This window comes from Pseudophryne corroboree, chromosome 1 (genome assembly GCF_028390025.1).
Source record: "Pseudophryne corroboree isolate aPseCor3 chromosome 1, aPseCor3.hap2, whole genome shotgun sequence".
NCBI lineage: Eukaryota > Metazoa > Chordata > Amphibia > Anura > Myobatrachidae > Pseudophryne > Pseudophryne corroboree.
Genome location: NC_086444.1, coordinates 969429408 through 969573586, shown reverse-complemented (window position 1 = coordinate 969573586; position 144179 = coordinate 969429408). Strand labels below are relative to the sequence as shown.

Genomic DNA, 144179 nt, shown 5'->3' with positions numbered 1-144179 from the left:
TTCCCTTTTGTTATTTTCTCCAGTTCCCATCTCCCTCCTATTCTCCTCCCCCCCTTCTTAATTTTCTCCTTTCCCTCCTCTAAAATGGACTTGCCCCAAGAGACTGTATTCCGGATTTTCCTGTTGACCCTGTTGTTGACCAGAGCAGTCTGTTTCGGTGAGAGTACCAGAGAGGCCAAAGAGGGATCTGGAATGGGATCTGATGATCAGGATGGAGGCGTAGAATTTCCAGAGCAACACAATCACCGAGCAAAGGCGAGTATCAGAAAACGATCTGGATGCCATGACATTAGTAGACATTGTGAAGGATTGTTAGCTGAAGAGAACTGCATCTGTAGAAATTGTAAAAATATAGTTGAGGACGATTGCATCAAGGAATGTCAGTCCAGTTTTAATATCAACATGGACCGGCATCCATTGAGTGACTATCACTCATTGATGGGTAAAGTGTTAAATCAGACAGACTGTTGGGTATGCTCACAAGTACCTCAAGGCCATAGAAAGTCAGGACTAGTGCCATATCCTTTAACGGTAGATGAGGTACTTGAGTTAAAGGGTGGGAGACCGGTGGACAAGAGATTTAATATTTCTAGTCCTCCTAGTTTAAAGCTCCATCAATACCATGTAGATAGGTCCCTAATATGTTTTAACATTTCCAATCCCTGAAAGCCGGGAAATTGGGAAGTGTCATGGAACAACCAAACCATGACATTCTCACACAGAGCCGACAAAATGCCCCAAGACTCAGAACTTATACGCCAAATAGCCGACAGTGGAAAATATTTCCGGTATAGGTACACTCTAGGAAGTAGGATCATGCGAGTTGGAGAAGTATCACCAGGATACTGTGCACATGTCATACAGCCTGATACGTGTACTAGACAAATGAAAGAGTTAGGGATAGGATTGTTTTCATGGAAGGTTTGTAATATGGTTATGTCATTTTCCATCCCATATGTTCTCCCCGATGATGCATATTTCATATGTGGGAGGAAGGCGTATAAGTGGCTTGCCCCAAACTCAGAGGGATTGTGTTACGTTGGAAAAGTACTGCCTGAAGTAATGACCATTGCCCATAACAAAATGAAAGACATTCACCACAGTGCCCAAGCTCCTTACACTCACACTCATTACGAACACATCGTTAAAAGACACCTTGTAGATAGGACAGAGCATGCGGCCTCTGATTTGATTCACGAATCCACCGGGATTCAATTCCTACTCGCGTTAGATATCACCCGTACCGCCAGAGAAGTTAGAAATTATAGGTATATATCTGCGTTAGCGAACCTGTTAGACAATATCACCGAGATGTATGATGACACCTTCAGGTATACTGGGAGAGAGCTGCAAGCCTACAAAACAGAGCTGGTCCAGCATAGAATGGTTCTCAATTACCTCACAGCGGTAACAGGCGGGTATTGTGTCACCCTAGCAACTCAGTATGGCGTGAAATGTTGTACATATATCACTAACAGCACTGAGGACCCAACCGAGGTTATAGATCGAAAAATGGATGATATATTGCAATTAAAGTGGGAGTTTCGAAGGAGGTACAATCTTACACTCGCTGCTGTGGGTAATGAATTGACTGGCTGGGTGTCATGGTTGAACCCACGAAATTGGTTTTCAGGTTTAGGAGAATGGGCTCAGAGCGTCATCATGGACGTAGGGAAATTCCTCTTGTGTATCCTGGGAGTTATCATATTGATTGGTCTGGTATTCAGATGTGTTCGGAGTCTAATGAATTGCAAGCGTAGTACCAAGGTGATGAGTCTGAGGAGTGAGGGCATTGTAACAACAACTAATTTGATATATGACCCGTCAATCGAGAAAATGTTGTGATAAAATGTGATTCCACGGTCCGTTTCTTTCACCCGTTTCTCCTTTGATTTTCCCCGAGGTACCAAGAGATCAGCCTGGAAGAAGAATTTGATGACCATTTATACAAGACCAATGATGAACTGTGTCACAGACACCTGATGAGCTTTTAGAGACTGAAATTTCTTTTTGACACCTGATGACAGTGACGTGCGGTGAGGTCACTGGTTGGGGAGGCACTGGCAGCTAACAAGCCCCCCCCCCCCCCCCCCCGAAAAAAAAAAAAAAGTGTGATCCCCCAACACATCAGTAAAACCAGCACTAGGCAGAACCAGCCAGGGGGAGCAATGCCATAGCAGGGGAGACACTCAGTGTGGTGTCCCCCTGCCATAACATTAATCTGCCCCCCCAGCCAGTCAGCCCAGGGTTGGAATTCCTCGGAAAGTGGGAACCCCAAAAAATAAAAATGGGGTCCCCCCTCCCGAGCAATAACCAGCACTGGGCTGATAGCCCAGTGCTATGCCCCACACCCCTGGTGGCGGTGGGTGCGGGGTTCATTGTGTGTTAATATTGTTCTTTACAGGTGGCCTACAGGTCCCAGCAAGCCTGCCCCAGCATGCTGGCACTTTGAGAACCACAAGTGCCAGCATGCCCGGACATAAAGGGCCTGCTGGCACCTGTAGTCCACCTGCAAAGAATAGTAATATTGTTCTTTACAGGTAGCCTACAGGTCCCAGCAAGCCTGCCCCAGCATGCTGGCACTTGGAGAACCACAAGTGCCAGCATGCCCGGACATAAAGGGCCCGCTGGCACCTGTAGTCCACCTGCAAAGAAAATATTAAAATAAAACACCACACAAAAATAAGCTTTATTAAACTGGGTCTTCACCTGGGGGCGGCGGCCTTTAAGCTCTTTTGCGTGGCCGCCGCCTTCCCACGGCTTCCGGCGTCTTCACCTGGGGGGCGCCACCCCCCCCAGGGCTTCCAGCGTCTTCACCTGGTGGGCGGCGGCTGCTAAGCTCTTTTGCATAGCCGCCGCCCAGCAAGGACTGCCGGCGTCTTCTTTCTTTAGGAGCTCTTCACTGCTCCTCCTCCGCCGTCGGACTGACTCTCCTCCGCCTCGCGCTGACTTATATAAGTCAGCCGGAGGGGGCGGGGCGATGACGCGGCGAGCCGTGATTGGCTCGCGGCGGCCATCTTGAATTTCAAAAAAGACGCTGAGGCGCCATTTTTGAAACTGGAACCGCTCCGCTGCCAAACTCTGCAGATAAAGGTACATTTCCGCCGCCGCAACCCGCAACCCGCACCGCCGCCGCCCGCACCACCGCCGCATCCCGCAGCCCGCACCATCGCCGCATCCAGCCGCCCGCACCTCCTCCGCCAGCGTCGCCGACACAGTGATTGACAGCGGATCCAGTGACGGATCCGCTGGCCAATCACTGTGGCCTCACTGACAGGGACGTGCTTTCATAGGTTGAAAGCACGTCCCTGTAGGAAAGCGGCACCTCTAATGGTGCCGCTTTCCCATATATTTTCAATGGGCTTTTACAGCCCATGGCTAGTCCCCGCCCGTGCCCGCCCCCCGCTCCCCATACTTTCCCCAGTGACAACGGGAGGCACCACGATCGGTGCCTCCCAAAACACATACAGAGGGGAGCAATGTAAAGAATAATATTAAGAAGATACATATGACACAGAATATGTGTCATATGCATCTTCTTTGTATTAACTTAATCATTAATGACAGGGGAGGCACTGCCTCCCCTGACTGCACGTCCCTGCCTGATGAGCTTTTTAGAGACTGTAATTCTTCTTATGGACACTTGAAGAAGCTTTTTGTTTGCCAATAAACCTCAAAGCTACAGTAAAGACCCAACGATCCCAACAAGACACTAGACAAGACATCAACAAGACCCCAATCGGCGACTGTATACTAAACCTCACATAGTTATATGACTGCATTTATAATGCTTGTTTCTTATCTTCATCTCTACAACCTCCAGATAGTATCCCACATAGTCGGCAGGTGATTTTCACATATTAGCATTCACATATCCTCCCCCTTCATGTATCATCGACTAATGTGCACCCCATTTGTTGTAACCAAAAGCCGGAAAAAGCTCGGTAAAGTTTGACAGCCCATCCACAGACCCTTAATACGGGATAAGAAGGATTCAAATGTATACTTCGCAATACCTCGAAGCTTGATTTAGAACACGTACGGCACAATGATACATGACCCATTAGACATGGATCCCATACACACATGCTTTTACTATCTCACTAGGTTATATCTTTCCCACCTTCTCCTCTCCTCCCTCTACCTAATCATAAAAAGGTATTCCATGATGACATATATTTTTCTGTTTGAATTGTTTAGGAAGTGTTGACTGCCAAAGGGTGGACTGTCAAAGTCGAAAAATATCGTGCTTCACATTGCCATATACTAACCCCATGCGCATGCCCGCTGCTCGTGCATTCAGTCTGCCGTACGTGCACATGTCCGCAAATTGCGTACACTCGCTCCGGCGATTACGCGCGGTATATGCGTATTTACGGTAGAGTTTATGAGCTTGTAGCGGGCGACTTGTTTATAGCATAGTTAACTAAAATAGTGCGTTTTGTAGATAATATTCCCTTTAATAATGTCTGCAAGTGTGTTTAGTGTAAATGGTTCGTGGACATGGGTTTTCCTCTTTGCATGATACGAAGGGTCTGACAAAGGTTGAACAGTGGTGTCTAGTACCTAACTGAAGAGTATTTCATTAGAAACATTCCGGTGTTGGTTAGGAAGAGATTAATCGCTCCTGCGTATAGTTATGTCTATAAGAAGTTTATGAACATTTACTGTATTTGCAGTTCATTATCCATGCGGCGGGAATCCTGTGGATACCTCCCACCTGAGCAGTTTGAAATAGTCACAGCCCACCTGTTCAAATCCACCTATGACCTTTTGTTATAATGCAGAGAGACATTCCTGTGTCCAATGAACAATGAGATTGTAGGGCCCTTTGCAGTGTACTGTATGTTGTGTATATAAAGGCCACTGTCCCCTGACCGGCCAGTACTCTCTCTCATCAACATTTATCTGTCGGATAATTGGAGGACTGGATCCGGTTCCGCTAGCGAGTGTTCCCCCGTATGGTATGTTTCTCTGTGGCCACTTTGTTACCCGTTTAATGTAAGCCATTCATTCTTATTCTATGTATTTGTGTTTGCGTTCGTTCGCCATTGTGTATATTTCGGTCTAGTTATTCTGTTTAGTTATTAATGTTAGGACTGTAGTGTATAAGCTGTAAACTGTTTTTCTTTTCCCTTTTACATACTAAAATCATCTAGTAAGGTGTGGGAACCTTAACAAGTGTTTGTGTGATTCATCATATAAGTGCTAAGGGTTTCAAAGCATCTCAATTGCTCAAACAGCTCGCATACTCACAAAGGTTCAGTGTTACACCATTATAGTACCACGGTATTAAGGTTTACAGTGTAAGCATATTCTGTGTTTAAAGTTTATAAAGGTTACTGTCTGTGTGTACGCTCGCTGTGTGTATTCCGTACACCCAGCGCAGCGTGTGTACGTAACTTGCGTACCACGCGTGAGGTCTTTGTACGCAAATAGCGTACAAAGTGCGTAGCACGTGCACGAGGTTTAGCGGCCATTACGGCCTCACGGTATTAGTAAATAGCTTGTCTTAAAGGATAAATATTTAGCTTTATCACCATATTTTACATTTTATTTACTAATAATTTAAAGAAAAACACACAAAACTTCTCATTTTAAAAATTTATTGAAGAAATATATTTGTATTTAATTTTGGATTAAAAAATAAAATGTAATAAAACAAAAAAAGTAGTGTTTGATCTTCTTTACATTCTTTTCTTGTGTAGATATCTGTGAAACAAAAATAATTCCATATTAAGTAAAGACACTAATGATGTCATGTTCATTCCTTTCCCAAGAACATTTGTGGAACCACACAATCCAGCATGACCCATTGCTGGACTGTGTTGTTCCCAGGGTCAGACGGTAAAAAGTGGCAGAGTCATGACAGCGGTCAGCACTTTGACACGGCTGCAGTTGTGGAACCACACAGCCCAGCATGACCCATTGCTGGACTGTGTTGTTCCCCAAGGGCAGGCGGTCCAAAGTGGCAGAGTGGTGTCAGTGGTCAGCACTTTGACACGCCTGCACTTGTGGAACCACACAGCCCAGCATGACCCATTGCTGGACTGTGTTGTTCCCCAAGGGCAGGCGGTCCAAAGTGGCAGAGTGGTGTCAGTGGTCAGCACTTTGACACGCCTGCACTTGTGGAACCACACAGCCCAGCATGACCCATTGCTGGACTGTGTTGTTCCCCAAGGGCAGGCGGTCCAAAGTGTCAGAGTGGTGTCAGTGGTCAGCACTTTGACACGCCTGCACTTGTGGAACCACACAGCCCAGCATAACCCATTGCTGGACTGTGTTGTTCCCCAAGGGCAGGCGGTCCAAAGTGGCAGAGTGGTGTCAGTGGTCAGCACTTTGACACGCCTGCACTTGTGGAACCACACAGCCCAGCATGACCCATTGCTGGACTGTGTTGTTCCCCAAGGTCAGGTGGTCCAAAGTGGCAGAGTGGTGTCAGTGGTCTGCACTTTGACACGCCTGCACTTGTGGAACCACACAGGCCAGCATGACCCATTGCTGGACTGTGTTGTTCCCCAAGGGCAGGCGGTCCAAAGTTTCTTGAATATATACATTGAAACATGGCTTTACTCACCTTGGTACGCACAACACGAACTACGCCGTCCACTTCAATTTTCCACCAAATCCTATGAAGAAGCCAAAAATAAACACTAGTGAATAGTAAATTCACACAACAGTGAAAGCCTATTTTACACCAATACAAAAAGGAGTTTTTTTTTTTTTTTTTTTAAAAAGTGGTATCAGAATTAGAGATGAGCGCCGGAAATTTTTCGGGTTTTGTGTTTTGGTTTTGGGTTCGGTTCCGCGGCCGTGTTTTGGGTTCGACCGCGTTTTGGCAAAACCTAACCGAATTTTTTTTGTCAGATTCGGGTGTGTTTTGGATTCGGGTGTTTTTTTCCCAAAAAAACTAAAAAACAGCTTAAATCATAGAATTTGGGGGTCATTTTGATCCCAAAGTATTATTAACCTCAAAAACCATCATTTCCACTCATTTTCAGTCTATTCTGAATACCTCACACCTCACAATATTATTTTTAGTCCTAAAATTTGCACCGAGGTCGCTGGATGACTAAGCTCAGCGACCCTAGTGGCCGACACAAACACCTGGCCCATCTAGGAGTGGCACTGCAGTGTCACGCAGGATGTCCCTTCCAAAAAACCCTCCCCAAACAGCACATGACGCAAAGAAAAAAAGAGGCGCAATGAGGTAGCTGTGTGAGTAAGATAAGCGACCCTAGTGGCCGACACAAACACCGGGCCCATCTAGGAGTGGCACTGCAGTGTCACGCAGGATGTCCCTTCCAAAAAACCCTCCCCAAACAGCACATGACGCAAAGAAAAAAAGAGGCGCAATGAGGTAGCTGTATGAGTAAGATAAGCGACCCTAGTGGCCGACACAAACACCGGGCCCATCTAGGAGTGGCACTGCAGTGTCACGCAGGATGGCCCTTCCAAAAAACCCTCCCCAAACAGCACATGACGCAAAGAAAAAAAGAGGCGCAATGAGGTAGCTGTGTGAGTAAGATAAGCGACCCTAGTGGCCGACACAAACACCGGGCCCATCTAGGAGTGTCACTGCAGTGTCACGCAGGATGGCCCTTCCAAAAAACCCTCCCCAAACAGCACATGACGCAAAGAAAAAAAGAGGCGCAATGAGGTAGCTGTGTGAGTAAGATAAGCGACCCTAGTGGCCGACACAAACACCGGGCCCATCTAGGAGTGTCACTGCAGTGTCACGCAGGATGTCCCTTCCAAAAAACCCTCCCCAAACAGCACATGACGCAAAGAAAAAAAGAGGCGCAATGAGGTAGCTGTGTGAGTAAGATAAGCGACCCTAGTGGCCGACACAAACACCGGGCCCATCTAGGAGTGTCACTGCAGTGTCACGCAGGATGTCCCTTCCAAAAAACCCTCCCCAAACAGCACATGACGCAAAGAAAAAAAGAGGCGCAATGAGGTAGCTGTGTGAGTAAGATAAGCGACCCTAGTGGCCGACACAAACACCGGGCCCATCTAGGAGTGGCACTGCAGTATCACGCAGGATGGCCCTTCCAAAAAACCCTCCCCAAACAGCACATGACGCAAAGAAAAATTAAAGAAAAAAGCGGTGCAAGATGGAATTGTCCTTGGGCCCTCCCACCCACCCTTATGTTGTATAAACAGGACATGCACACTTTAACCAACCCATCATTTCAGTGACAGGGTCTGCCACACGACTGTGACTGATATGACGGGTTGGTTTGGACCCCCACAAAAAAGAAGCAATTAATCTCTCCTTGCACAAACTGGCTCTACAGAGGCAAGATGTCCACCTCATCATCATCCTCCGATATATCACCGTGTACATCCCACTCCTCACAGATTATCAATTCGTCCCCACTGGAATCCACCATCTCAGCTCCCTGTGTACTTTGTGGAGGCAATTGCTGCTGGTCAATGTCTCCGCGGAGGAATTGATTATAATTCATTTTAATGAACATCATCTTCTCCACATTTTCTGGATGTAACCTCGTACGCCGATTGCTGACAAGGTGAGCGGCGGCACTAAACACTCTTTCGGAGTACACACTTGTGGGAGGGCAACTTAGGTAGAATAAAGCCAGTTTGTGCAAGGGCCTCCAAATTGCCTCTTTTTCTTGCCAGTATAAGTACGGACTGTGTGACGTGCCTACTTGGATGCGGTCACTCATATAATCCTCCACCATTCTTTCAATGTTGAGAGAATCATATGCAGTGACAGTAGACGACATGTCCGTAATCGTTGTCAGGTCCTTCAGTCCGGACCAGATGTCAGCATCAGCAGTCACTCCAGACTGCCCTGCATCACCGCCAGCGGGTGGGCTCGGAATTCTGAGCCTTTTCCTCGCACCCCCAGTTGCGGGAGAATGTGAAGGAGGAGATGTTGACAGGTCGCGTTCCGCTTGACTTGACAATTTTCTCACCAGCAGGTCTTTCAACCCCAGCAGACTTGTGTCTGCCGGAAAGAGAGATCCAAGGTAGGTTTTAAATCTAGGATCGAGCACGGTGGCCAAAATGTAGTGCTCTGATTTCAACAGATTGACCACCCGTGAATCCTTGTTAAGCGAATTAAGGGCTCCATCCACAAGTCCCACATGCCTAGCGGAATTGCTCCGTGTTAGCTCCTCCTTCAATGTCTCCAGCTTCTTCTGCAAAAGCCTGATGAGGGGAATGACCTGACTCAGGCTGGCAGTGTCTGAACTGACTTCACGTGTGGCAAGTTCAAAGGGCATCAGAACCTTGCACAACGTTGAAATCATTCTCCACTGCGCTTGAGACAGGTGCATTCCACCTCCTATATCGTGCTCAATTGTATAGGCTTGAATGGCCTTTTGCTGCTCCTCCAACCTCTGAAGCATATAGAGGGTTGAATTCCACCTCGTTACCACTTCTTGCTTCAGATGATGGCAGGGCAGGTTCAGTAGTTTTTGGTGGTGCTCCAGTCTTCTGTACGTGGTGCCTGTACGCCGAAAGTGTCCCGCAATTCTTCTGGCCACCGACAGCATCTCTTGCACGCCCCTCTCGTTTTTTAAATAATTCTGCACCACCAAATTCAAGGTATGTGCAAAACATGGGACGTGCTGGAATTTGCCCATATTTAATGCACACACAATATTGCTGGCGTTGTCCGATGCCACAAATCCACAGGAGAGTCCAATTGGGGTAAGCCATTCCGCGATGATCTTCCTCAGTTGCCGTAAGAGGTTTTTAGCTGTGTGCGTATTCTGGAAAGCGGTGATACAAAGCGTAGCCTGCCTAGGAAAGAGTTGGCGTTTGCTAGATGCTGCTACTGGTGCCGCCGCTGCTGTTCTTGCGGCGGGAGTCCATACATCTACCCAGTGGGCTGTCACAGTCATATAGTCCTGACCCTGCCCTGCTCCACTTGTCCACATGTCCGTGGTTAAGTGGACATTGGGTACAGCTCCATTTTTTAGGACACTGGTGACTCTTTTTCTGAGGTCTGTGTACATTTTCGGTATCGCCTGCCTAGAGAAATGGAACCTAGATGGTATTTGGTACCGGGGACACAGTACCTCCAACAAGTCTCTAGTTGGCTCTGCAGTAATGATGGATACCGGAACCACGTTTCTCACCACCCAGGATGCCAAGGCCTCAGTTATCCGCTTTGCAGTAGGATGACTGCTGTGATATTTCATCTTCCTCGCAAAGGACTGTTGAACAGTCAATTGCTTACTGGAAGTAGTACAAGTGGGCTTACGACTTCCCCTCTGGGATGACCATCGACTCCCAGCAGCAACAACAGCAGCGCCAGCAGCAGTAGGCGTTACACGCAAGGATGCATCGGAGGAATCCCAGGCAGGAGAGGACTCGTCAGAATTGCCAGTGACATGGCCTGCAGGACTATTGGCATTCCTGGGGAAGGAGGAAATTGACACTGAGGGAGTTGGTGGGGTGGTTTGCGTGAGCTTGGTTACAAGAGGAAGGGATTTACTGGTCAGTGGACTGCTTCCGCTGTCGCCCAAAGTTTTTGAACTTGTCACTGACTTATTATGAATGCGCTGCAGGTGACGTATAAGGGAGGATGTTCCGAGGTGGTTAACGTCCTTACCCCTACTTATTACAGCTTGACAAAGGCAACACACGGCTTGACACCTGTTGTCCGCATTTCTGTTGAAATACTTCCACACCGAAGAGCTGATTTTTTTTGTATTTTCACCAGGCATGTCAGTGGCCATATTCCTCCCACGGACAACAGGTGTCTCCCCGGGTGCCTGACTTAAACAAACCACCTCACCATCAGAATCCTCCTGGTCAATTTCCTCCCCAGCGCCAGCAACACCCATATCCTCCTCATCCTGGTGTACTTCAACACTGACATCTTCAATCTGACTATCAGGAACTGGACTGCGGGTGCTCCTTCCAGCACTTGCAGGGGGCGTGCAAATGGTGGAAGGCGCATGCTCTTCACGTCCAGTGTTGGGAAGGTCAGGCATCGCAACCGACACAATTGGACTCTCCTTGTGGATTTGGGATTTCGAAGAACGCACAGTTCTTTGCGGTGCTTTTGCCAGCTTGAGTCTTTTCAGTTTTCTAGCGAGAGGCTGAGTGCTTCCATCCTCATGTGAAGCTGAACCACTAGCCATGAACATAGGCCAGGGCCTCAGCCGTTCCTTGCCACTCCGTGTGGTAAATGGCATATTGGCAAGTTTACGCTTCTCCGACGACAATTTTATTTTAGGTTTTGGAGTCCTTTTTTTACTGATATTTGGTGTTTTGGATTTGACATGCTCTGTACTATGACATTGGGCATCGGCCTTGGCAGACGACGTTGCTGGCATTTCATCGTCTCGGCCATGACTAGTGGCAGCAGCTTCAGCACGAGGTGGAAGTGGATCTTGATCTTTCCCTAATTTTGGAACCTCAACATTTTTGTTCTCCATATTTTAATAGGCACAACTAAAAGGCACCTCAGGTAAACAATGGAGATGGATGGATACTAGTATACAATTATGGATGGACTGCCGAGTGCCGACACAGAGGTAGCTACAGCCGTGAACTACCGTACTGTGTCTGCTGCTAATATAGACTGGTTGATAATGAGATGTAGTATGTATAAAGAAGAAAGGAAAAAAAAACCACGGGTAGGTGGTATATAATTATGGATGGACTGCCGAGTGCCGACACAGAGGTAGCTACAGCCGTGGACTACCGTACTGTACTGTGTCTGCTGCTAATATAGACTGGATGATAATGAGATGTAGTATGTATGTATAAAGAAGAAAGAAAAAAAAACCACGGGTAGGTGGTATACAATTATGGACGGACTGCCGAGTGCCGACACAGAGGTAGCTACAGCCGTGGACTACCGTACTGTGTCTGCTGCTAATATAGACTGGTTGATAAAGAGATGTAGTATGTATGTATAAAGAAGAAAGAAAAAAAAACCACGGGTAGGTGGTATACAATTATGGACGGACTGCCGAGTGCCGACACAGAGGTAGCTACAGCCGTGGACTACCGTACTGTACTGTGTCTGCTGCTAATATAGACTGGATGATAATGAGATGTAGTATGTATAAAGAAGAAAAAAAAAACCACGGGTAGGTGGTATACAATTATGGATGGACTGCCGAGTGCCGACACAGAGGTAGCTACAGCCGTGGACTACCGTACTGTACTGTGTCTGCTGCTAATATAGACTGGTTGATAATGAGATGTAGTATGTATGTATAAAGAAGAAAGAAAAAAAAAACACGGGTAGGTGGTATACAATTATGGACGGACTGCCGAGTGCCGACACAGAGGTAGCTACAGCCGTGGACTACCGTACTGTACTATGTCTGCTGCTAATATAGACTGGATGATAATGAGATGTAGTATGTATAAAGAAGAAAAAAAAAAAACCACGGGTAGGTGGTATACAATTATGGACGGACTGCCGAGTGCCGACACAGAGGTAGCTACAGCCGTGGACTACCGTACTGTACTGTGTCTGCTGCTAATATAGACTGGTTGATAATGAGATGTAGTATGTATGTATAAAGAAGAAAGAAAAAAAAACACGGGTAGGTGGTATACAATTATGGACGGACTGCCGAGTGCCGACACAGAGGTAGCTACAGCCGTGGACTACCGTACTGTACTGTGTCTGCTGCTAATATAGACTGGATGATAATGAGATGTAGTATGTATAAAGAAGAAAGAAAAAAAAACCACGGGTAGGTGGTATACAATTATGGATGGACTGCCGAGTGCCGACACAGAGGTAGCTACAGCCGTGGACTACCGTACTGTACTGTGTCTGCTGCTAATATAGACTGGATGATAATGAGATGTAGTATGTATAAAGAAGAAAAAAAAAAAACCACGGGTAGGTGGTATACAATTATGGACGGACTGCCGAGTGCCGACACAGAGGTAGCTACAGCCGTGGACTACCGTACTGCACTGTGTCTGCTGCTAATATAGACTGGTTGATAATGAGATGTAGTATGTATGTATAAAGAAGAAAGAAAAAAAACACGGGTAGGTGGTATACAATTATGGACGGACTGCCGAGAGCCGACACAGAGGTAGCTACAGCCGTGGACTACCGTACTGTACTGTGTCTGCTGCTAATATAGACTGGATGATAATGAGATGTAGTATGTATAAAGAAGAAAGAAAAAAAAACCACGGGTAGGTGGTATACAATTATGGATGGAGTGCCGAGTGCCGACACAGAGGTAGCTACAGCCGTGGACTACCGTACTGTACTGTGTCTGCTGCTAATATAGACTGGATGATAATGAGATGTAGTATGTATAAAGAAGAAAGAAAAAAAAACCACGGGTAGGTGGTATACAATTATGGACGGACTGCCGAGTGCCGACACAGAGGTAGCTACAGCCGTGGACAACCGTACTGTACTGTGTCTGCTGCTAATATAGACTGGATGATAATGAGATGTAGTATGTATAAAGAAGAAAAAAAAAACCACGGGTAGGTGGTATACAATTATGGATGGACTGCCGAGTGCCGACACAGAGGTAGCTACAGCCGTGGACTACCGTACTGTACTGTGTCTGCTGCTAATATAGACTGGATGATAATGAGATGTAGTATGTATAAAGAAGAAAAAAAAAACCACGGGTAGGTGGTATACAATTATGGACGGACTGCCGAGTGCCGACACAGAGGTAGCTACAGCCGTGGACTACCGTACTGTACTGTGTCTGCTGCTAATATAGACTGGATGATAATGAGATGTAGTATGTATAAAGAAGAAAGAAAAAAAAACCATGGGTAGGTGGTATACAATTATGGATGGACTGCTGAGTGCCGACACAGAGGTAGCTACAGCCGTGGACTACCGTACTGTACTGTGTCTGCTGCTAATATAGACTGGATGATAATGAGATGTAGTATGTATAAAGAAGAAAAAAAAAACCACGGGTAGGTGGTATACAATTATGGATGGACTGCCGAGTGCCGACACAGAGGTAGCTACAGCCGTGGACTACCGTACTGTACTGTGTCTGCTGCTAATATAGACTGGATGATAATGAGATGTAGTATGTATAAAGAAGAAAGAAAAAAAAAACCACGGGTAGGTGGTATACAATTATGGATGGACTGCCGAGTGCCGACACAGAGGTAGCTACAGCCGTGAACTACCGTACTGTGTCTGCTGCGACTGGATGATAAATAATGATATAAAAAATATATATATATCACTACTGCAGCCGGACAGGTATATATTATATAATGACGGACCTGCTGGACACTGTCTGTCAGCAGAATGAGTTTTTTATAGAATAAAAAAACACCACACAAGTCACACGACGAGTGTTTAACTTTTTCAGGCAATCACAATATAGTATACTATACTGGTGGTCAGTGTGGTCAGGTCACTGGTCAGTCACACTGGCAGTGGCACTCCTGCAGCAAAAGTGTGCACTGTTTAATTTTAATAATATGTACTCCTGGCTCCTGCTATAACCTATAACTGCTCCCCAGTCTCCCCCACAATTAAGCTGTGTGAGCACAGTCAGATATTATACATAGATGATGCAGCACACTGGGCTGAGCACAGATATGGTATGTGACTGAGTCACTGTGTATCGTTTTTTTCAGGCAGAGAACGGATTATATTAAACAAAACTGCACTGGTGGTCACTGGTCAGTGGTCAGTCACTAGTAAACTCTGCACTCTCTAGTACTCCTAAGCTCCAGTAAATCAAGTGTCTCTGTCTCAATCTCACTCTCTCTCTTCTAATCTAAATGGAGAGGACGCCAGCCACGTCCTCTCCCTATCAATCTCAATGCACGTGTGAAAATGGCGGCGACGCGCGGCTCCTTATATAGAATCCGAGTCTCGCGATAGAATCCGAGCCTCGCGAGAATCCGACAGCGTCATGATGACGTTCGGGCGCGCTCGGGTTAACCGAGCAAGGCGGGAAGATCTGAGTCGCTCGGATCCGTGTAAAAAAAGCTGAAGTTCGGGCGGGTTCGGATTCCGAGGAACCGAACCCGCTCATCTCTAATCAGAATAGCTCTTTGGCCCATCATACATGTAATCACAAGGAGCTTTCATCAGTTACCACATGCGCCCGCATACATGCCCGCGCATGTATGCCTAGACATAGCTCCTTGGTAGTATCCGGTCGCGGGTGGGGGAGCCCAACACAAAATTTAAAACAATAGTAAGGAAAAAAACAAACTAATGGGAGGGGGAGAAAGGGAAACATGAAAAACATAAATAGTAAATAATAAAACAATACGACCGGGCTTATGGTGTTTGTTGGCCATCCGGATCCTCTTCTTCCTCCTGATGTGGCGTCGATGCCCTGGGCGGCTGTGGGGTGTGTTGAATTGGCCTCGGTGGCCGTGCTGGTGTAGACGTGGCGGCCGGTGGTGGAGGCATCTGGTAGGTGGGGTACATCCCTGTATATCCTTGGTACAGCTGTGACCGTCCATACCAGGATCGTGGTGGAGCAAGGGCAGGAGGCGTCAGTGTGGCTTGTGGTGGCGGATGTGGTGGTTCACCAGCGTGTTGTTGAGCTGGCTCTGGGAGCTTATCATAGATCATCTGTAGCGTTGTTGCGATGATCTGGTGGCTAGATGCGGAATGACGTTGGCTCTCCGACATGTTGTCAACGCTGTGTACCAGGCATGATGTGTTATCCACCAGCCGGTTGATGGATGTGGCCAGAACGTGAAGGATGTCCATAGTCTCCCTGTGATCTTCTCGTCTGGTCTTTTGCGTTTCTGCTGTGCTGTCGGCAAGAGCCTTTTGCATGTCAACCAAACCGTTTGCCATCTTATCCATTGTCTTCTCAATGGCGTCTAGTCTGGTTCCAACGACAACCCGAAAACTATCCTGGCTGACATTCATCTCTGCTGCCAGGGTGTTTACCCTTTGAATATTTGAGTGATTAGGCCCTTGCTGTACATCTTCCACCAATTGCATTTGTGAAGCTGAAAAGAAAATTAGAAATTAGTATACACATTCATACATTTGTTTGAAGGTTCACAATTTGATAATTACTCACACAGGGATGTAGAAACAGCAGGCTCCTGCACTTCCACCTCGTCGTCCGACGAATCCTGTAGGAGATCCGGCCTGAAGAAGGGACCAATCCCCGACGCAAGTCCGCTGCTGATCCGTGGCACCTCTGTTTGCAAAAGAAAAGAAAAAAATAAAGTTAATAAACTATACAAAAATGGCGACCCCCCCACCCCTTCCCCCCAAAAAAATAAAAACCTTCTCCATCCGGTGGTGCCGCTGCTCCAGGAGCTTCACTTGTCCTCAATTCTGGAGACTTTTCAAGGGTATGGCTGGATACGTCTGCACGGCTGTCTTCAAACCCAAGAAAAGTCTCGTCCGTTAACCCTGTTGACTCAAACAGTTTGGGTGATGGGTCCACAAGGGTAGTGTCTTGTTGAGGCTCTTCGGTCACAGTCCCAGAGCTCCTGGAGAGATGACGAGCTGGTGATGGCCTGCGCGCAGGAGATGTAGTTTGGCGCACAGCTGGTGGTGTGGTCGCCGATGGTGTCTGGCGCGCAGGTGACGTTCTGCGTGCTGATGTCTGGCGCGCAGGTGATGGTCTGCGCGCTGATGATGTGTGGCGTGCAGGTGATGATCTGCGCGCTGCTGATGCTTGCTGCGCAGGTGATGGTCCGCGCGCTGCTGCCGATGCCTGCTGCACAGGTGATGGTCCACGCGCTGGCGATGTCCTGCGCGCAGGTGATGTCCTCTGGGCAGGCGTGTCTGGGGAAAAAGAACAAACACATTAACAAATATAAAAAATAAAAAAAAGATTAGTGCAGCTCATCTGAATGTATTCTTACCATCAGGATTCCTTTTGGACTGCTTGTCTCCCGCCGTCTTCCGTGCGGTTCTTCCTCCTCGGGAAAGCCAGCAGGACGGCTAGAGTCCACACCTCCGCGAACTCCTTGGACCATGACAGGGTTCATGCGCCCTATTAATAACTTCCTCCCAGGATAGCCACTTCAGATTGAGAGCCGGACCACCTCCCGTAGCTGTCTCATGTCGGCACTGAATCCCCATCTTCTTCTTGGTCTGTCTGCGGCAATCACTGTACCGCTTCATGCAGTTTCTGGTGCTCCGGCAGTTTCCAGATACTGCAGTGACTTGTCTCGCGATGGCATCCCAGATGTTTCGCTTGGTCTTAGCTGCTGTGGTCTGTGCCCTTGGTCCATACAGAACATCGTAGGACCTGTCGACGCCATCCACTAGGGCACAGTTTTCCGCCTCAGTGTATCTGGGTCCACGTGGCTTCTTCTGTCCTGCGTCTTCACCAGAGGCTTCCTCCTCCGACTGATCCTCTGGCTGGCTTCTTGCCTTTAGGGATAAAAAAACAAAACATGCATTTAATAAGATCGGTATGTACCTGTGAGTGTCAGTATCCCTGGCAATGTGCAAAGATACCTGTAGGTGTGCATGGCAGTGCGCAAACTAGGGTGTGTCAAGTTGGATGCTATTGTGTCTGCAGGTGTTGTCAGTATTTACCTTTCTAGGCCTTTTCTTTTTCTTTTGCTTCTCCCTTTGGTCCCTTGACGACCACGGCTGGTCACTGGATGCCTGTTCAGTCGTATCCTCCTCCTGCGTCGGCTCCCACTCCTCATTGCTGTGCAGGGAAAATTCTTCTGAGGGGTGAGGGGAAGGGGGGGATCGGGGCCGCTTGTCCCTGGACATCTCTGTTGTAAAAAGAAAAAAAATATTTTTACAAATTTAACACACATTACATAATTACATGCAACCACACGTCATGCTGCTGGGACCCCAGTGCTCAAGCAGGACCAAACACAACAAAAAAAATTTGAAAAATTGAAAAAAACCTCAGCCAAACAAGCCAAAACCCCCATACAAGCATCCCTGCATATGCTGGAGGTCAACCAGTGCTAAAAAAGGAGCAAAAAAACATGTTTTGGAAACAAACAACAGCACGTCGGCCACATGGCAGATATCGACACACTCTAAAATCACCCCAAACAAGCCCAAAAGCATCCCTGCATATGCTGGAGGTCAACCAGTGCTAAAGTAGGAGCAAAAAACATGTTTTGGAAACACACGACACCACATGTCGGCCACATGGCAGATACCGACACAGTCAAAGTCAGCCCAAACAAGCCAAAAAGTACCTCCAGCATGTGCAGGGATGCACCAGTGCTAACATAGGAGCAAAAAAACATGTTTTGGGAACAAACAACAACACATGTCGGCCACATGGCAGATACCGACACACTGAAAAGTCACCCCAAACAAGCCAAAAAGCATCCCTGCACATGCTGGAGGTCAACCAGTGCTAAAGTAGGAGCAAAAAACATGTTTTGGAAACAAACAACACCACATGTCGGCCACATGGCAGATACCGACACAGTCAAAGTCAGCCCAAACAAGCCAAAAAGTACCTCCAGCATGTGCAGGGATGCACCAGTGCTAAAATAGGAGCAAAAAAACATGTTTTGGGAACAAACAACAACACATGTCGGCCACATGGCAGATACCGACACACTGAAAAGACACCCCAAACAAGCCAAAAATCATTCCTGCACATGCTGGAGGTACACCAATGCAAAAGCTTGACCCAAAAAACATTTTATGAAGAAAAAAAAACGTGAAAAACTACCCCCAAACACAAAACTCCAAAAAAAACATGCAGCAATACAAGCAGGAGCTATATACACATACCTGCACACATATACATACTAGAGATGTGCACTTGAAATTTTTCGGGTTTTGGGTTCGGTTCCGCGGCCGTGTTTTGGGTTCGACCGCGTTTTGGCAAAACCTCACCGAATTTTTTTTGTCGGATTCGGGTGTTTTTTGGATTCGGGTGTTTTTTTCAAAAAACACTAAAAAACAGCTTAAATCATAGAATTTGGGGGTCATTTTGACCCCAAAGTATTATTAACCTCAAAAACCATAATTTCCACTCATTTTCAGTCTATTCTGAATACCTCACACCTCACAATATTATTTTTAGTCCTAAAATTTGCACCGAGGTCGCTGGATGACTAAGTTAAGCGACCCTAGTGGCCGACACAAACACCTGGCCCATCTAGGAGTGGCACTGCAGTGTCACGCAGGATGGCCCTTCCAAAAAACACTCCCCAAACAGCACATGACGCAAAGAAAAAAAGAGGCGCAATGAGGTAGCTGTGTGAGTAAGATAAGCGACCCTAGTGGCCGACACAAACACCTGGCCCATCTAGGAGTGGCACTGCAGTGTCACGCAGGATGGCCCTTCCAAAAAACACTCCCCAAACAGCACATGACGCAAAGAAAAAAAGAGGCGCAATGAGGTAGCTGTGTGAGTAAGATAAGCGACCCTAGTGGCCGACACAAACACCTGGCCCATCTAGGAGTGGCACTGCAGTGTCACGCAGGATGGCCCTTCCAAAAAACACTCCCCAAACAGCACATGACACAAAGAAAAAAAGAGGCGCAATGAGGTAGCTGTGTGAGTAAGATAAGCGACCCTAGTGGCCGACACAAACACCTGGCCCATCTAGGAGTGGCACTGCAGTGTCACGCAGGATGGCCCTTCCAAAAAACACTCCCCAAACAGCACATGACGCAAAGAAAAAAAGAGGCTCAATGAGGTAGCTGTGTGAGTAAGATAAGCGACCCTAGTGGCCGACACAAACACCTGGCCCATCTAGGAGTGGCACTGCAGTGTCACGCAGGATGGCCCTTCTAAAAAACACTCCCCAAACAGCACATGACGCAAAGAAAAAAAGAGGCGCAATGAGGTAGCTGTGTGAGTAAGATAAGCGACCCTAGTGGCCGACACAAACACCTGGCCCATCTAGGAGTGGCACTGCAGTGTCACGCAGGATGGCCCTTCCAAAAAACACTCCCCAAACAGCACATGACGCAAAGAAAAAAAGAGGCGCAATGAGGTAGCTGTGTGAGTAAGATAAGCGACCCTAGTGGCCGACACAAACACCTGGCCCATCTAGGAGTGGCACTGCAGTGTCACGCAGGATGGCCCTTCCAAAAAACACTCCCCAAACAGCACATGACGCAAAGAAAAAAAGAGGCGCAATGAGGTAGCTGTGTGAGTAAGATAAGCGACCCTAGTGGCCGACACAAACACCTGGCCCATCTAGGAGTGGCACTGCAGTGTCACGCAGGATGGCCCTTCCAAAAAACACTCCCCAAACAGCATATGACGCAAAGAAGAAAAAAAGAAAAAAGAGGTGCAAGATGGAATTGTCCTTGGGTCCTCCCACCCACCCTTATGTTGTATAAACAGGACATGCACACTTTAACCAACCCATCATTTCAGTGACAGGGTCTGCCACAGGACTGTGACTGAAATGACGGGTTGGTTTGGACCCCCACCAAAAAAGAAGCAATTAATCTCTCCTTGCACAAACTGGCTCTACAGAGGCAAGATGTCCACCTCATCATCATCCTCCGATATATCACCGTGTACATCCCCCTCCTCACAGATTATCAATTCGTCCCCACTGGAATCCACCATCTCAGCTCCCTGTGTACTTTGTGGAGGCAATTGCTGCTGGTCAATGTCTCCACGGAGGAATTGATTATAATTCATTTTAATGAACATCATCTTCTCCACATTTTCTGGAAGTAACCTCGTACGCCGATTGCTGACAAGGTGAGCGGCGGCACTAAACACTCTTTCGGAGTACACACTTGTGGGAGGGCAACTTAGGTAGAATAAAGCCAGTTTGTGCAAGGGCCTCCAAATTGCCTCTTTTTCCTGCCAGTATAAGTACGGACTGTGTGACGTGCCAACTTGGATGCGGTCACTCATATAATCCTCCACCATTCTTTCAATGGGGAGAGAATCATATGCAGTGACAGTAGACGACATGTCCGTAATCGTTGTCAGGTCCTTCAGTCCGGACCAGATGTCAGCATCAGCAGTCGCTCCAGACTGCCCTGCATCACCGCCAGCAGGTGGGCTCGGAATTCTGAGCCTTTTCCTCGCACCCCCAGTTGCGGGAGAATGTGAAGGAGGAGATGTTGACAGGTCGCGTTCCGCTTGACTTGACAATTTTCTCACCAGCAGGTCTTTGAACCCCAGCAGACTTGTGTCTGCCGGAAAGAGAGATCCAAGGTAGGTTTTAAATCTAGGATCGAGCACGGTGGCCAAAATGTAGTGCTCTGATTTCAACAGATTGACCACCCGTGAATCCTTGTTAAGCGAATTAAGGGCTCCATCCACAAGTCCCACATGCCTAGCGGAATCGCTCCGTGTTAGCTCCTCCTTCAATGTCTCCAGCTTCTTCTGCAAAAGCCTGATGAGGGGAATGACCTGACTCAGGCTGGCAGTGTCTGAACTGACTTCACGTGTGGCAAGTTCAAAGGGCAGCAGAACCTTGCACAACGTTGAAATCATTCTCCACTGCGCTTGAGACAGGTGCATTCCACCTCCTATATCGTGCTGAATTGTATAGGCTTGAATGGCCTTTTGCTGCTCCTCCAACCTCTGAAGCATATAGAGGGTTGAATTCCACCTCGTTACCACTTCTTGCTTCAGATGATGGCAGGGCAGGTTCAGGCGTTTTTGGTGTTGCTCCAGTCTTCTGTACGTGGTGCCTGTACGCCGAAAGTGTCCCGCAATTCTTCTGGCCACCGACAGCATCTCTTGCACGCCCCTGTCGTTTTTTAAAAAATTCTGCACCACCAAATTCAAGGTATGTGCAAAACATGGGACGTGCTGGAATTTGCCCATATTTAATGCACACACAATATTGCTGGCGTTGTCCGATGCCACAAATCCACAGGAGAGTCCAATTGGGGTAAGCCATTCCGCGATGATCTTCCTCAGTTGCCGTAAGAGGTTTTCAGCTGTGTGCGTATTCTGGAAACCGGTGATACAAAGCGTAGCCTGCCTAGGAAAGAGTTGGCGTTTGCGAGATGCTGCTACTGGTGCCGCCGCTGCTGTTCTTGCGGCGGGAGTCCATACATCTACCCAGTGGGCTGTCACAGTCATATAGTCCTGACCCTGCCCTGCTCCACTTGTCCACATGTCCGTGGTTAAGTGGACATTGGGTACAACTGCATTTTTTAGGACACTGGTGAGTCTTTTTCTGACGTCCGTGTACATTCTCGGTATCGCCTGCCTAGAGAAGTGGAACCTAGATGGTATTTGGTAACGGGGGCACACTACCTCAAGAAATTGTCTAGTTCCCTGTGAACTAACGGCGGATACCGGACGCACGTCTAACACCAACATAGTTGTCAAGGCCTCTGTTATCCGTTTTGCAGCAGGATGACTGCTGTGATATTTCATCTTCCTCGCAAAGGACTGTTGGACAGTCAATTGCTTGGTGGAAGTAGTAAAAGTGGTCTTACGATTTCCCCTCTGGGATGACCATCGACTCCCAGCAGCAACAACAGCAGCGCCAGCAGCAGTAGGCGTTACACGCAAGGATGCATCGGAGGAATCCCAGGCTGGAGAGGAATCATCAGAATTGCCAGTGACATGGCCTGCAGGACTATTGGCATTCCTGGGGAAGGAGGAAATTGACACTGAGGGAGTTGGTGGGGTGGTTTGCGTGAGCTTGGTTACAAGAGGAAGGGATTTACTGGTCAGTGGACTGCTTCCGCTGTCGCCCAAAGTTTTTGAACTTGTCACTGACTTATTATGAATGCGCTGCAGGTGACGTATAAGGGAGGATGTTCCGAGGTGGTTAACGTCCTTACCCCTACTTATTACAGCTTGACAAAGGCAACACACGGCTTGACAAATGTTGTCCGCATTTCTGTTGAAATACTTCCACACCGAAGAGCTGATTTTTTTGGTATTTTCACCAGGCATGTCAACGGCCATATTCCTCCCACGGACAACAGGTGTCTCCCCGGGTGCCTGACTTAAACAAACCACCTCACCATCAGAATCCTCCTGGTCAATTTCCTCCCCAGCGCCAGCAACACCCATATCCTCCTCATCCTGGTGTACTTCAACACTGACATCTTCAATCTGACTATCAGGAACTGGACTGCGGGTGCTCCTTCCAGCACTTGCAGGGGGCGTACAAATGGTGGAAGGCGCATGCTCTTCACTTCCAGTGTTGGGAAGGTCAGGCATCGCAACCGACACAATTGGACTCTCCTTGTGGATTTGGGATTTCGAAGAATGCACAGTTCTTTGCGGTGCTTTTGCCAGCTTGAGTCTTTTCATTTTTCTAGCGAGAGGCTGAGTGCTTCCATCCTCATGTGAAGCTGAACCACTAGCCATGAACATAGGCCAGGGCCTCAGCCGTTCCTTGCCACTCCGTGTGGTAAATGGCATATTGGCAAGTTTACGCTTCTCCTTCGACAATTTTATTTTAGATTTTGGAGTCCTTTTTTTACTGATATTTGGTGTTTTGGATTTTACATGCTCTGTACTATGACATTGGGCATCGGCCTTGGCAGACGACGTTGCTGGCATTTCATCGTCTCGGCCATGACTAGTGGCAGCAGCTTCAGCACGAGGTGGAAGTGGATCTTGATCTTTCCCTAATTTTGGAAACTCAACATTTTTGTTCTCCATATTTTAATAGGCACAACTAAAAGGCACCTCAGGTAAACAATGGAGATGGATGGATACTAGTATACTTATGGATGGACGAGCGACTGCCGACACAGAGGTAGCTACAGCCGTGGACTACCGTACTGTTTCTGCTGCTAATATAGACTGGATGATAATGAGATGAAATTAATATATATATATATAATATCACTAGTACTGCAGCCGGACAGGTATATATATTTATTATGTAATGACTGATGACGGACCTGCTGGACACTGTCAGCTCAGCAGCACCGCAGACTGCTACAGTAAGCTACTATAGTAGTATGTATCAAGAAGAAAGAAAGAAAAAAAAAACCACGGGTAGGTGGTATACAATTATGGATGGACGAGCGACTGCCGACACAGAGGTAGCTACAGCCGTGGACTACCGTACTGTGTCTGCTGCTAATATAGACTGGATGATAATCAGATGAAATTAATATATATATATATATATATAATATCACTAGTACTGCAGCCGGACAGGTATATATATTTATTATGTAATGACTGATGACGGACCTGCTGGACACTGTCAGCTCAGCAGCACCGCAGACTGCTACAGTAAGCTACTATAGTAGTATGTATCAAGAAGAAAGAAAAAAAAAAAACCACGGGTAGGTGGTATACAATTATGGATGGACGAGCGACTGCCGACACAGAGGTAGCTACAGCCGTGGACTACCGTACTGTGTCTGCTGCTAATATAGACTGGATGATAATGAGATGAAATTAATATATATATATATATATATATATATATATATATAAATATATATATAATATCACTAGTACTGCAGCCGGACAGGTATATATATTTATTATGTAATGACTGATGACGGACCTGCTGGACACTGTCAGCTCAGCAGCACCGCAGACTGCTACAGTAAGCTACTATAGTAGTATGTATCAAGAAGAAAGGAAAAAAAAAAACACGGGTAGGTGGTATACAATTATGGATGGACGAGCGACTGCCGACACAGAGGTAGCTACAGCCGTGGACTACCGTGCTGTGTCTGCTGCTAATATAGACTGGATGATAATGAGATGAAATTAATATATATATATATATAATATCACTAGTACTGCAGCCGGACAGGTATATATATTTATTATGTAATGACTGATGACGGACCTGCTGGACACTGTCAGCTCAGCAGCACCGCAGACTGCTACAGTAAGCTACTATAGTAGTATGTATCAAGAAGAAAGAAAAAAAAAAAAACACGGGTAGGTGGTATACAATTATATATATATTATATACAATTATATATATATATATATATATTAAACTGGTGGTGATTAATTAAACTGGTGGTCAGGTCACTGGTCACACTATCAGCAACTTGCAAGTAGTACTCCTAAGCAGACAATCACAATATATACTGGTGGTCAGTGTGGTCACAATGGCAGTGTGGCACTCTGGCAGCAAAAGTGTGCACTGTACGTTAAAATATGTACTCCTGCTCTCAGACTCTAACTGCTCCCCACTGTCTCCCCCACAAGTCAGATATACAGTCACACTATCACTTCAGCAAGTAGTAGTACTCCTCCTAATGCTCCCCAAAATTACTAAAGTAAATACTGTGTCTCTCTCTACTCTAGTCTCACTCTCTTCTCTATAAACGGAGAGGACGCCAGCCACGTCCTCTCCCTATCAATCTCAATGCACGTGTGAAAATGGCGGCGACGCGCGGCTCCTTATATAGAATCCGAGTCTCGCGATAGAATCCGAGCCTCGCGAGAATCCGACAGCGGGATGATGACGTTCGGGCGCGCTCGGGTTAACCGAGCAAGGCGGGAAGATCCGAGTCGCTCGGCCCCATGTAAAAAAACCTGAAGTTCGGGCGGGTTCGGATTCCGAGGAACCGAACCCGCTCATCTCTAATACATACCCCAAACACCCCAAAGCAACGCCACATGTACACCTCATGGCACCCCCCCACTACACAAACACATACATTCAACGCCAGACCACATGTGGTACTTACCTACAAATGTAGAAATCGCTCCAAAAACGACTCTCCTCCGGGGTAACAGGTATCCTCCTGTCCGTCCTGGATTAAAGCCTGCTGGGTGTCCAAACGATACCACAGCAAACAACAACCAATTTGCTAGCTCTGCAGCACCTCCACTCCACTCTGCAGGTTCACAAAATGGCTGCTGAGCACGCAGCAAACAAGCCCTATAAAGGGCTCAAAACGGCGGGAAGTCAAATCCAGGACGCCCACTACTCGACGATTGGTCCGTTATTCGACAAGGGGAGTGTCGAATGCGTTTTGTATTGAATATGTCGAATTCATGGTCCCGGGTGGAGGGTTTCGGCTGTCGAGTACAGTCGAATACTAAAACGGTCGAAAAAAGGCGCAATTCGACCGCAATTGCATATACCCCTAAGTTTTTGCGCTGTGCTGCAATCAGGTCAGAACTGTGCATGCGTATGCACTGCAATGCGCAGGCGCGTCATAGAGGTGCAAAGCGGATCGTTGCTGAGCAATGGATTTAATAAATTGCACAGCTGATCGCAAGAAGATTGTCAGGAATAGGGCGTTTGTGGGTGTTAACTGACCGTTTTCTGGGAGTGATTGGAAAAACGCAGGCGTGTCCAAGTGTTTGCAGGGCAGGTGTCTGACATCAATTCCGGACAAGAACAGGCTGAAGTGATCGCAACGGCTGAGTAAATTCTGAGCTACTCAGAAACTGCACAGAACTTTTTTGTACCACTCGGCTGCACATGCGTTCGCATACTTGCAAAGCAAACATACACTCCACTATAGGTGGTGACTATCTGTTCTCAGCGCTGCAAAAAATAGCTAGCGAGTGATCAACTCAGAATGACCCCCATAGTCAAATTGATATGAGCAACTTTCTGTTTTGCTAGTGTGAGAGGCTTTCATATCCATACCACCTGACGAGGAGCGTTAACAGCTGAACCAGTAGTGGCCGGACTGACGCGCCTTGGAGTGCAGCCTCAGTCACCACCAGCTCAATCTGCAACACATCACGGCTAATCAGATTCCACCGTGGTGTTTTAAACAGTTGGTCAGCAGCGAGGTCCTGACCCCGTGCCACCACCCTTCCAGGCTGCTGTGAGGGTGCCCGCCGCACATGGAGCGTCAAAACCGAGCACAACTTAGCATCCTTTTTCAGCAGCGCTGGAGCAGAAGAATTCTGCTCCCCTAACAGTGCAAAATATGTGGTGGCTTCCTCAACTGTGCAAACCAGGTACTGATCCCGAGTCCCACAGCGATGACATCATGTTTATGAGACAGGAAGCAGCTGGCAAGCTGTGGGGACCTGCGGAGGAGGAGCTTGCAATATTCTGAGGTGCAGAGGTGAGAGATGGAAGGAGGGAGTGAGGTGCAGGGGTGAGAGTTGGAAGGAAGGAGAGCGGTGCAGGGTTTTAAGATGGAGGAAGAGGTGCCGGGATGAGAGATGGATGGAAGAAGGGAGTGAGAGATGCAGGTGTGAAAGATGGAAGGAGGGAGTTAGGAGCAAGGTTGAAAGATGGGAGGAAGGAGTGAGAGGTGAAGGGATGAGAGGTGGAAGGAGAGAGTGAGATGCGCAGGAGTAAGAGATGGAAGAAGACAGCGAGGTACAGGGGTGAGAGATGGAAGAAGAAAGTGAGGTACAGGGGTGAGAGATGGAAGTAAGGAATGAGGTACAGGGGTGACAGATGGAGGGAGTGAAAAGTGTATGGCTAAAGAAGGGCAGAGGGTATGAGAGGTGCAGGGGAAAGTAAGGAAAGGAGGAAGTTGAAGGAGCAGGGGCCCTTTAAGACATTAAGGAAAGCTGAAGTAAAACAGATACTGTATGGGGAAGAGGATGATGGACATAGGGGAGGTAGGGAACACAGGTTAGATAACATATCATGCAAAGAGGGGGGAGCTGAACTGCATACCCTATTACTAAAGATATTAAGAGGTGCTATAATGCTGAGGGTGAAGATATTAAGAGGTGCTATCATGCTGAGGTTTGTAGCACATCTTAACATCTTTAGTAATAGGGTGTGCAGTCTTCTATATGTGTGTATATATTATACACTTGAAGGTGAGGATCCTTCATTCTGGTATTGGCCCCTCCCATTGGGATCAGTATGATTAGCCGGCGCTTGGGATCCCGGGGGAAGTAATACCGACACTGGTCTCCTAATTGTTAATAAGCCGACAGGGGGAGTACAGGGTCTTCCCCCCTCTCCCCTAACCCTCCCTCCCTGCAACCTCCTCCCTTGGTGCCTAACCCTAACCCCCCCCCCGTAGGTGCGTAAACCAAACACCCCGTCCCTGCTGCCTAAACCTACACCCCACCTTGACCCTAACCCCTCCGAGGGGGGTGCCTAACCCTAAGCCCCCTCCCCGCAGCCTAAGTCTTACCCTCCGGGATGCAGCCTAACCCTAACCCCTGCAGTCTAAACCTAACCTTCCCCCCTGCAGTTTACCTGACTTACGGCCCGGTGACTCCTTGTTCGGGATCCCGACTGTCGGTATTCCGTCACCGGCATGTTGTACTCTTCTGGATGCCGGCGTCGGCATTCAGAAGGGGGTCGGTATTCTGACTCCCATTTATCTTCAGGTGTTTTAATTAGCAGGGGTCCTACATTTCAGATCACACATTAATAAGGGCTCTATTTGATGGTAAGACTAGAAGACTAGATACATTTATATAATGTAATAGTATTAGAGATGTTAGGGACCCATATATAATGAAGTCACCTGGTCGCAGTACATGGGCCCACATATTTGCGCAAATGTGTGCTAAGAACTTCACTTATACTTAATGTTAATTGTGAGGGTTTATTTATTATCAGTGTGCCAGTAATGTGCATCAGCATTTCTCTAACATTATTATATATCATACATTTTTTTTTTATACTATATAATTTTAAAAGGTATCTAAAATTGATTTTACATGATCAAAATCCCTAAAGTTTCTGGGCTTCTAGATGTACCTCAGATCCCCGGCCCTGCAATTTAGGTTTCCGTTTGGGCACATCTGACACAAATCTAAATCTCTTTGCACATTTTTCATCATCGTTTTATCCAGGTGCAGAGTTACAGTATTTGCTTTTTTTTGCTTTACTTCCAGGATCCCGAACGAATGTCTGCCGGGACTCCACACTGGTGCCGGCGCATGCGCAGTTCTGACCTGATCGCTGCGCTGAACTGCAGCGAGTGATCAGGTCAGAATGACCCCCAATTACTTTTAGAAATGTATATAAAAAATTGTTAAAATATTGCACAGAATAAAAACATAAGTAATATTATCATTATAGTCCATTCTTTAAACAGAATCTCAGTAATCTTAGGTGTTTATAAAGCAAAATGTTCCTAAAGTGCATTCGCAGATACTGTAGCAAGGTTCTGGAGAGCTTTACTTCTAACACTTTTGCAGCATATCAAGGCCTTATATACAGGGATGGTATCGGGATCCCAGCGATTGGGATGCCGGCAGTCAGAATACCGACAGCGGCATCCCGACTCACCAGGATCCTGACACCTAGGTGGTGAGTATACTATCCCTAATCATCCCTCCCCACAGCCTGACCTTAACATCCCCACCACCACCACCGCAGCCTAACCCTCCCCTGGAGTGCCTACCCTAACCCTCACTGCAGCCTAATCCTAACCTTCTCCCACCCCGCGGCCTAACCCTAACCCACCGCCTGTAGCCTAAACCGAACCTCCCCTTCCCCCGCGGCTTACCAGTGTGGAGTCCCGACAGACATTCGTTCGGGATCCCGGCATTCGGCATTTTGATCCATGTCGGGATCCCGGTGTTGGTATTCCGAGCAGTGTCGGTATTTCGGCATCGGTATTTCGACTGCCGGGATCCTGAATGCTGGGATACTGACCGGATCCCTTATATATATATTGGTAACATCTAGCAGACATGACACTTAAGTAATCTCCCTGTGATGTGCTGCAGTCGATGGTAAATAGACCCAAAAAAATTAGAGAGGGCTGCAATAGTGTAACATCTCTAGTATACAGGTCTCAGTTTGTGAGTTAAGTGATACATACACGGACAAGTATGCATTTACCAGATAAAAAATATGCTTGTTGAGAACAGCTACTAGTAATGGAGTAATGACCCAGATGCTCCATAGATCTTACTGTGGACAGTAAAGGGGAAGTTTTGGCTGCATTTCCATATGTACCAAGCTCTGGTATGCTATACATTCCGGAGCTTGGACTTGGCTGGTAATATGCCATCTTCATGTGGCATTACCCTACAGAAGCCTATGGGCTTATTATTGTATTTCCCCTGAGAGGGATCCTCCCACTTGGATCCCTCCCATCACCCCCAGCAGCCGTCGCACCACTCTGTGCATGCAAAGAAGGATTTCCAGATCCTAAACCCAGAAATTCTTCTATCGCAAATTCTTATCAGGAGAGCTGTTCTCTGCGATTTTAATCACATTTCTAAGTACATACCTGCAGTATCTATGCGGATGAGATGCTTAGTACATACTGCCCATAATGTGGAATAGCTTGATTTTGAAAGTGATACATCCTGTCACTTACCGCATTCATAGCAGCATTTATTAACGCAAAGGGCAGAACTTTCCAATAGGGCTGTCTTTTGTAGTGTGAGGACGTCCTCTCTTGGGATTTATGTGGAAAGAAACCAATAGACTTCTACAGGAAACACTTCCATATATATTTATAAATGGCGTTGCCTATCAGTTACAAGCTTCGGAAAGTTTTGCTTTTCAGGAGCTTGATACATATGGGGGATGCGGTCAAACCACTTTTTGCAGTTAGTACATTCCGCACTAAAAGATCATCGTTCATGTCCATAATAGTTCAGAATTCTTGTATGGCCACCATATTACTGCTGCAAGTAGACAAGAATATCCATTATCACACACTAAAGAGATAGATAAGGGCCCTACACACTAGGCGATTTTAGCGATGTTATCGACCAGCGATATTATCTTTGGTCAAATTTTTCACCAACGATTTTTGCCTATACACTGGACGATATCGATGGCCAATTTGGATTATATGACAGTATATCTATACATCTATATCGTCCAAATTGACTTGCATGTATAAATGAGGATAGATCAACGATGAATGATGGCGGAGCCGCGCATCGGTCATCGTTGATGCATACACACTGACCGATATGAACGATTTAGTGTTCATTTTTTAACGATATCGGTCATATCTATTATCGTTATCGGCAAGTGTGTAGGGCCCTATAGAGATAGATAGATAGGTAGATAGATAGATAGATAGATAGCTATAGTCCAAAACAATATCTCATATACAGTAGTTTTTACTCCCAATTATAAACGTGGTGTCATTTTTAAAGACATACTACTCAGTAACTGTATAATTATTGGACAAGCGTGTGTGTCCCTTATACAGCACTGCAATACCAGCTACCTTGTGAGAATACCAGAGAAAGTAACCCACTGCAGCTGGAACTACTGCTTCCTATAACCCAGCCTAGTTCCATGTGTTTATCAGAGACAGCAGAAAGCAACACCGCTATCTGACGCCAGTTTCCCGGCCGGAACGACCAGTTGAACACGGGTGAAAGTGCAAGTAGAGGGTGGTCTGTGGCTGATGCAGCGAGTGCGGGAGCCTCCCCCCAGCTCCTCTCCGCCCCCCGCACCCCAGCAGCAGGCGCTGGTGCTCAGCAGCAGCTCTCCCAGCCAGCCAGAGCCTGTGAGGAGGAGGATGGGGTCCGGCTCCCGTTGCTAGGCTGTGCACTGTGTGCAGGGAGTGAGCGCCCGGGAGAGGACACCTGGAAACCGGAGGAGCTGACACTCAGTCACATGAGCCGCCAGTGAGGACAAGATGTTCTGCACCAAGCTCACAGAGCTAACGCTGTCAGGGGAATGCCCCTTCTCTATGCTGACAGCACACAGCCGGGGATCAGAGGAAGCTGAGGATGAGGTGCCCCCTGGCAGTGCTGCCACAGGGCTACCCATCTGCACTGAGGTGTCTGAGAGCAGTGTCCGGCACCGGAGACCAGAGGAGGACGCCCCCCACAGGAAGAGCAGCCGGACTCGGGTCTATCTGCACACTTTAGCCGAGAGCATCCGCAAGTTAATCTTCCCTGAGGTAAGATGCCACTATAACACATGGCATGCTATTACTGTATAATATACAGGATGCACTTTTCCCAGGCACTCTGCGATCCCAATCCCATCCCGCACCCCTGCCACACACACCAGCAAACACGCACTTGGGGGTCAGATCCACGCATTATAAGCCCCAGGGTAGACAGCAACATTATAGCAGTGATTACTTACAGTACATACATTACTTACTGTACTTACTACGTACATACATCAGTTCTGCATAATGGCCCTCATTCCGAGTTGTTCGCTCGGTAAAAATCTTCGCATCGCAGCGATTTTCCGCTTAATGCGCATGCGCAATGTCCGCACTGCGACTGCGCCAAGTAAATTTGCTATGCACTTAGGAATTTTACTCACGGCTTTTTCATCGGTCTGGCGATCGTAATGTGATTGACAGTAAATGGGTGTTACTGGGCGGAAACAGGCCGTTTTATGGGCGTGTGGGAAAAAACGCTACCGTTTCCGGAAAAAACGCAGGAGTGGCCGGAGAAACGGAGGAGTGTCTGGGCGAACGCTGGGTGTGTTTGTGACGTCAAACCAGGAACGACAAGCACTGAACTGATCGCAGATGCCGAGTAAGTCTGAAGCTACTCAGAAACTGCTACGAGGTGTGTAATCGCAATATTGCGATTACTTCGTTCGCAATTTTAAGATGCTAAGATTCACTCCCAGTAGGCGGCGGCTTAGCGTGAGCAACTCTGCTAAAATCGCCTTGCGAGCGAACAACTCGGAATGACCTCCAATGTGTGCTAATATGTTATAATGATAGTCACAATGTAAGCAGCTTATTTTATTGATGAAGGGATTGTAAAAAATTTTAGGATGCTGATTACAGAACTTAATAATTATTTCATTACTATTATAATTATTCATTAAGGAACATAAATATTTTCCAATGGCACTGGTGTAATGTTACTTTCTGAAGCAAAATGCCCAGAAAGGGTTGGGTACAAAATGTCGACATTCAGCACATTGACATGGTCATAATATCGACATTGATCGTGTCGACACCCTGTAGACAGTGATTAAATGTCAACATGTTAGAATGTCTAAATTTCGTCCTTATGGCCCAGCAGCAACTTACCTTCTCCTGGCGGCTCCAGCTGCGTCTTACGGTTCCTGACGGTCATGTGACTGTCACTTCCGGGTCCTTACCTCTAATCCCTACCGATAACCCTCACTCTAGTGCCTAACCCCTAAAAAAAAAGCAGCCTATCCCTCCCGATTGACATGTTGTCTGTCGACATTTTAACAATGTCAACATCATAACTGTCAACATTGTGGTGTCAACATTATGTTTGTTATTGTCGACCTTTTGGCTACATCCCCCCCCCCCCTCCCCCATGAACTGCCCTCAGTTTGCAAACAAACCTCTGCATCATTGCATTCCCAGCTGTTGCTATATACTATGACAAACTAGCCCAGCTCCAAAGCACAGCTCACTCCTACTGTCTGGATATGATAGGATGTGTTAGGATGTAACGACTAGTGATTACAGTCTTAGGACTGCATTAATGTTTGTATCATGAAGGATGCAGGTGATATGTGTTAACTATAGTGCCTTATTCTGCTCTGGTAGTGTTCTGATTATTTGTGTGTGTTTGTCCATTGCATACATAGAATAAATATGTTGTGGCGTTTCAGTGTGTCCTAAGTAACAGTACCGATTTATGAGGATGGTGTGCCAGAGCTGACGCCATAAGTGACGCACTTTTATTGGCCTATTTGGTTATTTACGTCATTCTGCAGTGTTTCCTAATTAGCATATACAGACAAGCCTGTATGTACGTGAACAAGTATCTTGCATGTATTTATGGATTTATTTTATTTTATGGTTGTTAATTTTTTTCTCATAATAAACTGCAAAATATTTTTTCAAAGCTATGTATGAACATGCAGCCTAGTTATTATATGTTTACACCAGTGGTTCTTCATAACTTGTGGCTTCATCAGCTATACTACAGTACTGCCCCTCAGAATTCCTCATGTTAAATGTCACTGGTACCGCATAAGGGAATAGACAGATCATTAATTTGTCCACTAGTTTCAGGTATCCTTGTTCATCATTATTCTCCTTAGGGCAGTGATATGTTATCTTGCATGACTACATATTATATAGTACACTCAGATAAGCAAGGGTGATCTTCAAGGAGGGCCACACACGACTGGCATCATAAAAAAGAAAAGAAAATCAAAACATCATTGACAAATAGAGTTTTATGAAATGACCTGGTACCTGTCATATTAAACATTCACAGCTGCATATAGTAAACGCTAACTGCCTCTTAAAGTTGCAGAATATAACTCAGCCATGTTATCCATCTATTTGTAATAAACTATTTTATTTTGCATGTTTAGAAAAATAAATGTAAACTGGCACTATTTTATAGCCTTGATAGCACCAATCACATAATCACTGACGGTCTTCTTTGGTTGGAGAGGTATTGTTGCATAACTCATACACATTTACAGTTGTTAAGCTAGGTACACACTGTACAATAATTGCACCAATTTGCCAATAATCGGTCTTCGGCCTGTTTTGTTGTATAGTGTGTATTACATTGTTTCGGCATTTTGCTGGTAAACCAGAAAAATCATGGCTGTAAACACGCTCTCTCGATTATCTGATGATTCAACCGAGACAGGAATTCCTCAGCCTCAATCTCCCAATATTCTGCAGTGTGTGAGCAATATTGATATAATCAGACCATATTTCCAATGTTTTTCCTTAACTACATAATCCTCAATTGTGGACGTAAATTCAGTGTGGTAAAAAAAAATGACTTACTGTGTAGCCCAGATCTCGGGGCCTTCGATTTGCCAAAATTTCTCCCAGCTTGTCGGGACAACTAAAAAAATCACACGTAAGGCCTCTTGCACAGTTGGAGTTGTTTGTTTAGGGAGATCTATCAAACTTTGGAGAGAGATAAAGTACCAACCAATCATCTAGCTGCCATGTTACAAGCTGTGTTTGAAAAATTACAGAAGATAATGGGTCGGTACTTTATCTCTCCCTAAGGTTTGATACATTGCCCCCCCCTCCCCCCAAAAAATAAATAAAAATAAAAAAGCACTACACGCAACCCGTTGCTCTTTTGGTATAGTGTTGCACCTCACGCAGTATTGTTTTCCTTAGTGTCAGTATGTGCCACTTTACACTGTTGGCCTCTAATACAAATGCACCATCTACAGCTCTTCAGTCCCAATCTGCCGTAGTCAATAAATACAGATATTTAACTATGAATCCTCATGTCCTTACTACAGTATTTCAGCCAATTTCATTGTACTGTAGGTCACAGAACACTGAGAAACCCCAATGGATATTTAAAAATGTGCAGGAAGGGCAAGCACAGGGTATTGTCACTTTCCTTCAGCTACATTGACACCTTCACAGGTTTCATAAAAATCTTCTGACAGCAGAAGAAAAAGCCTTTAGATCTGGCTCACTAGTAATCGTCTGTAGAAGACAGAGCAGCAGAGCAGTGTAACCTTCATTGTGAACCTCTGCTGTCTTGTTCTCAGTCACACTGAAGCCATAGCTTAATGATGTTTGAAAACAAAAAGCTGCAGGCTGTTACAGGGATGCTGGTCTGATGTTATATTTATCTCTTATGTGCAAATATTGTACAGAGTCGTAATTAACTACCATAATTCAATATGTATAATTAAAAATACAGTAGGGGGACGTTAAACTGATAAGAGCGTGCAATCAGTGCTGTTGTTGCATCAAAAGAATTTTGAGGTCTAATTATCGTATGTTATTTAAATGTACATATGTCATATTTAATACTGGATAATGTATTTGAGCAACAAAAATGGCTGCAAGAAACAGATACAGTATAAGGTCAGTTATAAATGCAGAGTAATTCAGAAGGACATTACAGTACTTGTTTGTCATGTGCCTACTTTTGCCCCATTGAGCTTACAAAGTGGGAGATTAATAAAAAAAAGTGTGTGTGTGTGTGTATATATATATATATATATATATATACACACATACACACACACACATAGATTTTGTATCAGAGAACAATATTTGCAATTTACAGTCAATCACGACAGCTAAGGCTGATAAGGTACGTTGCAAGGAATGAGCGAAAGGTCACCTTCTGTGCTGAATTACTATCATGGACAGATAATGGGTACAACTGAGTGGATACATAACAATCATATCACAAGTATAAATCAATTTTAGGGAAATATAATAATTAGTTTGAATATTATGCAAAATTCCCTCTATGTACAATACAAAATGTGCATATAGCCCATAAGGGCATGTTTTAATGCAAATTCGATTCTGCATTTGTTTTTAATAGTAGATTTAGATTATGATAAACTATACATGGTCCACAGTATATTCTCTTGTTTTACACTTTCCTTAAAGGAGACCTGTCACGCGGTCCTAGTACTATTGAATCTTTTTTTTTTTTTTTTTTGCTTTACTTTTTTTCCTGGTGCTTTCACCAGGAAAGGATTTTATTTAGCTTGTTGCGCTTTCTCCTATGCAAGCTTTCTCTATCAATAGAACTGTGATGTGTAGAGGGAGCCGGCCTAGGAGCTACTGTAGCCTAGTGTCGTCTCACATTGTACCTTGGAAACTGAGTTGGGACTACTAAATCAGAGTGCTTAATCCAGGGCTGGCTACCTCTACATGTCACAGCAATACTGATGTTTAGGCTGGAGGAAGCCTACCAGGCAGTGCTGATAGTGCATAAAGGAGATCAGGATAAACCCGTGTGAACAGGGTTTCAGAGTAACCACATTTTTTTTTAAACCAAGTAGTATAGTATATACCACAGGTTCTCAAACTCGGTCCTCAGGACCCCACACAGTGCATGTTCTGCAGGTAACCCAGCAGGTGCACAGGTGTATTAATTACTCACTGACACATTTTAAAAGGTTCACAGGTGGAGCTAATTATTTCACTTGGGCTTCTGTGCGGTGACCTGCAAAACATGCACCGTGTGGGGTCCTGAGGACTGAGTTTGAGAACCTCTGGTATATACAGATATACTTTAAATTTTGCAACAAACTGTAATTTTAACGTAGAGATGCATCCTACATAGCCAGACTTTAAGGGGTTGATTCAATTGCAGGTGAAGCCCCAAATGTGCTTCTGGAATGGCACAAAGAATTGCAGCAATCTTGCCCCAGTGTTCGCACCCCCTCCCCATAGGGCTGCAGTCACAATAACGTGACCTTTGGTAAGTATGGCATTAAGCAGTAGTCTTCATCAGGCATTCCCAACCTCGGTCCACAGGGCACACTAACAGTGCAGGTTTTAGTGATATCCAGGCTGCAGCACAGATGGTTAAATCAAAATAACTAAGGTACTAATTAAGTCACCTGTGCTCAAGCATGGATTTCACTAAATCCTGGACTGTCAGTGTGCCTTGAGGACCAGGGTTGGGAATGCCTGGTCTACGTATTTGCATGCATTATTAAAAGGCAAAGTCACTAGAACACAGGTTCTCAAACTCGGCCCTCAAGACCCCAAACAGTGCACATTTTCCTGGTCTCCTCACAGAATTCCAACTGACATAATTAGCTGCACCTGTGGATCTTTTTAAAATGTGTCACTGAGTAATGAATGCACCTGTTAGGTGATCCGGAAAACGTGAACTGTGTGGGGTCCTGGGGACCGAGTTTTGACAACCACTGCACTGGAATATGAGAGAAAGGGATTCTTTTTTGTTTCCATTTGTCAGACCGAGAAATTTATATATTTTTTTTTGTAAAATAACACTAATATCTATGGCTTTGTTGGCAGTGAAGAAATTTGCATTGTTAAAAATAGATTAGACAAAAAAAATTATATTTTTAGTGACTGGTATTGTACTGACAAATCAAAAAATACATCTGTCACACCTATATATTCAGTAAGGCAAGCATTCCCAACCACGGTCCTCAAGGCACACTAACAGTGCAGGTTTTAGTGATATCCAGGCTTCAGCACATGTGACTTAATTAGTAGTTCAGTTATTTTGATTTAACCATCTGTGCTGCGGCCTGGATATCACTAAAACCAGCACCGTTGGTGTGCCTTGAGGACCGTGGTTGGGAATGCCTGCAGTAAGGTAATAAGGCAGGGGTTCCCAATGACACTCCTCGACTCACACTGACAGCACAGGCTTTAAGGCTAGCCATACTTGAGCACAGGTGGCTTAATTAGTAGCTCTGTTATTTTGATGTAACCACCTGTGCTCAAGCATTGAGATCACTAAAACCTGGACTGTTCATGTGCCTTAAGGACTGAGGTTGGGAAACACTGTATTAAGGTCTCTGTCTGGAATCTATAGACCAAGAAGTATAAAATCTATAGTAGGAAAGGTCATTAAGATAATTAAGGAGTAGTCAAGGGACCACACTCATGAAAATGTTATAGAAAATAACATCATCATCATCATCATCATCAGCAGACTGCATGGATTTCTGACAGAATGATTTAATCAAACAAATCTACCTGGTGAAAGAAGTGAGTAGTATATTGAAATTCCAGTGGATGTAGTAGCCTATATTTTACTCTTGGCCCCTGTCCTCACAGGAGACTAATGTATAGGATAAACATGTTTTTTTTTCACCACTGAGGTGTAATTGATCTCAGTACCGATGATGTTTCATTTGATAAAAAATTGTTTGAAAGTTGGAGTTAAAGTCTGAATTTGCTGCAGACCTCTGTAAGCAGGAAGCAGTTTGCTTTCCGACGGACGGGATCCTGGAAGTAAATATACCGACACCGTGCTCCCGAAGCAGAATGCACTCCCAGTGCGTAGATGTTGACGCCCAATGGAATACCGGCGTCACAATACCAACAGCCGGCACGCCGGTCGTCCTGATAGCGGGACATGCTGGCGTCCTGCCGTGGTGGTGGTGGTGGCGGGGGGGGGGGGGGGGGGTGCGGGCAGGTTAGGTTTAGGCAGGAGGAGAGGAGTTAGGGTGCAGGGCCGGCAGGGTTAGGGCTAGGGACCGGGGAAGGTGGGTTGGGTTTAGGCACATAGAAGGGGCGATTAGGGTTAGGCATCAAGCGGGAAGGGTTGGGTCTACGCAGTGGGAAAGGGAGGGTTAGGGTTAGGCACCACCCGGGAGGGTTAGGGTTAGGCATCCCCTCCATCGGTAAATCATACTGATCCCCTGTAAAGAAATATTTTTCAGCATTTCCCTCGCCGTGCCCCGCGCACCAACACATTCCCTCTATCTTTTCTTATAGGAACATTCTCCCACAATTCATCCCACATCCCCATTTCCTCTCCCCATCTGTAGCAACTTATTTCCTCTTCCCCATGTAGACACCTTTCTTCTATCTCCAATTATAGAACCCTTCTCCTGCATGTAGAAAGACATTATCGCCGCCACAGTAACATAGTCCTCCCCTCATAACAGCACAGTTCCACTCTACCCCTGTAGAAACACATTCCCTCTTTCCCCCTATACCAACACTCCCCTCCCCCACTAGCCACAAATTCCCCCTACCTTTACGCAGCAAACAATTCTCCTCCTCTATAGCAACACATACACCCTGGTACGCACATTCTCCCCACTCTCCCCCATCGTGTGTAGTAACACATTTCCCTGTATATTGCTTACCTTCCTTCTGTGGCTCTGCTCCTTTTTAGGCTGGGTACACAGTATGGAATATATTGTTCATACAGCCGCTGAACAACATATCGTTAAGTATATCATCTTGTGTACAGCCAATATGTCTTTGAACAATGTATATATATTGATAATGCTGATTTTGATTATCTTATAACTTCACAATAATGGGTAAGAGACACAGTACGCAATTGGCGTATGGGGTACCGTAAGGGTACGTACTTAGCGTAGCATACGCTAGGCCGTGATCGAGACGCACATGCGGCACGCTTGCTCACAGCTTAATGCGTGGTGTCGAGCACGCTATAGGCGAGCGACTACCGTAATGCTACGCTACCAGCGTAGCGGACGCTCGAGACCACGAGGAGATCACGAGCGGCGCAGACGCTCACAAGATGACAATCAGTAAACCTTGAATGTAACACACAGAAAGGATACTCTTATACTGTAAACCTTGTACTGAAACACTGTAGCGATATAACGCTGCTTAACCTTGTTAACACTAAAGCTGTTTGAGCGATCGAGACGCTCCTATTACCCTCTGCAATGTAATGAACACACAATACCGTGCTAAGGATCCAACACCTTTACTAACAAGCTTTTAGTTATATCGAAAAGGGGTAAAACAGTTACAAGTCATACACTACATGCTAACATATCATTCTAACAGAATATCTAGACAGAAATATACAATAACGTTATAATCTTACACTAAACAGAGAGAGAGAGAGAATGTGGCCAATACAAACAAAGAGCGAGATGATTACAGAGAATTACTTACACACACTGGGAACGATCGCAGCGCAGCCTGGTACCAGCTCCGAGTTAGTCAATATGAAAACCGTTTGTGGAGAGTGGGGGAGCTGTACAGGCTGGCTGATCTTATATACACTGAGTACAGTATACTACAAAGGGACCTACAATCTCATTGTTCATTGGACACAGGAATGTCTCCTCGCATCATATCAAAAGGTCATAGGTTAGTTTGAACAGGTGGGCTGTGACTATTTCAAACAGCTCAGGTGGGTGGGAATCTCCGGATTCCCGCCGCATGGATAATGAATCGCAAATATATGAAATGTCCAGAATCTACTAATGGACATAACTATACGCAGGAGCGATTAATCTTTACCTAACCAGCACCGGATTGTTGCTATTAAAATACTCTTCAGTTAGGTACCAGACACAGCTGTTCAAACCCTGTCTGACCCTTCGTACCATACAAAGAGGGATTCCCAAGTCCGTGAACAAGTCACATTAAACAAACTTACAGTTATTACTAAGGGGAACATTATCTATAAAACATGCTATATGGATTTATTATCCAACGATTGAGTCGCCCGCTAGACGCACACAAACTCTACCGTAAATGCACATACCACGCGCTCGAGCGCATGGCCGAGGCGCCATCACGCGGCTGCGAGTATCCGCACGCACGGGAGAGAATGTGCACGTGCAGCAGGCACGCGCATGAGGTGAATATATGGCAACGTGCAGCGTGATATTTTTCTGACTTTGACAGTCCACCCTTTGGCAGTCATCAATAACTGCCACTTCCTAAAAACAGTTCAAAAAGAGAAAAATATATGTCATGTAAAAATACATTTCTATGATTGGGTAAGGGAGAACAGAAGAAGGTGGGAAAAAAGGTATGACCTAGTGAGATAGTAGAAGCATGTATATATGAGTCCATGTTTGAGGGGTCATGTATCATCGTGCCGTAGGTGTTTTAAATCAAGCTTCGAGGTATTGCGAAGTATATATTTGAATTCCTTCTTATCCCGTAGTACGGGTCTGTGGATGGGCTGTCAAACTTTACCGAGCTCTTTTCGGCTTTTGGTTGCAACAAAATGGGGGAGCACATTTTAGTTGATGATACATGAATGGGGGGATATGTGAGTGCTGATATCTGTGCCTATATTCCCTATCGACTATGTGTGTCATTACCTGAAGGTTGTAGAGATGAAGATAAGAAGCAATTATGGTAAATGCAGTCATAAACTATGTGAGTTTAATGTACATTTGTTGCTTGAGGTCTTGTCTTGTGTCTTGTCTCGATGTACATGTTGACTGTAGTCTCCCGATGCTTTTGCTATAATTGCTTGAGCAAAAAGCTTTCTCAATGTCCATAGACTTACAATCTTTGAAGTGTTGGGCTATCGTAAAATTTTAGAGTCACTAGGGAAAATGGGGGTCTATGGCATTGTCCATCAATGGTCTGTGTAAAAGGTTGTCAAATTCTTCTTCCAAGCGGATGTCTTTGTACCTTGGAGGAAAACAAAGGAGAAACGGGTGAAAGAAACGGACCGTGGAATCACATTTTCATCACAACATTGTCTCTATTGTTGGGTCATACATCAAATTAGTCGTTGTTAATACAGTGTCCTCGCTTCTTAAACTCATCACTCGGGCACTACGTTTACACTTCGTTAAAACCCGAACGCCTCTAAATATCAGACCAACCAATATGGCGACTCCCAGAATACACAAAAGACATTTCCCTACATCCATGATAATACCTTGGGCCCATTCTCCTAAACCAGAGAACCAATTTTGTGGGTTCAACCATGACACCCAACTGGTCAGCTCATTACCCACAGCCGCAAGGGTGAGATTGTGTTTCCTTCGGAACTCCCATTTTAATTGTAAAATGTCATCCATCTTTTGGTCTATGACCTCGGCTGGGTCCTCCGTGCTGTTTGTAATGTACGTGCAGCACTTGATTCCATATTGAGTTGCCAGGGTTACACAATACCCGCCTGTCACAGCTGTGAGGTAATTGAGAATCATCCTATGCTGAACCAGTTCCGTTTTGTAGGCTTGTAACTCTTTCCCAGTGTACCTGAAGGTGTCGTCATACATTTCGGTGATATTGTCTAATAAATTTGCAAGCGCAGATATATATTTATAATTTATCACTCCTCTAGCGGTACGAGTGATATCTAACGCGAGTAGGAATTGAATCCCGGTGGATTCATGGATCAGGTCAGAGGCTGAATGCTCTGTTCTTTCTATCAGGTGCCGTTTAACGATGTGCTCGTAATGAGTGTGAGTATAAGGAGCTTGGGCACCACGGTGAATATCTTTCATTTTAGTGTGGGATATAGTCATTACCTCAGGCAGTACTTTTCCAATATAACATAACCCTTCTGAGTTTGGGGCAAGCCACTTATACGCCTTCCTCCCGCATATGAAGTATGCATCATCGGGGAGAACATATGGGACGGAGTGTGACATAACCATATTACAGATTTTCCATGTGAACTCTCCTAACCCTAATTCTTCCATCTGTTTAGTACACGTATCAGTTTGTACGATCTGTGCACAGTATCCTGGTGATACTTCTCCAACTCGCATGATCCTACTTCCTAAGGTGTACCTATACCGAAAGAATTTCCTATGGTCGTCTATCTGGCGTATAAGTTCTGTGTCTATGGGCAATCTGTCGGCTCTATGTGAGAATGTCATGGTTCGATTACTCCATGACACTTCCCAATTTCCCGGCTTTCGGGGATTGGAAATGTTAAAGCACACTAAGGACCTATCCACATGGTATTGGTGGAGCTTCAAACTAGGAGGATTAGAGATATTAAACCTCTTGTCCACCGGCCTCCCACCACTTAGCTCAAGTACCTCTCCTACCGTTAAAGGGAATGGTACTAGTCCTGATTTGCTATGGCCTTGAGGTACTTGAGAGCATACCCAACAGTCTGTCTGATTTAACACTTTACCCACTAAGGAGTGATAGTCACTCAATGGATGCCGGTCCATGTGGACATTAAAACTGGACTGACATTTCTTTATGCACCCATCCTCAACTATATTGTCACAGTGTCTACAGATGCAGTTCTCTTTAGCTAACAATCCTTCACAATGTCTATAAATAACATGGCTGCTAGATCGTTTTCCGGTACTCGCCTTTGCTCGGTGATTGTGTTTCTATTGGAAATTTACGCCTCCGTCTCTGTCATCAGAAACCCATTCCGGATCCTTTCTCGACCTCACTGGTACTCTCACCGAAACAGACTGCTCTGGTCAACATCATGGTCAACAGGAAAATCCGGATCACAGTCTCTTGGGGCGAGTCCATCTTACAGGAGGAGAAAGAGAAATTTGTAATGGGGGTACAAAAAAACAGTTTGAGGGGGGAGAGAAACTTGTTACGATAATTAGTTCTCTAGTCTTGTTGTTCTTCTTGTTCTGTTGTCATCTCAAAGGTGCTGTCTCTCAGTCTTCCAAACGAACACTCCGGTGATACAATATTCCTTCCAAATCAGCGATCTCTCTGTAGGGAGCAAAAATCTTGCATTACCATTTGTCTAACTGATGTGTGACATACCATCTTTAAAGCATGAGAACACGAGGGAGAGAGAGAAGGAAAAAAAAACAAATGAGAGAGAGAACAATTCATATATATATATGTTACATAAACCAACAATAAACAACGAAACATTGTCAGATCTTCCGTTCACCATCAGGCTGTCACATCTACATGTCCAATGGTATCTTTGCATAGTCTCTCCCACCAGTATTTCCATACTCCACCCTTTGTATCTGGCCAGGATACATCGATGCTGGTAGGTCATACTGGGGTTTGGTAGACTTCTGAAAAGGTCAGGTAGTCAGGTGATGTTGGAGCTGTTGTGGTGAACGTCAGAGATGGGGAAAAAGAAACATTTTACAGATACATTACAATTTTTACCCGGTCATTCCTGTGTCTTCAAGGAATGACCTCCCAATTTGTTAACTGTTACCTCAGGCTTACTATCAGTCCTAATGATCACCTTTCCCGACTACATAAATTATATGTGTGGACCAAAATTTGACATGTGTGATACCTGATTATACTTCCGAGTGTCGTAACTCTGCTCGTGTTCTTGTCTAGGGGGTCTGACTTTATGTGGGCTGTTGCAGTTACTGGCATGATGCCCTTCTCTTTTACAAAGATAACAAACCCTGGGCTTCCTCCAAGTGCCAGTGACCTGAGGTCTTGGTTGATTTGATGCCTCCTCAAACGCTTGGATGCTCATCACCATCAACCGCTCTTCCTGTGTTTCCCTGGTTCTTTGACTATTATGGTCATGTCGTTGTCTAGGGGGTGTATATATCTTGTGTGTGTTTTTAGACCTACAATCTCGTGCAACATGACCTTCCCTTAAGCAGTTGTAACACCTTCTTACTTTTGACCTATTCACAGGGGTTTGTGGCTTGCTTTTAATGTTCCGGTCATGATTAATAGCGGACTCTTTCAAATCAGCCACTGAGATATCTCTCCAGTTAGGTAGAGAGGCTTGTATACTCGTTCTTAATACTTCCTTTAAACCATTTATTAACACATAAACTGCTACTTTCCTGTAGTGTACATTTGTTTTAATATCTTCTATACCAGTGTATCTAGCCATTTCCTGCAGTGCCCGATGAAAGTAATTAGAAGTAATTTCCCCCTCTCTTTGTCGTATGGAGAAGATTTCTTTCCACTCGACAACGGCTGGGAAATATACTCCTAACTGTCGGTTGATCTGCTTAATACATTCCTGATTGTGTTCCTCCGTTTGAGGTACTTCTGTGTCTAATTCACAATCAGTAATAAATTTCGCAGAGTCAACATTGGAGGGCAGACATGCCCTCAGCACTGCCCGCCAACCTTTGTTGGTGGGTTCTGCAGAATTACCTAACTCTCTAATGTACTTCTGACATGCGGCAAGATTTCTCCTATGATCAGGGAATTCAGACATAATTGTCATCAATTCCATCCTGGACCAGGGATATTGCATAGCAATGTCTCTGATGGGAGTGACCTTGTGACTATTAGTCCTTTCATTGGGGATTGTGTTCACCCTGACAGGATTTTGTTCCATTAAGCTATTTTGTGTTAACTCTTCGGTGTAAGATGCATTTGTCTGTGAGTAACATACAATACCGTACTTACCTGTTGACACGACCTCACCTGACTCTCCGTTAGGGGGTTTGATTATTGCCTTTACCGAATTGGTCGTGTCCACCTGGACGTCTTGTGTGATGGCTGCTGGAAAAGATGCCGTCATCGTGCTAGGTTCACTTTCTTGCTGGTAATCCTGAGGGAAGTTTAACATGGGGTGCAACTTGCATGGGTTAATAGTTGTACATTTAACAGTATTACAATTATCATTGTTACATTTATTACAATTATCCTTATCATCTATAATACAGTTGCTAAGTGCATTTTTATCATTCACCAGTGTGCCATTCTCTGTAACCACCTTCTCTCTCGCTGCCATATTTTTGTTACCACAGTGAGAGTCAGCTGTGTAAGCTAATCCTCCTTGTATTTCACCTTCCTGTTGCCATATCTGTAAACAATCATAATATTTGATCCGTCTCTTTGCAGATTTAATGAGACATATCCTTCTCCTTAGATTCTGTAACACCTCGTGACTAAAACTGCCTACCCGTGGGAACTTTTCCCCATCGTGCACAGTCATTCTTTCCCATTCATTGCACAATACCTTTGTGTGTGATCCATTTCGGACTTCCCGGTCTGTATCACACGTCACCCTTGCCGACTCTGTTGGCCGGTCTACTAAGTCAACCCGAACCGAGGTTGATCGCCCCCCTACCTGAACAACTGGCCCCCATCCTTGCAGATGTTGCTTTCACTACCTCTGACCTTCAAATCAGGGTCTTCAGCGAACCCTTACAAAACCAAGATGTCCTGGGCAGGCCGGCGGCGAAGTTTACTGAGTACTCCACTCACTCGCCCACGTCGACTAATACGCCCACACACTGCTTTAGCGCTGGCGTACTCAACCTGGGGCCCCTGCGACCTGAACCTCTATTTACTGGAACATGTGGGTGTGATCCGAAGAGCACTTAACCCTTTCCAGTAACTATTGGTTGTTGGATAGTTCCCAAGTGACTAGCGAACTTCCCTTAAAATAAAAAAATATTACACAAATCACGTTAGAATGTACAAATAGCGTTTATGACCCCTCTAGCGTACGCAAATGGTACTGGGTCAAGTTACTAACTAATGCACACAATTACGTGCGGTACAATCGTTCTGCACATAAGCAACTAATCTTATGTGCGGAGCTACCAGTGGAATCGAAAATTGTGGCTGCGAATTCCTTCAGCCTGAGCTTAATGGCCTATATGGGTATCGCACCAACCCTTTCTGGTGTTGTGCTACTCTTTATCTATAGCGGACTTCTTAGTCTGCTGTACCTGGACCTCCTGGTCTGTCTGGACCTCCTGGTCTGTGCTACAGTAGACCTCCTGGTCTGCTATACTCTAATGCTCTTTTTTAAATGTTTAACAAGGGATGCCTCCCAAGCCACCATGCAGTCACTTACACGTATGTACCTTCACGAGAACTCGATGATTTCCTTTGGTTCAAACCCCAAAAATTAGAAACTTATATATATGTATACACACTCTTTCACCTCATATACACTTTACTTTTGTTTCTGCGCAGAAATCCCTTTCATTCAGTAACACAGTCTAGTCCAGATGGGTTGCAAATTAGAGAAGGATCTATTAGCTTAAAATTTTGGACACTGAAATTGACTTGCGCTATTATCGCGTTGCCTCCTTTTCGCCTATTTAAAATAATACTATCGTGTGATTTGTATTATTTGGGCGTACCCAGACGCTCCGTTGCGTAATATACGCTCCGTGCGTCGACCCTTGCGTCGCGTACACTCGTTCTGCCCCTTGTTAGAGACACGTGTACGCAAGCCAGGTATGTCCACAGTAACGCAACTAACACGTTTATCAATGTAAATGACCTTTAATTGTAATCATCTACTGAACACCACACAGAACTTCCTTGTATTTTAGGCAAGCCGTGTGCGTGTTTTACAAATTACTTCCTTACGTATTAATATTACTTTTAACTACCAATAGCAACAAATCTTTCTCAGCACGTTATCAATTGTGAAATGGCAAACAGGAAGGTGATATGTGAAAATACACAAATGAAAAGAGATACAGTTGTGTGCGTGCGTGCGTGTGTACGCAAAACAGAAATAAACAGTTTTAAAAAGACAATAGCGTATTGTTCTTACCTCCGGTTCCGGATCCCACCAGCACTCCTTCAACCTAGCGAAACAGACGCTTATCTAGTCAGCACTCCTGTATCCCGATACGAAGGGATACTGCCTTCCCGCCCTTGCTGACAGATAACGTTTGTTTTCGCTAGTGCGGATATGTGGAGGACGGACGAGCCGCCAATTGATAATGCTGATTTTGATTATCTTATAACTTCACAATAATGGGTAAGAGACACAGTACGCAATTGGCGTATGGGGTACCGTAAGGGTACGTACCTAGCGTAGCATACGCTAGGCCATGATCGAAACGCACATGCGGCACGCTCGCTCACAGCTTAATGCGTGGTGTCGAGCACGCTATAGGCGAGCGACTACCGTAATGCTACGCTACCAGCGTAGCGGACGCTCGAGACCACGAGGAGATCACGAGCGGCGCAGACGCTCACAAGATGACAATCAGTAAACCTTGAATGTAACACACAGAAAGGATACTCTTATACTGTAAACCTTGTACTGAAACACTGTAGCGATATAACGCTGCTTAACCTTGTTAACACTAAAGCTGTTTGAGCGATCGAGACGCTCCTATTACCCTCTGCAATGTAATGAACACACAATACCGTGCTAAGGATCCAACACCTTTACTAACAAGCTTTTAGTTATATCGAAAAGTGGTAAAACAGTTACAAGTCATACACTACATGCTAACATATCATTCTAACAGAATATCTAGACAGAAATATACAATAACGTTATAATCTTACACTAAACAGAGAGAGAGAGAGAATGTGGCCAATACAAACAAAGAGCGAGATGATTACAGAGAATTACTTACACACACTGGGAACGATCGCAGCGCAGCCTGGTACCAGCTCCGAGTTAGTCAATATGAAAACCGTTTGTGGAGCGTGGGGGAGCTGTTCAGGCTGGCTGATCTTATATACACTGAGTACAGTATACTACAAAGGGACCTACAATCTCATTGTTCATTGGACACAGGAATGTCTCCTCGCATCATATCAAAAGGTCATAGGTTAGTTTGAACAGGTGGGCTGTGACTATTTCAAACAGCTCAGGTGGGTGGGAATCTCCGGATTCCCGCCGCATGGATAATGAATCGCAAATATATGAAATGTCCAGAATCTACTAATGGCCATAACTATACGCAGGAGCGATTAATCTTTACCTAACCAGCACCGGATTGTTGCTATTAAAATACTCTTCAGTTAGGTACCAGACACAGCTGTTCAAACCCTGTCTGACCCTTCGTACCATACAAAGAGGGATTCCCAAGTCCGTGAACAAGTCACATTAAACAAACTTACAGTTATTACTAAGGGGAACATTATCTATAAAACATGCTATATGGATTTATTATCTAACGATTGAGTCGCCCGCTAGACGCACACAAACTCTACCGTAAATGCACATACCACGCGCTCGAGCGCATGGCCGAGGCGCCATCACGCGGCTGCGAGTATCCGCACGCACGGGAGAGAATGTGCACGTGCAGCAGGCACGCGCATGAGGTGAATATATGGCAACGTGCAGCGTGATATTTTTCTGACTTTGACAATATATATATATATATATATATATATAAGTCCTCCAATTTAAGGCACTCAGCGGGCTTCTTAGTAAATAATCATTACAAGACACAATCTTGTGTGCAACGTTTCGGCTTTATTAGCCGTTTTCAAGCAGCGTGGTCATAAGCTGCTTGCAAACGGCTAATAAAGCCGAAACGTTGCACACAAGTTTGTGTCTTGGAATGATTATTTACTAAGAAGCCCGCTGAGTGCCTTAAATTGGAGGACTTGCATTACTTTATAAAGAGCACCGCGGCCAGAGTTCACTACAGGGAAAGAGAGTGCCGGCTACACGTGTGTGTGTGTATATATATATATATATATATATGCATCTGTGCAGCACGGCAGATGCTAATATATCGGTCCACCTGCCTCTGGGTTTGGGGTGACCCGCCGTCAAACCCATATGCTGGCCGCAGAAACCTACAACAGTGGCGTTACTAGCGGTTCCTGAGGCCATTCATGTTGGGTGGCAGATTGGTAAGTGTGTACCTAGCATAAGACTAATACTCCAGTGATTCTCAAACTGGGGTGCCTTGGGTTGGTGCTCCAGGACCAATTAACCACTTAACTGACGATTTATTTAGCCAAAAATCGTTTTTTTAATGAGTGAATTTGGTTAGAACATGAATTTAACCCTATCCCAAATGATTTTAGTTAAATAATAAAAGAAAAAAATATATTTTTATTATTTAAAAAAATTATAATTTTTTCTTCTTCAAAACATCGCAACATCAATCGGGAACATTGCGACTATCGGAAACATTGCGACCATCGCGGCTTTCATTTTGAAAGCTGTAACAGCCTCTAGGTATACAGGGGGGGTCTGGGGGTGGCTTGAGAGAGTTAATTTACACTCCCCAGCGGCTGCCGTTATCTGCAGCCGCTGGAGGGGGGGGTTCCTGCCGTGCTGACCGATCAGCAGTGATCGGCAGCACGGCAATCAGTAGGGGAGAGTGCAGGGAGGCAGAGGGACCTTCCAGTCCTTCTGACAGCAGCAGCGGAGGGAAGTTTCCCTCCCCCGCCGCTGCTAACACTCTCTATCTGACTGGTCGCATCCTGTGCGACCAGGTCAGATAGAGCACTTGCAGGCAAGGTCGCATCTGACGCGACCACCAAGTGGTTAAAATTATTTATGGTCAATTTTATAGGCAAAATGAGTACTGGTGGCTGTCAGTCATAAAGTATGTGGACAAACAGACTCAAATCCTGTCCATTACCACACAATTGAGCCTAAGGATGACATATAAACACAATTTACTTAATGTAATATTTCTTTCTAATTTTCTCAATAAAAAACTTTTGGACTAGGGGCGCGCTGAAAAAAATTCTGATACTTTAGGGCGCCGTGATTCAAAAAAGTTTGGGAACCACTGTAATACTCATTCATTCTGACCCACTGCCAAATTGACTTCAGTGGCAATTTCTGGGTCTTTTGCTGCTACCGGGGACTGGGAGAGTAGCCAACCCACTGTCGAGTCCAATACAATGTGGAGTAGATGCATTGGAACAGAATTGCAATTTCTGTGTATAACTGTTTTGCTTCCTAAGAGCCACAAAAAATAAAATTTTAAAGAACATATGTAGTGCATCAGTGATCTAGATAATCTCAGGTATTTTTGAGGAGTAAAGATTGAAATTGATGCACATACGGTAAATACTTTTCTAAACCTATACAAATATGCAGCTGTGTAAAGGCCCATACACACTTGCCGATAAAATGAGCGACATCGCTCATTTTCCCCCTCCCTGAGCGACGTCGCTCATTTTATCGGCAAGTGTGTATGCCGCCAGCGACGACCGATGCGCGGCCCCGTAGGTCGGCAACGATCGTCGCTGTCGCCAGTGCATGCATGCAGGATCTGGACCGTAGTCCACGACCTGCATGCAGGGCTGGCGGAGGCGTGATGTCACTGAGCAATATGAGCGGTCATATCGCTCAGTGTGTACAGTCGGCCGCCGACTGGCCGGCCCGGGAGGGGAAACAGAGCTCACAGAGCGACATTGTCTAATGTGTACGGACCTTTAGTGCTAAACTTGTAGACTCTGCTAAAGCCAGGATGACGGAGTTAGGAAAATTGGTAGTTGCATTGGGTGAAATGATATATGGTGGTACTTGTTCTGTCATTAATTCTTGTCTATGTATTATATTTCAGAAGTTCTCAACTCCAGTCCTCAAGTACCACTAACAGGTCATGTTATGTGGATTTCTTTAATAATGCACAGATGACCTAATCTATTTTGCTGTGTCAGTAATTACTCCACTGGCTTCCACAGACAGAAATCCTCAAAACATGACCTGTTGGGAAAACCTGAGGGTTGAGGTTATGAACCACTGTTATATTGTGATAAACTCCTCCATACATAGGCTTACCATATGATCCCTTTAAACCGGGACGCTCATGAATTGCACAGGTTCTGTGACTGGTTGACTTCAAGCCTGTATTTCAACTGGTTTTAATCATCCATAGAACCTGTGTAATACGTGAGCGTCCCGGTTGAAAGGGATGTTATAGTAAGCCTATCCATACATATTACCATAAATTATGCAGAACACTTTGGCAAGTTAGACCTCACAACACCTATTTTCTCTGGTCTATCCTGTCAGACCCTTATTAAATACCAGTTTACCATAAGATTACAAGTTATATTTTGCAACACCTTAATTTTGGTGTTTTTCTTGGTATATACAGATGTGTTCTCGTACATCCAGCCTCAATACAACTCTGCTAACGTCGGGCATCTTTCTTTGCCAAAATGCGTCTTATTCGCAACACGATGCAGCTAGGACTTACAGGTAGCCTGAGCTGAATAATTTGATATACAGTATGACACTTGTATATTGTGAGCGAATGAGTCTGTATATGGAGTAGAACAGAACTTGTATTGAAAAAAAAATGCGGTCATGTACAGATTCAGGGACTCAGTCGCACATAGATATACAAATGTCAGCATAGTCTCCTTGTGCGTCATAGTCACATTGCATTGCGAATAAATGTATAATACATTTTTGGCAAACAAGAGGCAAAAAAGACGCCTGGTGCTAGAAGATTCTCACTCGACTTGACGTGCCAAGAGGGTCTGTTTGGCGTGACTGCAGCTGAGATGTATGTATCCGTAGGTAGCATACAGCACAGAGAGGTGCCTAGACAGGAAATTATGCTACAGTGGCACATTGGTCAGTGTTGATTTCTCACTGCACTAAATTTAATTTACAATCAGTCCCGATCTGTGTGTGGTTTACACGGGTCTCTTCCAGTTGCAGATGTTTAGAAAGTAAATGTTTTTTAAACATCTGACAAATAGATAGTTATATGATTTTCCACTCTCTTTGTGACTCAAAAATTGGCATCCCGTGTTGTGCCTCTATTTCCTGTTTTCACTGCAAAATGATACTGTTTGTATAAATTATACTCTTCCTGAACAACATGATTAAAGTTGAAGGTCAGGCAACATGGCTTTACAAGTACTGTACAGTCAGATGATGTCTAGGGGTGCTAATTGTTAAGTCCACATAAAATATATATTTAAAAAAGTATTTGTTTAATAAAAATGTTTATAATGATTGTTGGTAAAATATACACTCCAATGAACTATATCTAACACCATTAACTGTTCGCAAATGGTTATGTTAAAATTTGCACTAAAGCAGGGTCACGTATATGCCCTACAATACTTGTTCTTCATGATGCCAAATATGTAGTTACCAGATTCAGTTAGTAAGTTCTAATTATGCTGTGACTTTTTGTTTAAATGGGAGAAATTTAGACTTTTAGTTTGTAACTCCAGACTGGGGGCTAATAGAGATGTAGGCAATTTGATGGTTTACGTACATCTCTGATGTTAAGTGAACTGCGCACGTGCAGGACCCGTATTGCCTGTATGCAGAAAGTCCTGCGTAAGCCGCAGCCTGATTGACATGGCTGCGGGTGTTTGGGGGAGTTGGCGGCAACGGGGAGTATTCTTGAAAATGGGGACATGTCGACTCCACTTTTGAGATTTTCGAGATGTGCCTAAGCCATTGTCTGCATCTCCTGATGCAGCGTCACTGGTCCCGAAGTTAGTTGGTCAGATGACCGATGTTCACACAGAATGATTGGATGCTGCATTTTCAGACTTCATGTTTGTAATTAAATTGGGTGGGTCTTCACAGGAACTCACACTAATTGAATTTGCCCCTAAGGGCATTAGTGGGCAATTTCGGTTTTAGAGTTGATTGTGGGAACTGATGCTGTATTCACATGGCTTTAGTTCCCAGAGCCTTGCTCCTTCCTATTGGAGTTGAAGGAGTTCCAAAGTGTGAAGAGGGATACGTCCTCTCTTTAAGGCGTGCTTGATTTCCGTTCATGCAGGAGCACTTACACCTGAGAGTGTAAACTTTTGCCGCTACTTATTGTTGGTGAACATGGCAGGTTAAGGGCTCAAGGGACAGCAATCCTGAATTGCTCCAGTACTTTGGGATACGCCTCCACAACTCACGGCGAGTTATATAACTAATTAGCAGACAGCCATCAGGGCTTGATCATGAATATGCCCTTAAGTGCAATAACTTCTGCAGGTGTTGTTTGAATCTCCCAGCTCTGTGTGCACCGTGGTGGTTCATATACCTTCCACACCTCTGCAAAAACCCATGTTATTGCTGGGTTAACCCGGGTTGTGGCTCGGAGTGAAAGGGCTAACCCAGATCCAGTGACCCGGGAATCCAACCCGGGTAAGTACCCGGGACCATGCCATTTATACTCCTTTCACACCGCTTGAGGCGGGTCGCACCCGGGAGACTGATACGGGAGCTCTCCGAGCGCGACCTGCCTCAGGTGCCCCACCGCTGTCTGCAATCATGTATATTGCCGGGTTGGTGACATCAGCGGTGATGCGACACGGGCGGCGCTTAGAGATCATATGATCTCCAAGCTCCGCCCATACACACAAAGTGAACGGGAAATGGTTGCATCGACCTGGCTCCGTTCACACCGCATAGTTTCCGGGTTGAACACTAGTTCAACCCTGCTCGCTACCAGGGTATTTTTCCCCTGGCACCTTTCAGACCTCACATGAACGTGGGTTATGCGCGCTCACGTGCCAAAAACCCGTGTTCATAGCTGGCGGTCTGAAAGGATTATTAAGTCAGGAGATCGATGCCGGGATCCCGGCATCCGGCAACTTGTTTGCCTCCCATTCACATCATTGGGAGAGCTACAATCTTGGTGCTTGGAGATGTCATTTCCAAGCGTTGGCAAAGGAAAGCTCTGGCAATATCCCGGGTCTAACTTGCGATGCGAATGGGTTTTATGCCACTGTGACACGGCTTGAAACCCATTTTTAGTGACCAGGACTTTGGTCTGAAAGGGGTATATAGTCAGTCATATAGATTTCCTGGCCATGAGTGTATTATTCAGTGATTCATGTTTTCTATTATAAAGCAGAAATTAGTGTTGGAATCTAATCTTTGAATAAAATGAGCCATTTTTCCAACAGTGTACAGCCTGTTTTATCTGGATTATTTTTGAGTGTACCTTTTTCTGTAACAGCTTGCGGGATATGGTCATTAGGTCGACCACGCTTAGGTCGACAGTCATTAGGTCAACCACTATTGGTCGACATGCATTAGGTCGACATGGTCACTAGGTCAACATGGAAAAAGGTCAACATGCGTTTTTCACAATTTTTTTTCAATTTTTTTAACTTTTCATACTTTACGATCCACGTGGACTATGATTGGGAATAGTAACCTGCGAGCGAAGCGAGCCATGCGAGGGGACACTGTGCACTAATTGAGGTTCCTCATCACTTTACGAAGAAAACAACACCAAAAAAAGTAAAAAAAACTCATGTTGACCTTTTCACATATTGACCTTGTTCATGTCGACGTAGTGCCCATGTCGACCTAGTGAGCATGTTGACCTAATGCATGCCGACCAATAGTCATTGTGTATAGGTAATTACTACATTAGTGTTACTAATTTACTCTACTTGGTCTGTTTCTCAGTTGGAAAGGCTGAATCTTGCTCTTCAAAGAACAATTACAAGACACAAAACAACATGTCACACCAATAGGTAAGCTGCTTATTTATCTCTTACATTTGTTTGCATTTAAAATGGTCACAGGTTACAAACTTTTAAGATGTTTAAGGTGCTACCATTGCTCTGTCTTTCGTTCTATACAGGCAGAATAAAAATAGACCTGAGTAAGCCCTTCTAATGCGCCAACCGTTGACCTGCCTTTCAAAGCCATCTAAGCTAAAACTAAGCATATTAAAAAGGGGCCAGTGAGTTGAGAGCTAGCAATACAGTATATAGCAGCTGCTTCAGCCCTTCACTGCAGGAATCCTACATAGGCTTTTTCTTTAATTAGCAAGGTTCAATACTTTTATACATGCACTGGATAGTTAGTTTTCATTGCTGTCACACCACAAATCATTATCTCTTTTTATCTGTATGGCAGACTAGAATGGCTGCCAGTCACACTAACACAGTGGTTCCCAAACTTTTTTGAATCACAGCGCCCTAGATCAGGGGTAGCCAACCCTGGTCCTCGAGAACTACCAACAGTTAACATTTTCCAGGTCTCCTCACAGAATCACAAGTTAAGTAATTAGCTCCATCTGTGGATCTTTTAAAATGTGTCGGTGAGTAATGACTGCACCTGTGCACCTGCTGGAAAACGTGAACTGTTGGTAGCTCTCGAGTGCCAGGGTTGGTTGCCGCTGCCCTAGAGAATCAGATTTTTTTCTCGGCACCCCTAGGCCAAAAGTTTCTTAATTTAATATTTCTTTCTAAATTTCCCAATAAGTAATTTGTGTTTATATTTCATCCTTGGGTTCAATTGTGTGGTGAGGGGCAATATTTGCTTCTGTTGTCCACATGTTTATGATTGACAGCCACCAGCACTGCTGGTTTTTGCCTATTACATTGGCTATAAATAATTTGAATTATTATTATTATTATCCTTTATTTATATGGCGCCACAAGGGTTCCACAGCGTCCAATTACAGAGTACATAAACAAATAATCAAACAGGAAAACAGCAACTTACAGTTGATGACAGTGTAGGACAAGTACAGGGTAAATAAACATAGTTACATCTGCAGATGACACTGGAATAAGTATCAGGTGGCAGAAGACTGCTGGATTTGGTGCAGTTGAAGATTATTAAAGTAAGAAAGGATAAGCACATGAGGGAAGAGGGCCCTGCTCGTGAGAGCTTACATTCTAAAGGGGAGGGGTAGACAGACAGGGGTGACACAGATGGGGTACATGGAGAGCGTAGAACAGAGGGTTAGGATGAGATTTGGCTGGGTTTGGTGAAGAAGTGGGTCTTGAGAGCCCGTGTGAAGTTTTGTAGAGAGGTGGGGAGTCTGAGGGGGAGAGGTAGGGAATTCCAGAGAAGTGGTGCAGCATGTGAAAAATCTTGGAGGTAGGAGTGGGAGGAAGTAATCCATAGGCTGGAGAGTAGGCGTGCATTAGCAGAGCGAAGAGGACGGATGGGAGTGTAAAGGGAGATAAGGTCAGAGATGTAGATGGGAGAGGAGTGGGTGAGGGCTTTGTAAGCGAGTGTGAGGAGCTTGAAATGGATTCTGAAAGGGAAGGGGAGCCAGTGAAGGTCTAGTAAGAGAGGAGAGGTGGACGTAGTGCGTTTGGTGAGGAAGATGAGCCGGGCAGCAGCATTGAGGATAGATTGGAGTGGAGAGAGGTATTTGTCAGGAATGCCAGTCAGGAGGAGATTACAGTAGTCCAGTCTGGAGATGACCAGTGAGTGGATAAGAGTCTTAGTAGCATCCTGGGTCAGAAAGGGTCTGGTCCTGGAAATATTTTTTAGATGAAAACGGTAGGTTTGTGAGAGGTGCTGAATGTGTGGTTTGAAGGAGAGGGAGGAGTCAAGGATTACTCCAAGACAGCGCACTTGGGGGCTAAAGGAGATAGTAGTGCCATCAATAGACAATGAGATTGTAGGAGGTGAGGTTATGCAGGAGGGAAGATGATCATCTCGGTCTTAGACATGTTAAGTTTAAGAAAGCGCTGGGACATCCAGGAAGAGATAGCAGAGAGACAGTTGGAGATACGAGTAAGGAGAGCAGGGGAGAGGTCTGGAGAGGAAAGATAGATTTGGGAGTCATCAGCATAGAGATGATATTGGAAACCAAAAGAACTAATTAGCTTACCTAGTGAGGACGTTTAGAGAGAGAAGAGAAGAGGACCAAGGACAGAACCTTAGGGTACCCCTACAGTTAGTGGAAGTGAGGGGGAGGTGGAGTCATGAGATTTGGTCCTGGAACACCAATCCATGGCACCCCTGCAAGTGTCCCGAGGCACCCCAGGGTGCCACGGCACACAGTTTGAGAACCACTGCACTAACATATTCTGAGCTGGAACAGATTTGTAGGTAGCCTATGTGACCATGTTATGGCAGAGGGGAGAAAAGGAGGAATTCCAAAGCTTCTCTGCTAACTACATTATGTGGTTGTCACGGCCAGATATATGACACTGTACAGAACTATATAACTACAGTATAATAGCAACCTGAAGAAATAATACAAGGAAAAAATGTTATTACCAGGATTCCTCCTATAGCCTCTCACAATGATTCATGTAAAAAACACATTGTTTCTTGGGATTGCCACTTTAAATAATGAAGGACTTGCATAAGACTGGTGTCACACCTTCATTACATTAGGAGACATGTACAGTAGGTGCTAATTTGAATCTGTATATTCTAAAGGATCGTATTCACGGGCAGATGTGGGGAGAGATGTGTGCTCAGCACAGCGCGATGTGTCATGCTTAAAATCTAAGCAATCTAGTCAGATTGCTTAGATTATCGCTCCGTGAGTTCCCCCCTTAAGGAATCTACTGGCACCCTGGTTGTTTCCAAAGTCTCTAACACTGTCGAATGCTACAAGTTTCATTGTAACCTAGCAGATAAACAAAGCTGCTGAAAGCCAGGTCTGCTAAAATGAAAATAAAAAAACACTTGAGACTGTCATACACAGCCTGTAAAAGGAAAAAAAAAATACAACTGTTCCTTAATTTTGTCTGACCATTTATGCACAGTCTAAATGTGAAAATATTTATTTTGTATTTTTATATACATATGTATTTATTGTAGCGGTATTTATACATATGTATTTATTGTACTGTTTATTGAATTGTGCCCTTTTCACTATGTTAAATGTTTTCCTAGGGATAAACATGAATAGTTAATGTTCCAGTTCCATAGACACAGCCTATCTGTTGAAGCCATCCTTTCTATTGAATGTGACACATCTGAGAATGAAATAGAGAGTGGTTCTGGTTTCTATTAGAGGACCTGACAGAGCAATCTGCTTGCAGGTTTACAAGGCCTTTCCCTATCTTGGATCGGAACAGACCTATAAAATTAAACTTTATTAAAATGTTGATCACAGCAGTGGGGTGGAATTAAAGAATTTTGCTGAGATATTTTACCCATACAGTAGCTTAGTGTAGAAGTGGGATTTGAAATGTGTATAAATTAGTATATTAAAAATGCCAAATGGGTTTTCTTTTTATTATTTTTTAATTTAAAAATATGTTATTATCACTCTTTGAAGGGATAAACAAAAACAGTCATAAAATACTCATTAACACAATCTCCAGATATCGAGAGCCATAGCTGCACAAGCCTATTTAACAACCATTTTTTATTGTAAGATCAATTTAAGCAAATTAAGCATTTAGAAGTCAAGTTGGTTTATGTCCAGGTCACTTTTGCTCTGTGATTTAGGATTATAAACGTAGCCAGATTAAAGGGGGAGGGGGGGGGGGTCCTCCTGAGTCTTCTCCCAGTGTGTAATTTTGCAAGATATATTCTAGATTTTATTTTTCTATGTGTATCTTAAAGTTGTGTGTGTTGTCCACTACAATAAAACTTTATCAAATAGTTGTCTCTCAATTAGGTGGAGCTATAAACAGTACCCAGGCACTTTAAAACTATTTGCTTAAATCTAATATACACCATGGGTTTACATTTAATTTACACAATTCATACCTCCCAAGATCGCCCATTCCAGGAGGGATAAAATACTGTCTACTTGGACTTCCCTCTTAACTTATGATTGTAATCACCTGTGCTGAAACACCTTTCTTATCAATTAAGTAGTTCAGCACAGGTGACGCCAATCATATATTAAGACGGTAGTCCAGGAGAGAGCATTTTCTCCATCCTGGAATGGGTCATGTTGGGAGGTATGTACAATCTAATATACACCACTCCCCATCCCCACTTCCCCAGGCACCCCTATCTTAAATGCTGCGCCCCCCAAGACCTAATCTGGCCCTGCTTACGATGGTGAGAAAGTATAGTGAAAGCACAGACTATGAATTAAACACTTGGCTATCCTCTGTCATTAAATGTAACTTTTCATAATGACTCTTTTACTGTTCAGTTAATACGCTAGTATAGGGAGAATGGGACTGTGTTTTTTTGCAGTATAATATTTGTGTACTCATATATCCTGCAGCAAGGAGCATCCTGTGCGTCTAGGTTCAGCAAAGGGCACTTCACTAAAAGTCACTGATAATAATGCTCCTTACCAAGAGATGTAATAATCAAACCTTTTAGGAAGTGTTTATCTACATTCAGCGACTTCACTTGGCATGTTACATGTTGCAAATCAAGCAAATACATTGAAGTAACATTTTGTCTGGGTTTTGATATATCATTAATAATCTATTTAATGTGGCAATGAGTTTGCAGAAAAATGTATATGTTCATCTATTAGTTTAGTATATTTGCACTCCTCATTCTACATTCTGTTGAAGCTTTCCCATAAGCAAAAGTGTATAGCTCTTTCCATACAGCCCTAGTGAGGCTATGGAATGGAGAAATGTTAGTGAGTATAAACTTGTGTCATGTGATGAACAGTGTAATGATATGAGGAGGGGAATGGATGAAATCAGGAAGCCACAGACTCTGGGTACAGTCCAATCATCAGGAGATCAGAGTCCAAATCAGACTGTTTATACAAACCTAATCCAGACCTGGTTGCAGATTCTACATCAAATTCATGCATACACACTTGTCCAATTTTACAGCAGACCTCCAGTCTGTGTGATCTGAAACAATCTGCAGAAGTATAATTTTGTTTGGGGGAGGGGGATTTATTATGTGGTGGGGGAAATATATAAATGACAGTGTTGAAGGGGGTGGGTAAACTATGAATATTATTGTGGCTGGGGGATGGGGACAAGAAATTTTAATCATAAGTTAATGGTTGGTAATTAAAAAAAAAAAGCAGCCCATTCAAAAACCAGCCCTGGACCTTTGAGCCTGAACTGGTATTGGATAATTGGAGGAAAATAGCGTGGGATTAACCCTATTTTCCAATAACCAGCACCAGGCTGAACCAGCAGGGGTGACAATGCCATAGCAGGGGGACACACAGCGTGGAGTTCCCCTGACATCACATTAATTGGCCCCAAACAGGTCAGCCCATGGCTGGAATATTTCAGAAAGGGGGACCCCAAATAATAAAATGTAGTCCCCTCTTCCAGAGCAACAACCGGTACCCAGGGTTGTGCTCTGCACACCTGGTGTTTGTGGGTGCAGGGTTTATGGAATGCTAATTTTCTTTACAGGTGGTCTACAGTTCCCAGCAGGCCAACCCCAGCATGCCGGTACTTGCAGAATCATCAAGGGCCTGCTGGCACCTGTAGTCTCACTGTAAAGAAAATATAAAAATAAAAACATGACACCGAATATTGAAATAATTGATTTAACAGCAGCTTACCTTGGGGGGCGGCAGCATGGCCACTGCCGCCCCAGAACTTCTGGAGTCTGTGCTATCAGGAGCTCTTGCTCTTTCCTTAACTGCGTAGAAATATAGAATTTGATGGCAGACAAGAACCACGTTACCCATCGAGTCTGCCATTGGACTGACAGCTACTTCCTCATGCTGGCTAATATTAGCCGGCACAGGGGGCCGGGATGATGACACAGCTTGCAATACAGCCATCTTATACTTTAAAAATGGCATTGCCGTGTCATTTTAAAACAGAATGCACAGCCATTGTGCCCGTTGCGGAGGTCAGGGGCATAGAGAGCCATGCTGGCTCTGGGGAGGGCGGAGGGGGGGATTAGAGCTTTAAAAATTGGGCTTGACGATGTCCATTAATATTAAATTATGTAAAAATAAAATAATTGCAGTGCTGCGAAATGGGCCCACGCACTCCACAGGGAGGCTTGATCAGGAAGCGAGTCCCACCTCCCCTCAAAGTGCCAGTGATATTTGGGAAGATGACGGTCACTAGAGTGCAAAGACTCTGGCACTGTGCCAGAGTCTTTGCTTTCAATGTGCAGTGCCAACTTCCCAAAGATATCACCGGACCTGGGCCCCTGCTGTGCCCCTCTAGCAGCTCAGTGGATCTGTTGAGGACTGGACAAGTGTGTACCCAGCTTAAGTTAGATAGTGAATCGTTTGGTGTCCCCTCTGCAGGACAGGAGATGAATATGCCTATTTTCTATGATTTATATGATTTTATGCTTATGTTATAGAATTTATACCAACTAGATTTCATGCATGTTTGGATATACTAACAATATTGTGCAGATTGCAAGACACTCCTGCTATATATTGCAATACTGATTGATATATGTTATTATAGTGCAATGTACTACCCACTATAAGATCAGTATTCTAGTGGAATGTTGTACACAAAGTATGAGATTCTTATTATGAGTGCCTTTTCATAATATTATCTAGTGCCACATACATGGTTCTACAGCACATAAACAAACTCCTGTCTGACCAATCTGCAATTTATATGATTGGAGCACACAGAATTTATATTTGTGGTGGAACTTTTTCTTAAATGTGCAGCAAAATATAGTGAGTTATAACCCCCTTGCAAGAAATACACATAGGTAATACTAACACTAATACAATTTTGTACTGTCTCACGTAACCTGATGGTGAAAAACCTGTGGAATACAGCTGATCCATATATTACAGTGTCTTATTATACAGATACTGGAATGAATCAATGATGCAATTAATAGTGCATGAATTTTTGCCAGTAGCATGTAATTATAGAGACACAAAGGGCGGTACCCTATTACATGGGGTGATTTACCGCACGGTAAAAACGGCTCCTTAGTCCGATAATACTGCTGTGCTATCCAATTACAGCCTGTTTTTACCGTGCAGTAAATCACCTGTTATTGAGCAATAACACATGGGATCCGGGATAAATTCCCAATCCCATGTGTTATCTGCTGAAAATGGGTCTCTTGGGGACTGAGGCACGCAAAGCAAAATCCCAGATAATTGATGGGTTTACGGAGCTAATAGGAAAGCCCGGGGGAAATCCATAAGATGAGGTTATTAACCTCAGCTAATTGGATACCACCCAAAGAGTGATACAGCGTATACCAAATGTAATCTGTGTTCTTGTCATATTCTAGGTTTCTCCTATACAGAGATATTAGATATTAATGATTTATAGGGTAATACCTGCCAGCAGCACCAATATGAGTGGGTTACATTCACTCTATCCTGTTAACTACATTTAATTTACTTGGATCATTAATCAAGATCTTTTTAAATGTTCAGCATTACATAGTGGGATATTACCGAATAGAAAAAATGTAATATAGGCAATATAAGTATAATATAATATTTTCCTGTTTTATGTAACCTATTGCTTATAGGCCTATAGTAGACAGCTGATCTTTAGACCACAGTGTCTGAAATTATGTATAAGAATTATAATGAGCCACTGCTGCAATTAATAGTACATTGTTTTCTGCCAGCTTCATGCAATAGGGATACAATGAATACCAATTGAAACACTTGCCTATATTATATGCTGATTTTTACATATTTAAGAGTGAGGCACTAGTGATTTATTAAGTAATACTTGCCAGCTGCACAATTATATTTTTGGGATATACTTATAGGGCCTACACACTGGCCGACATCAGTCAAACTTCTCTCCCCCCGTCACTGCCCCTCCGCCGCCGGGTCACCCGTCGGGTGTATCCGCCGTCGGGGAGCTGGGCGGCGGATCGGCCAATGTGTAGGGCCCATTAGTCTATCCCATCAATCACATTTATTCTACCTAGAAGCTATGTGCCTATGTGATAATCTGTACAATTATTATCAGACAGATTTAATTGAGTCCCCGATACAGGAGTCGTCAATTTTATAGGTTGATGTTTATTTGAGGACTTATATATTAATTACACACCATGGACAAAGACTCTTGCGAAATTTAGGACTTTATTATCAATTATTGATATAGTGAGTGAAATAGTGGAGGTCATTTTTACCAGTATAAAAGGATTATTTAAGGACACCATTCATACACATATGTACAGTGTGGTTTTCAAATATGCAAATTAAAAGAAAACAGGATAATCAGAAATTCTAAATCTTATTTTTAATTTCTCTTACGTCCTAGAGGATGCTGGGGACTCCGTAAGGACCATGAGGTATAGACGGGCTCCACAGGAGACATGGGCACTCTAAAGACTTTAGATGGGTGTGCACTGGCTCCTCCCTCTATGCCACTCCTCCAGACATCCATTAGATCCTGTGCCCAGAGGAGACTGGGTGCACTGCAAGGGAGCTCTACTGAGTTTCTCTGAAAAAATACTTTTTGTTAGGTTTTTTATTTTCAGGGAGCACTGCTGGCAACAGGCTCCCTGCATCGTGGGACTGAGGGGAGAGAAGCAGACCTACTTAAATGATAGGCTCTGCTTCTTAGGCTACTGGACACCATTAGCTCCAGAGGGTCGGAACGCAGGTCTCACCCTCGCCGTTCGTCCCGGAGCGCGCCGCCGTCCTCCTCACAGAGCCGGAAGATAGAAGCCGGGTGAGTATGAGAAGAAAGAAGACTTCAAAGGCGGCAGAAGACTTCTGATCTTCTATGAGGTAATGCGCAGCGGTGAAGCTGCGCGCCATTGCTCCCAACACACACACACACTGGCGGCACTGTATGGGTGCAGGGCGCAGGGGGGCGCCCTGAACAGCAATTATTAACCCTCTAGGGACACTGGCATAGATATATACTGCGGATTCCTCAGCACTAACCAGCGCCATCTTCTCCACAGCACGCTGCAGAGAAGCTGGCTCCCCGGACTCTCCCCTGCTGAACACAAGTACAGAGGGCAAAAAAGAGGGGAGGGGGGGGCACATTTAATTGGCGCAGTGAGTGTATTTATAAAAGCGCTGTACTGACTGGGATTTTATTCCAGTGTCCGGTGGCGCTGGGTGTGTGCTGGCATACTCTCTCTCTGTATCTCCAAAGGGCCTTATTGGGGGCTGTCTCCATATATATATATATATATATATATATCCCTGAGTGTGTGGGGGTGTCGGTACGTGTGTGTCGGCATGTCTGAAGCAGAAGGCTCATCTAAGGAGGAGGTGGAGCAGATGATTGTGGTGTCGGCGTCGCCGACACCTGATTGGCTGGATATGTGGAATGTTTTAAATGCAAATGTGTCTTTATTACATAAGAGAATGGACAAAGCAGAGTCAAGAGAAAAGACAAGGGCCAGTATTTACTAAAAATCCGAGTTTGGCCGATTTGTGTTTTTTTTTCTAAGTCCCAATCCGGGAATTCACTAAGCAGAAAACTCGGCAATGTCTGGTCTATTCGTAATGGTTTGATTGGCAAAGTTCTGAAATACGAATGAATAGACCATCGGTCAAACGCGGCTGTTATTTCATACAATACGGGCATTCACTATTCATTCGTATTTGGATGTTAGTCTCTGAGTGCTCAAGTGCGGGTCTATTTTTTTCGATTCGTTAAATAAAGCAGCAAAAAAAATAGACCTGCTTTTTCCAGTCGAGTTTGGATAACTATGCACGGATCAGTAAGATCTGTGCATGGTTATCTTTGGGAAAGGGTCTGTTTAGTGTAAAAACTGAAAAAAAAATTGCGTGGGGTCCCCCCTACTAAGCATAACCAGCCTCGGGCTCTTTGAGCCGGTCCTGGTTGAAAAAATATGGGGGGGAAAATGACAGGGGTTCCCCCATATTTAATCAACCAACACCGGGCTCTGCGCCTGGTTCCAAAAATACGGGGGACAAAAAGCGTAGGGGTCCCCCGTATTTTTGAAACCAGCACCGGGCTCCACTAGCCAGGTACATAATGCCACAGCCAGGGGACACTTTTATAGTGGTCCCTGCTGCCCTGGCATGACATACCCAACTAGTCACCCCTGGCCGGGGTACCCTGGAGGAGTGGGAACCCCTTAAATCAAGGGGTCCCCCCCCTCCAGCCACCCAAGGGCCAGGGGTGAAGCCCGTGGCTGTCCCCCCCCATCCAAGGGCGGCGGATGGGGGGCTGATAGCCTTTTGAAAAAATGTGAATATTGTTTTTAGTAGCAGTACTACAAGTCCCAGCAAGCCTCCCCGCAAGCTGGTACTTGGAGAACCACAAGTACCAGCATTCGGTGGAAAACCGGGTCCGCTGGTACCTGTAGTACTACTACTAAAAAAATACCCCCAAAAAAACAGGACACACACACCGTGAAAGTATAATTTTATTACATACATGCACACCTCCAAACATACATACTTACCTATGTTCACATGAGGCTCTGTCCTCTTGTCCCTGTAGAATCCTTGGGGTACCTGTGAAAAAAATTATACTCACATAATCCAGTGTAGATTGTGTCCAATGTATAATCCACGTACTTGGCAAAAAAACAAACCGCATACCCGATACATGCACTGAAAGGGGTCCCATGTTTACACATGGGACCCCTTTCCCCGACTGCCAGGACCCCCCCTGACTCCTGTCAAAGAGGGTCCCTTCAGCCAATCAGGGAGCGCCACGTCGTGCCACTCTCCTGATTGGCTGTGTGCTCCTGTAGTGTCTGTTAGGCAGCACACGGCAGAGATACAATGTAGCGCCTATGCGCTCCATTGTAGCCAATGGTGGGAACTTTGCGGTCAGCAGTGAGGTTACTTTCGGTCAACCGCTGACCGCAAAGTTCCCACCATTGGCTACAATGGAGCGCATAGGCGCTACATTGTATCTCTGTCGTGTGCTGCCTCACAGACTCTACAGGAGCACACAGCCAATCAGAAGAGTGGCACGACGTGGCGCTCCCTGATTGGCTGAAGGGACCCTCTTTGACAGGAGTCAGGGGGGGTCCTGGCAGTCGGGGAAAGGGGTCCCATGTGTAAACATGGGACCCCTTTCAGTGCGTGGATCAGGTATGCGGTTTGTTTTTTTGCCAAGTACGTGGATTATTAAAAAAGGACACGACACACTGGATTTAGGTGAGTATAATTTTATTTTCAGGTACCCTGGAATCGACGTCGAGACGTGGGTTGAGTCGGCATCTGAACATAGGTAAGTATGTGTGTGTCGGAATGTATGTAATAAAGTTGTACTTTCAAGGTGTGTGTGTGTCTTGTTTTTATTTGGGTATTTTTTTGCAGAAGAACTATAGGTACCAGCGGGCCCGTTTAACCCCCGCATGCTGGTACTTGTGGTTCTCCAAGTACCAGCTTGCGGGGGAGGCTTGCAGGGACTTGTAGTTCTTGTGCAAAAAACAATATTCTTTTATTTTACACTTGGCTATCAGCCCCCCATCCGCAGCCCATGGATGGGGGGGACAGCCTCGGGCTTCACCCCTGGCCCTTGGGTGGCTGGAGGGGGGGACCCTTGATTTAAGGGGTTCCCACTCCTCCAGGGTACCCCGGCCAGGGGTGACTAGTTAGTGATTTAATGCCAGGGCCGCAGGGACCTATATAAAGGTGTCCCCCCGGCTGTGGCATTATCTCTCTGACTAGTGGAGCCCGGTGCTGGTTCAAAAAATACGGGGGACCCCTACGCTCTTTGTCCCCCGTATTTTTTGCACCAGGACCAGGCGCAGAGCCCGGTGCTGGTTGATCAAATATGGGGGAACCCCTGTCAATTTTTTTCCCATATTTTTTCAACCAGGACCGGCTCAAAGAGCCCGAGGCTGGTTATGCTTAGGAGGGGGGACCCCACGCAATTTTTTTCAGATTTTTAAACACTTTAAAAACCTTTTTAAGGTACACAATGAAGCCCTGCACGGATCTCACAGATCCGGCCAGGAATCCTTGTGTTTTGTCAGGCAGTGTTTTACTCATCACTCCCGTAAAATACTGCCTGATATTACGAATCACATCGACATCGGAAAGTACGAATTGTGAAAAGTCGGCAGCTTAGTGAATGACCGTATCAGGATTCAAAAAGTTGCAGTAAAATGCACCCGATACCATTCGAGTTCAAACACCCTTCAAAACGGCCAAAACACGAATCTTTGTAAATATACCCCAGGGAGTCAATCCATGGCTTTGGCTGTATCACAGGGCCCTCCAGGGTCTCAGAAATGTCCCCTGTCCCAAGTAGCAGACACTGATACCGACACGGATTCTGACTCCAGTGTCGACTAGGATGATGCGAGGTTACACCCAAGGGTGGCCAAAAGTATTCATTATATGATTATTGCAATAAAAGATGTTTTGCATATCACAGAAGACCCCTCTGTCCCTGACACGAGGGTATGCATGTTTAAGGAAAAGAAACCTGAGGTAACCTTTCCCCCATCTCATGAGCTGAATGCGTTATTTGAAAAGGCTTGGGAAACTCCAGACAAGAAACTGCAGATTCCCAAGAGAATTCTTATGGCGTATCCTTTCCCTGCACAGGACAGGTTACGGTGGGAATCCTCGCCCAGAGTGGACAAGGCTTTAACGCGCTTGTCCAAAAAGGTGGCGCTACCGTCTCAAGACACGGCAGCCCTCAAGGATCCTGCTGATCGCAGGCAGGAAACTACCTTAAAATCAATTTATGCACATGCGGGTGCCTTGCTCAGACCGGCAATAGCGTGGGTTTGTAGTGCTGTAGCAGCTTGGGCAGATACCTTGTCATCTGACATTGATACCCTAGATAGGGATAGCATTTTATTGACCTTAGGTCACATTAAAGACGCAGTCTTATATATGAGAGACGCTTCAAGAGACGTTGGGCTGTTAGGTTCGAGAGCCAACGCCATGGCGATTTCTGCTAGGCGAGCCCTGTGGACCCGCCAATGGACGGGTGATGCCGACTCAAAGAGACATATGGAAGTTTTGCCTTACAAGGGTGAGGTTTTATTTGGGGAAGGTTTCCACAGCTACCGCGGGTAAATCTACTTTTTTACCTTATGTTCCCCCACAGCAAAAGAAAACACCACAATATCAGATGCAGTCCTTTCGGTCGCATAAGTCCAGAAGAGGTCGGGGCTCTTCCTTCCTCGCCAGAGGTAAGGGTAGAGGGAAAAGAATGCCTGCTACGTCTAGTTCCCAGGAGCAGAAGTTCTCCCCGGCTTCTACTAAATACACCGCAAGACGCTGGGGCTCCACTGAGGGAGTCCGCACCGGTGGGGGCACGTCTTCGACTCTTCAGCCACGTCTGGGTTCAGTCAGATGTGGATCCTTGGGCGATGGAAATTGTATCCCAAGGCTACAAGCTGGAATTCGAAGACGTGCCTCCTCGCCGATTTTTCAAATCGGCTTTACCAGCTTCTCCCCCAGAAAGGGAGATAGTTTTAGCTGCAATTCAAAAACTGTGTCAACAACAAATGATTGTCAAGGTTCCCCTAGTTCAACAGGGGAAGAGGTACTATTCAACCCATCAAACCGGATGGCTCGGTCAGACCCATTCTAAATCTAAAATCCCTAAACCTGTACTTGAAAAAGTTCAAATTCAAGATGGAATCGCTTCGAGCAATTATCTCCAGCCTGGAAGGGGGGGATTTTATGGTGTCACTAGACATAAAGGATGCATACCTTCATGTCACCATATATCCCCCTCATCAGGCATACCTGAGATTCGCTGTACAGGACTGTCATTACCAGTTTCAGACGTTGCCGTTTGGGCTTTCCACGGCCCGAGGATTTTCACCAAGGCAATGGCGGAAATGATGTGGCTCCTGCGCAGGCAGGGAGTCACAATTATCCCGTACTTGGACGATCTCCTGATAAAAGCGAGATCGAGAGATCAATTGCAGAAAAGCGTGTCGCACTCCCTGAGAGTGCTGCAGCAGCATGGCTGGATTCTAAATCTACCAAAGTCATAGTTGATTCCAACGACTCGGCTATCTTTCTTAGGCATGATTCTGGACACGGAACAAAAGAGGGTTTTTCTCCCGATGGAAAAAGCCTAGGAACTCCAGAACATGGTCAGAGACCTGTTAAAACTGAAAAAAGTGTCAGTCCATCAATGCACTCGAGTACTGGGAAAAATGGTGGCGACCTACGAGGCCATCCCCTTCGGCAGGTTCCATGCGAGGACGTTTCAGTGGGACCTTCTGGACAAGGGGTCGGGGTCCCATCTACAAATACATCAGAAAATAAGCCTGTCCCCCAGGGCCAGGGTGTCTCTCCTGTGGTGGCTGCAGAGTGCTCACCTTCTCAAAGGTCGCAGGTTCGGCATTCAAGACTGGGTACTGGTGACCACGGACACGAGCCTCCGAGGATGGGGAGCAGTCACAAAAGGAAGACATTTTCAGGGACTATGGTCAAGCCAGGAGGCTTGTCTACACATCAACGTACTGGAATTGAGGGCCATATACAACGGCCTACGACAAGCGGAGAATCTTCTTCGCGACCTACCTGTTCTGATTCAATCAGACAACGTCACAGCTGTGGCTCATGTAAACCGCCAAGGCGGGACATGGAGCAGAGTGGCAATGGCGGAAGCCACCAGGATTCTTCGCTGGGTGGAAAATCACGCAAGCGCTCTGTCAGCTGTCTTCATTCCGGGAGTGGACAACTGGGAAGCAGACTTCCTCAGCAGACACGATCTCCATCCAGGAGAGTGGGGACTTCATCAAGAAGTTTTTGCAGAGATTACAAGTCAGTGGGGACTTCCACAAATAGACATGATGGCGTCACGCCTCAACAAGAAGCTTCGGAGGTATTGTGCCAGGTCAAGGGACCCTCAGGCTGTAGCGGTGGACGCCCTGGTGACACCATTGGTGTTTCAGTCGGTCTATGTGTTCCCTCCTCTTCCGCTCATCTCAAAAACACTGAGAATCATAAGACGAAAAAGAGTGCAGACAATACTCATTGTTCCGGATTGGCCTCGAAGGGCCTGGTATTCAGATCTTCAGGAAATGCTCACGGAAGATCCGTGGCCTCTTCCTCTCAGGGAAGACCTATTGCAGCAGGGGCCCTGTGTGTTCCAAGACTTACCACGGTTACGTTTGACGGCATGGCGGTTGAACACCAAATCCTAGCAGGGAAAGGTATTCCGGAGGAAGTCATCCCTACTCTGATTAAGGCTAGGAAGGAGGTGACGGCGAAACATCACCGCATCTGGAGGAAGGATGTATCTTGGTGTGAAGCCAAGAATGCTCCTACTGAAGATTTCCATCTGGGCCGTTTTCTCCACTTTCTACAGACAGGAGTGGATATGGGCCTAAAGTTAGGCTCCATTAAGGTACAAATTTCGGCCCTATCAATTTTCTTTCAGAAGGAATTGGCTTCTCTCCCAGAAGTCCAGACTTTTGTAAAGGGAGTGCTGCACATCCAGCCTCCTTTTGTGCCCCCAGTGGCACCATGGGACCTTAACGTGGTGTTACAGTTCCTAAAATCTCACTGGTTTGAGCCTCTTCAAACAGTGGATTTCAAATTTCTCACTTGGAAGGTGGTCATGTTGTTGGCCTTGGCATCTGCACGGCGGGTGTCCGAATTGGCAGCTTTGTCTCACAAGAGCCCCTATCTGATTTTCCATGTGGATAGAGCAGAATTAAGGACTCGTCCTCAATTTTTGCCTAAGGTGGTTTCATCTTTTCATATGAACCAACCTATCGTGGTGCCTGTGGCTACGGGTGACTTGGAGGATTCCAAGTCCCTTGATGTAGTCAGGGCCTTAAAAATTTATGTAGCCAGGACGGCTCGGGTTAAGAAAACAGAGGCACTGTTTGTCCTGTATGCAGCCAACAAGCTTGGCGCTCCTGCTTCTAAACAGACTATTGCTTGCTGGATCTGTAGCACGATTCAGCAGGCTCATTCTATGGCTGGATTGCCGTTACCAAATTCGGTAAAGGCCCATTCCACTAGGAAGGTGGGCTCTTCTTGGGCGGCTGCCCGAGGCGTCTCGGCATTACAGCTTTGCCGAGCGGCGACTTGGTCGGGTTCAAACACTTTTGCTAAATTCTACAAGTTTGATACCTTGGCTGAGGAGGACCTCATGTTTGCTCAATCGGTGCTGCAGAGTCATCCGCACTCTCCCGCCCAGTCTGGAGCTTTGGTATAATCCCCATGGTCCTTACGGAGTCCCCAGCATCCTCTAGGACGTAAGAGAAAATAAGATTTTAAACCTACCAGTAAATCTTTTTCTCCTAGTCCGTAGAGGATGCTGGGCGCCCATCCCAGTGCGGACTAAATTCTGCAAGACTTGTATATAGTTATTGCTTACATAAGGGTTATGTTACAGTTTTGATCAGTCTCGGGCTGATGCTGTTTTGTTTCATACTGTTAACTGGTTCGTATGTTCCAAGTTGTACGGTGTGGATGGTGTGGGCTGGTATGTATCTTGCCCTTAGATTAACAAAAATCCTTTCCTCGTACTGTCCGTCTCCTCTGGGCACAGTTCTCTAACTGAGGTCTGGAGGAGGGGCATAGAGGGAGGAGCCAGTGCACACCCATCTAAAGTCTTTAGAGTGCCCATGTCTCCTGTGGAGCCCGTCTATACCCAATGGTCCTTACGGAGTCCCCAGCATCCTCTACGGACTAGGAGAAAAAGATTTACCGGTAGGTTCAAAATCTTATTTTTATGTGTTAATCTTATGTCATATTAATCGATCTCAGGGAATAACAATTTGGGATCAGTTGGTGGGATAACAAGGATTTAGCAAATCTTGGGGGAGATTCAAATGTTTGAAAAGTCAGTTGGGAGTCTGTTTTTTCCTATCTAATAGACAGGAAAAAAAAGACTCCCAACTGACTTTTCAAACATTTGAATTCCACCCCTTTAATCTACATTAGGTTAATTTTAATAAACTTTGGCCAAATCTCTAAATCACGCCAAATATTAAAATTCAAAGTCCAAAGTTAAATAAAATATCAGCTAATGTTGGCTATGACATAACTTAAATAAACTCTTCACACATCACTTTGGCATGGGCCTCACAAGTGTCTGAATCATATAAAATAGGACTACTCATTTCTGATCCTAACAGAACACAAGTTTATCTCGTGGTGGTGCACACTTGAAAAAAACATAGTAATACACAATAAGATAAAACTTTTAAAAAGTATTTATTAAAAGGCCTATAACTGAAATATTAAAAACAGGTAAAGGAAGTGAGAAGTGTTGGAGAAATTATTAATGTCTTATTAAAAACCACACTGTACATATGTGTATGAATGATGTCCTTAAATAAACCTTTTTCTTTTAAATTGCATATTCGAGCTGGTATTCATTTTAGTATTTGTAACTATCATTTATATAATTGTGTATATATATACACACACACACACACACACACACACACACACACACACACACACACAGTGGGGATTGAAAGTTTGGCCACCCCAGGCAAATATTCATTTTAATGTGCAAAAAGAAGCCAAGGAAAGATTTACAAAATCTCCAAAAGGTATCAAATTACAGATTAGACATTCTTATAACATGTCAAAAAAAGTTTGATTTTATTTCCATCATTTACACTTTCAAAAGAGCAGAAAACAAAAAATGGCGTCTGCAAAAGTTTGGGCACCCTGCAGAGTTAATACCTTGTACTGCCCCCTTTGGACAGCTGAGACCTGGCAGTGTAATGGATTGTTCTCAATCATCGTCTGGAAAGACCAGGTGATGTCAATCTCAAAGGTTTTAAAAGCCCAGACTCATCTGACCTTGCTCCAACAATCAGCACCATGGGTTCCTCTAAGCAGTTGTGTAGAACACAGACAGAACAGCTCGCAGGATTGTGAGAAAAGCAAGTCAAAATCCACATTTGACTGCACGATCCCTCCAGGAAGATCTGGCAGACACTGGAGTTGTGGTACACAATTCCACTATAAAGAGATACTTGTACAAATATGGTCTTCATGGAAGAGTAATCAGAAGAAAACCTCTTCTACGTCTTCACCACAAAAATCAGCGTTTGAAGTCTGCAAATGAACATATAGACAAGCCTGATGTATTTTGGAATAAAGTTCTGTGGACCGATGAGGTTCAAATAGAACTTTTTGGCCGCAATGAGCACAGGTACGTTTGGAGAAGGAAGGGCACAGAATTTAATGAAAAAAACCTCTGTCAAACTGTTAAGCATGGGGGTGGATCAATCATGCTTTGGGGTTATATTGCAGCCAGTGGCACAGGGAACATTTCACGAGTAGAAGGAAAAATGGATTCAATAAGATTCCAGCAAATTTTGGACGCTAACTTGATGCCATCTGTGAAAAAGCTGAAGTTAAAGAGAGGCTGGCTTCTACAAATGGATAATGATCCTAAACATACCTCAAAATCCACGTTGGATTACATCAAGAGGCGTAAACTGAAGGTTTTGCCATGGCCTTCACAATCTCCTGACCTCAACATAATTGAAAATCTGTGGATAGACCTTAAAAGAGCAGTGCGTCACAGACAGCCCAGGAATCTCAAAGAACTGGAAGACTTTTGTAAGGAAGAATGGGCGAAGATACCTCAAACAAGAATTGAAAGACTCTTGGCTGGCTACAAAAAGCGTTTACAAGCTGTGATACTTGCCAAAGGGGGCAGTACAAGGTATTAACTTTGCAGGGTGCCCAAACTTTTGCAGACGCCATTTTTTGTTTTCTGTTCTTTTGAAAGTGTAAATGATGGAAATAAAATCAAACTTTTTTTTACATGTTATAAGAATGTCTAATCTGTAATTTGATGCCTTTTGGAGATTTTTCCATCTTTCCTTGGCTTCTTTTTGCACATTAAAATGAATTTTTGCCTGGGGTGCCCAAACTTTCAATCCCCACTGTATATATATATATATATATATATATATATATATACACTGCTCAAAAAAATAAAGGGAACACTTAAACATCACAATGTAACTCTAAGTCAATCACACTTCTGTGAAATCAAACTGTCCACTTAGGAAGCAACACTGATTGACAATCAATTTCACATGCTGTTGTGCAAATGGAATAGACAACAGCTGGAAATTATAGGAAGTTAGCAAGACACCCCAATAAAGGAGCTGTTCTGCAGGTGTGACCACAGAGCACTTATCAGCTCCTATGCTTTCTGGCTGATGTTTTGGTCACTTTTGAAAGCTGGCGGTGCTTTCACTCTAGTGGTAGCATGAGACGGAGTCTACAACCCACACAAGTGGCTCAAGTAGTGCAGCTCATCCAGGATGGCACATCAATGCGAGCTGTGGCAAGAAGGTTTGCTGTGTCTGTCAGCGTAGTGTCCAGAGCATGGAGGCGCTACCAGGAGACAGGCCAGTACATCAGGAGACCTGAAGGAGGCCGTAGGAGGGCAACAACCCAGCAGCAGGACCGCTACCTCTGCCTTTGTGAAAGGAGGAACAGGAGGAGCACTGCCAGAGCCCTGCAAAATGACCCCCAGCAAGCCACAAATGTGCATGTGTCTACTCAAACGATCAGAAACAGACTCCATGAGGGTGGTATGAGGGCCTGACGTCCACAGGTGGGGGTTGTGCTTACAGCCCAACACCGTGCAGGACGTTTGGCATTTACCAGAGAACACCAAGATTGGCAAATTTGCCACTGGCGCCCTGTGCTCTTCACAGATGAAAGCAGGTTCTCACTGAGCACATATGACAGACGTGACAGAGTCTGGAGACACCAAGGAGAAAGTTCTGCTGCCTGCAACATCCTCCAGCATGACCGGTTTGGCAGTGGGTCAGTAATGGTGTGGGGTGGCATTTCTTTGGGGGGCCGCACAGCCCTCCATGTGCTCGCCAGAGGTTGCCTCACTGCCATTAGGTACCGAGATGAGATCCTCAGACCCCTTGTGAGACCATAATCTGGTGCGGTTGGCCCTGGGTTCCTCCTAATGCAAGACAGTGCTAGACCTCATGTGGCTGGAGTGTGTCAGCAGTTCCTGCAAGACGAAGGCATTGATGCTATGGACTGGCCCGTCCGTTCCCCAGACCTGAATCCAATTGAGCACATCTGGGACATCATGTCTCGCTCCATCCACCAACGCCACATTGCACCACAGACTGTCCAGGAGTTGGTGGATGCTTTAGTCCAGGTCTGGGAGGAGATCCCTCAGGAGACCATCCGCCACCTCATCAGGAGCATGCCCAGGCATTGTAGGGAGGTCATACAGGCACGTGGAGGCCACACACACTACTGAGCCTCATTTTGACTTGTTTTAAGGACATTACATCAAAGTTGGATCAGCCTGTAGTGTGTTTTTCCACTTTAATTTTGAGTGTGACTCCAAATCCAGACCTCCATGGGTTAATAAATTTGATTTCCATTGATAATTTTTGTGTGATTTTGTTGTCAGCACAATCAACTATGTAAAGAACAAAGTATTTAATAAGAATATTTCATTCATTCAGATCTAGGATGTGTTATTTTAGTGTTCCCTTTATTTTTTCGAGCAGTGTATATATATATATATATATATATATAGTGTTTGTGTGTGTGTATTGGGTATTCGACCCATATCTTAAAATATATATTTGGTACTTTTTCAACAAACCCTTTACCAGGGCCAGGATGACCGGGTGCAAGGTGGCATATTTTCTTCATCCTGGTATAATCTCATTGCTCTGGTGCCAGTTTACTGACTCCATGGATGTGTCTAGCAGGCAAGAGAAAGATGCTGCCTTGTCTTTTGACTGCTTCTCAGTGACTATGAGCTCCACCCTCTTTTATCATTACTCTACATTTTGGTCCTATCTCCTACTGCGTAGCCAATTTAGAGCTGTATACACAGCAGTACAGTTTCTACCCAGTAGCAGGTCTACTATAATGATGTGATGTTCTGAGGTTGTTTCTGATCCTCTCATTTATAACTGGTGGACGATTGTTTATATTATTGTGATGTCTAGTATGCTGTATATTGTATTAGCTTCTGACATAACAGTGGATGTATATTGTATTTTTATGTGATTTATTTTGTACATTCAGGGTTTTGTGGGTGGTGTGTGGGTTTTCAATTAAAAAACAATATTCTGAAATAGGTACAGCCCTCATTGTTGTCTACTGTTCTGTGATCGAGAGTTTCAGCCCAATGTAAGGCAGCATTGTCCACTGTTCTGTACAAGGAAACTGGCCATAAAGCGTATTATCAACACTTGTGCTCAGCCCTGTAATACTGCTGCCTACCAATGTCATATTTCTCCTCCTTACTAAACTTGATTTCATTTGGTATAAAATTATAAAAGTTACATTAGTCACTTCACCCTAGATTTAACATTAATCTACATGTGTGAATGAGGAAGCAGGTTTTTATGTTTTTACCATGCAAAGTCAAATCTGCAGTTTACTGTTAGAGGGTATTTTGTTAAGCTTTACACATGTGGCTGCGTTTGTATCTTTACTGAAAAAGGTGAGCCCTATTTAACTACTTTACATGACTCTTACATTTGTGCAGAGTAGTGAAGACTAACTGCACCTGTACTGGGAATGTGCCACATTAATAGGCAGGAACAATTTTGGTTCTTTTTTACTAGGAAACTATTTTACAGTGCTCCCAACGTGCATCTAGAGTGAAATCCCAGCAAAGCCGTATAATGTGTCAAATCAATCTGTAAAAGGTGTGTAATAAGGACTATAACTGAAAGCACAGAGGGACATGCAGATGGAAACTAAGGGGTATATGCAATTCACGGCGAATCGCGGCAAATTATCGCCGTTTTTAAATTCGACACAATTCGACAGGTGAATTCCGGCAGGTGGCTGCTGTAATTCACCATATTCAATGCAAAACGTATTCGACAGACCCGCGGGCGAAAATCGGCCGATTTGGCGGATTTTGCCGCGATTTTAAAAAACGGGGAAAAACGGAAAAACCCGGAAAAAAAATGGCGTGGGGTCCCCCCTCCAAAGCATAACCAGCCTCGGGCTCTTCGAGCTGGTCCTGGTTCTAAAAATGCGGGGGGAAAATTGACAGGGGATCCCCCGTATTTTTAAAACCAGCACCGGGCTCTGCGCCTGGTGCTGGTGCCAAAAATACGGGGGACAAAACGAGCAGGGGTCCCCCGTATTTTTCACACCAGCATCGGGCTCCACTAGCTGGACAGATAATGCCACAGCCGGGGGTCACTTTTATGCCGTGCCCTGCGGCCGTGGCATTAAATATCCAACTAGTCACCCCTGGCCGGGGTACCCTGGGGGAGTGGGGACCCCTACAATCAAGGGGTCCCCCCCCCCCAGCCACCCAAGGGCCAGGGGTGAAGCCCGAGGCTGTCCCCCCCCCATCCAATGGGCTGCGGATGGGGGGGCTGATAGCCTTTTGTGATAATAAAAAGATATTGTTTTTTCCAGTAGTACTACAAGTCCCAGCAAGCCTCCCCCGCAAGCTGGTACTTGGAGAACCACAAGTACCAGCATGCGGGAGAAAAACGGGCCCGCTGGTACCTGTAGTACTACTGGAAAAAAAATACCCAAATAAAAACAGGACACAGACACCTTGATAGTAAAACTTTATTACACACTACCGACACACACATACTTACCTATGTTGACACGCCGACTGCCACGGTCTCCGACGATCCGAGGGTACCTGTGAAAAAATTATACTCACCTTCCAGCGTCCAGAGGTACATCCACGTCCAGATATAAATCCACGTACTTGTTAAAAAAACAAACCGAACACCCGCTCCATACCGGACTAAAAGGGGTCCCATGCTTTCACATCAGACCCCTTTCTCCCGAATGCCGGGACATCACGTGACTCCTGTCACTGAAGTCCCTTCAGCCAATCAGGAAGCGCTACTTCCGTGGCGCTCACCTGATTGGCTGTGCGCTGTCTGTGCTGTGACAGCGCATCGCAAAGCCGCTCCATTAGTTTCAATGGTGGAAACTTAGCGGCTAGCGGTGGGGTTACCCGCGGTCAGCCGCTGACCGGCGGGTGACCTCACCGCTAGCCGCTAAGTTCCCACCATTGAATAAAATGGACGGGGCTGTGCGATGCGCTGTCTGAGTTCAGACAGCGCACAGCCAATCAGGTGAGCGCAACGAAGTTGCGCTTCCTGATTGGCTTTAGAGACCTTTGTGTGACAGCTGTCACTGACAGGTCTCATTCGTGGAAAGGGGTCTCATGTGTCAGCATGGGACCCCTTTCAGTCCGGTGGCCCGTGTGTTCGTTTTCTTTTTTTGCCAAGTACGTGGATGTATCTCTGGACCATGGCTGAGGTGAGTATATTGATCTTTTATTTTCAGGTATCCGTGGATTCTACATGGAGAAGAGGACCGATGTCGGCGTGTGAACATAGGTAAGTATGTGTGTGTCGACGTATGAAATAAAGTTTTACTGTCACGGTGTGTGTGTCCTGTTTTTATTTGGGTATTTTTTCCCCAGTAGTACTACAGGTACCAGCGGGCCCGTTTTTCTCCCGCATGCTGGTACTTGTGGTTCTCCAAGTACCAGCTTGCGGGGGAGGCTTGCTGGGACTTGTATTACTGCTGGAAAAAACAATATTCTTTTCATTATCACAAAAGGCTATCAGCCCCCCCATCCGCAGCCCATTGGATGGGGGGGGACAGCCTCGGGCTTCACCCCTGGCCCTTGGGTGGCTGGGGGGGGGGACCCCTTGATTGAAGGGGTCCCCACTCCCCCAGGGTACCCCGGCCAGGGGTGACTAGTTGGATATTTAATGCCACGGCCGCAGGGCACGGCATAAAAGTGACCCCCGGCTGTGGCATTATCTGTCCAGCTAGTGGAGCCCGATGCTGGTGTGAAAAATACGGGGGACCCCTGCTCGTTTTGTCCCCCGTATTTTTTGCACCAGCACCAGGCGCAGAGCCCGGTGCTGGTTTTAAAAATACGGGGGATCCCCTGTCAATTTTTTCCCTGCATTTTTAGAACCAGGACCAGCTCGAAGAGCCCGAGGCTGGTTATGCTTTGGAGGGGGGACCCCACGCCATTTTTTTAAAGGATTTTACCGTTCCAGCAATTAAAAAAAAATAATATTTTAAAAAATATATAAATAATATTTGTGCCTCCAAAAAAAAAAAAAAAGTACCTAATCCCTTCTAATATAAATAGATATGCTATTCCTAAAAAAAAAAACACCAAAAAAAACATGTTAAAATTTTTTTTTATTGTTTTCACCCTCCAAAGTGTGGCAGATTGAAAATGACGAATTTGCTGTCTAAAAGCACTGCTGTCGAATTTCCAAACTTGAATTGAATATGCTTTGGTTGAATTGCAGCACTTGTATCATTGCAGAAAAGTCGAATTTGCAAAAATTCGAATTTCAAAAAGTCGAATTTTGAAAGTCCGTTTTTTGGTCGGAAAGCACTGAATTGCATAGGCGAATTTTTTTTTGGGGCGAAAATGACCCGAAATTCGACAATTTCGGGAATTCGACCGCAATTGCATATACCCCTAAGCTGGGAAATCATGTTGAAACAAAATGAAAATAAATAATTGAATAATCAAATAACAACAACAAAGAAAAGGCATACATACTGAATAAAAGAAGAATGTCCAGGGACCAGATGATCTGTACATATCTGTATACTCTGTGTATTGTAAATAATTCACACAAATATTTTCAGGGTTGTAAATTGTTGACTAGAATGCTCTGTGTATTGTATACTGGTCATTAGAAAGCTTTCTGTAGTGCATACAGTGCATCCGGAAAGTATTCACAGCGCTTCACTTTTTCTGCATTTCGTTATTTTACAGCCTTATTCCAAAATGGAATAAATAAATTTTTCCCCTCAAAATTCTACACACAATACCCCATAATGACAAAGTTGATCGCAGCAGGAAATTTTTTAGCAGTTGGGCAAAACCATGTGCAGTGCCGGGGGGGCAGATATAACATGTGCAGAAAGAGTTAGATTTGGGTGGGTTATTTTATTTCTGTGCAGGGTAAATACTGGCTGCTTTATTTTTACACTGCAAATTAGATTGCAGATTGAACACACCACACCCAAATCTAACTCTCTCTGCACATGTTAAATCTGCCTCCCCTGCAGTGCACATGGTTTTGCCCAACTGCTAAAAAATTTCCTGCTGCGATCAACTTGGAATTACCCCCATAGTCAGGCCACCACTATGCAGTTTTTGCCACAACCATTTTTCCATTACACAGTGCAGGTAGAAAAGATGGGGCCACTTGCTTATGTTTACCCCCCAGGCTAAAAGCTGTCAGCCAGGACTTGTACTTCACACTGTGTGCTGGATTAATACCAACATTGTTTAAGTGTTCAACAAAATGTGACCCATTCCAGTATGTGCGGCAAGTGTTGTATTTTCAGCCTGTACAAAGAAATTAGTATCAGCAAAGGGTCATCCATGAAATAGAAATAAACAGTTAAGGTGCATACACACGGAGCGATATAACTGAGCGATTTTGACTATATAGTCAAAATCGCTCAGAAAGTTAGTGCAGATCGCTCCGTGTGTACACAGCCAGCGATAGCGATGCGCGTCCCCGCTAGGTCGCTATCGCTGGGAAAAATAGTCAGTGCAGGCAAGTCAATTTTGACTATGTCGCTGCAAAAGTTAGGCAAAATCGCTAACACTTTAAGAGGCCAGCGATTTTGCCCAGCGATAGCGATGTGCAGGCGGCGGTGGTGCGGGCGGCGGCGGGTTGCGGTGGCGGTGTGGGCGACGGCGGGTTGCGGCGGCGGGTTGCGGTGTGGGCGGTGCGGGCGGCGGCGGTGCGGGCGGCGGCGGGTTGCGGCAGCGGTGCGGGCGGGGGAAATTTACCTTTCTATTGCAGAGTTTGGCAGCGGAGCGGTACCAGTTTCAAAAATGGCGCCTCAGCGTCATTTTTGAAATTCAAGATGGCCGCCGCGAGCCAATCACGGCTCGCCGCGTCATCGCCCCGCCCCCTCCCGCTGACTTATATAAGTCAGCGCGAGGCAGCGGCTGTCAGTCCGACGGCGGAGGAGGAGCGGAGAAGAGCTCCTGAAGACGCCGTGGAAGTCCTGGATGGGCGGCGGCTATGCAAAAGAGCTTAGCAGCCGCCGCCCACCAGGTGAAGATGCCGGAGCAAGACCACAGAAGCCCTGGGGAGGTGGCGCCCCCCCAGGTGAAGACGCCGGAAGCCCTGGGAAGGCGGCGGCCATGCAAAAGAGCTTAAAGGCTGCCGCCCCCAGGTGAAGACCCAGTTTAATAAAGGATTTTTAAAAGAATGTGTTGTGTTTTTTTTTTAATATTTTCTTTACAGGTGGACTACAGGTTCCAGCGGGCCCTTTATGTCCGGGCATGCTGGCACTTGTGGTTCTCCAAGTGCCAACATGCTGGGGCAGGCTTGCTGGGACCTGTAGGCCTCCTGTAAAGAACAATATTACTATTGAAAGGCTATCAGCCTCCCATCCACCGGGCCACGGATGGGGGGGACAGCCTCGGGCTTCACCCCTGGCCCTTGGGTGGCTGGAGGGGGGGGACTCCTTGATTTAAGGGGTCCTCACTCCTCCAGTGTACCCCGGCCAGGGGTGACTAGTTGGGGGGGGTAATGGCACGGCCGCAGGGACCAATATAAACGTGTCCCCCGGCTGTGGCATTATCTCCCTGGCTAGTGGAGCCCGGTGCTGGTTTGGAAAATACGGGGGACCCCTATGTCTTTTGTCCCCCGTATTTTTTAAACCAGGACCGGACGCAGAGCCCGGTGCTGGTTGTCTAAATATGGGGGAACCCTACTCATTTTTTCCTCTGTATTTTAACAACCAGGACTGGCTCAAAGAGCCCGAGGCTGGTTTTACATAGGAGGGGGGACCCCACGCAAATTTTTTTTTTAACTTTCAGCTATTTAAATACCAGCCACCCTGTAAAATCGTCCTATATATGACACTCATCCCCTTATTTAAATGAGATAGTCAAAATCTCCCATAGCCAAAATCTCTTGCATAGTTAGACAAAATCTCTGGTAAAGTTAGTCAAAATCTCCTACTGCCAGTTCAAGGGAAAAGTTAGTCAAAATCTCTCATAGCCAAAATCTCTCCGTGTGTATGCACCTTTACACCTACATTTCAATTAGTGTTTCTTGTGGTATGGTACAATAGAGTACTTTAACAGATGCATGTTTATATTTATCATGCTTTCATTGTACTGAATGTAATTACACCCCATTGTCTGTTCTGCAGATCAGCTTGTGTTACTTTCAAGCTTCCTGGTATTCCAATATGTGGAAAAACTGGTGAAAAAGAGGATTTTGAGAGAATTGTCATACAGCAATCAAATGCAGCAGGTGAGGGGTTTCATCACAAATAGCAAAATGTCTAGCAAGTAAAGAAAATACAGTTTGGCTTGTTAACTATGGCAGGATATGCAGCTGTTTTTTTTTGGGGGGGGGGATTTCTTCAAACATCTTCAATGTTAAAGGTGATGATGATGGTGGTGTGTGTGTGTGTGTGTGTGTGTGTGTGTGTGTGTGTGTGTGTGTGTGTGTGCGTGTGGGGGGAGGGGGGAAGAGGAGCTTTTTATAGGTTACTTTGCTCTAGGTTACTCTAGTGGATCAAACCTTCAGGGGATGTAAAATCTGATTCTGTCATTTATCTAGCACAGTCTATAAAATGACAGGAGGTGATTGAAAAAATATTAAAACAGGAGAAAGTCTACAATTGTGGGTAAAAAGTCAGTGACCTTTGGCATGCATTGTTAGAATTAATCAATTCCTTTGCTACAAAAAAATAAATCCTAAGTACCTAATACACTACCTAGTACACTACATGTGTACTAAAATGCAAAATGTAACAAAAAGTGGCAAAATTAGGGAAAAATTTTAGCAACACGGACTTGCTACCTGTACGTCACCTTGGCGTCTCCCACCACATAGCGCAAAAAGGATAGCACACATATCTGCATCAACTTTTGTTGCAGATTACCCTGAGAATCTTTTAAGAAGTTGGCAGATTCTGGGGTATATGCAATTCACGGCGAATCGCGGCAATTTTTCGCCGTTTTTTAATTCGACTAAATTCGCCAGGTGAATTCCGGCTGGTGGCTGCCGGAATTCACCATATTCAATGAAAAACGGATTCGCCAGAATCGCGGGCGAAAATCGGCCGATTTGGCGGATTTTGCCGCGATTTTGAAAAAACGGGAAAAACCCGGAAAAAAAAATGGCGTGGGGTCCCCCCTCCAAAGCATAACCAGCCTCGGGCTCTTCGAGCTGGTCCTGGTTCTAAAAATGCAGGGGAAAAATTGGGCAGGGATCCCCCGTATTTTTAAAACCAGCACCGGGCTCTGCGCCTGGTGCTGGTGCCAAAAATATGGGGGACAAAAAGAGTAGGGGTCCCCCGTATTTTTAACACCAGCATCGGGCTCCACTAGCTGGACAGATAATGCCACAGCCGGGGGTCACTTTTATGCCGTGCCCTGCGGCCGTGGCATTAACTACCCAACTAGTCACCCCTGGCCGGGGTACCCTGGGGGAGTGGGGACCCCTTCAATCAAGGGGTCCCCCCCCCCCAGCCACCCAAGGGCCAGGGGTGAAGCCCGAGGCTGTCCCCCCCCATCCAATGGGCTGCGGATGGGGGGGCTGATAGCCTTTTGTGATAATAAAAAGATATTGTTTTTTCCAGTAGTACTACAAGTCCCAGCAAGCCTCCCCCGCAAGCTGGTACTTGGAGAACCACAAGTACCAGCATGCGGGAGAAAAACGGGCCCGCTGGTACCTGTAGTACTACTGGAAAAAAAATACCCAAATAAAAACAGTACACACACACCGTGAAAGTAAAACTTTATTACACACTACCGACACACACATACTTACCTATGTTGACACGCCGACTGCCACGGTCTCCGACGATCCGAGGTACCTGTGAAAAAATTATACTCACCTTCCAGCGTCCAGAGATACATCCACGTCCAGAGAGATAAATCCACGTACTTGTAAAAAAAACAAAACGCAAATACCCGCTCCATACCGGACTGAAAGGGGTCCCATGCTGACACATCAGACCCCTTTCTCCCGAATGCCGGGACATCACGTGACTCCTGTCACTGAAGTCCCTTCAGCCAATCAGGAAGCGCTACTTCCGTGGCGCTCACCTGATTGGCTGTGCGCTGTCTGTGCTGTCAGACAGCGCATCGCAAAGCCGCTCCATTACTTTCAATGGTGGGAACTTTGCGGGTAGCGGTGGGGTTAACCCGCGGTCAGCCGCTGACCGGCGGGTGACCTCACCGCTAGCCGCTAAGTTCCCACCATTGAATATAATGGACGGGGCTGTGCGATGCGCTGTCTGAGTTCAGACAGCGCACAGCCAATCAGGTGAGCGCAACGAAGTTGCGCTTCCTGATTGGCTTTAGAGACCTTTCAGTGACAGCTGTCACTGAGAGGTCTCTCTGCATTCGGGGATAGGGGTCCCATGTGTCAGCATGGGACCCCTTTCAGTCCGTTTGGTCGGGTGTCCGGTTTGTTATTTTCTACAAGTACGTGGATGTATCTCTGGACCATGGTTGAGGTGAGTATATTGATCTTTTATTTTCAGGTATCCGTGGATTCTACATGGAGAAGAGGACCGATGTCGGCGTGTGAACATAGGTAAGTATGTGTGTGTCGACGTATGAAATAAAGTTTTACTGTCGACGGTGTGTGTGTCCTGTTTTTATTTGGGTATTTTTTTTCCAGTAGTACTACAGGTACCAGCGGGCCCGCTTTTCTCCCGCATGCTGGTACTTGTGGTTCTCCAAGTACCAGCTTGCGGGGGAGGCTTGCTGGGACTTGTAGTACTGCTGGAAAAAACAATATTCTTTTCATGATCACAAAAGGCTATCAGCCCCCCCATCCACAGCCCATTGGATGGGGGGGGACAGCCTCGGGCTTCACCCCTGGCCCTTGGGTGGCTGGGGGGGGGGACCCCTTGATTGAAGGGGTCCCCACTCCCCCAGGGTACCCTGGCCAGGGGTGACTAGTTGGATATTTAATGCCACGGCCGCAGGGCACGGCATAAAAGTGACCCCCGGCTGTGGCATTATCTGTCCAGCTAGTGGAGCCCGATGCTGGTGTTAAAAATACGGGGGACCCCTACGCTTTTTGTCCCCCGGTTTTTTGGCACCAGCACCAGGCGCAGAGCCCGGTGCTGGTTTTAAAAATACGGGGGATCCCCTGTCAATTTTTTCCCCGCATTTTTAGAACCAGGACCAGCTCGAAGAGCCCGAGGCTGGTTATGCTTTGGAGGGGGGACCCCACGCCATTTTTTTTTTAGGATTTTACCGTTCCAGCAATAAAAAAATAAAAAATAAAAAAAAATATTTTAAAAAATATATAAATAATATTTGTGCCTCCAAAAAAAAAAAAAAAAAGTACCTAATCCCTTCTAATATAAATAGATCTGCTATTCCCAAAAAAAAAACACAAAAAAAAACATGTTTAAATTTTTTTTATTTGTTTTCACCCTCCAAAGTGTGGCGGATTGAAAATGACGAATTTGCTGTCTAAAAGCACTGCTGTCGAATTTCCAAACTTGAATTGAATATGCTTTGGTCGAATTGCAGCACTTATATCATTGCAGAAAAGTCGAATTTGCAAAAATTCGAATTTCAAAAAGTCGAATTTTGAAAGTCCGTTTTTTGGTCGGAAAGCACTGAATTGCATAGGCGAATTTTTTTTTTGGTCGAAAATGACCCGAAATTCGACAATTTCGGGAATTCGACCGCAATTGCATATACCCCTCTGTCTTTGAGCTTATATACTGTAATAGCCTGCGAGCTGCATGATATGTGGAAATTCCCATGTTTTTAAAGCGCCAATCATTAAAAGGCAAAATATACATTATATATTGATATTAATATTATTAATATTATATTTTCAAAAGGTGTCACAAAATCTGCAATGTAGTGTTGAAGTTCAGCATGCCACAGTGATAAACATCAGGCAAATTAGTGAAACTGTCAAAAAGCATTGTGTCTAACACAACATGGAACATGCTGCAGAGCTTACATTCCAGTGTGGAGGAGGTGATATATAACAACGTTTGCCGGGAGTGGGCATGATTATTTTAGATAAAGCAGCATGCTTGGTGTGTGGTTATATAATGAGGGGTGCGGAAAGAGTGTGAAATAGAAGATGCTCATTCACGTGCATAAAAGTCCAGTAAAAGGACTAGTTTCCATACCCCAGCTGAAACATTTGTAATTTAAAAAGGTATCTCAATTTTAGACTGTAACCATTAGATTTTAAAGTAGGTTTGTTATGACCTCTTATTATATAAAAAACAACTATTAACAGCTGCTGGGCAAATCCACACAATTAGCAAACCAATTACCTGTTGGCAAGGAGACCACCTAAACATCAAAACACCGACCAGTAATGAGCATACCATCAATTCAATCATCACACGTAAGTCATGCAGCTAATTTTTCTTGAATGATAAAGTAGGAAAGCAATACAAAGCAATACATTACATTATCATTTCTGATTATTCAGTACATATATTACTTAAAACAACTACTCTTACTATATATATTTTGTGTCGACCTATAACTGTAGGTGAGTACTGGTATATTTTTATCATAGAAGAAAAAGCATTGATTACTTATATTCAAATCATGTATTGGTGATCCTCACAACTTTAAAACAAAGAAGGTAAGTTGATGTTAGTGTATGCAGATGGTAGGTTCAATTTCAGGCATAGGTGTCAGTATTGGGGGGGGCTGTCAAGATGGCAGCTTGCCCCTCCCCTCCAAACATTTGAGAGACGAAAGCCAGTGTAATGGGTCAAGCATTGCAGTCGCCATCTAGGCCTACCATAGACAGTGTCAGGACGGAGACCGTCCCCTTTCTCGGCTGCTCCACCTACTGCCTGCGTACAGCCCTTCTCCGCCCGCCTCCACTCTTCCCCCTCAGCTCCCCTTTAAAAAACCCGGGTCCCCCCCCTTCCCTTCCCAGATAGATCGATACAGATCTCTTTCGCTCTCTTTTTAAAGTAGGTGGATTGGTGGGTAATTCAAGCTGTCCCTGCAGGAGGGTGACATTTAGGGTCGCCAGAAAGAAATGATATCCCTCCAACCTAAAAATGATGTGGCACTTCTGATTTCAAAGCAATGCATGTACGAGAGGTTTCTTTAAAATAACAACACTGCCCAGACATGTAGAGAACTTACATATATGTGTTGTATAATTAGAGACAACTGTGTTTCTCTAACGTCCTTGAGGATGCTGGGACTCCCTAACTGAGGTCTGGAGGAGGGGCATAGAGGGAGGAGCCAGTGCACACCCAGAATCCAAAGCTTTCTTAAAGTGCCCTATCTACTGCGGAGCCCGTCTATTCCCCATGGTCCTTACGGAGGCCCAGCATCCTCTACAGACTACGAGAAATAGATTTACCTGTAAGTAAAATCTTATTTTTGAACACAACAACTATAAGGATCAATTAAAATGTTAAATATTTACTGAATCTTTATTGGACTGCCCAACAAATAGGTGGTCTTCAGTATGCCGACTGTCGGGATCCCGACAGCCGGCATACCGACACTTTTTCTCCCTCGTTGAGGTCCACGACCCCCCTGGAGGGAGAATAAAATAGCGTGGCGCGCGTAGCGTGCCACCATGCCCACAAGGGGCTCATTTGCGCTCTCCACCCTGTCGGTATGCCGGCGGTCGGGCTCCCGGCGCCGGTATGCTGGTCGCTGGGAGCCCGGCCGCCGGCATACCATACTACACCCCAACAAATGGCTCATGTTCCTATAACAGCTTGTAAATTACCTTTGTGGAGAACCATAAGGTCACATTTAAAGATTGTAGCAGCTTCATGAATGACCTTTAAACCCAAACAGAGGGGTGATCTATGCCACATTAGTCAAATTGTTGTAAAATATCACCATGCAACTAACCTTATATAGTATATTTACTGTAGGGTCATTCCATGGTAACAAACGTTACATAAAAAGACCATTTTCATGAAATCACCCTGTACAAATACAAAAGAGCTGAAATCATTCTGGTCAAGAGAACCTTTCTGAGTGTCTCATATCTTCCTGATTTCTACCAATGTTCTAGAGCAAACATCATTTGAAACCTCTAGTCATGAGTAATATAGCTACATTTTCTAGTCAAATATTGTTGCATGCTGTTCTTCAGAAAGCAAAAGCAATTTATAACTCATTAAACTATATGTAAAATAAGTTTATTGTTGCTTTTCTGCTGAATTGGTTACATTCATGCTGTAACATTATAGTATCCATAAAATGATTTTATTCTACAGTATGTTTCATTTCATGATGTATTCAAATTTCAGGTGTTCCAGAAGAAGATGTCAAAGCATCTTTAGGTGAAGAACTTTTTAAAATATGTTATGAAGAAGATGAACATGTCTTGGAAGTTGTTGGAGGGACATTGAAGGACTTTTTAAACAGCTTTAGTACCCACTTGAAGCAAGGTGGACATTCCAGAACACACGAAGATACTGTTGGACTTCAAGAAGGATCGATTCTTTGCCTAGAAAAAGAACCAGGTTACTTAAATGTGTATTACTTTTTCCCCAATAACATAACTATATTGATCCTACCTGGAATAATTAAGGCAGCAGCGAAGACCTTGTACGAAACTGAAGTAGAAGTGAAGTTCATACCACATCACGTCAACGATGGCAATGACTTTATTAAGGAACCCTATCTATTGTATTCTGTGCAGGTCAAAAATGCACAACCTTCCTTATCTCCTTGTAAGCCACAGTCCTACGTTGTTATCCCAGCTTCCATTTTCTGTAAGACATTCCCCTTCCATTTTATGTTTGACACAGACATGAACATGCTACAGATTGGTAATGGGGTGAAGAGATTACTCAACAGAAAAGACATTCCTGGAAAATCCAACTTTGAGGAGCACTTTGAAATCCTGTCTCCAAAGATAAGCAGCACTTTTAGTGGGATAATGACTATGCTCAATATGCAGTTCATTATAAGAGTCAAAAGATGGGACAACGCAATTGAGAAATCACCAAAGGTGAGATAAAATCACTGCAAGCCACCGTATTCTGTTCTTTTATACTAATCGCTTACTGTAGGGCCTGTCCTGTCCAGCCAAAGACATATGATCTGCATATAATATGCTTAAGAAAGGTTTGTAAAAAACCTGTGCCCAGCTACAGCCATCCAAGCCTTTTTTGTGACCCTTTATTTTCATAATACTATCCCCAAGCTTAACTGCATGACTATTTAAAAACAGAATTTAGTCTGCTAGTATATTTTATACATAAGAGGTCTTTGCTATGAAATATTTGAACAGTATTGTGTCCTATCACTAATATAATTAAAATTATGTGTCTGGAGTCATATGTTGGACGGTGCTGTACACAGAATTCACTTGGAAATGCTGAGGTGAACATTTTCCCGGTGGTTTGTGCATGCATAAGTAGAGAAGTCCTGGGAACAAGGCACGGGTGCCATGTTTCCGGAGACCTGCGGATGTGATGTAGGCTCTGGCACAATGCCAGGGTCTGCAGCGCTTCAAGAGAGAAGGCAGCCAGCATGGAACCTGCACACAGGTCCCCTTCTCTCTTAAGCTGTGCCTAATTGTGTCAGTAAGCTTATGCAGTGCCTTGCTAAAGTATTCATATTTTTCATGTTTTGTTGCCTCACAACCTGGAATTAAAATGGATTGTTTGAAGGTTTGCATCATTTCATTCACATAACATGCCTACAACTTTGAAGATGTTTTTTTTTTATTGTGAAGCAAACAACAAATAGGACAAAATAGCAGAAAACTTCAGCATGCATAACTATTCACCCCCCTAAAGTCAGTACTTTGTAGAGACACCTTCTGCGGCAATTACAGCTGCAAGTCGCTTTGGATAAGTCTCTATGAGCTTGTCACTTCTTGCCACTGGGATTTTTGCCAATTCCTCAAGGCAAAACTGCTTCAGCTCCTTCATGTTGGATGGTTTACGCTTGTGAACAGCAATCTTCAAGTCTGACCACAGATTCTCAATTGGATTGAGATCTGGGTTTTGACTAGGCCATTCCAACATATATACATGTTTCCCCTTAAACCACTCAAGTGTTGCTTTAGCAGTATGCTTTGGGTCATTGTCCTGCTGGAAGGCGAACTTCCGTCCCAGTTTCAAATCACAGGCAGACTGAAACAGGTTTTGCTCAAGAATATCCCTATATTTAGCACCATACATCTTTTCCTCGACTCAAAACAGTTTCCCAGTTCCTGCTGCTGAAAAACATCGCCACAGCATGATGCTGCCACCACCATGTTTCACTGTGGGGATGGTGTTCTTGGGGCGATGGGATGTGTTGGGTTTGCGCCAGACATAGCATTTTCCTTGGTGGCCGAAAAGTTACATTTTAGTCTCATCTGACGAGCATCTTCCTCTATACATTTGGGGAGTCGTCCACATGCCTTTTGGAAAACTCAAAACGTGCCTTCTTATTTTTAACACTAAGTAATGGCTTTTTTCTGGCAACTCTTCCATAAAGCCCAGCTCTATGGCATATAAGGCTTAATATGGTGACATGCGCAGATACACCAGTCTCTGCTGTGGAACTCTGCAGCTCCTTCAGGGTTACCTTTGGTCTCTGTGCTGCCTCTCTGATTAATGCCCTCTTTGCCCGGTCTGTGAGTTTTGGTGGCCGGCCCTCTCTTGGCAGGTTTGTTCTTTCCATTTGAAGATGATGGATTTGATGGTGCTCCAGGGGATTTATATATTTTTTTATAATCCAACCCTGACTTGTACTTTCAACAACTTTGTCCCCGACTAGTTTGGAGAGCTCCTTGGTCTTCATGGTGTGATGCCTCTTGCTTAGTGGTGTTGCAGCATCTGGGGCCTTCAGAAAAGGTGTGTTTATACTGACAGATCATGTGACACTTAGATTGCACACAGGTGGACTTCATTTCACTAATTATGTGACTTCTTAAGGTAATTGGTTGCACCAGTACTTTTGAGTGGCTTCATAGCAAAGGGGGTGAATACATATGCACATGCCAATATTCACATTTTTATTTATATAAATTCTTTTTTATATAAATTTTTCTCATTTCACTTCACCAACTTAGACTATTTTGTGCATATCCATCACATAAAATTCAGATTAAAAAAAAATTGAATTACAGGTTGTAATGTAACAAAATAGGTAAAATGCCAAGGGGGGTGAATACTTTAGCATGGCACTGTATGTTGTGTATATTTGAACACTGCACCCCAGCATTTGTGAATATGTAGTTCACTGCATTTTTATAAAGTTAAGATTAATTATTGTGTTCATAGTGGTGCCTTCAACCATGTATACATTCTGCTGTAGCTTCACATCTCTCCTCTCCATCTCTTTTTTTTTTTTATCTGCACTTACTATTTGTTCCTAATTATTATTTTAGTATCAGCATTTTTATAGCAGTAGCTGGCAAATAAGAAAACTGATTTTAAAATATGTTATTTAACAAATAAGCATTGCATCGAAAACAAGTTTAAATTCCATCCCAATTGTACACTGTATGTATGCATTTTTAACTTAAATAATGGAGTCGGTTTAATTAAACCCATATTAATTTGGTAGTGCTGTTTTAGAAGATCAGTTTTGGGTTGAAGACATAGATATCAGGGAATGCAGTTACAATCCCGATGGTCGGGAATGCTGATGCCGGAATGCCGAAAGGGGCAAGGACACCGCCTCCGGAATCCCGACCATTGGGATCCCGATCGTTGTGACAGCGGGGTGAGTAAATACTATGCCCAGGATGGGGGGAATTAGGTTTAAGCACCACCGGGGGGTAGGTTTAGGCTGCAGGGAGGGGGGAGGTAGGTTCAGGCGCCACCTGGGGGGTTAGAGTTAGGCTGCGGTGGGTCTTGGGTAAAGGGAGATTTAGACTACTTACCGCCCATTGTCACTATTTTGATTGTGGGGATGCCGCTGTCTGTCTCCTAGCTGCCAACATCCCAACACCTTGTATTTCATACCCAACCCGATGTCAGTGGACGAATGCGTGAAACTCAAAACCACACTAAGGACCAAATTAAATTAGCCGCAAAAAAGACATTTTCGCTGTAAAAACTGTGAATTTACTGTGATTCTGAGAAATTGCCTATTTAATTGTCTGACAAAAAAAATGGATTTGTGGTAATTTTAACGCAAACTTCAATTCACCACCTCTGAGCAGGTGAAAAGTTGGGAAAAATCCCTATTTTAAGTTGAATATGTGAGAATTTCATTCAGAACCCCTGGGCACCCCATGAATGACTATACAGGCACTTAGAATGTTTTCATTATTTTTAATTGCCCAATAATTACATCATTTTGGGGGTAAAAAGTGCAAATGCAAAATTGGGGTACAAGGCATGGGACAAGTATATTGGGATGCTTTATGACTGGGACTAGTGTTTTTAGACTTGCACGTCGGAGTAATCGGTCTGTTTCCACTTTTTTTAAGTCTCCTAAACTAACCCAAATATATACTTACCCAGTTTTATGTACCCTGAATTTAATTTTAGCACTTATTTTGCTGAATAAGATCTATTTCTATCATTTTTTTTAAAAGCATATAACAGCCATTTGACGCAATTTAAACCACTTAACTGGCATGGTCAGATTTCATGCAACTGCGCTGTCCCACCCTGTCCCCCCCCCGTTTTTGGCAAGGAGATCCGTTCTGCAGATATGCATAATATAATGTTTAAATATTTTAAAAAATACTTTTTCAACTTTATTAAATAAAATAAATTTTAAAAAACAATGTTGTTAACGTTTTTGAAGGGAAAAATCGTCAGTTAAGTGGTTTTAAGTACCAGAAAAACTTTTATTATAACCAATAATAAACTTCTTTACTATTATCCTATTTTAGTTTAGCTTTTTTTGGGATGGTACAGGCAGATTTACCCATATTTCACATTTTACTGTCGGCAACAATTTTCACGGTAATCCTGTTTTTGCGAATTTGCAATTGAATAGGTGAATCACGAGAGCGCGCATACCCGTGAAAAGCCCATTTTGTGTCAAAAAAGCCGCGAAAGCCATGAAAATGGCAATCGTTGTAAATTACCATGATTTCCTGGCTAATTGAAGTCGGCCTTTAAACACAAAATGGTTAAGGCAAAATTTTCATGTGAACTGCATTGTAACTTTTATTACATACATATATATAAAAATTATTTTTTTTTTAAATATATACAAACTAAGGTTTTATTCATTTTTCATGTATTATGGACATTTGAAGCGAAATATATAAATATGCATACATATGCTTGTAATTAATGCTTCGGTGCATGGAGCTTTCAGTAAGTATTTTGACGTTTTCTGAGATCAAAGGTTCCATGTTATTCTTTGTTGAGTGAAAATATATTTATTGCTGCTTTGTTTGTCCATATGCACATCAAAGGATTTGCAGGCCCCAAAAATTTGTCTCAGGAGGCAAAATCTCATGCCTGTTGGAAATTCTTATGTTCTAATGATTGTGTATGTATATGCCTACTTATACAGTCATACGTCACACTTACACTCAAGTTCCATTTTTTCAGCAAACAATAGAATCTCCCCACTGAATTACCATCTACGGTACAAATCCAGTCATTTTGTAAACCAGCCAAACAGCAAAATTTCCAGTAATTTAGCAAACCAGCCAAAAAATGCAATTACCGCAAATGCCCTGGATTACAGTTAGCTTTATATTTCTTACTTGTTGTACTTTGTTCCTCTCTACTCACACATACAGTATGTCATTACTTGAAAAGTGAATACATAAATAAAATGTACTGTAAGCGCCATCATTTATATATACAGTGTGTTTTCCCCCTTTATACCCTAACAAATAGAGTTTCTTTTATAAAACAAGTTCTTCAAATGTTGGATGTTTCAAATATTATTTAGCACTATTCAATTAAAAAGAAACAGAACACAGCTAAAAATACATTAGTAGCTTAAGCACAAATACCTGAGTTTTGTTAATATAGTAGATGTGAAAATTAAGTGGCAGAATTATTCCCTAAATCAATGCAAAAGGAACACATCTGTGCTGAGTATCTTGGCTCATTGTGTTACTTATCTTTGAAACCATTATTCATCACCTCACTAGATTTGATACACAAACCTTTAATTAAATGTGAGGTTTTTTTAGTAGGGTAGGAGATGATTTTTTTCTCTAGTGAAGTTTATTCAAAGTTATGCTAATTTATTTTTATTTTTATTTTAATCCCTGAAGAAGCTGCTGCTGTAAGACTGATCATTTATTTTGACATGTTAATATAGTATATTATATAGCACCTGATGAAACTGCATATCACATCATTAGCTGTGCTGGCACAGTATCTTTTACTTTTTATGGTTAGGCTATTTGTACATGACGGGGAATGTCTGCGCTTAACATGTCTGCATTCGTCCTTATAAAAGTTAACAAAACAAAAGGTTAAATCTTCTGCTGATGTCACAGTTCTTGTCCTAATGGAGAAAGGGAGAGAAATGCATGAAGCTGTATATTTAAATTCCTAGGGTATTATGATGTGACCCACAGGTAAGTATTAAACAATTCATACCTAGCATATTTTCCTCCATCAATCCAGACTAAAATTGTACAATTGGCCTTTGCCGGTATTGTATAGATCTTAATTGCTATACACAAAGACCTTAATGGATCTTAATGGAACTTCTTCCTTGGCTTTTGTAAACAGCTGACAGTCAACTTTGTCAGATAGAATATCATGTGAATATAGACTTTCAAAGTAAACTAAGAAAGTAAATATTTTTTATACCATACCATTTTCAGTAGATTCTTATGACCTTATTTTGCAATGTTATGGTGTGTTAAGATTAATCAATATTATTATTATAATAATAATAATTATTATTATTATTATTATTATTATTATTATTATTCTTGATAAATGTTCTGTTTTCTTATTCCTTATATTTTGCAATAATCTCATATATACTAGGCAGCAGTAATATAGTTTAAAGTAAGTTTGTTATTGATTGAATGTTCTTTGTAGGTCACTACTATAACTTCTGAACATAGTTTAAGGCCTGACTGCAAATGTTTAATAAATCTTGTTGTGAGTCATTGAGTTATTAGATGTGTTTCCAATATCTCATTAACGATAATTTACTGGATTTAACAGTTTGCCATATACTATGTTATTCATCCATTGGAAATGTATCTTTCTTTTCCATATTCACAATCGTGACATGTCTGTTTTTCACCTCACTACTTGTTTTGTGATATTTGTTTTTTCTAGATGCATTTTATCCTGATGGCCTAAAGGCAAGCGCCCTAAATACATGACTCACATTAGGTTTGGCTGCAATCACCAGGAGCTGTGCATTATTATATGCAAAATGACATTTTGATTGCAGCTCATGTTTAATGAGTATCCCAAGAGATTGATTGCTTTCATTTCAAAGAGCAAGAGCTGTTGTTATGTGGATTTGTTGTATTTCCATTACATTTGTGTAATTGAGAGAAGAGAAAATAATGAATGCTCTTTTTTTTGTATCTTTTGTATGTTATGCAGTTATTTCACATTGTGCCATTGTTTTAGTAAATTATTATGTATTGTTCTCCCCCTTTCAACAGAAACTATTGTCTCACAGTGGTTAATTTTTTATGTTTAGAGTTGGATCAAGCATAGAGATGATTGGGAAAATACAGAAAGAGATGTAAATGCATTGAAGAAACATAATACTGAGGGGTAGAGCAATTTTCTCCAGAGTTCCCTTTCTTTATTCTGGTAGCTACACCAGAAAACATAAAATACCAATGTGTGTGCATTTTTCATTGGGTTTTTTTTTGTTTTTTTTTTATTTGTTTGTTCAAAATGTATTCATTTTTAAATATTTCACTGTATATTGTATACAGCGACATGATTTTACTTATAAACATTATAAAATATACCAATTTCCTAGAAAGTTTTTACTTAAGGCTATTCTATTACCCCTGCACAGGGCCAAATTAAAGGTGGGGTGTCAGGGGTCGCCATCCCGGGGCCCCCACACATTATGGGCCCCCATACACTGGTATTGAATCTCCCTTCGGCGGCTTAAGTGTTCATTAACAGCGGCTGCCGAGTAGGGGGTGTGGGCTTCGGGGCATAGTAATGGAGACCCCACTGCTTTGTTGCCCCTGGGCCCCCACCAGCATTAATCCAGCCCTGCCTCTGCAGCAACAGAGAATCAGCTGTTGTCCACAATTTTTTCTTTTTTTATGTCTCCAGGATAGATGAGTGTTGAAAGTGCCCAGCAATACTGGCTGTCAACGGTATATCACCCTTTTGCCAGCTGACGTTGATGGATCTGCACATGCATAACCCAGCTTTGTCAGGTCACGTACAATGGAACGGAAATCCTGACTTGAGCTTCCAATTCCGCCATTCAAAATTAAAAAAAAAAAAATCTTTATATATATATATATATATATATATATATATATATATATATATATGGAGAAAAATATATATACAGCGCCACTTGTGGGATAGATTCCAATATTCCGTTAAAATATTTTATAAAAAGAGAAAAACTGTAAAAACATTTAAAAAACACACATAACCTTTTTTAAGGTGTCTGCCACCCCCTAAAGATGCAATGCTGGTGAAGCAATGCTAAAAATTGTGGAAGAAGTGGGAGATAGGGGTACCGGCGACTTGTGTTGTTTGAAAATGTATATTAAAAGATCCTAAAATTTATCAGCCAAAAAATATATATATAAAAATATTCAAATTTATTAAGATATAAAACTTAATAGATAAAAGTACAAATTTTCAAAAAAAGTATAAAAATATATATGAATAAATATAAGGTAGGAGATAAGACTTAGCTTAAAAATAGGCAGGGGGTCAGTGCAGGGAGCTCCCTATCTCCCACTTCTTCCATATATATATATATAATTAAAAAAAACAATTGCTTGCAATTCCAATTAGAAAAAACCTTTTATTTAAATAAATATACTTTTTTTATATTATTACCCTATGCTATACCCATTCTGAGAGGGTGTGTGGTAGTCAAGTCGACAAGTATCAGTTTGACATGCATCATGTCAACATGGATGCTATATCGACATGATAGAATGACGACCTAGCGTCACTGGTGGCATAGAGGTAGCCTACCAGGTCCTGGCAGAGTCATGCAGAGTCGTCTTCTCGATCCCATTGGTCATGTGACCATCACTTCCAACAGTGACCTATGCCTAGCGACAGTTCAGTTTAGTTTTCTCTTACTATCCCTAACCCTTCTAACTGTCAGCATTCTAAGAATGTTGAGATTTACTATGGTGACATTGTGAACATGTCGACATTCTAAGGATGTTGACATGGTGCCTGTCAACATGTGCACATTTATGCCCTGTGCCGGTCCCTACCCCAAATATGTGACACCATGATGTCACAATGAGGGGACGGGGCCTCCAGGACCAGAGCTGAGCATCTAACAGCACTACAAGCTGCTCTGTGGTGGCTTTCTGCTGGCACCAGGGAGAAGCTAAGAGCCCAGAATCTCCCAAGGATACTTTCTAGGCTGCAGGTTGCAGTTCTAGGCGCCTTGTATATCAAATATCAAAGTAGAAACTGAAAAACTAGTAGCAAAGGAAAGCAAAGCGAATCCCAAAAAAATTCTTTAAATACATTAATAGCAAGAGATTAAAGAAGGAGAGTATAGGCCCTTTAAAAGACAAGTTGGGAGTCTTTAGCAAAAATGATAATGACATAGCGGACACACTAAATTAGTTTTTTTCAACAGTATTCACTAGAGAGGACCCAATTCAGGGACTGACACACAATCTCAATAATGAGAATATCCCACTGATAGGTACTTATTTAAGCGAGGAAGTAGTCTGTGACCGATTAAAACATTTAAAGATTAATAAATCACCAGGGCCCGATGGTATTCACCCAAGGGTTCTAATGGAGCTTCGCTCTGAACTGGCAAAACCGCTATCTTTGATCTTTAAGGATTCAGTTATATCAGGTATGGTTCCCAAAGACTGGCGTATAGCGGAAGTAGTGCCTATATTCAAAAAGGGAAGTAAAGCTGAACCAGGTAATTATAGACCAGTTAGTCTTACATCTATAGTGGGGAAAGTATTGGAAGGTATTCTAAGAGATAGTATTCAGAAGTTCCTTGAAGTCAATAAGGTCATTAAAAGGAACCAACATGGGTTTATGAAGGACAGATCCTGTCAAACCAACTTACTTGGCTTTTATGAAACAGTAAGCGCAAACCTAGATCAGGGTAAAGACGTGGATGTAATCTTTTTAGACTTTGCCAAAGCGTTCGATACTGTACCACACATGAGACTTATCTACCAGCTACAAGAATCAGGGCTAGGAAGCACAATATGCACTTGGGTCAAAAACTGGTTAGATAATAGGGAGCAGCGCGTTGTGGTTAATGGATCTTTTTCAACTTGGACTGAAGTGCTAAGTGGTGTGCCGCAAGGCTCAGTATTAGGACCGCTGTTGTTCAATATTTTCATTAACGACCTAACAGAAGGTCTAGAGAGCATGGTGTCAATTTTTGCAGATGATACCAAATTGTGTAAGGCTATAAATACAGAGGAGGATGCCGAGTCTCTTCAGAACGACTTAGTTAAATTAGAAGCATCGGCAGCCAAATGGAGAATGCGCTTCAACACAGACAAGTGTAAGGTAATGCACTGTGGTAACAAGAACAAAAATTACACCTACCTACTAAATGGGGTAAAATTAGGGGATTCTGTACTGGAAAAGGACTTAGGTGTCCTCATAGATAGCAAACTAAGCAGTAGTACCCAAAGTAGGACTGCAGCAAAGAAGGCTAATAAGATATTAGCATGCATAAAACGGGGTATTGATGCTAGGGACGAGAGTATTATACTCCCGTTATATAAATACCACCAAACAAAAAATGATTGAAGCGCTATACAACCAGAATATATTTTATAAATTTAATATCACAATTAGACAACACATATACAAACAACACTAAACACACGGCCGGTGTATAAAATACTAAAAATAGCAATTGCTTCAAAGAATAGTTATTACTAAGCAGCCTACCATCGGAAATACTCAAACATCTTCTATAATGATTATAAGGCACCCAAATGTTTAGACCTCATTTGTTAATTGGTAAGTGCACATTAGCAATTAATTAATCATAACTCAGATGTATCCTGTTGGTCATCCGTTAATTGAAACCACAGTCCAGATCGAACACTGTGCAAACAGTCACTGCACGTGGATATTAAATCATGTCCACAGCTATTAATTAATTCATGCATGCATCGATGTATATTAGCCTTTTTAATCAAGCCCAAAGCAGAACTTGTTGCGTGATGGAATGTCAAATCACGATTAGTATGGATCCAAATTAGTGCCTTTAGGGCAGTTATATTTATTAGTAATTAGCAGTTTAGCAAGCACTTTTATCTTAGTATATGACCCGTCAGCGCGGGTTGATAATGGACACTGGAATCTTGGTTGGCTTACTGTGCATGGATCATCACCAGTGACTGCAGAATCCAGGCGATCCCCCCCTCCAGCGGCTGAAAGTGCTGTATACCGCAATGGCTTATCCGGGGTCCAGCCACACCAAGTCCATTTGTTTGATGTCCCACCAATGGTCAGAAGGTCACAGCCGTGCATAAAGTACAACCTGCAGGTTATAAAATATATTCTGTCATTTTTTGTTTGGTGGTACTTTTTTGGGAGAATCAGTGATCTCCTCTTTTTGAAGCAGCAATACACCCAGATATAAGTGGGTTTTGCATTGGAGTAATTCTCCCTAATTAAGTCAGCGCCTAGACTAAATCTTTTTCTTTTTTGTCTAGCATCCCGTTATATAAATCACTAGTGAGGCCACACCTTGAATACTGTGTACAATTCTGGGCACCGTACTACAAAAAGGATATCCTGGAGCTAGAAAAGGTTCAGAGGAGGGCGACCAAACTAATTAAGGGCATGAAGACGATGGAATACAAGGAAAGGCTTGAAAGACTAGGCATGTTTACATTGGAAAAGCGGAGACTAGGAGGGGATATGATCAACATCTACAAATATATAAGGGGACAATACACAGAGCTTGCGCGGGACCTGTTTTTGGTTAGATCAACACAGAGGACTCGTGGACACTCGCTCAGGTTAGAGGAGAGGAGATTCCGCACAATACGGCGTAAAGGCTTTTTCACGGACAATACGTGTTTGGAATTCCCTGGGAGTTGTAATGGCGGAATCTGTCAACACCTTTAAGTATGGGTTAGATAAATTCCTAATGGATAAGGATATCCAGGGGTATGGTGCATAGTCATGCATTATAGTTACTATAAATAGGGATAAAATGCAACGGCTGACAGCAGCATCAGTCAGAAATTTTAGTCAAATCATCATGCATAGGAGACCACAAATAGGTTGAACTCGATGGACAATTGTCTTTTTTCAACCTCAGATACTATGTTACTATGTTACCATAGGGCAGTGACAGTGGTGCACTGTAGTCCCTGTGCCTTGGGTGGTGCCACCTATCCACCACCCATAGTTGCTGCCCTCTGTTATACTACCAGTCCTTCCAGCCTCAGGTGAAAGTGTGGGGGTACTGTAGCATCTTAGAGTTTCAACAGCGGCTCTCTGCACTAAGTTTACTCATAGTTATCCTTAATTTTATTATAAGCCGACTCAAGGCTACCTCCCCCAGATGCTGGTGCCCTAGGCAGCAGCTTAAAGCTGCCTAATTGTAGAGCTGGCCAGTTATGCACCCTGCACTCCTAGACATTGGCCACCATAGGAAAAAATAAAACACACTGACCCAGGTAGGAAAAAAAGTTATGCCACACACAAAAGTGCCCCTTTCAAAAAGTTATGAAACATACATTAATGCACCAAAAATCCCCCTTACAATACGTTATGCCACATAAAAATATCCCTCCCAACACGTTATACATTATGCCACACACAATGATGCCCCTTACAACTATAGCAGCCCCTGTGCCTTCCTTCTCCCACCTTGGAGAGTCTGTAGAGTCAGTCCCAGCTCACTCGCCCTGGCCAGGCTCAGTCATAAGCAGACGGGCAGGCTCCGGCAGGATTCAGCTGAGAGCCTGTCAGTCTGAGAGTCTGCTCTCTCTGGTGCCTGTTCCTTCACAGTGTCCCGGCTAGCCTTAATAACAGTGCAGGCTCGTAACACAACATTTTGACATCACAACGCAGCCGCGTCATTTCAAGTAACTCTACCCAGTGTGCTGAGTACTAGGGGTGGGAGAGAGATACAGGTGCAGCGGTAGCTCACAATGGGACACATGACCAGGCAGCAGTAGCCAGCAAGGGTCACGGTGGGCACTCCATGCAATTGCACAGCTCGCACACTGTTAGAAAGGCCAACTTGGTATTAGTCGCAGGAGGGAAATAATACTACTGCTTTACTGGTAAGACTTCACTTTCAGTTTTGGGGGCTCTGTGTCCAATAACACATAAATAAAATAGAAAAAACAAATTCAAAAACATGCATGAGGTCCTTATCAGAATGCGTTGGAAAAAACTTTAAGAACTGAACATGAACAGTATATCGGAATTGAAATAGAAACATGTAAACATACCAAAGCTATTAACATGGTTCAGGAGGGTAGTGTAGTTTTTTTTTAAATAAGATGATTTCTAAATAAAATTTAGGAACTGGATTGAAAAACGCAAAATGGTAAAGTAAGGAAAAATGTTTTTACAGAAAGCGTGGTAGATGCATGGAATAATTTTCATCAGTTTTGGGATTCTTGCAATAAAAGACTTCAAGAATGCAAAAATAGGGCTATTTTAAGACTCTTTTTAAACTTGCAAAGAAAAGGCAGATTGGTACCTGTAGGTTCTTTGTCCTCAAATTCTATGTTTCTCTATGCTCTCTGTTCTGAACATATTGCAGAAAGTCTTGACAAAAGTTTTATCTGGAAATCCACCTCTCTTGCAAATTCAGGTTTCTTCTCTGTAGACAGCGCTCTCAGACCTTTCAGAGATTAAATTCACCATCAAAACATGTTATCCTATTCATTTGATATCTGAGCTTTCTGATCACACGCGTAGAGGTACAGCTTTCACAGTACTCAATGTGTACCTTATAATTCAGATAAATAAGGCAATGAATGGAAAACCACTTGCAATAATCACGATTGCGCTATAAATATCTTATTATATTCTTAAGCCTATTTAAAATTTGCTTTATGGTATTTTTATATATTTCTAATCGTTTTGCCATCATCTGCTTGGATATATATTTATTTTTTGTTTAGATTTGTCCCGTCATTGGCAACTTAGCAAGGTATTATTGCAGTATCTGCAATACAAGTTTTTGTGAAATATTACTTATTATCTTCACTCTTACTGCACTTCAGGAGGATCCTGAAAAGGTTTCACTTATCCTAAATTTACCCTATCAGTCAAAGCTACCCAGATATTTTGCCACTTGCTATTATTAAATCGTAAAAAAAAAATGTAGAGGTATTTGTAACCTATGGCTTGCACTAACCACTTCTGCTTTTCTCTGTTTCCGCCTCTCCAGGTCTACAGTAACTAAATTTTCCTCAGATTTATTTTTAGATATCAATGCTCCTTATTATTTATTAGTATATTCCAGCATAATCTATAAAAATGCATGCTAGTAAATTGTCAGAAAAATGTCTTCCTGCATAGAGAAATTACTTGATTTCAACTCTGGACTCACTGTGAAGCTTGCTTTAGGAGACTGTAGGCATGACTGAGTACCTTACATATATACTGATCATTATAAGCTAGAATGTGTAAATTGCACAATGTCTGGAACCTTATCAGGTCCACTAGTTGCTGATATTTAGAGGTCTGGTCAAAAAACGTAAAGGACTTTGATTGTAGTGATGAATATTTGCATGAACTCAATAATATAATTGTCCCTTCTTGAGTACTTGCATCCATGACTATTTCTTATTTAAATATTCCTCGTCTGACTCTTCTGTAACAGAAGAACTTGAAATAAAATTGATTTTGTGGCCGACAATTCCAGGTGTGCTAGACATCCTGGGGCGGGGACCTTTGATCTTTTTAATCAAAGTTCCTGACGGCAAAGATGAGAAACATTGTCTGGCCTCTTCTGCAGGTTTGCAAAGTAAAATCTCACATCAATCTTCCACAAGACCTCTATTACATCACTTTTTTTCTAACAAACCCTGTACTCAACTCAATGTTCTCACTGATTTTAAAAATGTTTAGTCATTGCAGTCAAAATTGTCTGCTTTTGGAAAATAATTTTACTCATGAAATTATGAGGAGTTACATTTATAGGCAGGTTTAGGGAAAAAATGTGAAAGTCACATTAAATGGATCTTAGAAGTACCACACTCCATTGAATGTTCCTTCTGAAGAAGCAAGTCAAATTTTTAAAGGCTATACGAGTATGATATTTTGGTTCATTAGGATGATTGAAGTGAGTTTAGGTTGTATTTGCTTGTACAAATCATATGACTAACATAACCCCTTTCTATATTGTTTATGATACCCATCTTAAACTCATGGATCCATTTCAATCTTCTGTTGGTGGTCCTACATTTTACAGATCTAGTTTATTTATTTTTAAATAGGCTATCTGGTTTAAAGCAACTTCTCAAAACAACATGATTGAAGGGCATCAAAGATGTTTTTCAACTAAAACCTGAAGTGTCTCATGTAGACTCATTTGTGCATTGAACATACAGTAATTAGGAAATCATTCAGGCATGGAAAACCACATTTAAATGATGTGTTCAGCTGGATGTATCTCGGGATGCATTCAGCTATACATTACATCTGCAGCATGAGCTCAAGGTTTACATCAGTGGTAAGAAAGGTGTGCATTTATGCTGTGTGATAGTGTAGATATGGCTTGCCAGTGTTTAGTAGTAAATGCGAAAATCGCATTACCCTATTTGTGTAAGCTCTAATAATGTAATGAAGTGTCGCATATACAAGAGAAAATATTGTCTTGACACTTATTGATAAATGCAAAAATTTCATTTCCATAGAAAATAGAACAAAAATATAAAAATCACAATTCAATTCAGTTAAATTAAATATTGTACGTTGTACAAACAACTGCTGTTTTTCTTTTTAAAATTGAATGTTAATATTCTTTCTAGCTACACTCTAAATTAAAATATTAATGAAATACTGCAAATAGATGGATGCAACCTTATATGATATAGTAGCCAGACTAATCAAATAATTAGTGTAAGTTAGATCGTTCAAGTCATAATGAGCCATTTAGAGCTAGATTATTATGTATTGGATTTTGTGCAAATAAAATGCATGTATGGACAATTCAACACGAGCTCCTAAGTTTGAATATGTACTAAACGGGATGCGTTAAGCATCCCGGCAGTCGCGATGCCAGTGGTCATGTGACCAACGCTGGAATCTGACACCACTTGGAATTCCGGCACCAGAATACAGACCACAAAGATCACAAATGTAAGTATCAGGGTCAGACACTACAGGGGGGTAAGCCATAGCCAGGAGGGTTGTGGTTGGTTTAGGACCAGGGGAGGGGTAAAATAATTACCCCATCCGGTCGGCATTCTCAATGACGGGATGCCAGTGTCGGACATCTTACCACCGGGACCCCATACCCAACCCGTACTAAACATATGAGACTGACAGTTTAAGTCTTTATTAAATTTGCACCTCGATTCAATTGCTTTTATAAAAATTTTAAGCAAGTCAATCTTGCACTTTTCAACGTGCCATATCTTTTCTCATCCTTCACTTTTCAGACTCGCAAAGTCTTTCTTATCTACCTACTGAAACCTCTTATCAATCAGCTCTCCCAAAATCATTGTCTGAGAAGGGGAAAGAGGAATCTGAAATCAAAATTTAGACTGAAAAATGTATATTGGCAAAGTGTGCAGCTATATCCCTAGTTATTGTATGTGAACGCACATCAACCTGGGTTCTACATGTGTGAAAGGAAACAACCCCGGACTAAGTCCTGGTTCCACGGCCCTGCTCTCGACCAGGGTCATGGGGCTAACAGCTGGGAATTTGCCGGCTTGCTAGACTGGATCACATGTCTGAAAGTGGCATAAGTGGACTGAAAAAGAACACATAAGCGACCCCATAAACCTAAGTTAGGAGATCTAATTTAGTAATCCTACAGTATACTTACAGTTATGCCATCTCAGGCCATCTTCTTTCCTTTTCACAGTTCAGTTCATTGCTCTGTAGATGTACACACTCCTACAGACATTTACTTTATTGATGGTCCTGGTTAGACAAGATGACAATTGGGTCATTATTTAATCATCCAGCCAACCAGTATATTTGTGCACCTGCTGTGAATCTGTGCTAGACTTAGCTATTCATCTATGAAAACTGTGCCCCTGACATTTATCTAGTATTCTGATTTTGAATGTTGCCAGCGCTAACTGCAGTATATGATTATTCTCATTACTGTAAGAAACTACCTAGCAAGACTAGCTTGGAGGCCTTAAATTGTGTATTATTCTCCTGTGGGCTCCCTGGTGACAAGTGATATTCCAATTAGACAGCATCAGGTGCTAATGGAATTGTTAGTCAGCATCTGGGATATTTTGTGACCGCTGCTTTCCTCTTGCTTTTCTGCACCAACCATTTAGTTTCCATGGGAATATTTTAGCAATTTTCATCACATAAATCTAAATATTTAATTAGTTTAAAAAACAAAACAAAAACAAACATTTTTTTTCTAAATGTTAAAGCACAGGTTTATACTGTATAGGCAAATCATTTTATTTGTTTTAAAAGACGATGAGGTCCCCTTTAAAGTGCTTGCACCTGCCCTACCACCACCTTTTATTAACCCAGGACTTTCAGAACTTGGTATTCCAGTCAAGGTGTTACAGGCCTGTGGTCATTTATGTGTATAATTAAAAAATTACCTCATGTTACCCCCCCCCCCCCCCCTTTACGACATAGATTCACTTGTTTCCCTTCCGTCCTCGCATAGAGAATATGTAAGCATCCATGTCTTAAGGGCCCTACATACTGGACGACATTTTAGAAAGATATGAAAGATATCGTTCACAAATGAACAACATATCGTTCATATCATCCAGTGTGGAGGCACTGACGATGAATGATGCGTGTCCCGCAGTCGTTCATCGTTGGTCTATCCTTGTTTACCATTGCAAGCCAATTTAGACAATATAGATGTTTGCAATGACAAATTGTTCATACAAATCGTTCTGTGTGTATACAAAAAATTGTTACTGAAAAATCGTTCATTGTTCATTTCGTTCATCGTTCAAATCGCCCAGTGTGTAGGGCCCTTTACTTCATTCATTGTCATGCTCATGCAAGTGGAACCTATTATACATGACCCTGTTGTAAAATGGTTTATATCTGATATCCACGTATTTATTGTTATACAGTTCATATTCATTGTTTGTAAACAAAAAATACAAAATTCAAAAAAAAAAAAATGACCATGATGTGAGGGGTGAAGGGTTTATTTTCCTGGAAAATGTTTGTATATACTTTTCTGGAACTTTTGTTTTTTATCCCAAGTTCCCAAAAGGCCAGGTTTAAGGCCTGTCGTATTCCATGTTCATGTTCTCCTTCCTCATAGCGCACTACAGATCATCCACATCAAAGTCTCATGCTTTAGTCAGCCATCTTGTATGAAGACAGGGCTCTTATTACTGACCCTTTCAAGGTCAATTCATTTTGTTAGTCAATGTTTAGTAGCGTGTCACAGACCATATGTACTATACATGTCTGGAGTTTGCTATCAAGTTTTGGTTTTTGTGAGTCTATCTCTTGGTGGTTGCTCCATATAAACTTCCTCTGTCAGCAAAGCTGTTTCACCATTATGTTTTACTTGCAGCTTCCTGTAAGTAATGTTCTAATTATCAGTTACTTATAATAGTCCTTTCTATATGGTTGTGAATATCTGTTGGCAACAACCCTTGATTTATACCAGTGGTTCACAAACTTTCTTGAATCCCGATAAGCTTGGAGTATCAGCATTATTTTCATGGCACTGATAGGCCAAAAGTATTTTATTGGAAAAACTGAAAAATATATTAAATTAAGCAAATTGTGCTTACCAGTCACTGTTAGGTTCAGTTATATTGTGGTGGTCAAGGTTTGCTCTGTTTGTCCACATAGTTTATGATTGGCAGCCACCAGAACTTTTTTTGCCTATCACATTGGCCATAAATAATTTGATTTGGTCCTGGACCACCAACCTTTGGCACCCCTGCATGTGCCCTGCATTGCCCCAGGGTGTCAAGTTTGGGAACCACTACTTTATACCGTTAAATGTACTCATTTGTGTTACATTTGACATTAAGGGGTAAATTTACAAAGAATCCAAGTATGAACATGCTGGGCATTGCTGGAATATGTGAGAGTTTTCAAGATCAAACACTCTAATTAAATAAGAATTGTATTTAACTGAATTGTGTTTTTATGCTGGCCTATGAAATCGTGTTTGCTCATGTGCGATTTCAATCGTACTGGTCAGGAACCAATAGATCTGCCTGTGAAGCTGCTTGTTGTGCAGAAGTTGTGTGTGTTGTGTTACAGTACAAATAAGTGGTTAAAAAAAAAAAAGTGACCACCCTTCGAAAACAAAAAAAAGATTATAACCAATACAAGGATAATGAGCTGTTTATGGTCCCGGAAAAAAGTGGAAAAACGTATACGTATTTCCATGAATTCGCATAGAGCTCGACCAGCAGGAGGGTAATGCCAGGACCTGAGCTGATACCAGGGGCTATCCCCCGTACACTTGGAGGTGGTGGGTGGGAGATTGATGTAATATTGTAGAAATATTGTCCGACACAGTGGGACTACAGGTCCCAGCAAGCCTGCCCCACATGCCGGCATTGGTGAAACACAAGTGTCAGCATGCCTAGGCAGTAAGGGCCCACTGGCACCTGTAGTCCCCCTGTAAAGGAAATATAAAAAAAAAACACACACACAATAGGTAATTTATTTAATGCTCACCAACACTCACACTACATACTTACCCCTACTCCATGGCGCAGGTTGGTCCTCTTCACCAATAGGCATCCAGGGTTCTTTTTTTTTAAAACATGAATCCTGAACCAAGTAGATATGCAAGAACAGTATATACATGTTGTACATATTGAACTTGACCATAGAAAAATATATTCTGCATGGTTTCCTCTTCTCTCAGTCAATCAGCGGGCGCTGCCAACAGTTATACAAGTTCCTGTTTCCATCCGGCTGCTCTTTATGTCGTACCCAAAGGAAATAGAGGAAATAACAACATTATTGTCTTGTGGTGCAGTAGACGTGCATATAGCTGAGGGTAGTATTAAAATTAGCTGCATATTCTAGTTCTGATGTATTTTGGCTAAATATTTTCAAGAGAAACATAACCCCACCCTTACAGCTGAACTCTATCATCACTTTACTTATATATGTTTTTTTATTGGTTGTTTTTTTTTCGCAGTCACATTCAATGAATCTGAAAGGGCAGATGATCTATGTTTTTGAATCCAGTGCCATTCTCTTTATGGGATCTCCATGTGTGGATCGACTAGAAGATTTCACTGGTCGTGGCCTCTACCTGTCAGATATCCCAATCCACAATGCTCTTAGGGACGTTGTGCTGATAGGAGAACAGGCCAGAGCACAGGATGGATTAAAGAAGAGGTTAGGGAAGCTGAAAGCTACACTGGAACTTGCTCACCAAGCTTTGGAGGAGGAGAAAAAGAAAACTGTTGATCTTTTATTCTCAATCTTTCCTGGAGAAGTTGCTCAGCAGCTGTGGCAAGGGCAAACTGTAAAAGCCAAGAAGTTTAACAATGTGACCATGCTTTTCTCTGACATTGTGGGATTCACAGCAATATGCTCACATTGTTCACCCATGCAAGTTATTACCATGCTTAATGAACTTTACACACTTTTTGATCACCAATGTGGAGAACTTGATGTCTACAAGGTAATTGTCCCTTGTATTTAATGTCACAAAATGTTGCATTGACACTTCATGGTTGTCACCCTTAGATTCACTCATCCCTCAGTGTTGAGGTCTTTTATCATATTGCTTCCATTAGAATTAGTGCAAGACGTGATCTTTCACCGAAATTTCTGCACAAGTAGGTGATTGTTGATAGGATAAGTGTAAGAGAGGGACTGACGATGACATAAATGTTAGGGTATAAATGTAAGAGTAAATGGGATTAATGTAAGAGTGGTTTACATACAGACCTACACTAACACCTCTATATACACCATTAAAACAGAAAACATTATTCTGTCAACCGCTCGCTGCATTTACATAGTTGCCAAGTGTTCTTCATTTGCAGGACAGTTCCAGATGTCTCCAGGAAATCCATATTTGTTTAAATAATGGCAACAATTACTGTATAATTTCAATTACTAAATAGCATCGAATACTTACACTACTTTATTGTTTAGTCACATAATAATAGGAACCAATTACACAGCCTGAGTATTACACATTAGGAATAGCACACACAGACAACAAGACAAAAGGAGATGCTGATGACAAGACCTGTATAACCTGCATAGAAGGTTGTCATTGCGTAAAACTGGGACAGCTGTAGGTCCCATTCTTTGGGAAATTATAAGGCAGAGTCCTAGAGAATGCTTGGCAGAAAGGGGAAATAAGAGTCTGATATGATTGACAGATGGCCACTGAGGGCAGTTGATAAGGGTCTGCAGATTTGAAACACTGGAAATGGTTAACAGCTGATATGTATGCAGATGATACCTGTATGAACAGTAGAGAGCAAATGGCTGACTAAAAGCTTGGCTCAGTTGTTGGCACTTCCTAACAGTCAGAGGGCTGCTGGAATCCAGAAGGTCTAGAGCAGACATGTCCAAACTGCAGCCCTCCAGCTGTGGAGAGACTACACAACCCAGCATGCCCCGACACAGCTTTAGCATTCTCTGACAGCAAAACTGTGTCAGGGCATGCTGGGATATATAGTTTCACAACAGCTGGAGAGCCGCAGTTTGAACATGCCTGATCTAGGGGGATGAGGTGCTGCATCTGCAATTCTGAAGCACACATGGAAATGTAAGCACTCACAGAGGTCCAGATATGGAGATACTGTACTATATAACCCATGACAGAGGCAGTTCTGCTTCATGTAGGGATCTGTGGCCTTATGTATACACCACAATCTTTAGCAGGGTAACTGGGAGAGCTGATGTTGTAGTAAAGCTCTGATCAGTGACCACCGCATGGCTGGAGGCCAGAACTAGGCTATACTGTATTATACTAGAAAAAAAATCCAATTCTTTAAGATAAAAATTGCAGATATGGCACTTTGAAATGCATTTTGTCTAAATGGATGACAGGCAATGCCCCACTCACCAGCTATTCATACATTAATATTTATTAAAGATATATAATTGATATACCCAAAATACATTATAATAATGTGCAGTGAACCTTCCGATTTTACAGAAGCTGCATGACGTCGCCGAGAGGTGTGGATCATTAGATCGACAGTGTCTAGGTCGACAATGTTTAGGTCGACCACTATTTTTTTGGGTGTCGTTTTCTTCTTTGAGTGACCGGGAACCCCAATTAGTGCACCGTGTCCCCTCGCATGACTCGCTGCACTTGCCATGCTTCGGGCAAGGTGACTCACTTCGCTCGGCACAGATTACCGTTCCAATCGTAGTCCACGTGAATCGTTAAGTATGAAAAAGTTAAAAAAAGGACAAAATTTGAAAAACCCATGTCGACCTTTTGACCTGTCGACTTAGCACATGTTGACCTTCCAACCCTGTCGACCTAGTGACTGTCGACCTATAGTGGTTGACCTAAACATTGTCGACCTAGACAGTGTCGATCTTTAGACCGGATCCCGTCGCCGAGATTACAGCTAAATTTAAAGTGGCAACCAGTTATAAGGCTGATTCATTAATCTCGCTGAAATCAGAAGCTATTACATAAACCCCTATGACTGAGCAGCCCGCAAGCTAGTTGAAACAATTACAGTAGACTTGTCACTGCAAGCTTCACCAAACCCTCAATAGCCAGCCCACAGTTTGTATGAAAGGGTCAGAATGCCCTTTTAAGCATGAAAGATATTGACATTAGCTGTGATCATGAAGCCACACTGTTATTTTTAAACATATTTGAAATACGGGTTGAGTATCCCTTATCCAAAATTCAAAATCACACATTTTTGGGTCCCCTACTGAGATAATGGCATATTTATTATCTATTATGTGTATATATAGAACTATTATATAGATATATAATATAATAAACATATATATGTGTCATTATCTCAGTAGGGGAACAAAAAATGTGTGATTTTGAATTTTGGATAAGGGATCCACAACCCGTATATCATTGGTGTTTATGGTACACTCCTGGCTAATCATGCACCCTGTTATTCAAACAACATGTCTTCCTGCAAGGCTAAGAGGCAATTCATTTACTGTATATTTTACAGATAATGAAGAATGACAGGAGTGCTTTAAAAGGACTCCGAAGCAAACAAATAAATACTGTAAAGTACCAACCAATCAGCTACTATCATTTTTCATATGCAGCCTGTAAAATGAAGAAGCTGAATAGTTAGTAGTTTATCTCTCCACTTTATCTCTCTACAAGCTTTGATAAATACCTCATTAAGCATTATGCATTTAAAGGACATCTCCACCCAACTAATTTGCTTTAATGTTCATACCCTATAAAGAATCTATGGCCCTCATTCCGAGTTGATCGGTCGCAAGGCGAATTTAGCAGAGTTACACACGCTAAGCCGCCGCCTACTGGGAGTGAATCTTAGCTTCTTAAAATTGCGACCGATGTATTCGCAATATTGCGATTACTAACTACTTAGCAGTTTCAGAGTAGCTTCAGACTTACTCTGCCTGTGCGATCATTTCAGTGCTTGTCGTTCCTGGTTGACGTCACAAACACACCCAGCGTTCGCCCAGGCACTCCCACCGTTTCCCCGGCCACTCCTGCGTTTTTTCCGGAAACGGTAGCGTTTTCAGCCACACGCCCCTGAAACGCCGTGTTTCCGCCCAGTAACACCCATTTCCTGTCAATCACATTACGATCGCCGGAGCGATGAAAAAGCCGTGAGTAAAATTACTTTCTACATAGTAAAGTTACTTGGCGCAGTCGCAGTGCGAACATTGCGCATGCGTACTAAGCGGATTTTCACTGCGATGCGATGAAAAATACAGAGCGAACAACTCGGAATGAGGGCCTATATTTTAAATAATATGTACAGTACTATGGGGGTCTTTGCACTTCAAGAGTAGCTCCCGACCAGCGCAGCTTTAGCGTGCTGGCCGGGAGCTACTCATCGCTACCTGGCCTGCTGCGTGTGGGGGACCGCCTGCGTTGGCCAGACCGCTCCCCCTAAACGGCAGCTTAACGCAGCTGTCCAGCCCCCTCCCGCCCAGCGACCGCCTCTGCCTCAGAGGCGATCGCTAGGCAACGACGGCTGCCACGCGCCGGCGCACTGCGGTGCTGGCTCATGCGCAGTTCCGACCCGATCGCTGCGCTGCGAGAAACTGCCGCGAGCGATCAGGTCGGAATGACCCCCTATATGTCCTCTCTAGCATCTTAGAGGTGAAGCTTTCTTTGGTAATGATAAGCACTACCAGGCTCCTACAAGTCTTGCTGTTAGGTATGGACCATTGGGGCTAGTAATGTACCAGTCGGGAGGCATTCATTATGCCGGCTGTCGGGATCCCGGCTGTCATGATACCAAAGCTGGAATCCCGACACCCGGTAAAATACAGCAGTCGGAATCCTGACCACCGGCTGGAATCCCCAGTCGGGTGGTGGTCCACGCCACCACCGGTCGCAACCGGGCCCCAAGCATGGCAAGCGCAGTAAGCCCATGAGGGGACACGCTGTGTTCACCGCCGGTATTCCGGCTGTCAGGATTTTGGCGTCAGTTTCCTGACCACCGGGATATCATACTGAACCCTTCCAGTCATAGCAATGTTGGGCCTCATTTTGACTTAGGAGCAAATGCATCTTACAGTAAGGAGTATAGTTAATAAAATGCGGGATCATAGTGGTGGAGATGTTGCTCATAGCAACCAATAAATATCTATTTATTTATCTAGCACCTTTTGGAACATAATAGCCAGAATCGGAATGGCTGCTATGACAACACCTCCACTTCTTTAAACCCGCACTTTAGTAAATATAGCCCTATGGGTGAGAATTTCCACCTGGACCAACTACTGTATCTTGCCATATAAGAGGTTCAACCTCAATTTGATATTTCCAAGCAGGTGAAATACCTCTAGATTTTAACTGTAATGAATAAACACTGAACAGATTACACACTGTAATCTAGAGTTAAAATAGGATGTGCCCCCTGTCCAACTTTAAATCTGTCCTCCCTGCAGCACAACGTGGTTTTCCATGGTGCAAAATTGCACCATGTACCAGTTTTAAATTCTAACTCAAAATCAAGCCCACAGTGCCATGTTTTACACGGTATTTCATTACAGATCAGTCCTAGCCACTAAAATATTTTCCGAGCATCTGCTGTCATTGAAGAAATTCTGTTACTATAAATGTAATGGGCCCTACACACTGCGTGATATTAGTGAAAGATATGAACGATCTCGTTCATTAATGAACGAGATATCGTTCATATCTTTCAGTGTGGAGGCACCAGCGATGAACGATGCGCGGCCCCGCACTCGTTCATCGCTGGTGCCCCGTCGCTTGTGCATGCAGGCCAATATGGACGATCTCGTCCATATTTGCCTGCACTGCTATGGAGCCAGGTGACCGAGGGAGTGAAGAAACTTCACTCCCCCCGTCACTGCCCCCCCGCCGCCGGGTCGGCCGTATCCGCCGTCAGGCAGCTCGGCGGCGGATCGCTCAATGTGTAGGGCCCATTAATGTAATGTAAGAGGTGCATTCATAACCTTTTCCCTTTACACTTTCTGCCATCTGCATAATTTTTTACCATGTATAAAGAGTTTATGCTGCATTAGACCCATGGGATAGGTGACATGCTATCATGCAGACCAGAATTACAGGTACAGCACCATAACTACATATTAGATATGTTTCTTTAAAGCAGATATCCTCTTATATATTTGTAGGTGGAAACTATTGGTGATGCATACTGTGTGGCTGGAGGATTACATAGGGAAAGTGAGACACATGCATTTCAGGTTGCTCTGATGGCTTTGAAAATGATGGAACTTTCAGATGAAGTCACGTCCCCTCATGGTGAGCCTATCAAGGTCAGTTACCATATGCTGTAGATTCATTATTATTTCTTTATTTATGTACAGTTTCTTATATAATGCAGCATATTCCGTTTATTGTAATAATAACCCATCTCTATTTTCACTTCAGTGCATGTTAAATGAACTCTGGGACCACAGCCATTTTAGGACCACATTTCTCTCTAGCATTTGACAATTATCCTTATGCCAATAAGATGTGGCATGTGCCATACTAAGAATTTAATTACATATTTATCTTCTTTTTTTTTTTGTAGATGCGTATTGGTCTACATTCTGGTTCGGTGTTTGCTGGTGTTGTGGGAGTAAGGATGCCACGATACTGCCTTTTTGGAAACAATGTTACTCTTGCCAATAAGTTTGAATCATGCAGTGTACCAAGAAAAATCAATGTCAGCCCTACGACTTACAGGTACAGTTTCTTTATTATAGTATATATTGTGCTATGCTACAGCTGTGTCCTAATACGTCTTTGCTGCTGTCGCGCCAAACAGCCCCTCTTGGCACGCCAGGTCACGTGAGACTCTGCTAGCTTGCCAAAAATGCATCTACTGTAAGTTGCAACGCAATGCGTCTAGGATGCACGAGGAGACTGTGCTGACTAACTTGATATAAAACATCTGTGTGTGACTGAGTCTCTGAATCTGTACACAAAGTGCTACAATGTAGCAGCTGCAGCTTTTTTCCAATACAAGTTCTGTTCTGCTCCGTATACAGACTCAGGGCCTAATTCAGACCTGATCGCTGGGCTGCTAAAATTATTGTGGAAAAGTAGTGAAAAGTGTGGAGAAGTGCGCCAGTGGAGAAGTTGCCCATGGCGACCAATCAGCTGCTCTGTATAATTTTATAGTATGCAAATTGTAAATGTTACTTCAATGTTGATTGGTCGCCATGGGCAACTTCTCCACTGGCTCACTTCTCTACACATTTCACTGTTTCATGAATAGACCCCTTAGTCACATACAGATATACAAGTGTCGCAAATTAATCAGCACAGTCTCCTTGTGCATCCTAGCCGCATTGCGTTGTGACTAATGATGCATTTTCATTTTAAAAAATGCACAACGCTAGAGTTTCATGGGACCTGCTGCACCGAAAGGGGCTGTTTGGCGTGACGGCAGCAATGATGTATGAGGACACATCTGTATCTTTTATTTCTATAGCGCCATCAAGTGGTGTACAGGGAAAAATTACAATAAACCACAAAGCATTCAGTATAAAATAGTACAAACAAACAATTCAAGGGCAAATATCACAGAGGGACTTACTGTACAGTAAGTAAGTGACAGTTATTAATAGTAACTTTCTATGACCCAGTACCTGGGAAAGGAACAGTCACTGGCTGTGAGTGGCAATGCACTAGTGACATGGATAAAGCAGGCAGAGAACAAGAGGGTGAAGGGTCGCCCCTTCCCATACTTTACAAATGGACAGGCACGCCCACAGTGCGTGTCAAAAAAGGGGTGTGGTCTCACAAGGAAATGGTGTGGGTGACAAAAGAAGTGGGTGGCAGAAATGCAGAGGGTGACAGCGAGATAGTGGGTAACTGGGGAGGCAGTGGGTGACATGGAGTCAGTGGGTGACAGAGGCAATAGAGAGGCGGGGGTAACAGAGAGGCAGATGGTGACATGGAGATAGTGGGTGACATGGAAGGCAGTTGTAAGATGGAGGCAGTGGGTGACATGTGGTCTTTTTATATTCCTCCCTGCTGTTTCCTTTTTGCCTGCGGCTCCCAGCAGATCCCACGACCCCTCCTATCGTCAGTGGCGCCCACAACCAGCGGCACTGGCACCCCTTCCCCCATCATTGTCATCACCCGCAACTAGCAAGAACCCCCCCCAATACCACCCACAGCACTGTAAACTCACTACCCCACTACCCCCACCGGAATCGCATGAAAACCCTTTCCACTAATCACCGCTGCTGTTGTTGCTTCTGCTGCTGTGTGAGGGGAGAACGCAGCACGCGCCTCTACTGCCCCTCAGTGCTCAGTGAAGTCCAATCTCCGGCGGCGTGTATCTCAAATGAGGCTGCCGGTCCACGAGCTCTGATTGGCTAATTAACCAGTGCCTCATTTGAGATTCACACCGCCACCATCGCCGGATACCGGACTTCACTGAGCATTGAGGAGCAGGAGAGGCACACGCTGCGCTCTCTTCCCCTCACACAGCAACGGCTGCAAGCATGGTGGTTGGGCCGGCGGTACTGCGTACCGGCTGGCAATTTCTTACCGGTACGTAGTACCGCCCCGTACCGCCATACTTGCAGCACTGCTAATTACTTACCTGAGACTGAAGTTTGTGGTGTTATCTTAGAGACCCAGTCATTTATGCAGCAGCTGCAGGGGTTAGAGTTCTGCGCTGACAGGACACACTGGCTGCAGGGACAGAATACAGCGGATGCAGCGGAGAGGCTGCAGGGGACAGGACCCTGGCTGAAGGGGAGAAAGGGTTGTGGGGACAGAATACAGTGGCCACAGGGGACAGATTCCTGGGTAAAGCAGGATGGCTGCTGGAACAGGGTGGGTATCAGCATACCAACGCCGGGATCCCGACAGCATACCGACGCCGGGATCTCGGCGGGATGGGGAGAGTGCAGCAAGCCCCTTGCGTGCTCGGTGGTGACATGGCTTCTATTCCTACTCTATGGGTGTCGTGGCACCCACGAGTGGAAATAGTCCCTGTTGGTTGGCATGCCGACTGTCGGGATAGTGAGGGGGCGGGATGTTAATGGAGGTCATGTGACAGTCAGTCTCCCGACCTCCGGTCACATGAATACCACCCACTGGAACAGGCTAAGAGGCTGTGGGTATGGCTGCAAGGTATATGGGGGAAGAGGACTGCAGGAATGGGACACGGGCTGTGGGGATGGATGCCAGAGGTCCGGCGGAGGAATGCCAACAGCAGCTGGCACTGGGGAGAGGCTGTGAGGGGCAAGACCCATGAGAGAGGTAGCCCCACAGTGCAGACATCCCGACTGCCAGTGAAGTCCTCTCCTGTCACCGCAGCCTGAGTATGTTGCAGGCAGCAAATTAAAATAATTAAGAAAATGCCAGAAAATGACAGGGGAGACACGTGACTGGGTGCCCCCACCCTAGAATCCGCAACTGCGCGCGTGCACACACACACATTAACAACACACACATACATACTGTACACACACACACACTTTCTCTCTCACAAGCTCTTTGCATCCACTTACCGCAGTCTGGCTGGATCTGCAGTAGGTAGCCTGGTCCCGTGTAGCTCCTCCCCCTATGTCCATGTATCTCCACCCCCTTTATGCTGACACTGGGGATGGGAGAGGAGGTTTCAAGCTGCCGACGCTGTTGCCTGTCCTACAGTGACAGGCACGGCAGCAGGGGAGACAGGGCAGCGCAGCAGCGGGGATGCAGAACAGGGAGAGCGCCTCTCCACCCTGGTGCCTCCCTACCCTGCATCCCTTTGCTGAGCGGGTAGCGCCGAGCCTGCCGACGTGAATGAGAGCACCATCAGTATAGTAGAAGGAACTGTGAATTTTTTTTAGATACATTATATGTGTAAGAACAGGACAAGGTATGGAAGTAGTTAAATTAGATGTAAAAATGCATAAAAGTAATATATAAACAATATAAATGTATACGCAACTCTTTTATTCAATATTCAATTTATATATTTCATTATTCTTTCAGTTTGCTTAAGGAATTCAAAGGATTCAAGTTTATACCTCGATCAAGAGAAGATCTTCCACCAAACTTTCCCTCTGAAATTCCTGGTATATGTTATTTTCTTGAAGCCTCTGATAAAGAACTGCTGACTAACACCTGGTGCCAAAAAAAGACTGTTGAGGATTCACATTTCAATAAAACAAAATAGACTTATTTTTATCTAATTTATTTTTACAATTTTCTGTAGAAATATTGCTTTAAATGATATGGTCTTCCTTTTATTTTATGTTTTGAAAACATACATCTCCTGAGTAGCTTGTAATTCAGAATGCTGATTTGTAACTGCCCTACAAAAAGGTTCTAGAGATCTAAAATATTTTTTTTAAAAAAAGCTCACCTAATTTGTATATCCATATTAAATTTCCATTAGGAGTATTTTCTATTTGTTTTTGTTTTTTTGTTTTTTCAAACCTATTTTTATGATACATCATTTGTAGAATAATAACTGAAATGTTTTAAAGCATATGTTTTAAAAATTGTGAAAATAATATAGTCACACTTCATGATAAATGTGTTTTCATCACAGGAAACAGATTTCCTAAATCTCACCATTTTGCTAATATACTTTTTTTTTTTTTATAATGTATTGCAAAAACGTTATATTATGAAAATGGCATATTAAGAGTTCTAAAAAAAGAAAGTTAACTAATGAGATCAAACTGCAGATATGTCTTCATACACTGTGGCTCTAGTAGTGGCAAATGGATCCTCTCAGGGCACCAGATCCCAGGCGACGTGGACACGCTGAACATCTTTTTAGCTCACAAAATATGTCTTCTTCACATAAATAAAACAGGTGTGAGGGACAAAAGTAATTTGCTAGACTGCACTGATCAATTTGATTTGTGACACTTGTATATTTGTGTGCGAATGAGCCTGAATCTGTATAAGAAGTGAAATGTTGCAGCGACCATGGCTTTTTCTCACGCCAAGTTCCGTTGTGCTTTATCCGCGACTTTGTACATGTTTAAAATTAATTCCTGTGCGTATAATGTCGCTGCCTTAGCATCTTTAGTTTACTGCGAGTGGTGTTTTGCTGTGTCTGTGATGCGAATAAGACACAAAATGTAAAGATAAATACGCTACCCTAAACCTTTCAAGACGTCGGGCATCTCGCACTGTATGGTCTATGGATGCTTGGTGTATGAGAACACATCTGTAGGTTTAGTTTCAGCATGATAATATTTGCCACGTAATAGGTCCCTATGGCACTTATCTAAAGGTACAGTCCATTGCAAAGTTACGGTATGTTCTTTAGCATACTGTATCACATGGAGTTGTTAACTTTATTTAAAGCCCTAAGAAAAAAATTATCAATGATTTATAGACTACTAACATAACATATGATGTGGCGGAGGCTTTAGACTGTTGATAGCATTAAACATTGCCATCCCATCCTACCTCCCTCTGTCATCACGTGACCACCAAAGAGCTTAGTGACTGACTGCCTCAGACTAACAGATCAGGTTACACTTCCGTAGAGGTGGTCAGTATGTGGCCCTCCAGCTGCTGTGGGACTACACGTTTTACTATCAGGACATGATAAAACAATGAGTGGGCATTCTGGGACCTTTACGAGTCTCCTGGGTACAAACAGCTGGTAAATGTTTCCAGATGAGAGAGATTTGTTTTGCAGTGGTAGCCAAAGCAATCTCATCTACAAGTCCAATAGGAACACTGAGTTATAGTGCGACCTCCTGGAAAATTATTCTAGATTCAAGTTAAAAAGGTACAAACTTACTGTGTCAGAAAAAAGAGTGAGATCTATGAGAATGCACCATTAGATGTTGGGCTTCAAGGAAACTGTAATAAAAATAAAACTTTCAGCAGAAAGTGGCACATTTTAAAACTTAGCTGAACGTAAATAATTTAAAACCTAGTTAATGTGATTTCAACCAAGACTGTGGGGAAGCTGGCACAGTATGTTTTAAGCCCTTGTCAAATCATGACAGGTTTAAGACTAAACTTTGTTTTCAAAAAACAAACCAAGTAATGTTCAAGTGGAGGTTTCTATGGGAGTGGGAAATGTATCCCTTTTTTTAGCGTATTTAGAGTTGCACGCAAATCTGCAGACAGATCTTACTATTTTTCTCTGCGTGCTCCTGCGCCAGCATACATAACTTAAAGCAACTACAGATGTAGCCACGCTCATCATCGCTACAGCTAGCTGGCACGTGCACTCCTGGTGCGGGTACGGGCAACTCTCACACAAAATGTGGTTGCATCTGTAGCCGGCTAATGTGTGACACTGAGGAATCCGCAATACAGAACATACCGAGGAGCGAGATTTTTACTTCTTCAAAAATCCCAGCTCTATGATTGTTTCTCATTACACAGTATTTCTTTGTACATACACACTCTAAACTGTAGTCAAATTTTGGTAAAATGATAGCTTTGTAATAATATTGCAAAGACTACCCTGTATTATAAAGTATTTCTCTGTATTTGAAGCATAATAGACTGCAAAGACTTCATCAGTATCGTATTTCGCCTAATGAAGAGACTTAGGCCCTGAAACATAGACCTAAGGATATACCTTGCCTTTGTGTATTATATTATTTGGGCACCGGGGTGGCATATATATATATATATTCCAGTGTGCCCAGCTCTCCCAGTACAGAATCTCATGCACCAGGTGCCCCCACAGTAGTGTCAATACATAATCCGGAGGTGCGGCACTCCTGGCGGCTTGGAGAAAGGTCACTAGTCGCAGGCATAAACTGCAACGTTTCAATGACTTTGATGTGTCATTTTCATCAGGTATGCCTGATGAGAAAAGAAAAAAAAAAAATATATATATATATATATATAATAGGCAAAGAAACGGCATCACTCCAGGTCTTGTACCGTGGTAAAATAGAAAAGTGTTTTGAGCAAAATCACATGTCCAACGTTTCAGGGCCCGTAGCCCCTTTGTCAAGGTGTGAATCTTGACAAAGGGGCTACGGGCCCCGAAACGTTGATTTTGCTCAATACACTTTTCTATTTTACCACGGTACAAGACCTGGAGTGACGCCATTTCTTTGCCTATTATATCTGATTCACTACGGAGGGCACCCAGGCTATTTTACTTTGCAGGACCAGGAGTGCCGGGCATTACAGCACGCTATATATATATATATATATATATATATATATATTGTACAGGGTCTACAGTGTGTGGACAGAAGTGAAAATGTATTATATGTTTGGGGCAAGTACACAGCTCTTTCTCAAGAGTCGACATGTCTAATACATTTCATGGTTATTTACAGTTGGATGCAGTACTGTTTTTCCCCTAAAGGCCCATACACATTAGACGATGTCGCTCTGTGAGCGACATCGTCTAACGTTTCCCCCTCCCGGGCCGGCCGGTCGGCGGCCGCCTGTATGCACTGAGCGATATGACAGCTCATATCGCTCAGTGACGTCACGCCCCCGCCAGCCCTGCATGAAGGTCGTGGACGACAGTCCACATCCTTCATGCATGCCCTACCGACAGCGACGATCGTTGCCGACCCGCGGGGCCGCGCATCGGTCGTCGCTGGCGGCATACACACTTAACGATAAAATGAGCGACGTCGCTCAAGGAGGGGGAAAATGAGCGACGTCGCTCATTATATCGTTAAGTGTGTATGGACCTTTAGATGTCTATTTTGACAGCCAAGTCCATAAATAAACACACGCTTATATCTGCATCAAACTTTTTGTGCATCTTCAATGAACAACTAACACTGTAAAAGGCAGTAAGGGGAGGCATAGGCATTATATTATCTGACCACATTATCCTATTTGTACACAACACAATCTCTGAAAATTTTATTTTTGGTACAAAGGTTGTGTACAATTAAAGTAACGCACTAAGTACAGTACTGACATAAAATGACATAAACACTTGCACAGCTTTATTTTCATCACACATGACACTTGACACTTGGTGTAATATATATATAAATATATACACATATATATTTATATATATATATATATATATATATATGCAAAGTTGCTGTTATTTGCGAGCATCTACTCCATATTATGTATACTTATCCACCTCTAAGTAAGCCCTTTTCTCTTTATTCTCATGCTTCAACCCCTGAGGGATGTGGGGGGAGGGGGAAATATATTATACTGTATCTATATTTATATCTATATTTATATATATATATATATATACCTATGTAGCTGTCTCCGTTCACTTGGAGTGCTGCATTTCATGTATATGTGTGTATGTATATATATATATATATATATACACACACATACATTTTCATTTGTATAGTATATACAGTGCATGCAATTAACAACTATATTTTATGTGTTTCTTATAAATATATTTTAGAAAAAACAATGGTTATTTTTAAATGTCAAAAGTTGCTTAACTATGCTTAATATTATTATTACTGTCTATGTAAGTGTCTGAGATTATGCAGATGGAAATTTAACAGTCTTCCTACTGATGTTGCCAAATACTGTTACAATGAGTAGCTTCCGATAAAAATAGTATTTAACTGTAGTTGTTGTGCTGATATTGCTTCTGCAGCTTGTAGCGGTATCTGTTTGGGAAAGCCTTAAAGAAACAGTGGTATGTTTGAGTAATACTGTAATTACTTTGTTATTCGTTATTATTATGTAATGCTGCAATTAAATAAAAAACAACTATAGAACAAAAATGTCACCAAGAACTTCTCAAAGTTAATGTGTTGTACTGATTATCCAGCTAAGATATCACCGCTTCTCAGGCAGAATGTGTTTTCACCATTGGTCCCTGGAATGTACTTGTTATGAGACAAACATTGGCTTACTGGTTGTGAGCATCAAGCAATATGTGCTTTGTACTTTTATTAAATTCTATTTTGAGACTCATATTGTAATCTGTACTTGTCATAGCAATAAATGTTTTTAATATACGTTATTATTTCTAGGTTGTTGTTTTTTTGTTTTTTTTACTGTTGCTAGAATTCATCAAAGTAACAGCCAACAGCTTACCTGATTATACAAATGTATAGTTCTTAAGTGAAAACAAGGCTGCATGTGACAGGGAATTCAATTATGTTTGGTAGTGGAAATGATGCAAGCAGGAAGCCAGAGATTTAGGGGACTATTTACTAAGCCTTGGATAGAGACAATGTGGACGGAGATAAAATACCAGCCAATCAGCTCTTAACTGCCATGTTACAGGCTGTGTTTGAAAAATGACAGTTAGGAGCTGATTGGTTAAGACTTTATCTCCATCCAAGGCTAAGTACATAGGTCTGCAAACTCGGTCCTCATTAACCCACACAGTGCATGTTTTGTAGGTCTCACAGAATCACAAGTGAAATAATTAACGCCACCTGCGGACCTTTTAAAATGTGTCTGTGAGTAATTAATACACCTGTGCACCTGCTGGGTTACCCATAACCCAGGGGAGTGTATTTTCACTTTGCAAGAGCTGTACAAACAGATTTTGTGTAGCCTCTGAGTAGCCCAGGACTTACTCAGCCACTGCGATCACTTCAGCCTGTCTGGGACCGGAATTGATGTCAGAGACCCTCCCTGCAAACGCATGGACATGCCTGCATTTTTCCAAACACTCCCATAAAACGGTCAGTTGCCACTCACTCTCCTTGCGAACGCCAGTAGACCGGATCCTTTGCACAAACCCATTGCTGAACAGCAATACGCTTTGTACCCGTGTGACGGGCCTGCGCATTGCGGTGTATACGCATGCACAGTTTAGACCTGATCGCCCGCTGTATGAAAACGCAGACTAGCGATCAGGTCTGAATTAGGCCCTCTGTAGTAAGCCTTGGATAGAGATAAAGTGGACGGATATAAAGTACCAGCTAATCAGCTCCTAACTGCCATGTTACAGGCTGTGTTTGAAAAATGACAGGTAGGAGCTGATTGGCTGGTAAATAGACCCCTAAGTCTGTTAACAGCATCATTCATATCACGCTGGCTCTGCAGCACAGCAAATATCGATATATCTTGCAGATAACTTTGTACATCTGCCTGTGTGTACAGATGACTGACCAACCGACCCGTTATGCTGGCCACAGGAACTACCAACAGTGACATCACAACTGGGTGGGCAAATTTAAATGACCACCCAGCTGTGAGATCTGGCGAGACATATCAAGCGGCTGATTGGTTAGCATGTATGGCTTATCAAATCGGTCGCTCATATGGCGGGCTGGTCGGTCTGCCACTATGTTGGTCAGGTGTGTGCCCAGCCTTAGATGGAGATTCAGTTAAGCATTAAGTTTCTATGTGCAGCTGCTCACTTTAGGCCTGTAAAACATGTGGATACAACTGCAGATATTTTATGCATTCAGAAGTCAGTGTGGATTTCCACCTGTATTCAGTGACCCAAATCTATCCATGCTCTGGTTTAAGCAGCAGTCATCATCAACGCACATTTGCACGGGCCCCATCCTTGGTACAAGAGATCTGACTGAAAGCAGATGGATCTTTGCATAGGCTTACTTTGAATAGCCTGCAATTCCATTAACAAACCCATGACACGTCCATGGGACACTTATTCTATACAGTATGTGAGAACCCCATGACCGCCAAGTAACACCTACTCAGACGCAAATGAAGACCCAACTGAGATCTGTACTATTCTGCACCACTTGTAATTGCTCTAAGTTGCATATGCAGGTCCCAACATATGCGTTATCAGCTAAACATTGCAAGAACTGCGCAAAGGCAGAAATGGATGTGACTCTTGAGTCAGACCAGTGCAGAGAATAATGGAAGGGAAAACCTTTCTTGGTTGGCTCGCACCTCGATAGAGTGCTATCGAAAACAAGCAAGGTAGTTCTGCCAGGGTATCCCTAATTACACTTGGGAATTTCACCACTAATGTAATCTCATCCTTAGGCTTGGAACACATTAGAACGATGTGTTTCCGGCCGACATATCGTTTTGGCCATACACACCAGAACCATTTAATGACAATGGAATGATCGATCCATTTAACTGCACCAGGTCACATGTGATATCTTCTGATTGGCCGTGCAGTATGGCTAACCAGAGAGTATGCGGTTAAATTGCCGGCTGTCAGGATCCCGGCGGTCAGGAAACCGACGCCTGAATCCCGACCATGACACCCCTAGTGTGGGAATAGAACATGTTTGGAGCACAGCGGGCCTCCAAGCCCACAGTGTGGCGAGCGCCCCCTGCCAGCATTCTGGTATGCTGACCACAGGGATCCCATCCATCTGCATACCATACCCAACGCAACCAGAGGATATTGCATGTGACCCATGGGAATGGGCAATCGGGCATATGCACGATACAGTATGTCGTTCCGATATGGGTGGAAATTACATATTGTGCCAATATTGGCCTGGTGTGTACCCACTCGTAGGGGTAAATTTACTAAGGTTATCTATTATCTTCTAGAAGCAGCTAGATAAATATTAAGTAGAATCTGATTACCAGTTCTAAAAAAAACTTCCCACCTTAATAAATTGACCCCTTAGACCAGTGATTTTCAACCTTTTACAACTTGCGGCACCCTGAACAGGATTTAAAAATTGCCAAGGCACACTCAAATATAATGGTGATGCATAGTGCAGTTGCGTGTCCTAGGATGACATATCGCAGCTTCTCCATAGGTAACGCCTGAGCCACATCTGAGAAAGCCAGAAGAGCCCAACACTGCCCGGGCCCAAAATTAGAACTGGCTCTGCAACCACTAAACCCACCAGTATTGATCGTTCCAGGGCCTCAGTAGCGGCAAAACACTGACGATCCTGGCTGTGCCTCTATGGCGGCACACCTGGAGACTGCTCAGGGCACACTAGTGCTCCACGGCACAGTTGTTGAAAAACACTGCCTTAGACTAAGATATGTAGTGTAAAGAACAAAGTGCCCTAGCACAGGGTACTGGTGTGATATAACTGTCAAGACTGGTCGCACCAAAACAAATGACATTTTATACATCCAAATTGTTGTGATTAGAACCTCAAAATATTAGTGCTACAGATTTCTAGCCACAGAATGTTAAAGAGAAACAGCTACTGTATGTAGCTCTGTTATTGCATCAGTTAGCAAAAACTGTATTGCACAATTCTGCACTGATAGACACCTAGCGTTACTGGTGTTGATGTTGCTGGTGAGTTAATAAATAGGAATCCATAGCAGTGATGTGCAGGCAGGGGAGGCAGTGCCTTACCTGTCGTTCTCCAGTATACTCCAGAGCTTTGACTATATAACTTCTAAGAATACTACAAAGAAGATATTTATACCTTATAAATATCTTCCTTGTATTATTGTAATCATCTAAAAGCCAAGACTCACCAAATTTGCAGTGCTCCGCTGAATAGGCAGAGACTGTCAGGGAGAGGCCAAAGGTGAGGCAGCTATAAGCTCAGCCTTCCCTATGTGATAGTCACAAACTGGCTGGAGCTGGGGGCGGGCCACACTTTGGCAAATAATACTGCTAAAAAAATTTGCATTGGGAGGCACCCAACCAGTAGCAGCCAACATGAAGCAGAAACTGATAACCAAGACAGCTAAAATGAAAGGGAACATGCTGGTGAGTTGCTGTTGGGGTTGGGCAAAGGGGCCACAGGGCATGGCCCACTACCCTCCTGTGGGCAACATACCCCCCTGCCACAGGAAGCAGCTAGTACCCAACAAGTAACATATCTTAACTTGTTTTTTGTTTTTTTGTGGGTTCCTCTTCCCTGTAGGCATCACCCTGGGCAGCACCAGGCATGGCACCAGCTAGTGATGAGTATCAGTAGTAGCTCATGTATGTCACGCCCCGGACTGCATCAAATACCTTTATCATCGCTGGCCCTCTTGGCCATCCAGGACATCCATGGCCTCTGCCAGAGTCATTCTTGTACACATGGCTATGCCTGATGAATCCTCATACCAGATTTCCCACCAAAGCCGGGATATAGACACTGCCACATTGAACTTGGTCACCTGTTCGCTTCCAGCCAGCCTACATTCAGATTCCACTCAGGTGATGTCCATGGCCAAACATAGCACAGCCAGCTCTATAAGAGGACTCTCAGGTGCACCAGCAAATGGGCAGTGCAATGTTGAATTTCCAGACACCATCCTGGTCTCCGCAGTCTGCAGCCTGAACAGACTACACTGCTTAGTATTTGAAGTCAGCCATCCGGTTCTATCCCCGTTTCCAGCTCTAGCTTCTCCAGTTATCAGGTTCATTCCCGGCTTCCAAGCTAATACAGTTATCCGGTTCAATCACAGTTCTCCACTCCAAGCTGATCCAGTTATCCGGTTCAATCTCAGTTCTCGGCTCCATCTGGTTCAATCCCGGTTCTCGGCTTCAAGATAATTGAGTTATACAGTTCAACCCCAGTTCCCGGCTTTCAATATAATCCAGTTATATGTTTCAATCCCTTGTCTCGGCTCCAAACTGATCCAGTTGCCGGTTCTATCCTGGTTTCCAGATTCCAAGCCAATCCAGTTATTTTGTTCAATCCTGGTTCCCAGCCTATCCAGTTATCATGGTTCCAGACTGGCTCAGCTGTTCAGCTACGTGCCACTACAGTTACCCAGTTCTGCTCCAGATCAGTTATTCAGCTATACACTGCTACAGTTACTCAGTTGCGGTCCAGCTCAGTTATACGGATAAACACTGCTCCAGTCACCCAGTTCCAGTTTGGCTCAGTTATTCTGCTATATGCCGATCTAGTCATCCGGTACCAGCCTGGTTCACTAGTTTCGCTATGAGCCGATCCAGTCAGGTTCAGTCTCATAGTCAGTGTATCTCGTCCTATCAGTGCCACTCGCATTACAGACTCCTGTACTACTGTACTATCACCAGCATCAGTCTTCATACATGTGAAGGAACTTCATTAAACCACCTAGGGGTAAATTTACTAAGATGGGAGTTCTATTTAAGATGGGATGTTGCCCATAGCAACCAATCAGATTCTATTTCTCATTTATCTAGCACCTTCTAGAAGATAATAGCTGAAATCTGATTGGTTGCTATGGGCAACATCCCATCTTAAATAGAACTCCCATCTTAGTAAATTTACCCCCTAGATTCCTGCACAAAGCCTCCTGTCCTGCTCATGGCACCCTACTAAGACCAAATAGACCAACAGGCAGGACAATGTAATTATGATCAGTGGCCAGATAGAGGAGATTATGGATTATTTCTGTGAATAGGGATAGTTTAGTCTTGGATTACACAGAAATGATACTGCTGCCCTGTAAGATTATTTTTTTCCTGTGATGAAAGTATTCTGTCAGTGTTGGTATAAAAGTATTCCCCCAGAGACCAATTCACCACATTATTCCAGCCTATCTCTTATCAAAAATTATTCGAAGAGCAACTGATTTATGTTCAAACAACAATGGTCACTGGAGCCCATTGTACAATTTACATATGTTATGAACATCAGTGTAACCTGATTCTATTTGTAATAAAGACTATGGGGCAGATGTATTAAGCTTGGAGAAGTGATAAACCAGTGATAAGTGCAAGGTGATAACACACCAGCCAATCGGCTCCTAACTGTCAATTTACATATTGGAACTGATTGGCTAGTGCGTTATCACCTTTCATTTATCACTGCTTTATCACTTCTCCAGGCTTAATAAATCTGCCCCTATATCCATTACAGAGTTTAGACTGGTGTTCCTGGCTTTCAGCACACAAGAAGTTTCTGTATTTGCAAGGAGTTTTATTAGACTCTAGTTTCCTGTGCATAGCTATTCACTATATATTGGGTTTTCAAAATGTAGTAACAATTAATATAGTGTTGTATTGATCTGTTTCCATTTGTTAGCAGTGGGTTTAAGTTGGACTGGGACTGGCATGCTTAAAAAATAGAGATTTGCTTTGTAGGATATGCAGTGCCATAACTAGGGTGCTGCAGACGGTGCTCAGCACACAGCACATTTGCCCTGTGCGCAAACCAGCCACATCTACCCATGATCACCCACCTATGTATGTGCCACTAGCTGTAATGTATAATAGTAGCCAGGGCGACGCAATGTAGTAGCAGGGGTATGCACTGCAGGAAGGTGCCTGACTGGAAAGGTACCTTCCCTTACCCCCCTCCGCTGCCTTGGCCAGTGGTGGAACTACTGGGACTAAGAAGAACCATTCCAAACCAGTAAGTGAACCAGTGCATGCCTCTCTTCCCCACCTGCAGCCATGAGCACACTGCCAAAGGCATCACACATCACAGATCCTCCCATGTACCTGGCATAATGTGTATAAGGGGCTATACCTGGCATCATGTGTATAAGGGGCTCTAGCATTGTGTAATCTGTATAAGCGGATCTACTGTGTTGTAATGTGTGTAAGGTGCTCTATCATTGCATATTGTGTATAAGAGGCTCTTCTGTGGTGTAACATGTATAAGCAGCTCTACTGTGCTGTAACATGCATAAGGGGCTCTACTGTGTGGCATAATGTATATAAGGGGTACTATTGTGTAGTGTTATGTGTCTAAAGAGCACTACTGTGTTGCATAACATGTGTAAGGGGTACTACTCTGTGGTGTAATGTGAATAACGGACTCCACTGTGTGAAGTAATGTGAATTGGCACTATAAAGTGTCCAAGGACCCTCCCCATGGTGCACATCTTCAGAATGCACTGACCCTGTTTTGAATATGGAGGGAAGGAGGCAACAATTCTCGTTCTGGCACAGGGCACCAAAATGTTTTGTTTATACCATGCTGACAAAACAGGGACGTGCAGTCAGGGGAGGCAGGGGAGGCAGTGCCTCCCCTGTCATTAATGAGTAAAATAATGTAAAGAAGATACTTATGACACATATTCTGTGTCATAACTATCTGCTTTAGTCTTTACATTATTTTAATCTTTTGGATTTACAAAAAAACTGCCTGTAGTGTGATTCGGAGGTACTGCTGCCAGTGCCTCCCGCTAGCAATGGGAAATGTCCGGAAGCGGGGGGCGGGGCTAAGCTTTGGGCAGTAAAAGCCCATTAAAAAAATCATCAGAAGCGGCACTTACTATAAGTGCCTCTGTGACAGGGGGCGTGCTTTCTGCCTAAATGAAAGCACGCCCCTGTCACTAACAGTGATGTCATTGGACAGTTGCGGGGATGGAGGGGGACGGACGGAAGGACGAGACACAGAGTGTATTTTAGTATACTTCTACATGTGCGGCCGCCTGTTATCTCCCTGCCCTCCCATCCCCAGGTAATGCAGTCCGGCCAGAGGCAGAGAGATAGGAGCCGCCACTACGATACCCTTTTCACTCGGCAATCCCCCCCCCCGCACGGCATCCTGACTGCTCGTCTGCCTGGTGAGAGGCAGCCAGAGCAGAGGAGCCGCACACCAGGCAGACGAGGAGTCCGTGCGCCCTGCGGGGAGGGGGGGGGGGATTGGTAGCCGAGTGGAAGGGGTATCACAGTGGCGGCGTTTCTGGCTGGACTGCATGCATTATCGGGGGATGGGAGGGCAGGGAGCTAATTGGCAGCCGCACATGTAGATGTCGAACTATGCAAATAGGAGGGAGAGATCGCGGCCGGGACTGGGAGATACAGGTGAGGGGACATTGATGTTTAACTGCCTGCTCCTTCCCAGCACTGCTCCCATCCTGCCCAACACCCCCCCCAGCTCATCGCCATTACTCCCTTCCTGCCCCCCCTGCTCCATACCACTACTCCCATCCTACCCCCCTGCTATGCACCACTACTCTCATCCTGCCCTCCCTGCTCCGCACCACTACTCCCATCTTACCCCCCTGCTATGCACCACTACTCCCAACCTGCCCCCCTGCTATGCACCACTACTCCCATCCTACCCCCCTTCTATTTTCCACTACTCCCATCCTACCCCCCTGCTATGCACCACTACTCTCATCCTGCCTTCCCTGCTCCGCACCACTACTCCCATCCTACCCCCCTGCTATGCATGACTACTCCCAACCTGCCCCCCTGCTATGCACCACTACTCCCAACCTGCCCCCCTGCTCTGCACCAATACTCCCATCCTGCCCCCCCCCCGCTCAGCACCACTGCTATGCACCACTACTCCCATCCTACCCTCCCTGCTCCGCACCACTACTCCCATCCTACACCCCTGCTATACACCACTACTCCCATCCTACCCCCCTGCTATGCACCACTACTTCCATCCTACCCCCCTGCTATGCACCACTACTCCCATCCTACCCTCCCTGCTATGCACCACTACTCCCATCCTACCCTCCCTGCTATGCACCACTACTCTCATCCTGCCACCCCTGCTATGCACCACTACTCCCATCCTACCCTCCCTGCTATGCACCACTACTCCCATCCTGCCATCCCTGCTATGCACCACTACTCCTATCCTACCCTCCCTGCTATGCACCACTACTCCCATCCTACCCTCCCTGCTATGCACCACTACTCCCATCCAGCCTGCTGCTCCACACTACTCCTCCGCCTCAATGTACTGTGCGATGTGACCCAATGACGTCACACCATTCGAACGGCCGCCCACCAGCCCTTGTTCTCCTGCTGGGCCCACCACCGATGAGGCTGAGAGACAGTGAAGGGCGGGTGACTGAGAGGCATAGACAGAAGGGTGGGAGGCTCAGAGGCACAGAGTGAAGTGGGGAGAATGAGAGACAAAGTGAGGGCTATTGCGAGAGATTCAGATGGGAGATGATGGTGTGGCTGAGAGACGACGCAGGGAGGAGATGATGGTGTGGCTGAGAGATGCAGGGGGTAGGAGGTGACACGAGTCTGGGTGAATCTCTGTTGTATGATGATCACATTGCTTATATTCCTATACAAACAGGCATCTTCAGGATCATGTGATCTCCTACATGAATAGTGATTACCGACTGAAGACGTCGTCTGCCCAGGAAGAATACATTTCTTCAGAGGTTCCCTGTTATAAGAAACCACCATATAGGTAAGGTGCATATTGAATAGAAAAGAATGCTATTAGGCGGTGCTAAACACGCCCGATAGGTGTTGCTAGACATGCCCAGTAGGTAGGTGGTACTAGACACGCCTCTACGATGGTGCACCCCCTAATAAAATGTGCTGTGCACGCCTATGTGCAGCGGGGGCTGCGGCAGGGGAGAGTGGCGGGTACTTTAGTTTGTAATGGGCTGAGCTCACCCATGCTTTATCAGGGACCCAAGGCTCAGGGCTGTACTCCTTCTGTTGTATTCTATACTGCTGGTAGAGTGGGACAGTAATGTGCTCTCCCTGGCGTCACCCTCTCACTGTCACCCACAGCTGGCACAGACTGCTGGTATCCTCTCACTGTCACCCTCTCCCTGGCGTTGCCCTCTCGACATCACCCACAGCTGGCACTGACTGCTGTCACCCTCTCCCCGTCAGCCACAGCTGGCCCAGACTGCTGTCACTGTCTCCCTGCCACCCTATCCCTGGCGTCACCCTCTTCCCGATACCCACAGCTGGTACGGACTGCTGTCACCCTCTCCCTGTCACGCTCTCCCTGTCGTCACCCTCTCTCCATTACCCACAGCTGGCACAGACTGCTCTACCCTCTCACTGTCACCCTCTACCTGGCGTCAACCTCTCCTTGTTGCCCACAGCTGGCACCGACTGCTGGCACCCTCTACCTGGCGTCACCCTCTCTCCGTCACCCACAGCTGGCGTCAACTGCAGTCACCCTCTCCCCTCTTCCTGTCACCAACTCCCTGGCATCAACCTCTTCCTGTCACCCTCTCCCTGTGACCCACAGCTGGCACCGACTGCTGTCACCCTCTACCTGGCATCACCCTCTCTCCGTCATCCACAGCTGGCGCAAACTGCAGTCACCCTCTCCCCTCTTCCTGTCACCAACTCCCTGGCATCAACCTCTTCCTGTCACCCTCTCCCTGTGACGCACAGCTGGCACAGACTGCTGTCACCCTCTCCCTGTGACCCTCTTGCTGTCACCAGCTCCCTGGCATCATCCTCTCCCTGGCGTCACCCACTGCTGTCACCCTCTCCCTGTTACAAACTGCTGTCATCCTTTCCCTCGTGTCACCCACTGCTATCACCCTCTCACTGGCAACACCCACTCCCTGTCACCCTCTCCCTAGCATCACCCACTGCTGTCACCCACTGATTCGCCCACTGCCTTTCTTTGTCTCCCACTAACCCAGGGACAACGGTGGTAGCAGGCATTGGCTTGGGTGCGGTGGCGTGCATCGACGGGACACAGCAGACATTATGGCTCCAGTGCCTCACCAGCCACTGAGCTCACCGCACGCCACTGATATATATATATATATATATATATATATATATGTGTGTGTGTTATTTTAGTGTTCCCTTTATTTTTTTGAGCAGTATATATATATATATATATATATATATACTGCTCAAAAAAATAAAGGGAACACTAAAATAACACATCCTAGATCTGAATGAATGAAATATTCTTATTAAATACTTTGTTCTTTACATAGTTGAATGTGCTGACAACAAAATCACACAACAATTATCAATGGAAATCAAATTTATTAACCCATTAAGGTCTGGATTTGGAGTCATACTCAAAATTAAAGTGGAAAAACACACTACAGGCTGAGCCAACTTTGATGTAATGTCCTTAAAACAAGTCAAAATGAGGCTCAGTAGTGTGCGTGGCCTCCACGTGCCTGTATGACCTCCCTACAACGACTGGGGATGCTCCTGATGAGGTGGCGGATGGTCTCCTGAGGGATCTCCTCCCAGACCTGGACTAAATCATCCGCCAACTCCTGGACAGTCTGTGGTGCAACGTGGTGTTGGTGGATGGAGCGAGACATGATGTCCCAGATGTGCTCAATTGGATTCAGGTCTGGGGAACGGGCGGGCCAGTCCATAGCATCAATGCCTTCGTCTTGCAGGAACTGCTGACACACTCCAGCCACATGAGGTCTAGCATTGTCTTGCATTAGGAGGAACCCAGGGCCAACCGCACCAGCATATGGTCTCACAAGGGGTCTGAGGCTCTCATCTCGGTACCTATTGGCAGTCAGGCTAAATATGGCGAGCACATGGAGTGCTGTGCGGCCCCCCAAAGAAATGCCACCCCACACCATTACTGAACCACTGCCAAAACGCTCATGCTGGAGGATGTTGCAGGCAGCAGAACGTTCTCCTTGGCATCTCCAGACTCTGTCACATCTGTCACATGTGCTCAGTGAGAACCTGCTTTCATCTTGTAAGAGCATAGGGCGCCAGTGGCAGATTTGCCAATCTTGGTGTTCTCTGGCAAATGCCAAACGTCCAGCATGGTGTTGGGCCGTAAGTACAACCCCCACCTGTGGACGTCGGGCCCTCATACCACCCTTATGGAGTCTGTTTCTGATCGTTTGAGTAGACACATGCACATTTGTGGCTTGCTGGAGGTCATTTTGCAGGGCTCTGGCAGTGCTCCTCCTGTTCCCCCTTGCACAAAGGTGGAGGTAGCGGTCCTGCTGCTGGGTTGTTGCCCTCCTACGGCCTCCTCCATGTCTCCTAATGTACTGGCCTGTCTCCTGGTAGCGCCTCCATGCTCTGGACAATACGCTGACAGACACAGCAAACCTTCTTGCCACAGCTCGCATTGATGTGCCATCCTGGATGAGCTGCACTACCTGAGCCACTTGTGTCGGTTATAGACTCCGTCTCATGCTACCACTAGAGTGAAAGCACCGCCAGCTTTCAAAAGTGACCAAAACATCAGCCAGAAAGCAAAGGAGCTGAGAAGTGGTCTTTCACCACTTCTGTGGTCACCACCTGCAGAACAACTCCTTTATTGGGGGTGTCTTTCTAATTGCCTATAATTTCCAGCTGTTGACTATTCCATTTGCACAACAGCATGTGAAATTGATTGTCAATCAGTGTTGCTTCCTAAGTGGACAGTTTGATTTCACAGAAGTGTGATTGACTTGGACTTACATTGTGTTGTTTAAGTGTTCCCTTTATTTTTTTGAGCAGTGTATATATGTATGTATGTATATATATATATATATATATATATATATATAGTGTATATAAACAGGTTGAGTATCCCATATCCAAATATTCCAAAATACGGAATATTCCGAAATACGGACTTTTTTGAGCGAGACTGAGATAGTGAAACCTTTGTTTTTGATGGCTCAATGTACACAAACTTTGTTTAATTCACAAAGTTATTAAAAATATTGTATTAAATGACATTCAGGCTGTGTGTATAAGGTGTATATGAAACATAAATGAATTGTGTGAATGTACACACACTTTGTTTAATCACAAAGTTATAAAAAATATTGGCTAAAATGACCTTCAGGCTGGGTGTATAAGGTGTATATGAAACATAAATGCATTCTGTGCTTAGATTTAGGTCCCATCACCATGATATCTCATTATGGTATGCAATTATTCCAAAATACGGAAAAATCCGATATCCAAAATTCCTCTGGTCCCAAGCGTTTTGGATAAGGGAGACTCAACCCATACCGTATATATATAAATCCAGAAAACAGGAGCACTCTCCAGTCTTCAAAACAATCTTATCTTTATTATCAACAAGTCATCAGACAGGGGGTATCCACGTTTCGGTCCCAAGTGGGACCTTTGTCAAGATCACATAGCTTAGTGAGTAGTCCCCTTATATACCCTAAAGTGACCCTCCCGCTAATTAACAAATTGCAATGCACCCAGTAATCATGTTTAAAAACATACAGATAGCTAGACATATACAGACGCCACATAGACAAACATAACATTATAATACATAAGTACCATTTAGGTCATTAGTCCACTGTGCTATTGACAGCGGTACAGAAGCGGCGTGCGTTCCACTGCGCGCCGCACTTCCGGTGTATGGAACGCAAGTTCCGGACACGTGACCGGAAGTTCACGGTCCTACCTCTAGTGATCTATATTAATTTCCGGCACGAAGTAGTCCATGGAGATCTAGCGTCACATGTATAACAAGCATACTCACCGCAGTACCCTAGATACATATCCTAGTTCAATCACATGGTAGTAAATATCCCAAATCTAATGAACAAACAGTGGACTCATGCACCCAAAAGGGAAAGCCATAGTGGGCTAACAGTGCATGAACTATAGCATAGCCTTAGATTCCATTATTCATAGATTCATGGTAAGAGTAACTAATTAGCAACAACAACCAAAAAGTAAATAGAATTTTGGGAACCGACACAGACCATCATATTATGGAAGCCACAGAAAGCAAAAAATAAAAAATAAAAATAAACAATGACTCAAAATAAATACTATTCACTCCAAAAATGCACCATATTGAATGCCTTCATTCAGGCCCCTGGGGCGTATAGTGTCCAGTCGATTAATCCATGACGCTTCTCGTTGGAGCAATAGTTTTGCTCGATCTCCTCCTCTTTTCAGAGGTGCTATCCGATCTATTATCATACATTTCAATGATGCCAGGGTGTGTTTTGCCTCATAGAAGTGCCTGGCCACAGGTTTATCAGAATGTCCAACATTCAATGCTTTTCTAGTGGATAGACGATGGTTCGCCATCCTATCACGGAATGGGCGGATCGTTTTGCCCACGTACATCAGGGAGCATGGGCACATAAGTGTGTAAATAATAAAATCAGAGGTACAGCTCACTCGCTGGCAAATCTTGATTTTTTTTGTCCAGTATGTGGATGGTGGAAATATTCACCAGAGGTCATGCTTCTGCAAGTCGTGCAGTTCACACATCGGTAACATCCCTTCTTTTGCAGCATCAACCATGAGTCAGGTTCTGATCTTAATGGCCTATCAGGTTGCATAAGGATGTCCTTTAAATTCCGCCCCCATCTAAAGCTGATCAAAGGCTTAGCTGGTAAGTGTTTGCAGAGGACTGGGTCACTTTTAACCACCGGACAGAGATTTTTAACTGCTTGTCGAACCACAGGACCTGCAGTGTGGCGGCCGATACTATCTCCAAACGGCGGGTACCGCGATGGGCAGTAATATCGCACCGTTGTATGCTAATTTATTTATGGATGTCTATGAAAACACACGTGCTCCCGCTGTTTGGAGATAGTATCGGCTTTTATCGCCGTTTCATTGATTACGTGTTTTTGATCTGGACAGGCAGTGAGATGGCACTCCAGGAGATGTTGGAGTATCTAAACTGCCTCGATTCTCCTATTAGATTTACTATGGAATACAGTAGGGAGGAGATTAATTTCCTGGATGTAACCGTCTATGCCAGAGGGTTTGGGTATGGACACAGACTATTCAGGAAGTCCACAGATCGCAATACTTTGTTACATTTTGGAAGTCATCACCCTGGTTCACTTAAACAGAATATGCCGATTTCACAATTTTTGCGAGTGCTTCGCAATAACTCAGAACCTGATACAGCTAATATACAACTGGAGGAAATTAGGTTGAGATTTTCCTCTAGGGGCTATAGTGAACAGACCATTGATAACTGTTTACATAAAGCCTTAAAGATTTTTTCATCAGGAAACGTAAAGAAACAACGTAGGCTACAGAATGCTTTTGTGGTCACAACGACGTTTGACACTGCAGGTCCTGTGGTTCGACAAGCAGTTAAAAATCTCTATCCGGTGTTTAAAAGTGATCCAGTCCTCTGCAAACACTTACCAGCTAAGCTTTTGATCAGCTTTAGACGGGGGCGGAATTTAAAGGACATCCTTATGCAACCTGATAGGCCATTAAGATCAGAACCTGACTCATGGTTGATGCTGCAAAAGAAGGGATGTTACCGATGTGTGAATTGCACGACTTGCAGAAGTATGACCTCTGGTGAATATTTCCACCATCCACATACTGGACAAAAAATCAAGATTCGCCAGCGAGTTAGCTGTACCTCTGATTTTATTATTTACACACTTACGTGCCCATGCTCCCTGATGTACGTGGGCAAAACGATCCGCCCATTCCGTGATAGGATGGCGAACCATCGTCTATCCATTAGAACAGCATTGATTGTTGGACATTCGAATAAACCTGTGGCCAGGCACTTCTATGAGGCAAAACACACCCTGGCATCATTGAAATGTATGATAATAGATCAGATAGCACCACTGAAAAGAGGAGGAGATCGAGTAAAACTATTGCTCCAACGAGAAGCGTCATGGATTTATCGACTGGACACCATACGCCCCAGGGGCCTGAATGAAGGCATTCAATATGGTGCATTTTTGGAGTGAATAGTATTTATTTTGGTCATTGTTTATTTTTATTTTTATATTTTTATTTTTTGCTTTCTGTGGCTTCCATAATATGATGGTCTGTGTCGGTGCCCAAAATTCTATTTACTTTTTGGTTGTTGTTGCTAATTAGTTACTCTTACCATGAATCTATGAATAATGGAATCCAAGGCTATGCTATAGTTCATGCACTGTTAGCCCACTATGGCTTCCCCTTTTGGGTGCATGAGTCCACTGTTTGTCCATTAGATTTGGGATACTTACTACCATGTGATTGAACATCTAGGGTACTGCTGTGACTATGCTTGTTATATATGTGATGCTAGATCTCCATGGACACCGGACTACTTAGTGCCGTTAATTAATATAGATCACTAGAGGTAGGACCGTGAACTTCCGGTCACGTGTCCGGAACTTGCGTTCCAGACACCGGAAGTGCAGCGTGCAGTGGAATGCACACCGCTTCTGTACCGCTGTCAATAGCGGTATACAGTGGACTCATGACCTAAATGGTACTTATGTATTTTAATGTTATGTTTGTCTATGTGGCGTCTGTGTATGTCTAGCTATCTGTATGTTTATAGACATGATTACTGGGTGCATTGCAATTTGTTAATTAGGGGGAGGGTCACTTTAGGGTATATAAGGGGACTACTCACTAAGCTATATGATCTTGACAAAGGTCCCACTTGGGACCGAAACGTGGATACCCCCTGTCTGATAACTTGTTGATAATAAAGAAAAGATTGTTTTGAAGACTGGTGAGTGCTCCTGTTTACTGGATTTAAATTGGAATTGATGGATCATGGTGATTTATCAATTTATGGATGCTACCCCAGCATATGTGAATAAGGCCAGAGTGTGTACTGTTATGGAAATAAATAAATATATATATATATATATATACATACACTGTATATATAGTATCAAACTATATGATGCACCTTTGTATAATTCCCATATCAGCCACTACGTTTATACAGTATATATGTGTGTACTTCTGGCTCTGATACCAGACAGTGCCTCACCAGCCTGTGAACTTACCACAAGTAATTGATTCATAGGGGTATATGCAATTAGCGGCGAATCACGGAAAATTATCGGCCGTTTTTCAATTCGACACAATTCGACAGGCTAATTTCGGCAAGTGGGTGCCGAAATTGACCATATGCAATAAAAAACGGATTCGACAGTCCCGCTGCCGAAAAACGGCCGATTTGACGGATTTGTTCCGTTTTTTAAAAAACGTGTAAAAACGGGAAAAAACTCGGAAAAAAATGGCGTGGGGTCCCCCCTCCAAAGCATAACCAGCCTCGGGCTCTTCGAGCTGGTCCTGGTTCTAAAAATCCGGGGGAAAAATGGACAGGGGATCCCCCGTATTTTTAAAACCAGCACCGGGCTCTGCGCCTGGTGCTGGTGCAAAAAATACAATGGACAAAAAGAGTAAGGGTCCCCCGTATTTTTTACACCAGCATCGGGCTCCACTAGCTGGACAGATAATGCCACAGCCGGGGGTCACTTTTATACAGCGCCCTGCGGCCGTGGCATTAAATATCCAACTAGTCAACTCTGGCCGGGGTACCCTGGGGGAGTGGGGACCCCTTCAATCAAGGGGTCCCCTCCCCCCAACCACCCAAGGGCCAGGGGTGAAGCCCGAGGCTGTCCCCCCCATCCAAGGGCTGCGGATGGGAGGCTGATAGCCTTGAGAAAATGTAAAGAATATTGTTTTTTCCTGTAGTACTACAAGTCCCAGCAAGCCTCCCCGCAAGCTGGTACTTGGAGAACCACAAGTACCAGCATGCGGGAGAAAAACGGGCCCGCTGGTACCTGTAGTACTACTGGAAAAAAAATACCCAAATAAAAACAAGAGACACACACCTTGAGAGTAAGACTTTATTACACACCTGCCGACACACACATACTTACCTATGTTGACCCGCCGACTGCCACGTCTCCTGATCCGACGATCTGGGGTACCTGTGAATCAAATTATACTCACCTCAATCCAGTGTCCAGATATAAATCCACGTACTTGGCAAAAAAACAAACCGCATTTACCCGGACCACGCACTGAAAGGGGTCCCATGTTTACACATGAGACCCCTTTCCCCGAATGCCGGGACCCCACGTGACTGCTGTCACCGAGGTCCCTTCAGCCAATCAGGAAGCGCTACTTCGTTGCACTCACCTGATTGGCTGTATGCGCGTGTGACCTCAGACAGCGCATCGCACAGCTCCCTCCATTACTTTCAATGGTGGGAACTTTGCGTCAGCGGTGAGGTCACCCGCGGTCAGCGGCTGACCGCGGGTGACCTCACCGCTGACGCAAAGTTCCCACCATTGAGTATAATGGAGAGGCTTTGCGAGGCGCTATCTGACAGCTCAGACGTCCAGCCAATCAGCAGAGTGCCAGGACGTTGCGCTCGCTGATTTGCTGAAGGGACCTCGTGACAGCAGTCACGTGGTGTCCCGGCATTCGGGGGAAAGGGGTCTGATGTGTAAACATGGGACCCCTTTCAGTCAGCTGGTTCGGGTAAATGCGGTTTGTTTTTTTGCCAAGTACGTGGATTTATATCTGGACACTGGATTGAGGTGAGTATAATTTGATTCACAGGTACCCCAGATCGTCGGATCAGGAGACGTGGCAGTCGGCGGGTCAACATAGGTAAGTATGTGTGTGTCGGCAGGTGTGTAATAAAGTTTTACTCTCAAGGTGTGAGTCTCCTGTTTTTATTTGGGTATTTTTTTTCCAGTAGTACTACAGGTACCAGCGGGCCCGTTTTTCTCCCACATGCTGGTACTTGTGGTTCTCCAAGTACCAGCTTGCGGGGGAGGCTTGCTGGGACTTGTAGTACTACAGGAAAAAACAATATTCTTTACATTTTCTCAAGGCTATCAGCCTCCCATCCGCAGCCCTTGGATGGGGGGACAGCCTCGGGCTTCACCCCTGGCCCTTGGGTGGCTGAGGGGGGCCCTAGATTGAAGGGGTCCCCACTCCCCCAGGGTACCCCGGCCAGGGGTGACTAGTTGGATATTTAATGCCACGGCCGCAGGGCGCTGTATAAAAGTGACCCCCGGCTGTGGCATTATCTGTCCAGCTAGTGGAGCCCGATGCTGGTGTAAAAAATACAGGGGACCCCTACTCATTTTGTCCCCCGTATTTTTTGCACCAGCACCAGGCGCAGAGCCCGGTGCTGGTTTTAAAAATACGGGGGATCCCCTGTCCATTTTCCCCCCGGATTTTTAGAACCAGGACCGGCTCGAAGAGCCTGAGGCTGGTTATGCTTTGGAGGGGGGACCCCACGCAATTTTTTTCCGGGATTTTACCATTCCATCTAAAAAAATAAAAAATAAAAAATAAATATTTTAAAAAATATATAAATAATACTTGTGCCTCCCAAAAAGACAAACCAAGTACCTAATCCCTTCTAATATAAATAGATATGCTATTACCAATAAAAAAAACATTTTTTTTATTAGTTTCACCCACCAAAGTGTGGCGGATTGAAAATGACGAATTTACTGTCTAAAAGCACTGTTGTCGAATTTCAAAACTTCAATTGAATATACTTTCTCTGACGTCCTAGTGGATGCTGGGAACTCCGTAAGGACCATGGGGAATAGTGGCTCCGCAGGAGACTGGGCACAAAAAGAAAGCTTTAGGACTACCTGGTGTGCACTGGCTCCTCCCCCTATGACCCTCCTCCAAGCCTCAGTTAGATTTTTGTGCCCGACCGAGCAGGGTGCAATCTAGGGGGCTCTCCTGAGCTTCTTAGATAAAAGTTAGTTTTAGGTTTTTTATTTTCAGTGAGACCTGCTGGCAACAGGCTCACTGCATCAAGGGACTAAGGGGAGAAGAAGCGAACCTGCCTGCTTGCAGCCAGCTTGGGCTTCTTAGGCTACTGGACACCATTAGCTCCAGAGGGATCGAACACAGGCCCAGCCTCGGAGTCCGGTCCCAGAGCCGCGTCGCCGGACCCCTTACAGAGCCAGAAGCAAGAAGAGGTCCGGAAAATCGGCGGCAGAAGACATCAGTCTTCATCAAGGTAGCGCACAGCACTGCAGCTGTGCGCCATTGCTCCTCATGCACACCTCACACTGCGGTCACTGATGGGTGCAGGGCGCTGGGGGGGGGGCGCCCTGAGCAGCAATATTAACACCTTGGCTGGCAAAAATACATCACATATAACCCCCAGGGCTATATGGATGTATATTAACCCCTGCCAGAATCTATAAAAATGCGGGAGAAAAGTCCGCGAAAAAGGGGCGGAGCTATCTCCTCAGCACACTGGCGCCATTTTTCCCTCACAGCTCCGTTGGAGGGAAGCTCCCTGGCTCTCCCCTGCAGTTAATACACTACAGAAAGGGGGGGCACAATTTAGGCGCAGTATACATATATATATGCAGCTATAAGGGAAAACACTTTTTATAGGTGCTATCCCTGTGATATATAGCGCCCTGGTGTGTGCTGGCATACTCTCCCTCTGTCTCCCCAAAGGGCTTTGTGGGGTCCTGTCCTCTATCAGAGCATTCCCTGTGTGTCTGCTGTGTGTCGGTACGGCTGTGTCGACAGGTATGTGGAGGATAATGAGGTGGAGGCGGAGCGAATGCCTGTAAATATGTTGTCACCCCCTGCGGGGTCGACACCGGTGTGGTTGGACTTATGGAAAGATTACGTGAAAGTGTCAACTCCTTACATAAAGGTCGACGACACAGAACAGCCGGCTACTCAGCTTGTGCCTGTTCCAGCGTCTCAAATGTCATGGGGGGCTCTAAAATCGCCCGCTACCTCAGATAACAGACACAGATGTCGACACGGATACTGACTCCAGTGTCGACGTCGATGAGACTGGTGTACCCTCCAAATAGGTCCACCCGTTACAGGATTGAGGCAATAAAAAATGTATTACACATTTATGATTATACCCCAGGTACCACATAAAAGGGTATTGTGTTTGGTGAGAGAAAACTATTAGTAGTTTTTCCTGCATCTGAGAAATTAAATGAGGTGTGTGAGGAAGAGTGGTCTTCCCCCGGTAAGAAATTGATAATTTCTAAAACGGTTATTGGCAGCGTACCCTTTCCCGCCAGAGGATAGGTCACGCGGGGAAACACCCCATAGGGTAGATACAGCGCTTACACGCTTATCAGAAAAGGTGGCACTACCGTCTCCGGATACGGCCGCCCTGAAGGGACCTGCTGATAGAAAGCAGGAGGTTACCCTATAAGATATAGTCACACACTAGGGCATTACAGCCGTTGCTTCGGCATGGATGTGCAGTGCTCCCGCTGCGTGGTCAGATTCCCTGTCGGAAAATAACTATGGATAGGGACAATATTTTGCTGAAAATAGAGCATATAAAAGACGTGGTCTTATACATACGTGATGCACAGAGGGATATTTGCCGGCTGGCATCAAAAATAAGCGCTAGGTCCATTGCCGCCAGACGGGGGTTATGGACTTGGCAATGGTCAGGCGATGCCGACTCGAATCGGCACATGGAAGTTGCCCTATAAGGGGGTAAAACTGTTTGGGGATGGTTTTTCAGACCTCGTTTCCACAGCTACTGTTGGGAAATCGATTTTTTTGCCATAGGCTACCCCTCAAGAAAAGAAAGCACCGTATCATCAAGTACAGTCCTTTCGGCCCAGAAAAGCAAGAGGGCTAGAGGCTCATCCTTTCTGCCGAGAGGCAAAGGTAGAGGAAAAAGCTGCAACACACAGCTAGTTCCCAAGAGCAGAAATCCTCCCTGCGTCCGGTAGGTCCACAGCATGGTGCGGGGGCTGCTCAGGCGGACCCGGGTACGGTGGGGGCCCGTCTCAGAAATTTCAGCGGACAGTGGGCTCTCTCACATGGATCCCTGGGTCCTTCAAGTAGTATCTCAGGGGTACAGGCTGGAGTTCGAGACGTTCTTCCCCCCGCCGTTTCCTAAAATCTGCCTTACCGGCACCTCCCTCTGCCAGGGAGACGGTGTTGGTGGATATTCAACACTATAATCACAACAAGTGATTGTCAAGGTGCCCCTCCTTCAGCAAGGAAGGGGTTACTATTCCACAGTGGTTGTGGTACCGAAACGTTTCGGTGAGACCCATCTTGAAATTAAAATACTTGAACTTTTTTATCAGAAGATTCAAGTTCAAGATGGAATCGCTCAGGGCGGATATTACGAGCCTGGACGAGGGGGATTACAGGGTCTCCCTGGACATCAAGGATGCGTACCTGCATGTCCCCATTTACCCTCCTCACCAGGAGTACCTCAGATATGTGGTACAGGACTGTCACTATCCGTTCCAGACGCGGCCGGTGGAGTTGTCCACGGCACCGAAGGTCTTTACCTAGGTAATGGCAGAA

General features: G+C 44.3%; 1 protein-coding gene across 2 annotated transcripts; it reads left to right on the top strand.

Annotated features, from left to right (window-relative positions):
• The first annotated feature begins 31034 nt into the window (after positions 1 to 31034).
• Positions 31035 to 122649, top strand: GUCY1A1 (guanylate cyclase 1 soluble subunit alpha 1). 2 transcript variants are annotated; one of them, XM_063920496.1, is made up of 9 exons: positions 31035 to 31606; positions 54825 to 54892; positions 82072 to 82175; positions 88168 to 88383; positions 88672 to 88874; positions 108275 to 108766; positions 113908 to 114051; positions 114312 to 114466; positions 117725 to 122649. In XM_063920496.1, exons 1-9 carry the CDS (start codon positions 31340 to 31342, stop codon positions 117906 to 117908), a joined length of 1833 nt encoding a protein of 610 aa, XP_063776566.1. In that variant the 5' UTR covers positions 31035 to 31339; the 3' UTR covers positions 117909 to 122649. The 2 variants fall into 2 exon arrangements, with proteins under 2 accessions (XP_063776566.1, XP_063776565.1); XM_063920495.1 differs by having other exon boundaries at positions 31041 to 31606; positions 88168 to 88874.
• The last annotated feature ends 21530 nt before the right edge of the window (positions 122650 to 144179 follow it).

Excerpts from the sequence above, each read along its gene's own strand:
- GUCY1A1 (XM_063920495.1), top strand. The coding sequence starts at position 31,340 with ATGTTCTGCACCAAGCTCACAGAGCTAACGCTGTCAGGGGAATGCCCC. Across the intron at positions 82,176-88,167 it reads ACAGCAATCAAATGCAGCAG|GTGTTCCAGAAGAAGATGTC; the intron begins GTGAGGGGTTTC and ends TTCAAATTTCAG. Across the intron at positions 114,052-114,311 it reads CTCATGGTGAGCCTATCAAG|ATGCGTATTGGTCTACATTC; the intron begins GTCAGTTACCAT and ends TTTTTTTTGTAG.